Source organism: Canis lupus, chromosome 15 (genome assembly GCF_003254725.2).
Source record: "Canis lupus dingo isolate Sandy chromosome 15, ASM325472v2, whole genome shotgun sequence".
Classification (NCBI taxonomy): domain Eukaryota; kingdom Metazoa; phylum Chordata; class Mammalia; order Carnivora; family Canidae; genus Canis; species Canis lupus.
Window position 1 is genome coordinate 62,232,031 of NC_064257.1, and position 144,179 is coordinate 62,376,209.

At 34.8% G+C, this 144,179-nt stretch overlaps 1 long non-coding RNA gene across 1 annotated transcript; it reads right to left on the reverse strand.

Annotated features, from left to right (window-relative positions):
• Positions 1-2,291: 2,291 nt before the first annotated feature.
• Positions 2,292-74,371, reverse strand: LOC118350775 (uncharacterized). The gene is made up of 6 exons (XR_007402498.1): positions 74,340-74,371; positions 69,122-69,251; positions 13,760-13,896; positions 10,138-10,412; positions 5,886-6,008; positions 2,292-2,593 (listed from the first exon to the last, which is right to left on the reverse strand). It is a non-coding gene; the product is annotated as an uncharacterized LOC118350775 (long non-coding RNA).
• Positions 74,372-144,179: the final 69,808 nt, after the last annotated feature.

Sequence of the window (144,179 nt, forward strand, 5' to 3'; positions counted from 1 at the left end):
AAGATTTTATCCGATTCAGACCATTAAGATTAGATACGAGCAATAAGAACTATGTCTCAGATAGAATATTTTTATGCATGTTTTTTTCTATTTTCTGATTAATGAAGTTCTGATCTCCTTCATACAGAGTCCAACACTGCAGCCTGGGTTAGAATCCAATTCAAAACCTGTGCATAATCATCTGCATTTTTCTTTTTCTACTTAGGAACTTGGCTCAGAGAATGAGACTTTCGTACTTTTTTGGCAGAGGACAGTGAAATTAAGTTGAGGTGTATAAATCATTTCTTTAATTCTGTATTTTATATTTTGACATCTTAAAATGCTTCCTGGCTGGGAAGAGACTGCTGCTTCCAGAGCTAGCCATTCCTCAGAGCACGTCTTTCATATGCAAAGCAACCAATCCACAGCCTATAGCCCCAAACACCTCCTTATCCAACTTTCAGGCACCAAGCCAATATTTCCCTTGCGCCCAAATCATCTCTGGACCAGAGGCACCAGGCAACCAGAGGCCACCCATGGAGCCCAAAACCCTCAGGAATTACTCAAACTAGGCCATTCTAAAGTGTTTACTCTACCCTGCTTTGCTTTTCCATTGGACATCCCAATAAACTCCAGCTCCGCCTCTCCCCATCTCCTGTCTTCTCCCCCCTCATCAAAATCTGATGCCGCAGCATGGTAGGTGGGGATCCCCCTTCTGACATCTGTGAGAATAATAAACTCTTTAAGTGTCGTTCTCATTTCCTGGGGCGCGCTGACTTTACCGCACCATATTCAACATTTACATTCTTAGAACAAGAGGAGAGTTCTGAAGAACAAGAAGAAAATGGATTTTGGCAGATGTAAATAATTAGTAATTGAGAAGGGAAATGAATCTGTATCAGAAGAATAGCCCAGTGGGATATAAGTCTGTCCTGGGGAAATGAGTAATTAAACTAATAAGATAACTTGTCTTCTCCATCATCTCTCTAAATAGATTACTATGATGCTATTTTACTAAGGCTTAAGGGATAAGTTTTTGTGAATAAAACAGTTGAATATAAGAAACCACCTTCATGACTATTGGCTTTCGAAACATTAATATCAAAGAAAGGATTGTCTGAAGGCAAATTGCCCATCTACTCATTTACCCACAGAAAAGTTGATGTATAGCAAGTAAGATAACAATGGAAAGATTCTTCATATGATTTCACTCACACGTGGAATTTAAGAAGCAAAACAAACAAGCGTAAGAAGAAGAAGAAAAAAAGAGGCAAACCAGGAAACAGACTCTTAATTAGAGAGAACACACTGATGATTACCAGAGTGGAGGTGGGTAGGGAATGGGTGAAATAGGTGACGGGGGTTAAGGAGTGCACTGAGATGAGCATTGGGTGCCATACAGAAATGTTGAGTCACTAAACTGTACACCTGAAATTAATATTACATGTAGATTAACTAACTGGAATTTAAATTTAAAAAAAGGAAAATTCTCTCTTTCAAAGTTTGTATTTAATGGACAGATGTAAGAGTTGGGGCTAAACTATAGACTACTATTTTACAATGATTTCAGAATATGGATATTATTAGGTTAACAAGAAGTTTCTGAACTCATTTATTCATATACATTTATTTAAAAATCAGTATTAAATGTCGATTGTGTCACCTTGAGGGTACAGTAATGAACAAGAGACAAAACACGTTAGCCCTAAAAAGTTTACATTATAGTGGGATGAGGGAGACAAAAATCTAGTAACAGATAAATACTGTAAGAAGTATATGATAAAATCTTCAAGCAATGATAGGTAATTAATATTACAGATTCAAAGTTAAATTATAGGGATGCCTGGGTAGCTCAGTGTTTGAGAGTCTGCCTTCAGCTCAGGGCATGATCCCGGGTCTTGGGATTGAGTCCCATATCGGGCTCCCCTCAGGGAGCCTGCTTCTCCCTCTGCCTGTGTCTCTGCCTCTCTCTCTCTCTGTGTCTCTCATGAATAAATAAATTAAATCTTAAAAAATATATTAATTATACTATGACAAGTGTATTAACTTGTTATTTGCTGTATATTTTAATATGTTACCATATCTTAAACAATTTCATATTATATATTATACATCAATCTACAACCAATATGTGGCTTTCAAGTTTCCCATTATGTGGAATTATTTACTCAATCTCTATTTAACATTTTCAAATATAAACAATATTATAATGAGTTTTCTACATAAATAAAAGTGTGCAAAACTGTGATCTTTTTCAATAACATTTTCTTTTTATTGGAAAACAAATTTTTAGATCAAAAGACATATATTAAGTGATGTGGATGTGAATTTCCCTGTTTAAATGATTCCCTAATTTATCCTGCCACCATAGTATGAGTCCATTCTTAAGTCCAACAGAGAAAGACAATACCATATGACATCACACATATGGGGAATTGAGAAACAAACAAAACAAACAAACAAAAAAAGACAAACAACACCCACAAACTCTTAAATACCGAAGACAAACTGGAAGTAGGTGGGGGTGGGGATGTGAAATAGATAAAGGTGCTTGAGTCCATTTGTCTTGAGCACTGAGTGATGTAAAGAAAGGTCGAATGATTTCATTGTACACCTGAAAGTAATATAACACTGCATATTAATTATACTTAAATTAAAAAATAAATAAAGCCACATCAAACAATTAGAAAAGACGGGCACACTTTTCCAGCACTTTCGATAGTAGTATTCAAATGGCAACAACCAAAGATATTTTTCTTCCTCCTCACATAAAGAACGGCTGATTCTCTTTGTGGGTTATAGAGACAGACCAAAGCAAACAAACACTGAAAAAACTAACAATATTTAGAATGCCCCAGTGTTATCATATGCTAAGGACATATGGGCATTGGAAAAGGTCAACAACATCATGATACTCAATATTCTAAATATAACTTTTTCTGTACAGGTTTGGTTACAGGAAGATGATTGATAGGAACATATAGCTTACTGCAAAAAACAAAAAAAAAAAACAAGTCCTGTTTTGTTTTGTGTGTTTTTGTTTTTATTTTCATTTACACATTTAAGATGCAGGACACTAAGGTCACTGGACTTCTAACATGTTTTACAGAAGTTTATTGCATGCTTTATTTATTCCAAGCAGTCCCTCAGAGAATTAGAATATTCAACTCTGGCCACTTCAGATTCTGATCCTTTCACAATTTGAAGGCAAAAAACATTTACATACATATTACAGTCAAGACTCAGTTAAGCTGATTTACTTGTGTTTCATCAAGTCAATTGGAATTATTAAATTTAAAAGTCATAGAAGGAAAGCTAATACTCAGCCCTCTATTTTTATTAATATACTTTAATATTTTCAGAAAATTACATCAATATTTCAAGAACTCATATTTATTGCATGCTACAAGAAAGAATAATAGAGGAAAAAGTAATGACTAGTAAAAACAATTTTTTCAAAACAAACGTGTTTCTGAAATGGTATGTTAAAATAGATGAATTAGTAGGGAATTGAATTTGATTAATTCTCTCTATTGTAAGCTTTCTATCTTTATTTTATCCTCTTTTTTCTTTTTTCTACTTTTCTTTTTAGCATCTGACATTTGCTATAGGATGATGATTTAGTTAAATATTCCTTTGAATAAAGAGTAGCTCCTCTCCATTACACTGTGAGTTCTTAACAAATATGTTTAGTCAAGTCATGAAAAATGAAATAGCTATTTCCTTTATTTTATTTAATTTCATGCCATTTGTGATATTCAGTTGACAGACAGCGCTTGCATCAAATGAGAGTACACAGAATATCAGTTTAATATAAAACAGTAAAGAATTTGTAACCCCAAGTGATAGGGACATGGCTCCCAAATTTTTGCCTTATAAACAGTCTCTCATTCCATAGAGTTACTAGGAATTTGTGTCTAGACACTATGACAGAAATTTTCTCGGAAGTTAATCAAAGTAAAAGGAAGTGTCAGGAAAGCAATTATCACAGCTTAAAAAAAAAAGAAGAAAAAGAATGAAAAATGATTGGAAAGCAGTAAAACTTAGAAACTGCTTATGTAAAATTTGCAAATAAGTAATCTTTAAAGAATATAAGACAACTTCATTTCTCATGTTCAGATAAAAAGGACAGAAATTTTACTAAAGTGTCACTAATGTCTAGATGGAATTTCAGATGAATTTTAAAATTAAACATCTATCATTTAAAAACGTATTAACTAGAGCACATCGTGTCTGGTTTACAGAATAAAGATCTTTTATAGATGCAAGCGTATGTTTGTAAAATAGTTTGAGCGCACAACTACTTACCTTCTATATCCTCTTACTTAGTATTTAATGACATCTCTATATTTTATGATGTTAGATTGAATAGTCTTTTTTATTATATGAAAAAAATCATGGATGAAAAATAGTGGCAGAAGCCACTTTTCCCTATCAGTGTAGCCAAAGTCAAAGGATATAGTAGTAGAGTGTTAGAATGCTTTAGAAATCTCGCCATGTGACATCTGAGTCTGGGTCATAAGAGGCAAAACAGCACCTGCCGGGTTCCTCCGGGCCATGGGCCGCTTGCCTTAGAGCCCAGTAACCATGTTCCATGTTGTGGGGGAGACAAGCAGCCACACGAAAAAGGTGTTTTGGCCACACTCACAAGTGTGTTGGCCACAGTCCCAGTTGTGGTCTCAGCCGGGGCCTATTAGTCACTGCCAGACATCTGAGTGAAAGAGCCTTCATTAAACTGTAGCCTTCACTTGAGGCCAGTGGAGTAGAGAGGAGTTGGGGTAGAGAGAAGCTGACCCTTCGAGCCCCGTCCAGACGGTAACCTTGTAAGCGTAATGTAAGTCACTAAGTTTTGTGACAGATTTTTATAGAACAATAGAGGGCTGAAAACATGAGAAAGAATGAAGTCTACGCATTGCACATTGTTAGTTTTATGCAAAAGTGATACAGAGAGGATGAAAGAGCATCATGATAGGGGGAAGAGCTATCAGGGAAAAAAGGGGCCGTGCAAAACAAGGAAGAATCATTCCAAACCAGGGGAAAGCTAAGAAAGAATGTGGCAGCATCCAGGATGGTGGCTGTTTTATGACTGTGCAGATGACAAGTAATATTCAAAGCAGCGCAGTCAGACTTTTACTAAGTCCAAGAACTAAAACAACAGAGATTTTTTAAAAAAATGTTTCTTTTTGGTATTTTTGAATACTAACGCTTTAGCAGAGATGTCATCCGCAAGTATCTTCTCCCATTTAGTAGATCGTCTTTTAGTTTTGCTGGTTGTTTCCTTTGCTTATAGAAGCTCTTCATTTTGAAGTAGTCCCGACAGTCTGTTTTTCCTTTTGTTTCCCTTGCTTCAGGAGACATATTTAGAAAAATATTGGCACAGCCAATGTCAGAGAATTACTGTCTGTTCTCTTCTAGAATTTTTAGCTTTAGGTCTCACATTTAGGTCTTGAATCCATTTTGAATATGCCTTTCTGTGTTTTTGTCTCCATTTATGGGGTAGCTCATTGAGATGGAAAAATAAAAAAATAAATTTGGCTTAAATAAAAACAAAACTAAATTCCTTGATTGACTAGTAAGTGACAAACCCTCAGACACTGAAGCAAACTAGAAGCAACCAAAGAATTTACATGCAAAATGAAACCATTTTTCAAATTTTGGAAGATAGTTACTGCAATGGGTAAGGGTACTTCTGGGTTATCATACTTTTAAAACAAATTTTAGAATGGTATGTAAACCATCTAATTTTAACCCCAAATCTGAATATATAGGTATAAGTTCACATCTTTTCTAGGTTAGAAGTTTGTACTAAGTATTATTATCAGAACTATTAATAATGAGAAGAAAAAATAGTCTTACTGAGCCTGTCACTCGGACATCTTTAAAAAAAATATTATGCAAGCTCTCACCTGATGTATTTTCTCTTAGTTTCCATCGTCCATATTGCACTTCCTCACTTTTTTTTGACACTCAATCAGCCATATATTGGAATACTTAATAACGAGGATGTGCCTTAGACAAACCAATTATTTCTGTAACAAATTTACGAGATTTGCAGCATAAGCAATGGTAATTGGGTTATTGTTAAGCTCCAAATATGTCAATTGCTTCATTTTTCACTGAATGATTATTCACTGATTGATTTTTTTTCATGCAGAAAAAGACACCAGACTACTGTAGCTTTCCTGAAATCGTTTCCCTACTATAGCTCTTCTTTATAAGAAAGGCACCTAAGCACCATAGGTAAATATTATTTAACAATGCAGGACACATTGGCCTTTATTATTATTTTTTTAATTTTTAAATTTTTTAAAAAACATTGGCCTTTAAATAATTTTTTTTTCATGAGAGACACACAGAGACAGAGAGAGAGGCAGAGACACAGGCAGAGGGAGAAGCAGGCTCCATGCAGGAAGCCTGATGTAAGACTCGATCCCAGGACTCCAGGATCAGGCCCTGGACTGAAGGCGGCCCTAAACCGCTGAGCCACCCAGGCTGCCCCTTTTAAATAAATTTAAAATACATTATCATATAATGAATCATCAACCCTCCATAAAATTAAATCGCAACAAAATTTTGACTAGATGCCTTTAACTTTTTGTGAGGTATATGCATTGAATTAACATTGGAGTTTTTCTGTAACATAGTTTTGTTGTCATAAGTGCTGGCAATTTGCCTTAATTATAAGCATAAGAGTTATTTTTCATTCACATATTTCTAACAGTCATATGACTTTCAGTAATAAAGTAACCCAAACCTTGGTTGAAAATATGAAGGTTCTTGAGGGAAAGTGATATAGTTCTGGGTGTTATGCTGTATGTTGGCAAATCGAACTTCAATAGAAACAAAAAAATAAATAGAAAATAGATAATACTGGGATGCCTGGGTGGCTCAGTGGTTGAGCATCTGCCTTTGGCTCAGGTAGTAATCCCAGGGTCTTGGGATCGAATCCCGCATCAGGTCCTTGAGACGAACCTGCTTCTCCCTCTGCCTGTCTCTGCCCCTCTCTGTGTCTCTCATGAACAAATAAATAAAATCTTTAAAAAAAACCCCAAAATATATAATACTGCTGTTCTTACAGGATTGTACTCTTGCATGTAAGAAATAGTAAATAAACAAGTAAACAAATGAGTTGCTCTAAACACAATATGTACCATGAAGAACATAAAACAGTAATTGCGCAAAGATTGATGGAACAGAATCTTCAGATACATTACATAGAAACTGATGAATGTGAAGGAGGCAGCTTTGCAAAGGTTGGGGAGGAATCATTCCAAGCAAAGAGGAAACACAATCCTGTCATTTAAGAATCAAAAAGAAGGCCGATGTCCTAAAGAGAGTCAATAAACTGTGTGTGTGGTGGGAGGAACGTCTCTACTTATTTCTTCAAATTGATTTTAAGTATAGGTTTTGCTAATGGCTGTTAAAGATAGGAGTTTTATTTTTTCATTATTCTGTAGACTACCAGCTGAGGAGGAAACATTAGTGAATATTATTGAGACAAGACTGAACTCTAGTAAACAATGTTGAGCTAAATAATAGAAAAGGAAAATCTTACTGAAATAATAGGAAATAAACTTTATTGTCAAATTATACTTCAGTTTTATAAGCTCCCAATATCATGAGTGTGTACATTTACAACAGTTTTAACTGTTTTCTCACTGGCAACTATTCCAGCCCAATATTTACTCATTCACACGTGCTTCCTTTTCCTACATCCTCATTCTCTTTCTCTGCTGCATTATCTTTGTTTCTTCCCAAATATCAATACCCTGAAGACAAAGGGAGGTCCTAAAGAGCTCTGATTTTCTTATTGAACAATTATTCCTTATTAATTTTTAGCAGATTACGCCCAATAAACCAAGCTGCTTTTTTCATCTTAATGTTACCAACTTAGTAAAATATTTAACATCTTTCCCAACTGAATAATGAAACCTGATGCTAATATTGAAAAAAAAAAAGAATGGCTCCCTTTTATCTCATTCTACTTAATAAACACAAACTATTACAAAAAAAATAATGGAAAGCAAATGATAGGAATAGCAATAATTGGCCACATTAATACTGTAATTGTTTTTCATAGTGTAGCTCCATGTTTTAATTTGTCATGTATTTTTGTTTCATTATTTTCTATGTAGCCTGCACTATTTAAATACTAAAGGAAATAAAATCAAATATAAAAAAATTATTCTAGGGGCACCCAGGTGGCTCAATTGGTTAAGTGACTGGCTTCAGCTCAGGTCATTATCCCAGGGTCCTGGGTTCCAGAGGGAGCCTGCTTCTCTCTCTCTCTCTCTCTCTCTGCCCTCCACTGCTTATGTTCTCTTGTGCTCTCTCTCTCAAATAAATAAGCAAAACCTTAAAAAAGAAATGTGGAACAACAGATATTAGCTTTTGACTCTGTGCTAATATTAGTGTTATTTTACGTGCCTGAAGACAGTTGTTTAAATTAATGAATATAAGCAAAGTCTAAGATATGTTTCCCAGGGAAATGTAGTTGGTGTAAGTTCCTTTGGCTGCAAAGTGCTATGGGGATGGGACCAAGACAGAGCCGTCAGGGATAGTTAGGGTATGTTATAATGATCATAGTTGCATGGAGGGACTCTCAGTCAGTCAAGGGAAAAGCTGTGGGTAGTTGAAACTCATCCAGAAGACAGCTGCTTGGACATGTCAGGAAGCTAATTAAAAAGTTCCAGGATGAGTGCAAAGCTGAGAGGCCAAGCTGAACATGTGAGAACCACGCTGCGTTGGGGGTGGCACGATGGCTGGCAGCTGGTCCTCTAGTAGGCAGCGTTGGCCTTCGCACCGGGGCAGTGACAGCACGTGGAAGAGCCCCGGCCACAGGGCATCTCAAGGCTTCCTTAGATGAAAGTGCCCTGGAGAAATATGCTGCGGCGAGATGTTGAGCTAAACATACCATAGATCATCATCACGCCAGATGAACCTTCTGGAACTGTCTGGTGGCAGATTGCTTGTTAATAAATAGCCTGTTAATAAGTAGGACAGCTGAGACGTAGCTGTAGACGCCGAGTCAAAGGTCAAATCTGTCAATCTGCTTACCCTGAACGCTTGTCCTTTGTAGTTACTACAGGTTTTTTAAAATAAAAGGTGAAAGAAATGTATAGTTTACAGTTGAGACAGATATTAACATAGGATTTGTCTTTTCAGTAAATCCTAAGATTAGGAAGTCCCACAGAAGCTCTAAAGTGCCCAAACGCATGTGTTATCGGCCAGTGCATGTGGTACATACATAGGAAAAAAATGTCCTTTAAAATGCTTTATCTAAAAAAAATTAAAAATGAAATAAATATAAAATAAAATAAAATAAAATAAAATGCTTTATCTTCTTTAGCCTATCGACACTATAATCACCACGGACACTTCCACTAAGTGGGCTGAGACTGACAGTGTTCCCAGCCAGGAGGGGGGTAACGGAAGGAGGATTTTGGATGAGCTTCGATTGGTTGTTGAGCTTGAGGAGTTGTATGAACTGAAGTTAAATAAGTGATTTCACATATTTTTTAAGCTCAAAATGACCATCAGCCTCCACAAGGTCATCGAGTGAATTCAAACTCTACACTCTGGGGAAATGTGTGTGGCTGTAAATACATCAGGCTGTCGAAGAGACTGTTCATGACCCTCACAAAGTTGAATGTGTTCAGCTACAGAAACGCACTGACACTTGCTGGTCCCTGTCAGAAAACCAGGCTTTGTTCGACTGTGCATTTGGCTAGATTGAAGAAGATATGTGCAGGAGCAAGCTGCATAAAGGAGTGCAGAAGAAAAAGAAAGAAATCACGTTTAGAGAAGTCTAGAAAGGAGCTACCAACTGATAACATGAGGACCTTGGTGTAAAAGCAGCATTAGACATGACAACACACTGTGGAGCTCCTTTAGCCCAAACTTGCTCCTTCTAGTATATTTACATACACTAATTTTCAGCAACATCACATATATATATACATCTGCTCTAAAAACCTGTACATCTGTCACTATACAAATGTGACCTCTTATGTAATCAACAGATCATGATAATTTACTTTAAATTAATGTGAAACAATAAGGTGATGTACGTTTTATTTTCAAGTATAAAATAAGAGTAAATCTCAAACCCCCAAATTTTATTATATCTACTCATAAAAGTGGACTCTTTGTACCTACCGTGGCTATTGATTAAAGTGTTTTCAGAGATAATGATCTCTTCTTCCTTCTGTAGTATATTTCAGAAATCACTTGTTGGCAACTGTCTTTTGTTGGTCTTCACTGCTGCATGAAGTAGACACAATAGCTGGTAAGCAGAGCTGGATATATGATTATTCTGTGACATAAAGCTAATGCCAATCAGGATGGTTTTGTGCTCATATTCGGAAAATTGTGGGTAGTCTTGAAAATAGCTTGAAAGTACACATCTCAAATTACTGCCACTGACTTCCGACCTGCAAGCAATGAGGATAGAGATGCCGAAAACAACACAAGCAAGGGAAGAGGCGAAATTTTGATTACCTGGAAGGAGGATGCACAATGCATATTTTTGTGGTTGGATATGACTGAAATATCTATTGATTATCTGTGATCAGTGTCTATTGAACCCAAACCTGTGAGAGCATCCAAGACCAGAAATTTGAAGATATGTAAGAAGCACCTTTCTGAAGAATGATGAAAATTGCCAACAGCTCATAGTCATCAGTCAGATGATAATATATTCAGTTAAACAGCAATGTGTAAAGAATCTTAACTTGGGGTTTCCCATTTTTTTCTCCAACAAAATATTAATAAAGACCTATAAACGGATCTCTTCTAACAAATCATGCATACACACTTGCACACGCACCCACACACTACTGAGAACAGCTAAATTACTGATATGTCAGAACTAAGATCGATTCCAATTGTGACAAGGCTCTAAAATCCTTGTCCCTAGCCACCTGGGTGGCTCAGTCAGTTAAGCATCCAACTCTTGATTTTGGCTCAGGACGTGATTTCAGGGACGTGAGACCTAGCCTTGCAATGGGCTCCACACTGCGAGTGGAGCCTGCTTAAGGTTCTTCTGTCTCTCTCTCTCCCTTTGTCCCTCTGCTCCCGCTTGTGCACACACACTCTCTCTCTCAACCTTAAGTCAATCAATCAAATCAAATCAAACCAAATCCTTGTCCCTTATTTCTACTCCACTATTATATTTTTTAAATCATTGTAATCATATCTGCCAGTTATTTAGCGTCTACAGTGGCCACTACCCGTCTATTTATGATCTGTAATCTACCCAGCAGTTCTATAAGATTGTGGTGGTTGATTTTATGTCTTAACTTGACTGGGCTGAGAGATGCCTAGAGAGCTATTAAAACATTTCTAGGTGTATCTGTGAAGGTGTTTCTGGAAGAGATTAACATTTGAAATGGTCGACTAAGTAAAAAAGAGCAACCTCACCAATATAAGTGGGCATCATTCAATCCTTCAGGGCCTGAATAATGATACAAAAAGGTGAGGAAAGGGCAAATTTTATCACTGCTTGAATTGGGACCTTCATCTTTTTCTGTCCTCAGACATCGGATTGAATTGCTTGAATTGCCTGAATTCATTGCTTGAATTGGAACTTCTACTTCTTAGGCATTTGGATTGTGACTGGGATTTTACACCATTAGCTTCTCTGGTTCATAGGCCAGGAACCAGAACTGCACCACTGGCTTTCCCGGGGATCCAGCTTGCATATGGCAGATCATGCAGCTTCTCAGCCTCCATAATTATGCAAATCAATCCCTCATAATAGATCTCTTTCAATATATCTTTCTTTGCATTTCATTGATTTTGTTTTCTAGAGAATCTAACTAATAAAAGGTGGCTAGTATTATTATTATTTTATAAGGAGAGAGTTGATGTTAAAGAGTTTAAGTAACTTGAATGATGTTTTATAACTAGAAACAGCAGCACTAAACCCCAGCTCAGGTGTCCCATTGACTATGTGTTGCTTCTCAGGGAAATTAAAACAGAGAATCTAGTGAGGAGTTCTCTTGAATTTTTCTAAGAAATTAAAAATGATAACATCTGTAAAAAGCAGAGTATAATTTATATTTTTTCTTTAAATTAATTTGCAATAAAACTGTAAATTGAAATCTGTGTCAGTGAAATTATTTGTGAAATCTGTTGTTCTTTTGAAAGGAAATTTCAGTTAACATTTTCAAAATGAATTTAAAACAAAGAATAACTAGAATAACTGAGGAAGTGGAAGCTCATTAATACTTGGCTTAGTAAGTGTTGAGTAGTTGCATAAAGACCAGAGTCTGCAACAATGCAAGGATTATTCATGCTCTACGACATCCTGCCAAGGATGAAATAGTTCAAGGGTCATCAGGAGGATATACACATCATTACAGGATCATTTGAATGAGAAAGTTTCACCTTCAAAGTGGTGACACAATCCATAATCAATAGAGACAGGGAGTTAGAGCATAATCTACAATGAGAGCCACTTAACCTGAGTGATTACCTCTTAATTTCTGAGATAATAATAGAATGGAAGAAAGGAAGCTAGATCTGCATCAGCAATTTCACTTAGAGAAGTGTTAACAATTGGGGAAAGGTTTCAGGGTGTAAATTTAGTTGATTTCTTTTTCAAAATAAGATCTGATCTTTTGCATTAGTGTATTTTTGTCGACATAGTTATTTAAACTTAATTAGTATGCAATACTCTGGATGTCAAAACCTCAACATTATCGGGCTGGCCAGGAACATCTGAAATAGTGTTTGTGTGCAACAGGAATTTGTTCAGTCAGTGGTGACTCTGGAACAAGACCTACAAGAGCACCAGAGGCCAGGTATAAAGGAAGCTAGGTAGGTCTTTCCAGTGCTCCTTCTTCCCCTTTTCTGAATCATTCAACGAAGTTATAACAGGAAATGAGTATCAACCCACGATACAGGTAATCCTATAGTTCTCACCATAAGGGTGACAAGACCCTTATTCAAATAAACGCCATTTATGATGCCTCCTTATTTTCATTGCCATTTAATTGTAACCTTTAAGAGAAGAGTAGATTGAACAAATGAAAATCTGTATTATTGTTTTTGGGTAAGAAAGCTGCATCATAGTGTTAATGCTACTAGTGGAAATTCATAAATTTGCTGCAATACCAATAAATAACCACAGATTTTTTTTCCTGGAATAAGCCAAGATTATTATCTTCTATTTAACTGTATATTTTGTTTGTTTTGTTTATTGAAGAATGGGAAGTTCTAAAATGTATGTATTTTTTATGCAAATATGATTTACTTGGATATTGCATTCTTCACTTTACTTATGAAACTAAGCACTATGTTTCTATGATCCAATGATCCATCCAAGTTGTGATTTAATACATTTAATCTGCTGTTTAATAACTAATATTCCATGTGTGCATACACCACACTTTTCTGCTCCTCTCTGCCACTCATAGACAACAACAGTGACTAAGATGCCAGCCTGCCAGATAAAACACTGTGACAATATCCTGGTACATCTGCACTTACGCAACTGAGCATTTCTATGTGATATATACCCAGGACCATTAATTATCATTCACTTATAAGTGTGCCAGAATGTTTTCCAGAATGACTCCATCAGTCTATATTCCTACTACTTAAATATTTCTGGAATCCTACCCTTATTTCCATCTCATTATTTTTTTATTCTGTTTGGGTCTTGAGTTATAGATGCAATGACCTCCAATAGGTTTTCCAGCATTCTAGCTTATTTTTTCTAATTAATGTCCTACCACCCATACCAGTGCCAGAGTGATCATTCCAAAAGACATACCTGATTATGATACCTTCTCTTGCCTTCCCTCTTTCTGTGGGTCATCTTTGTCTTCAGAATGAAGTCAAAATCTTTATGTGTATAACTTGTTTCAAACTTCCTGTGTCCCCACTGCCTATGCCTCACCCTTATGGCCTCTGCCAAACACAAAGAGACACAGTAAAGGACTTTTAACAGAGTCACTGGAAATGTATTGTATTCATAGTTCAGTAAATATTTATTTATATTATATTTACTGACAGTGATATCATGTGCAAGGCAATATGTTAATCAGAGTTTATAATAGAGAGCTAGTTCGAGATAGTCTGTTTTCTCATAGAATTTACATTTTAGTTTGGGATATTGACAATAAACAAGCAAACCAGCAAATAAAAGAAGATGATAAGGAGTAGCAGAGTGCAAGGCTATATGTATTTTCTGTATTCCTTTCTTGATATTTTGTACATGCAAGACCATCTTCCTGGAAATTCCATTTCTCTTTCTTTTTTTATATTCCCACTGTAAATTGTGTGTATTTTCCTCCTACTCTATTGAAATTGTATTTGTTTTCCCTATTGCAAAGTGCTTAAGTAGGAGACTATGAAAGGGTCTCCTATTTTTGTTGTATATTCAATGTTAGCAGATATGTCAATGAGAAGTTAATCAATATTTGCTGAAGTAATTAGTATATAAAATTATCTATCAATGAACAATCGCATAATTTATTGATTATGTATTATAAGCTTAGCACTCTGGTAGATGTTATAGTGAATGCATCAAACAATGAGAATGTGTCCTCTTTAGGGAGGTTGTAATACACTTGTATAAACAGCTAAAGCTCACAGTGAAATATTCCAAATGGAAAAATATTGTGAATAAAGAAGATATAGTGGTGTATAGCCATATAGGAATGTGTCTAGATCAGCTGGAAATTAGTGGGCTTTAAAGACTGAGTGGAATGTACAGATGTAGGATATAGAAGGAATGTATCCCAAGGGTGAGAATGTGCATGTCTAAGCATGGCATGTGAGAAACACACCAAGCTCCATTAAATAAACTTGTAGTGAATACACATTATGTTCTAAACTGGTATGTACGGTCTCTGTGAATATAGTGATACACCCAAAATGGTGTGACCACTTTGATTTAAGTGAACAATTCAACTTGTAGTGTGAGAAGATATAAACTTAATCTGATTAAGGATAATACTGATGGTGGATGTTTTAAAGGCCAATAAATAAGCACAGAACTAAATATGTGGGCAATAGACTTGAAGTTGAGACATTTTATATGATAAAAACATGCAAGAAAAAGTTAACTTGATCACAGTGTGCATTATTATTATTAAAAATGGACAGTTAAAATGGGAGCTAGCACCTCACATCTGTTAGACTGGCTATGATCAAGAAAACAAGACATAACCAAGTTTGGTAAGGATGCAGAGAAAAGGAAACCCTTGTGCCTTGTTAGTGAGAATCTAAATGGATAGAGCTACTATAGAAAACAGTATGGGGATTCCTCAAAAAACATAAAAATATAACTACCTTATGATACAGCAATTTCACTTCTGGAATATTTGAAAGAAAGGAATTATTATCTTGAATAGATATATGTACTCCCGTGTTCATTGTATCATCATACACAATAGCCAAGATAGGGAAACCACCTGAATATTCATCAACAGATGAATGGATGTATATAAAAATATAAATAAAAAAATATAATCTGACTTTAAAAAGAAGTATATCCTGCTATTTGTGACAACTAAAATGAAATTCAACTTCTTTATACTAAGTGAAACAAGTCGGATAGAGAATGACAAATACTGTATCATCTGGCTTGTATGTGGAATCTATAAAAACAGAACTCATAGAAGCAGAAAAGACACTGGCTGCAGGGGAAACTGGAGAGGGGTCTGGGGAGATGTTAGTCAAAGGGTATAAACCTCCAGTTAGAAGTATATCTTGGGTTTGTAATGTACAACGTGGTGAGTATAGTTAACAATTATGTGTTGTATATTTGAAGTACTTAAGAGAGTAGATTTTGAAAGCTCTTCCCACAGGCACAAAAATTATAACTATGTGAGGTGATGGGTGTGTTAACTAACATTGTGGCAATCAATTTGCAAAATATACATATGCCAAGCCATCACGTTGTACACCTTAAACTGGCAAAATGTTATTTGTCAATTATATGCCAATAAACTGGAAGAATAAAAAGAAGTGCCAGTTAGAAAACTCTGTTCAGTGATAGGAACTTTTAATATAATAGTGGCAGTGGAAAAATAAAGGAAGATACAGATGTTACTGATATATATATATATATATATATATATATATATATATTTTTTTTTTTTTAATAACAATTTAGGGCCACCTGTGTGGCTCAGTCAGTTAAGCATCCAACTCTCGATTTCGGCTCAGGTCATGACCTCCGGGTACTAAGATTTAGTCTAGCTTTGGGCTTTGTGTTCGATTCAGAGTCTGCTTGAGATTATCTGTTTCTCTCTCCTTCTACCCCTCCCCACACTGTCTTTTTTTTTCCCTCTCTCTCTCTCAATAAATAAATAAAATCTTTAAAAAAAGAAGTAACAATTCATGCTTGATTATTAGGACTCAAGTAAAGAGATGAGCCAAAAAGGTCTCAAGATTTGTAGTTTTAGTCTAGGAATAGGTACCCAAAATGTATATACAGAGAGAACTTTTTCCCCAGGACAAAATGGTGTGTTTATTTTTATACTTACTGAATTGAAATAGAAAAAAAAACATTATAGTTAATTGAAGATATATGTAAAGTAAGAGAAGCATACAATAAAAGCAAAATGACAATAAAATTAAAAAGATAGAAGGATACCAGTATTTTTTTGCATCACTGGATTAATTATATTTGCTATTGCACCAGGGCCTTCTTCATCTAATTTTGTACTATCTATAATGTTTCATCTCAACTTATTTAATTTATGTATACTACATACAAAACTTGTTCAAATAAAAACTATGTGACAACACTGATCACAAATTAACTCATTAAATTCTCTTAAAATTTCAATATATAATAACACATTTATTTTGTCTGATTTTTAAAATTTCCCCAATATTTTAAATAATAATAAAACCTATAAAAATACTTAAATGTAAGTCTATTCTGAACTACAACACCAGTGGTTTAATCCATGTCATCATTTTTCTGTTTTGAATTTTATACCTTCTAGGAACTATAACGATATTTACACAACATTTCCCAGGGTTATAGTAATCTTAAGGCACCACTCCTCCCCATTCCATCTCAGCCACCAAAAAAAAAAATACTCTCAGGCCAGATCAGGTTATGAGTCAGTTTATTCTCACTGACCCTAAATATTTCACATTTAATGTTAAACTTCATGTTATCAAGTTTAGCTTCCTTTTTTTTTTTTTAGTAAAGTTCACTCGTTAGATGAGTAAGACTCTTAAATCTTATCCCTTCATTTAAGCTTTAAGTTATCACATCATTTTGTTCACTCCCCCACTCATTAAATGTTGTATTTTTTAAAGTCTCCTTTGACCATTGTTGTATAACCGATTTATTTATCATAATGATGTAGCTACCTGATTTATTACCATTACTTCAAAAATTACAAGTCTCTTATTAATCTTATGCACAGAAATCATGTCCTGGGGGATGGGGATGTACCTGTGCCTTAAGTTCCACTTGTTAGGGCACTTAGCTAATGCATCACTTTGCAATATACTATTGAATACTTTTATTACATGCATGAGTGCTAATTTCTGACTCAAGATATGGAAAGAGCTGCCTTGCAAAAGATCTAATTGGCTTAGGTTAAGTAATAGTTTAAGCCATTAACCTTGGTACTGGTTGAGCACTGGTGATGGGTAAAAGTGCTGCTACTTCTGGGCCACTTCTAGAAGTCATAGAGGGGAGAACCTATCCAATTTAAGATGATCAATTCATATTTTTTCCAATTTTATATATATAATGCTGATTCCATCTTTAAGGGTTTCATTTACCAGTAAGGCCTCATTCCTATAATGGCAACCTCAAAATAAATGGGACAAATAAGTAAAATCTGACAACAGAGTCAAAGAATTAAAAAGAAAGACACTGAACAGAAAGAACTGATTACTGCATTTATTAATTAGTCAATGTTAAACAGAAGGACACCAACAATACTATAGGATTATTGTTATGGACAAAATAAAGCGAGGAAGGAAGGATTAGATTGTAAACTAATGGAAAAGGTTGAAACACACCTTATGTTGTCAAAGGCAAAGAAGAGAAATGCTTAGGATATTCTATGCATATGTAAAGGAAGAAAGGAAATAGCCAGTAGAGAGAGAGACCATGTTGTAAGATCTTGGAGGGGGAGTGATCAAGCTTAAGAAATGTGGATATAATGAATTCAGAGAAAAATAAACAATAATTGGCTTTATAGAATAGGGTAGACAAGTGTTATTGTATAGAGTCGTATGTATAGAGATAGAGAAATATGAAACAAAGATGGAGATAATGTACCTTTCCCTTTGAAGAATCTGATGCAATTATGAAAAAAAGGAAGTTGAGGAAAACTGGAAAAAAAATCTTTTGCTTGCTAATTTGTTTAATAGCAAATAAACAAAAATGTTGTTAAGGAACAGGGTCTGGTTTAAGACAAAAAGAAGGCGTTGTTTAAAAGGTGAAGTTTAAATGAATTTGCCTCTTTAATCAACAGTTTTTGTGGTCCAAAATAATTACAGAAAAAAGGTTCAAGATGGAGCAGATCTGTAACCTGGAGTTAGGCACAGAATGTATCACTGAAGCCCAGAGGATTACAGATCCTAGATGTCTCTCCAGCTGCCTGGTCATGTGAAGTTGAAATCCAGGAAATGTGGCTTTGATTGTCTTAATGTATTAGGCATATTAATTATTAGATGTATTAATGTATTAATAATAATTTCACTGTGTCAATTCACTTTTAATCAATTCTTCCTCAGCTTAGTATTAAGAGATAAGCCAGGTACATCGTGGCTGGAGTCATTCAGATCCCCGAAGGACCTGTTTAGGAAATACTTGTTAATGTGTTAATTACGTTGGAATTGCATTGGATTTAGATGTAAATTTTAGTGGACAAATCCCAAAGAACATTTGAACTCTCTTTCAACAGTCTGATTCTAAGAAAAGTTGAATAGATCAAAACTGGGAACTTGCTTTCCAAGTTTGTTCCATGGGGTTGGTTAATTACTGGAGGGATTGGATCATCGAATGATTTATAGCTGCCAGTGATACGGCTAAAACAAAAAAATAAAATAAAATAATTCTGTCCACATAGTTTAGTCAGGAGAACTCCTTTGTATCCTTTAATTGAAATTTTTTTGAAATGTTGCTTGGCACATTGTAAGTACTCATCAATATTTGTTAAAGAAATAAATGCCTCCATGCCAAATTCTTTCTGCGGGCCTTCTGTAACACACAATAGCCTTATAGTTTCCAGTTTCTCATTTCCCTGTCTCTTTTGCAGTGCAGTTTATAAATAATAGAGGAGCAATTAAGGTGTACAGGAGTTTCTGGCAATGACATTTTAAATTAATTTGTACATTCTGTGATAGCTAAATTAATAATAGCATTTTCCTGGACAAGGAAAGAGTAACCTCTTACCAGAACTTTTCTTGGGTGTTGTCATATATTATTGGAAGCTAAGACAATGAAAATAATTAATTTCCCTATCTTTATGTTTCACAAAAACAGTTCTGCTTCAGCCGAATTTGCAAGTTGTAAGTAACTTTCAAGGCCTAAAATTGAAGCTATAGTAATCTTGTCTATATACTTGCTTTTCAAACTGACTTGTCCTAAGAAAAAGGTCTAGAAATGCATATCACCTTCAAGGGCATGATGGTTATCTTGTTTATCTCTATTTTACAGAATTTCTTACATATAAGACTGAACTTGAATATTTGTAGAAGAAAAATATCTAAGTACTTTGGCAGCTTTATGCAATCTAACTTTTTTATCTTCAGGTATAGTGACTACTTTCTTTTCATGGTATTAACAAGACAGATGGTTATTTAGATGAAAGAAATATCATGGTTAAATATTCACTTATTTACCCGATGTTTATGAGTACCTAACAGGTAATTCTAATAGCTGCTATATCTTTTTTCCTATTGGCCCTTTATATAACTAAAAATAATAAATTTGATTAAGATTTTTAAATATATGAACTCCTGATCTCTCTAACCAGCTCCTTCCTCAGTGCTTCCATCTCATTTAGAGGCAACCCTATCCCTCCCAGTGTCGGGCTAAAAACATTGGAGTCATCTTTGATTCCTTCCCTACTTCTCAGGCTGGTCATCCAAAATGTCAACCAATTCTGTTGGCTCTAATGTGAAAATAATCTAATATTATACCATATCTCACCACCTGGAGAAAATACTTTTGAAAGTCACAAATGCGCTAAGAGCTGACTGAAATACTGGCATTCTATCAGAAGCTTATAGGACACTTCACCATCATGCCAACAGCGTTCTAGTACAATAACAGTGGATTTTAGCTCAAAGTGCTACAGGGGCAAACCACAAATCAAAAACCATGGGACAGATGGAAAATGCTTCCGACTGGCTCATCAGTAGACTGGTTACAGATGAGGAAAGAATCAATAAATCTGAGAATATGCCAATAGAAAATTCCTTAACTGAAATGCAGAAAGGAAAAAAAAAACAGAATATCCGGGACTCATAGGTCAGTTTTAACAAATATAACATATGTGTGACAGAAGACAAAAAAAAGAAAGAGAATCAAACGTAAAAGATATTTGGAACAATATGGTTATAAATTTCATAAAAGTAATGACAGAAACCATTTACAGATGCAGGAACCTCAGCAATTACCAAGTAGGGAAACATCAAAGAATCTACTTGTACGAATCTAATATTCAACCTCCAGAAAACTAAAAACAGAGGGATAATATTGAAAGAATTCAGAGGGGGAAAAAACTAAAAAAACAAAACAAAGCAAAACACCAAAAAAACCAACAACAGAAACAAAACATCTTGTCTGTAATTATGAACAAGGATAAAAATTGCATCAGACTTATCAAAAACCATGCCAGTAAGAAAGTCAAGTGAAATATTTAAAGTGTTGAAAGGGAAAAGCCTAGAATTCTACATCCGTCAAAATTTTCCTTCGAGGTGGCAGAGAAATAAAGATGTTGTAGGACGAATATACTGAAGGAAATTATCACTAGGAAACCTGAGTTGAAATAAATGTTAAAAGAAGTACATTATTAGGGAGAAAAGAATGATGAAGTATAACGAGCTGAATATCTGTGTTCTCTCCACATTTATATGTGAAGCCTTATCCCCAACGTTATAGTATGTGGAATTGGGGCCTTTGGTAGGTAATTAGGTTTATTTATTTTTTTAAAAAAGATTTTATTTATTTATTCATGAGAGACACACAGAGAGAGGCAGAGACACAGGCAGAGGGAGAAGCAGGCTCCATGCAGGGAGCCTGACAGGGGACTCGATCCCAGGACCCGAGGATCACACCTTGAGACAAAGGTAGATGCTCAACCACTGAGCCACCCAGGTGTCCTGGTAATTAGGTTTAACTATTGTCACAAGGGGAGTCCCTTTAGGATGGCATCAGTGCCTTTGTAAGAAGAGGACAGACATCGAGATCTTTCTCTCTCTCCATTAGAACAGATCAGAGAAAGGCCATGTGAGCACAACAGGAAGCAGGTGGTCATGCACCAGCCCGAGGAGTGGACCTTCACCAGAACCTGAACTACTAGCACCTTCATCTTGGACTTCCTAGCTTCCAGAGCTGTGAAAAATACATTTCTGTTGCTTAAATTACTCAGCCTCTGGTACCTTGTTACTGGCAGCCCAAGCAGATTAGGAAGGTCAGAGACTCTGATCTGAAAGACAAGGAAGGAAGGAATGCTGGAGAAGAAATAAATGAAAGTATATAAAATCTGTTTTTCTTATTGTTAACTGATCCAAAAGCTCACTTATTACTTAATATTGGGGACGATGTACCGGGTGATGGCAGCTATGTGTAGGTGAAAGGAGTTAACAGCGATGTTACAAGGGATGGGAGGGAAGAATGGGGAGCAGTCTGTTTTAAGACAACTGTGCTACCGGTGGAGCAGAACAGGGCTATTTGAGAGTGGGTGAGTTAAAAATATATATTGCAAACTTTTAAAAAGAAGCATAACTGGTATTTTAAGAGAAAAGGGAAATGGAATCATGTAAAACCAAAAAAAAAAAAAAAAAAAAAAAACCAGCAACAACAAGACTTGAGTTTAAACCAAAGAAGGTAGAAAAAAAAGAGATGGAAATAATAACAGTGCGATAGATTCAAAATAGTTTTTTTTTTAATTTTTATTTTTTCAAAATAGTTATAAGAAAAACAGATATCATGATAATAGGGACCATAACCATATCAGTAACCCGTTTAAATGTGTGGCCTTAGCCGCACCAGTAAAAACCACAGAATGTAGGTGAGGGCTGCAAGGCCATGAAACTTTTGGGGACAGTCTTTTGGGCTTCTTGGGTCCATCTTTCCAACAAACTCTTCGTTTATAGTCCTTTTCAGATTCTTGTCCTCTGGTCTTTTGTTGATTTTGTGATTCCCTCAGCAAAATGATCCCAATGCATCCCCCATTTGTTCATTCAACCTGAGGTCTGTTTTTAGATCTTCCATGACCATTCCCACCTGAAATAATATTTTTAACCATCCTGGTCTTTGAGAAACGTTAAGTCCACACCTTAGAAAAAGAAAAACAAAATGGAATTTTCCCCAGGAGTAAAATTCTGACTTTAACAATGCGTGTTAAGCACCTGCTTTACTTTGGTTGTGTTGAAATGTAGCCTCGTATTTGGGGATCAAATTAACGTCAGCACCAGCAATCGCTTGTTGATCCAACCTGACCTTTCAGTTACACTGGCATTTTTTTTTCTTTAAGTTTACAGTAAAACTCACTTTCTTGGTAGTAGAAGATGCCGCTTCCGAGAATAAAAATTAGATAGGAAAAAGAAAATAAGCTGCTTCAAGGGGTGAGGTAGCAATTAACCTGTGACAATGGTAGCAACAAACTCACAAAGACCTTTATTGTTGGGATCTAGTCATTAACTACTCCCGGAAGGATGTTGGCCAAGCAACCCAAGAACTCTTTCACAGAAAGCAACAAAACCACACAATAAGTTAAAATACAAATCAAGGCAATCTAAAAAATATATAAAACATTTCACAACAGGGCTTCTGGGAAGACAGATTTAATAAAATGACGTTCATAAGACTTGCTCGTTTTAATCACAGATACGTTGCTGTCTATGGTTTAGACTAAGCCAAGCTTAAATACTGGTAATTGGATATGTTATGGTGAAACCTACTGAAACTTTAAAATAATTATAATCTGATGGGTTTTCAGTTTGTTGAAACTATTAGCCATTTGAAGCAAGTTAACACATTCTTTTTCTCATTAAGATCTTGTTGACCCGTGTTCACAGCTCAGTACAAAACAGGCAGTTTGAATCAGTTTGACTGATTGTTGTTGTTACAAAAGTAAGGACATAATTTTATAGCTGCTCTTATTCGTGACTTACAATCAAAGCAAGAGTTCCCTTTAAGACTATGGGGCAACAGTTTTGTTCTCTAATTAAAATTCCAGACTTACAAGGTCGTAGATTTTAAATGAAGCTATTTACATTCGTAAAGAAGGATATTTTTCCAAACCAAATTAACATTAGTGCAAGCAGGGGAGGGTTAATTCAGCACAGGGATTTGACGGTGTTAAGAGAATTGTTAATATTGCTTTTCTTTAAAGTTACCTTAAAGGGATCAGATTGCAAGAAGCAATATATATTGTTAGGTAGAAGCTAGACGGAGCCGTGGAAGGAGAACCCGGAGGCAGAGTCCCAAGGGCTTGAGGGGGAATGAGGGACACAGGAGCGGAGGCAAGGATGGTGATAGATGAGTCACACACTAAAAGCCCAGGCGCTCGCCATCCGGACCTTCTGGCTTCCAAGACCTTGCGGCTGAGTCATCGAGCACTTGATGGGATGAGCACTGGGTGTTATTCTATATGTTGGCAAATTGAACACCAATAAAAAATAAATTTATAAAAAAAAAAAAGCCACAGGGAGGGACATAACACTCTCCTCTTCCTCGACTCATTCATTACAATTCATTTGCATTGCAGGTGCACTCCCCGCACCTAAGAGAAAGCCTGAGGGATGGTTCAGGTACAAACTTCGTAGGGTTCCAAACAGCCCCCCAAACTGTGGAGGAGTTTCCCAGAGGATTAGAAGCAGCGTCCGCTAGAGACCACCTCAGGATACCTTACAGCTCCTCCCAGCCTACATAGAGGCCACAGGGACCCAATCCCCAAACAGCCTAGACTCCCTGTTCAGCCCCCAGAATCTGCCCACTTTCTCACCTTGAGGGTGTACTTTCTTTCACTTTTTAACCATGATTAGTGATGAGTCTTTGTTTTTCATAATTTGGCTGCACTCAAAAGATAAAGAGTCCTTTGTCATATAATCATACATACTAGAAAAGCACTGTAGTGAAGGCTTATATGCTTTCCTAAAATTATTATTATCTGTAAATGATGTCTTTCCACAGTGTTCCCTCTATCAGCATTTTTCCCATCACAAAAGAAAATCAGTTCTTCCAGGAATGTCAGACCTTAATGCAATTTATTTGAAAGGACAGTATTTTAGTATTAAATTGAATATCGTGCAACATGTCTTATTATATTCTTGTTCTTGTTTTATTTTATTTGGACTTAATTAAGATAGAAGATGGACTTTTCTGATGACCAGAAGGAGGCATTTGTTATTTAAATAAAATGATTTTCAAGTAAAGGCAAAGTAAGGAGATGTGAAAACCAAAGTGGCTTGTTTCATACACACTCAACTAAATTTAATCTCTGCCGACATCAGCCAAATTTAGTCATTAGTCACTTGATTTGTTTCGATGTACGTGAAAGACAGTTTTAAGTTCTTCATGTGTGTTGTTTCAGCAATATTTTGGCTAGAATTACTACATTCTACAAATAATTATACTTAAAAAAGATGATTTGTGTTGGCTTGGATTTATCTTGGTTTGTAAGTGCTTTCTTGGATTCTTCGAAAAAAGGTACTTACTCTTTTGAGGTCCTTTTGGTTATCTTTCTAGTATTTTCTCGATCACATGTCTTCTGGCCTTGGTATCACACAGTTTACTTAATTGACAATAATATCTAGGTATACAGGCTAACTCTATCAAGATATTTATTAGAATGAATAGTGTGTTTTATGATGGAAGCAATGCCTTTTTATAAGCATTTCATTTCTATGAAACCAAAGGTGTAAAGAAAGAAATACATAAAAATAACTACTGTTGGAAATTATTTTTATAATTATTCTCTGTGAATTTATGAAAATCATACAATTTTACAATCTTTTGATACCTGACTTTTCTTATGTAGAAGCTAACTTTTTTGTTTTTAGGAGAATATGTACCCCCATCACACTCGATCATTTTTAAAAAGTGGCCCAGTTAGTGGCAGACACTACCGATTAAAAATACGAACTGCAGACAGGTAGAAAACATAGTTATTTTCCTGTCTGAGCAGAATTGTTTTTTATTTTATTTTTTTAGTCATCAGCTAAAGTTATTTACATAAAATGAATATTTAACATTTGCAACCAGCCGTTTGTTATTTTTTCTAAGATTTGGAAAAGTACATTTTTGAAAATATCCATTTTAGATGGTGCTTTGTTGTTCTTTTTTTAGAGATGTTGTGTAGGTTTTCTTTCCGGAAGGTATCCTGGTGATATATTTCATCTTGTGAACATATTCAAGAGGCTGGGATATAGTCTGTGGTCTGTGTTGCTGCTAAAAATACTGTAGCTTCTCCATGAAAGAGGTCACAATTTGTATGCATGCGTAAAGAGGCAAACTGTAACTCTGGGAACCTTTTTGCTGTGCTCCAAATACCAACTTTCTAGAAGACCCTGACACCTGTGTGTCCCTGACATACCTCAAGCTCAGCGGGCCGAAGCTGAGCCTTCCCTTCTTTCATCATCACTCCTCTCCAACCTTGAGGCCACCCTTCCTCCTCTTCTACGTCCAATCAGACTTCACTGTACTACGCTGCAGGCCTGAAACCTGGGGATTAATTTTGATGTTGATCAAGCTCAAATTTTGGATCATTCTGACTCTTCAATCTCTCTCTGATGGATTCTCTTGCTGATTTCTTTCTTTCTGACTCCAGTTTTACCAACTCCTTTATATTTCTATCTTTCTTTGCCTGTATGTTTAATCTCTAAAACAAAAAAACAAAAACAAGATAGAATAAGCCACTCATCTTGCCACATCAGTCCTGGGCTTAAAGTAGTACATTGTCTTCCCAAAGCCCGCAGGATGTGAGCCATACTTTGTAGTATTGACAAAAGGCTGCTCGTGTTTGTTTATCATCAGCCTGGCTAATATCCTGCTGCTGCTTTTATGCACACTGGCTGAGTTCGGTTTCTTTCAAGTATCAGGAAACAGAAACACAATCGGATTACGTTTGATAATAGAAGTTTATTCTCGGTGAAAGTCAGGACGACAGAAAATGGTCTGAGCTACCAAATAACCAGGGCTCAGAGCTAATGCAGCCTGTTTCAGGATTGTGTGCACCTCTGGCCTCCCGCTGCTGGCAGCCAGGCCAAGCAGCCCACCCCCGCTGGGCTACCTGGGTCCTCCGCCCTTACACTGATGCTGCTAACGGTTTCTGCTGTTTCCATCTCGGGAACTGACTTCTTTTTAAATGCCTTCTCTTTAATATATCATCTTTCTCCCTCTTTCTCTTTTTTTAAAGATGCATTTATTTTAGACAGAGTGCAAGTGTGGGGGAGTGACAGAGGGAGAGGCTCCTAGAGGAGCCCCGGGCCCTTTGCAGAGGCTCCACCTACAGCCCTGAGGTCAGGACCTGAGCCCAAGAGCCAGTCGCTTACCCCAATGAGCCACCCAGGTGCCCCTCTTTTTCTCATAGCTTCTACTTTTTAATTTCTCTCCATGCTTCTTGTCAAAGGAACATTCTAGATAAAAGAATTTAAAAAGAAAAAAATTTACTTGCAAAACGTTACAATAAACACTGACTTGAAAAAATGTACCATGCATTTAAAAAAAGAAAACAACAAAATCACAGATTACAACAGAATTTAGCAACACCCCCAATAGCTGTAAAAACTGTTCTGCCTTTGGTGCTCGTAATATCAAATGCAAGGATTTGTTACTTGGATGTAATAACAGATAAGAAAAAATCCATATACTGATAATAACACTATTAACTACAAAATAACATTTGTTGAGCGTTTACTATGTACCAAACACTGCGATAACATCACCCTATGTGTTCTCATTTGAACAGCACAAAAACTGTATAATACTGTAATTTTCCATATTTTGCAAATGTCAGAACTGAGACGAAAAAAATATAATTAGCAAATCATCATTTTGTGTGTGTAAACGGTGATAACTATTTCAAAGAAGTAAACTTAAAAATCTGCATACTTCACACTAAATAAGAAATAGAGCAACAGTATGTATTGTACTTACAATTTTGAAAAAATCTCAGTGTCTAAAAAAAAGTAATAATTGAATAAAACATAAATAATTAAATATTTACATAGGTAAATATGCAGAAAGCCAGCTTGCTTGATAAATATACCTCATTCCATTATATATGTTCTCTCTGAACATGTACAGTATTACCGATGTCTGTGCAGTATGATTTCCCGAAAGCATAATACCAAAATATGTCTATGCCACTATGTCTACGTGACAGACTGAGTTACAGACCGAATTGTTAACTGCGGTTATTTTTGAGTCATAGCATCATACATACTTTTGGTTTTCTACGTGCAGAAAATTCTTTATACATGAAAACACCTGTACATGTATTATGTCTACAACACGGTGTTTCACTAAGATTTAAATATCCTGTTGTGGATGTGCGGATGTGTGTATGGTGTGTGTTTATGTGCGTCTTCAAGGGACACATTCTATAGAAATCACATTTAGCATCCGCATCGAAACAGACGTGATGAACTGCAAAAGCTCTTACTAGATTAGTTTGTAAGTTGTCAGGAGAAAGTCTTAATATAAACATCCTTTTGGGTTGTTTTTTGGGTAGAATATTTAAAAATAGCGAGCCTAGTGGAGCTGTTGCATAGAATATAAACACTTCCATTCATATAGTAAACAGCAGCAGGTGCTATATGTACTGGTGACAACATTTCCTACGCAACGTATGTCCCATCATCACAGGTGAGGACAAGGTGCCGACTAATGATGCTGGTTTCATGTTCCCAAACAGTGGAACATCGACATGTGAGGGCATCCAGAAGATATTTGGCAACTCTAAGGTGATTTTCTGAGGCCTCCATAAGGGAATATCTTCAAGAATTTTGCTTTATGGCTTTGAACAGTGTCTACAGTATTGCTATGAAGTCCTATTCTTTTCAGGTTGCCATCGTAATGCAGACTACAAGGCCAGGCTGGCGAGCACCCTATATCACGAAGGAAGGGAAGCCATGAAGGACTACTGAACATTTAGGAGCCGGAACACGCCCTTCATAAGTTCCAACCCTGAGACTTCTTAATTTAAACCTCAGGAGAGATAAGTGTAAATGAACAATTATTATTACAGCTACACCTGAAAAAAAAAAAAAAAAGAGGATGTCAAATCAGCTTCCCTGGGATGGAAATTCTCAGTGTGATTAGGTACAAATCCCTAGCTCCTGAACTATTGAAGAAAATAGTTCTAAAAAAAAAAAATAAAGAAAATAGTTCTACTGTCAAGTATAAACCTTTCCAAGACAGAGATTATTTATAGCTTCAATCTTTTTAGTTGTTTCTTTTCATTGAACTTTTTCAAATTTTTCATGTAGGCCGTATTTGTGTATAGAACTTAGGTGGTCTATTTCACCAAAACTCTGATGGGGCTAAGATAATAATCGGCGTGTTGATTCTTTCACCTCCTACAACAGCCTGTAATTTACTAAAGCTGTAAGTTTTCAATACTGAACTCCCATAGGGGCCCCTGGGTGACCCAGTCGGGTGGGTGGTTGATGTCTGATTTTGGCTTGTGTCGTGATCTCAGGGCTGTGAGATGGAGCCCCGGGTAGCCAGAGTCTCAGTTCAGCAGGTGCTCTGCTTGAGGATTCTCTCCCCCTCCCTTCCTGCCCTCCCTGCTCATGCTCTCTCTCTTTCTCAAGTACATAAATACATCTTTAATGTTGAAATCACACAGCTCCTGCGTTTCTCAGCATCTCCCATGTGTAAGGACAGCAGGTCTCTTGTGTCTTTCCCTGCATCAGCTTCTGCCCCAGAGATTCATATGAAGACATGGGAGTTCAGGAATGATGTGCATTTTCTTATTGTTGTCACTGCAGCTGCTTTGGATGTTCTATTTGTGGCTCAAAGGTGATTTTGATATATCACCTTGGTTCAGAAGTATTTGGAGATATAAACAAGTTTGCTTTTTTTTTTTTTTTTTTTTTTTTGAATACTAGATACATACTAGGAGTGACATTATTTCTCACTTACCTTTTTGTTCTTTCTCCAGCCGCACCGGCCTGTTTGCTTGTTACAGCAGGTTCCTCCTCATGTCAGTGCCTTTGCACACATTGCTTTTTCTAGAGATGCTATTCCCTACACCGGCGTTGCAGCCAGCTCTCCCTTATCCCTAAGGCTTTCAACTTAAAAGCTGAAACCTCAAATGGATCTTTCTTAACTTTCCTACCTAATGCAGTATTCTATTTCATTCTGGAGCTCATCTCCTTTATGGCATTCATAGGACTTTTATAATTTCTAATTAGATATCTGTTACTTTTTATAAAAATGTCTTTTCAACTGCACTTGAAGACTTAGGTAAGCAGGGATTGTGTTTGTCTGGTTTTTGCATGTGCCGTAGCCAGAATAGTGACTGACAAAGGAAGTACAGGATCTTTGATTTATTGAAACAGCATATGAAAAACACATAATTGATTTAAAAGAATTTTAAAATATAGAGTGGTGTGGTGAGATCAATAAATATACTAATATACAATTACATACTATGCATTTTATTTTTATTTTCTTTGTCCTATTTTCTCTTTCTTCTTCTTCTTCTTCTTCTTCTTCTTCTTCTTCTTCTTCTTCTTCTTCTTCTTCTTCTTCTTCTTCTTCTTCTTCTTCTTCTTCTTCTTCTTCTTCTTCTTCTTCTTCTTCTTCTTCTTCTTCTTCTTCTTCTTTTCTTCTTTTTTTTTGCCAAAGCCTTTGTCATAGTTATATCTGAATTTATCAACTTATTCACAACTGTAAGGTATTAAATTGAAGTGTTTAAGGACACTTGGGTGGCTCAGCTGTTGAGTGTGTGCTCAGGTCGTCAACCCGGGGTCCTGGGATCAGGTCCCACATCAGGTTCCCTGAAGGGAGCCTGCTTCTCCCTCTGCTTGTGTCTCTGCTCTTTGTGTCTCTTCTCATGAATAAATAGAAATTTAAAAATCTTTAAAAAATTTAAGTATTTAATGTTGCTCTAATACATTTTATCCAACTTAATAGTAACACTATTGTGCATGCCTGTCAAAACTCTAAGCTTCTGAAAGTCTTAAGTCCACTAGTACAGAGCTTTTACAGATTCTAAAAAGAATGTTAAAAGGGAGCACAGTAAGGAAAAGTTTAGAAGTTATATACTCCAAAATTGGTGGGGGTCATGCATACTTGAGTATTTTCTACTGGAACAATGGAGAAAGAATGGAGGTTAGCCAATTCTTGCTAGAAACTCTGCCCAATGACTTGATTTATCCAGATTCTGACTTTTTAAAGTGAATGACAAAACAAACTCAGATAAAGTAACTATCTTATATGGAAATAATTGATTATGGTCAAGATTTTAACTCAAAGTTCTATTTAATTATGTAACAACCTATCTATAAGTGAAATAATATCACATTCTATTTATTATCCAATTTCTTTTATTATGGAGTTGTCTGAGAATATCACAACGATTTCCTTTAATACTTTCCAACTTTATTTTCCACCATGTCATTCTATATGCTATAGTTGTATCAATTATTAACTTTATCAAATGTCGTAAACATGATGCATTTTCTCAGGTTCTCATGTCTTTTATTTGCACATCCTTTTCTAACGATCTGGAATATTCAATTTGTCTTTTTTTGACATCATTCTTTTTCTTTTAAAGCACTTGATGAACTATAAAAACAAGTAAGAGAATCTGTCTTGATTTGAATTAAGCAGGATGATAAGCTTCAGAGATTTGCTGTATGACATTGTAATACAGTAAAAAATAATGTATTGTATACTTAAAAATTTGTCAAGTAGGTAGATCTCAGGTTAAGTGATCTTACCACAATAAAATACAATTTTTAAATTCTTAAAAATATTAAAACAGTATTAAACATAAGGTACATATCTGATAGGGCAGGGCTACCCAGGCTAATACTCTTTTTGATTAGTTTAAACTTTTGATTAGTGGCCTTCATTATATCTGTAAATCTCTTCATTTTTTTCCATATAACCTAAACTATCATGGGAAAGAAACTCCATCAATTCTGTCAACACTCAAGGAGACAGTATTATATAGGATGTGAATACCAGGGACATGACCCTTGGTGCCATCTTAAGAATTCTGTGTGGCACAAATGAGTTGTTAAGAAATGTATTTATTGCATGTAAATAGTATTTTATATTCTTATAGGATGTGGTTTCTATTCTTAAGAAAAAGCAATCACTTTGATGTAGACTTGTCTTTAGACCATTATGGTCTATCATCCAAAAAACTGTTCTGTGCTATCCTAATATTTCAACCTGGAAAGAAAATCCAACATCTTTGGCTGTAAACTAATAGAATGAAAGTACTCCAAAGTTTTCTTATTTTGTCAGATGAGAGTCCACGATTTAGGATTGATAGAGGCAAGTAATAAAAAGGATTTGTATGTATATTACCTTAACATGCATTGTTACACATACCAAAAAGACCACAACATTTTAAAGAGAAGAAAATTGTGCCTAAATCATTCTTATTAAAAAGAAAAAATTATATATAAACTATTTTTTCATTTTCCATCCATTCTTACAAATGTTTAGTCTCTTCAGAAAAAAGAATAGTTTTCCTCTCTCTTATCTTCATTGAATAATTAAATGCTTATAATATAAAATAAGATAAAAGATTTCTAGGTGAATATATGAATGCAAGATTATATTGGTTGATATCAAATTTTATTGATGTATCAGTGAGCTAAACTCTGCCATGTGGGTGTTATTGAGCCATTGACAGGGTAGTTCTTCATTTGTGTAGATTTATACTTCATTTTGCTTGTTATTGAGTATATTTAGTACACGTTCAATGAGGGCCAAGGTGTAGTCTTCCCTCCTGCCACACATACACTTATTATTGTGACAACCAGAAATATACTCACACATTTCCAAATATATCTGAGGCTTCTTTAACCAAGAACTGTGAATGTAGTGATTCATATTAGGTGACTCTGTCTAACTGATGTAGACACATTTACAAAATGTGACTATGTATGAATGAATATCCAGAGTATAGGAAGATTAAAGTTATGTGATTTTTCCAAGTATACAAGTGGGATTATGTCCCAAACATATGTGAATATAAATTTGTGTTAAGAAATTCTGAGGAAATAGTTATATCTTTTACTCTACAAAAAGCTAAAAAAGAAAAAGGCAACTATCCTCAATTATTTCCCCCTACAGAATAAGCTATTTTCCCCTCTCTTTAGTTTAATTATTAAAAGATTCCCCTTCAGATACTAGAGCTTAATGCAGAAATATTTAGTATAATTTCACCCAACTCCCTTTGTTGGCATATGGTCTATTAAAATTCAAGCTGTAGGCCATGAGATATCAGTAATACCACAGGGCAAATACTATCTACAAGTGTTTTTTTTTTTTTTTTTTCCCTATGAATGAGCATTTTCTTAACAGTTCTGGCCTCTGTAGGCCAGAAAATTGTATTTTTTAGTTATCTAGGTATATCAGAAAGTTTTGTCCAAGAATTTAATTTGATGCCTTGGCAGAAATTAAATCTGATAACATTTATATTTTAAGACTTTTGATTGTGTAATGCATTCCTTTGTTTTAGAAGGATATTTATTAAATCTATGATGCTATACATGAGAATTTAATTCAAAATATATTGCAATGATAAAAACTAGCATTACATTAGAGATTATTTATTATGAAATACTTAATAATCCTGATTTTGTCTCTAAACAACATATTGTTAATAGGAATGAATCATAAAACCAGGTTTTAAATTTTATTTTTGTTTAAATTATTTGCTTTCTATATTTTGCCTGCTTTCCACAGCTACACACATAAACACACACATAATATTATTAAAGTAAAATAAAAAGCAACAACAAAAAACTTCTACCACCGGAATATTTAAAACTTTTCTTTAAGCAAGGTAGGTGACACATTTAAAATAAACTGAAATTGCAGGATTTCTAAAATATGTTGATAGTAAAAAAATCATACATCTGAAATCCCATGGGATGCACTTACTCAAGAAAAACTTACAGCATTTAGCAACTTTACCAATAAGATGAGAAAAATTACAATGAGTGAATTCAATGCCTAATTTAAAAACTAGAAAAAGAAGAACCAAATAAAAATTTAAAAAGTATGGTAAAAGACAAACACAAAAACTAATTAGGCAGAAAATAGAAAAAGAGTAGAGCTGCATAACAGCTTGCCATATGGCTTTCTTAAAAAGAATTAACGAAAGAGATGATCACAAATTTAGATTAAGAAAAACATAGAAGGAAAAGAAGAAAAACATAAGACAAAGCACAAAAAAAGAAAATAACAAATGACAAGGGGAATGACATTGGAAATGCAAAATATTTTTAAAATGATATTATCTAAGGTCAATTTGCATAGTTCTGTGCAAAAAAATAAACCCCCCAAAATAGATATTTTCATAAAGAAATACAAATTGCTAATGCCTACTCTACCAGAGGTATAAAGCTTAAATTATCTTATTTCCATACAATAAATTTAGAAAATTGTCAAGGCTATACCTCCACTTAAACCAGAAACAGGTTTCATAAGGGAACTCTACCAAACTTTCAAAGATGAGGTTTTTCAAATATTCTATAAGTTACTCCACATAATTGTGTATGAAAGCACTTGCTTAATTACTATTATGAAACAAGTACGTCATTAATACATAAACCTCAAAGAAGGTTGAACCAAAAAAAAATCAGTTCCAACAGGAGCTATAAGGTATATTTACCATGATTTTTCAACATTGGCTCTGAATTTTTAATAAATATAGAAAGTTTATGATGAGATAATAAATATATAAACTATCAAAAGCCCAAAAGAATTTATTAAAAATAAATTAGAATGAGAGTATTTTGAAGGTACTGAATATAAAATCAGTTACATGTTCTAGCATGATACAAAAAAGCAGAAGAAATGAAAGAGGAAATTGCCTTCCACCTAGTAAGTCAGTTAAAATGATTAAGCATTAAGTTATACACTTAGTGATAAAGGCTCAAGACTTTCATAACAAGGTGTAAAATGCTATTGAATATTTAAAACATGACATAGACAAATGAAAAGACATTCCACATTTTTGTATAGAAAGATCCTACATCACAGAAATGTCTATTATTCTAAAATTAGTATTTAAGCTTCATTCACTTCAATTAAAATTCTAATAGAGTTTATCTTCCAATTATAATATTATTCAGAAGTTTATCTGGAAGAATAAATGTTTAGAAATAGACAAAAATGAAAGCAAACTTCATAGTGAAATAAAAATATATTTTTTTTAATGAAAAGTACTAATCAATCAATAGTGCAGGAAAAAAAAATCTTCAGAAACTGATCCCTATGGAAAAGAGAGTTCATTTATGAGGAAAAAAGGACTTCAAATCAGAGAGAATGGATGGATTATCTAATGAATTGTGATAGCTTTTGTGGTTCTCTATCTGGTCCAAGGTGAAAGTAGAGCACTTACACCAAATTCTATATAAAGTCCTTATCAATGACATAACTAAGCATGAAAGTGAAATTTTAAAATTTAAGTAAAAGCTAGGAGACTGTTATATAAGGTGATAAAAATACAAGTCTAGTCATTAAAAATTTATTTATCTTACTATATATATTTTTATAGATATGTGTCTGAAAAATATATATTATTTATGTAAATGAATATATGTTTATACCTGACTATATTATATGTACAATTTAAATCTTTCAGAAAAAGATAAAGTAAATAGGAAATGATATACTATGAAAAACATATTTGTAATGGAGAAGACAAAGCACAACTTTTACCAAAGCTTTTCCAACCATCCATAAAAACAAAGACAAAAGCAAAAAAAAAAAAAAAATTATGAAAATTGTGCCAAGTACGTGAATAGATAGTAAAGGATCAAATTGGATTGCCTATATGTTATTTTATATGAAATACTATCAAACTCACTATTAGTAAAATAAATTTAAACTAAGGTAAAAAAAAGGAATACTGTTTGCCTTTGATATTGAAAAAGTTTAAGAAATTCCAAATGATAGTGGATTTTGGAGAAAAAATGTATTTATATAGCACAGGATGGTAATATGAATGTGTTTTGTAGTTTTGGCAAATAATCTGGCAAGTTTAATTAAAAAGAAGTAGAAAAGGCATATGTCCTTCAACCCAGCAATTTAATTCCTGGATTCCATCTCATAGAAATAAAAACTCAAACACATAAGCACATAGGTTAAAGCATATTTATTGTTCATCGTAGCAGCCTAAAAGCTGGCAACGTGTGAATGTACAGCAGTAGGAACTGGATGTATAAATCTTGGCACTTCCACACCATGAAATATAATGAAACGCTAAGAAAATGAATTACACTAAATTAGTTGAGCGGAATGAATTTCCTCAATGTATTGCTCAAAGAGAGAAATAAGATGCTTAAAGTTATACAGAATATATTTTAAAGACAAAACATTTAAATGACTGCATTAAAACCTGGGGTTCGTTTGCCGGTCAGATCCGGGAAGAGTGTCCACAGGCTTCTAAGTAGGAGTTTATGTAATAAAATGGACCACACTGAGGGATTTACTCAGGCTAATGCACCAGACTTGTCTCACACAGAGGCTACCAGGCCCTTCAGTCATCAAAGTTAAATCTGTTTATTTTAAACTAGTTTTTAAAAAAATATTCTGTATTCTCCAGTAATATATTTAGCAATAGGGATGTATAAACATTACAATAATCTTAAAATAAACATATACCATTTTAAAGTTAATAATGGTCTTTATCTTATCCTATTGTCTCCTTCATTTCACCTTAAATTTCCCCAAGGTCTTCATTAATGTGTATTTAGTTCTCGCTCAATGTACAAAAAGGCTCCTATATGCCTACTGGTTTATTTTCTGTGTTTAACTGATGGATATTTACTGTTTGAATTAATGCCTGTGAGTAGGACAGTAGCAGCCAAAAGAGAGAATAAGCAAACCAGTATCACAAGTTTGTTTGAACTTACTATAACACTATTTCTTTTTAAAGATTAGAATAAAAGTACAAGTTAAATACAATATTTGGTCTATAGATAGAGTGACGGTGTAACTTGAAAAATATGGAGATTTCTAAAAGTATGAGAGGTCATAAAATAAGTATGTATAATTAAAACATATTTTATATGGTCCAAAATTAATTTTATTATGATGTGGGGCTATAAAGTAAGTCTATTCAAATCCCATTTCAGAATTAAAATTATTTCCAAAAATAAGTAATTAACTATATTTGTCTATATTCCACCTGGAAAAAAAATCCACCTTCATTCAGTTGATTACTTCTTTCTTAAAAGCAATAACAAAAGAATAATTGACTTGGCATTTACATACTTTAATCATTTTCTTAGACTTATTTGTCTTTAGTAGTATGTTATTTGCTTTTTTTCTGAAGATAGAATATTAAATATAGCTCTATTATTTTCAAATTTTTTAATAAAATATATTCTTAAACTTGCGTTTTATATTTCACGAATTTTAAATTCATTGAACCTTCTTTTCAGAGTACCTTTCTTCAAAAAGTATTTTTAAAAGAGAAAAAACAATCACACACGGTTTCTATATGACTATACTATATATGTTGCATCAGATTGAAGTCTGTGCTGTGTACCATCCATATATAAATAAAAATTTTAAAAATCAATGAGAAATCAAATGTTTGGTAAATGAATACTCATTAAAAAGTCTATTGAGGGGATCCCTGGGTGGCGCAGCGGTTTAGTGCCTGCCTTTGGCCCAGGGCGCGATCCTGGAGACCCGGGATCGAATCCCATGTCAGGCTCCCGGTGCATGGAGCCTGCTTCTCCCTCTGCCTGTGTCTCTGCCTCTCTCTCTCTCTCTCTCTCTCTCTCTCTGTGACTATCATAAATAAATAAAAATTAAAAAAAAAAGTCTATTGAGTGATAGGTTTCATAGAAATTACATTTTCACTAAAAATGGAAATTTAGTGATTTGACACATTTTTATATCATGAATTAGAATATACAGTGTTTGACTCATTCTTTTTTAAATATTTTTTAATATTTATTTATTTATTTGAGAGAGAGCAAGAGCATGAATGGGGGAGGGACAGAAGGAGCGGGAGAGAATCCTCAAGTAGATGCCCCACTGAGCATGGAACCAGGTGCAGGGCTGGATCCCAGGACCCTGAGATCATGGCCTGAGCTAGAATCAGGAGTCAGATGCTCAACCAACTGAGCCACCCAGGCAGCCCATTTTTGACTCATTATTAAGAACTGTATCTTACAAAACATGAAAATCTTTTCAGAATATGCTTTTATATAAAGGGGCGCCCGAGTGGCTCTGTTGGTTTAGCCTCCGACTCTTGGTTCTGACTCAGGTCACCATCTCATGGGTCATGAGATCCAGCCCCAAGTCTGGCTCTGCACTCAGCGAAGAGTCTGCCTGAGAATTCTCTTCCTCTACCCCTCTCACGCTCTCTTTCCCTCTCAAATAAATAAATAAGATCTTTTTTTTTTTTTTTTAAGAATAAGTTCTTATATGTCCTCACATAAAATAATTCAATTTTTTCTAGGTGTGAGATTAATAAAAATAAAGTTATGCCTAGAAAAATATTGTGCAAAGCAATAGGTCTTCTCAATGCCATTCTATTCTACAAAACATTATTTACAGTTTAAAATAGGAGTCCATCAAAAGATCATTCCTAGAAATAAAACTATTCCAAAGCACTATTAGGAAATATTAAAAGAAATCTCTTAATATAATTTCAGGTTTCACTCATTACTTTCACTCATCAGCACACCAGATTTCACCTCTCTACATAATGGTTCTTCAGTGGACTTCCACCTCACTCTGTATTTTACATTTGGGATTATTATGAGTTAGTCTTTCCGCAGTAAGAGTAAATGAAATTATCACAGTCGTTTCTTTTTTCTTAACTGAGGTGTAATTGGCATATGACATTATATTGGCTTCAAGTCAATAGCATAGTGATTTGATATCTGTATCCATTATGAAGCAATCACCACAATAAGTCTAGTTAACATTTGTCACCATATATAATTACACATTTTTTTCTTGTGACGAGAACATTTAAGATCTTTCTTAGCAACTTTGAAATATACAGCACAGAGTTCTTAACTGTAGTCACCATGCTGCACATTACGTTCCTAGAACTTATTTACTTTATTACTGGAAGTTTATAACTTTTCACCCCTTCACCCATTTTACCCACCTCACCAATCTCCACCTCTGACAGTCACTAATATATTCTCTGTATCTATGAGCTTATCTTTCCTTTTTAATTTTAGATTCCTCAGGTAAGTGAGATAATATGACATTTTTTTCTGTCTGACCTACTTCATGACCTACATCATGAAGCATAACATGCCCAACGTCCATCTATGTTGTTACAAATGACAATATTTCATTCTTTTTTAATGGTTGCTTAATATTCTAGTATGTGTGTGAGTGTGTGTATCACATTTTCTTTATTCATTCATCCATTGATGGACATTTAGGTTGTTTCATTATTGAAACAACCTACATTATTGACATTATTGTAAATAATGCTGAAATGAACAAGAGGGTGCATATATTTTTTGAAGTTAGTGTTTTAGTCTTTTTTTGATAAATACACAGAAGTGGAATTGTTGGATGATATAGTACTTCTGGTTTTAATTCTTTGAGAACTTCCATACTGTTTTCCATAGTAGTTGCAGCAATTTACATTCCAACCAGCAGTACACTAGGGTTCCCTTTTCTCATCATCCTTGCCAACATTTATCATTTCTTGTCATTTTAATAATAGCTGAACTTACAGGTATGAGGTGATATCTCATTATGGTTTTGATTTACATTTCTCTGATGATTGGTGATGTTATCCATTAGTCATGTTATCTTTGGAAAAACGTCTATTTAGAGCTTTTGACCATTTTTTTATTAGATTGTTTGAAATTATTTAATTTGATTGTTTTTGTTTGCATTTTTTGAGTCCCCTATATATTTTGGATATTAACCTTTTATCAGATATATGATTTACACATATTTTTCCCCATTCAGTAGGTTGTCTTTTCAATTTGTTGCTAGTTTTTTTTACTGTGCAATTTCTTAGATTGATATAATTTGTATTTTGTTGCCACAGAGTAAATGGAATTATCACCATCAATCTTTTAGTAGAAAATGAAGTATGAAGAAAAAAGGAAATCTTACTCTGGTCTATTGTGTGGCTATTCCTAAAATATTCAATTCTTTTTAAGATTTTATTTATTTATTCATGAGACAGAGAGGCAGAGACACAGGCAGAGGGAGAAGCAGGCTCCACGCAGGGAGCCGGACATGGGACTTGATCCCAGGACCCCTGGATCACGCCCTGGGCCGAAGGCAGGCCCTCAACCACTGAGCCACCTAAGTACCCCTATTCAATTTGTTGTTGGAAACTTCATTCTAAGACTTCATTAATAAATTGCAGCTTATCTGGAAGTGAGTAATCATGGCATTCGAAAGGGCACTGAAAATAGATTAAGAATAACAAAAATATTGAAGAAGAGATGAAGTAGGGCATATATAACAATAACTACTTTCAAATCGTTAAAACATTGTCACAAGGGTTATAATTCTGTGTAACTTCAGAGAGTAGCACCGAGTAGTTAGAAATTACATGAACATATATTTGTGCTCAAAATAATGAAAGAATTCTGTCAAAAATGCTCATAAAACTTAAACGACTCTGTAAGGGAATTCAATAAGTTTTCTCTGAGAAAATCTCTAAGGCCCTTGCAGATGCTGAGAGGCTGTGAATCTGCTACTTTGGAAAAACAGAATATTTTCATTCTGAAGTTCAAGTAAGACTTTTAGCTCAAAGCTCAACATGGGCTCATCCTATATACAAGTCAAAGTTTCTCAGAGTAATTATTATAAATCATAATCTCTTTGAAATATTGATCTACTTTTAAAGACAAGAAATACCTCAGGTGGCTTATTCATGATTTTACCCATCACTTACACTTTTGAAAGGGTATTTTAGAACTACGTATGTTCAAAAGGGCTTTTATATACATTCTCTACAAAAGTATAAAAGGAAAACCTTAAGTAACCTAACATGACTTCTATAACACTGGATTCATTAAATTGTACTGGATAAACTTTTTGGAAGAAATCTCTCAAAGAAAATAAAATGCCTAACATATATTGTAAGGTTAAATTTGCTCCTTGAAAATGAAAATTGCCGAACTCCCCATATGTCATAGAATAGTGACAAATGTAGAAACCAGGTATTAGGATCACTCGACTTTAGTTAATTGTTTTAATTAGATACAGAATGATAAAAAGATACAATATTACATATATGTTCAATAATGTTATAAACTAAGATAATATTTGCTACAGAAGCAATATTTCTGAATAAAACAAAAACTGATATATCATAAGCATATGAGCTGTTTTTACTCTTAAATGAGTAATTTTATCTGAAATTTGAAAAAATAAGTCTGAAATCTTCTTTGGTAAAAATAAAGATATTATGACTTTTATATATTTTAACCCTAATCTGTTGTGGTTCTCTGTTAATCTGTGCTTATACTTCAGCATCAAATCATAAATATTACTTTTTCCTCACCTTAATAAATGGTCTTTTTGATCTATTTTTTTTTGCTTCAGTTTTTTTTTTTTTACACTGGATAACTTCATTCAAAAGTTAAGAAAATAATTTTAAGACATTTTGTTGTGTACATTAATTCTGAAACATCTTTTATTTGCATGCAGTAAAACTTGCTACCCTCTCCTTAAAATCTAAGAAATAAGGTCAAGAATGAACATCAAGAGCTCCTGGGGGCGGAAAAAAAAGGGTTCAGCAAAATTTTAGAACAAGAATGGTGGGGGGTGGTCCTCAGGGCCTCAACCTAATTTCATGTGACCAGAGGCAATTAGTCTACAAGATGATATTGCTCTGACCTCAAGACTGCAACCAGCAAAAACGTAGCTAGAGATCTTTTGTGCTCACCTCATATTCAGAGTGCGAACTGACTTGGGAATAACTAATCTGAAGAGGCAGGAGGAATTCATGTCATTTTTATCCTAAAGATGCTTAAATTGATGACTTCATTTTGTTAAGCTTTATTCTATAGTATTCTCATTTGGCGCAATTAGGTGAACAGTTTTCTGATTCTAAAAATAATGCAAAATAAAGCATTTTTATTATAAAAATTGTGAATAGAGATTTAATATATATGATAAACAATTATTCTAAGTTACTGTCAGGCTTGTGCATGCATGTGAGGGAGACTAAGGGAAAAGGAGAGACAGAGAAAGGGAAAGAAGTAATTTAATGTTGATATCAGAATTACTCACAAGGCTTAAAAATCCTCTTTGTTTAGTAACATATAATGGTTAACATGTCATGGCAGCAAGACATACCACCACCAAATGCTAGTATGTATTCAGCACTAGTGTGTATCATGCTTTTCTTAGCATATTAAAGTCTTAAGAGACATAAAGATGAAAGGAGTTCATTGAGATAGAATGTCCCCATTAACATGGTTGAAGGCATGATCCCCAAAAGAAGATTCCCTGGAGGAAGTAATGGCTAATGGATTTTAAAAAATGGATGGCTTAACTTTCACCATTTAGCTTTTGGATGTGATGCATAGAGGTATAACCCACTGCCCCCCCCCAAAAAAAAAATCCCCAAAATTAAGTGAAACTATGTCACCTTTAATAGCCCACTTTAGCTTGAAGAATAAGGACTTTAGAATAGTGTCCAAAGGGAGAAATGTATAAAATCAAAAATAACAAGAGAATTAAGCCTGCCTTCCCCAGGAGAGCTGTAGGTATTGGGTAAAATGCTAAATTTCTCACCATACATGTAATCCTTAAATTATCTGAATATAGGCCATGTAGAGAATTGAAAGACATAATTTGAGACAATCTAGGGACAGATATTCATGTTATAATTTATTATCTTTAATTGTATAGATTCTTTCCATGGGAACAAAAAAAAAATATCAAATACACTCTCTAAAATGGAACATAATCTTCAGAAACACACTCTATAACAACAGGAACAACATATTGTATAGGTTTATGTGGAGCTGTTTAGCTCTTCAGAGCAGTTTTGCTTTGCTTTTGCAAATCCCCAATTTTCCCATCTCCCAATCAAACTGATGAGTTAGTCATCACAGGTGAACAGATTATGCTAAATTAAAGAATGCAGACACATAAATCTACATATTGTGTGATTCTAATTATATGAAATTATATATGAAGTTATATATATATGAAGTTTCATATATTGTATGAAATTATATATTATATGAAGTTATCCCATTAGACAAATTTAATTTTTGTTGTGCTTTTTCTCTGCAGTTTTTAAATTCCAAATTTAGTGGAATAATATAGTCAGGTAGAAGAATCTCTTTAGGATGTTGATTATAATTGCTCTTCTAGGTCAGTCAGACATGTGAAGAATGAAAAAACATTGTGTTATTTTTTTCCACCAGGAACATGCTCTTTAAACCTTCATTCTAGTCAGCTTTTCTCTTTCATCTAAAAATGAAGTTTGTGGTTTTATTCCTATAGATTTTCTTAGGGTTTCTCTTTTGGTTTAAAGATAGATATTTTTTGGTCATGTTTTAAGTTGTGGTTTAATTAATGTTTTTAGGAAACATTAAAAATTAACTATATTTTAAATTAATTGATACATGTCTTTAATATGGAACTATCTCACTAAAGTTTGTTTATTTATCAGTTAAATCAAAATGTTTTTTGAGTGCCTGTTTTCCTGAGCAAGTAACATTATCTAAAATTAACAACAAAAAATGTTTTTTAAATAAAATTCCTGATAATTGTGTGGGCATGAAGTTGTTTGTAATAGTCTCACAATTTTTAAGCTTCTCTCCATGTGTTTTCATAGGCAACTTATTTCCTATTCAGAGCTACTATGTATAGTTAATAAACATTCTATAATCCAGGAGTCAACCTTATTCAAATCTCTTTATCTGGTTCTGATTTTGCCTCTTAGACTTTTCTAAGGAGATAAGAAGATAGCTAAGAAGATAGCTTCTCTCTTCACTCTTACAAATTATGCTCCTCCTCCTTTTATCAAGTTCAAGCCTCCTATTAAGGAAGTATAATTGGTTTCTTTTTCTCTTCCACTTACTGCTACCATTGCCTACTTCATCCATTTAACCTTAGTTTAGTTACGTATTGGCTGGTAAATATTCAACCGTTAGACAATTGTGTTGTTTATAGTTTTCAGCTATTATGAATATAGTTGCTAAAAATATTCTTATATAAAACTTTTTTATGGACATGCAGACATATCTTGTTTTTTAGTAAGTTTTTAATTTTAATTCCAGTATAGGTAACATGGTGTTGTGACTTTTAGGTCTATAAATAGGACATGTCTTGTTTTATCACACCTCATTTTATTCACTTCCTGGAAATTTTTTTTAAGACTTTATTTATTCATTCATGAGAGACATAGAGAAAGAGAGGCAAACACAGGCGGAGAGAGAAGCAGGCTCCATGAGGGGAGCCCGATGCGGGACTGGATCCTGGGTCTCCAGGATCCCACCCTGGGCTGAAGGTGACACTAAACCGCTGATCCACCCAGGCAGCTGGAAATTTCTTTTGTCAACAGATTATGTGGTAACTCTACGTTGAGCTAATTCATCAGTTTTTTTGTTTTTCCAACAGCATTGGCTTCCTTTATGTCTCTGTGTCACATTTCAGTAATTCATGCAATATTTATTTATTTTCATTATCATTATATTTGTTATGGTTTTTTGTGATCAATGACCTTGGATGTTATTATTATAATTATTGTGGGGAACATTAAATAGTGCCCAGATATGACAGCAAGATTAATCAATAAATGTTGTGTGTGTTGACTACTCCACTGACTGGCTAGTCTCCTGTCCTTTTCCCTCTCTGGGTTTTCCTGTTCCCTTAGACATAATATTGAAATTAGGCCAATTAAAAACCCTATAGTGGCCTCAGTATGTTCACATGAAAGAAAGAGCTACATGTCTCTCTCACTTTCAATCAAAAGCTAAAAATAATTCAGCTTAGGTAGGAAGGCATGTCAAAAGGTAAACCTCTTGTGCCAGTTAACCAAATGGTAACTGCAAACAGACAGTTCTTGAAGGAAATTTAAAAATGCTACTCCACTGAGCACATGAATGATGAGAAAGTGAAACAGCCTTATTGCTGAACTGAATGAAGGTGGCTACACTAAACAAGAGATTTCCAGTGTACACAAAGCAAACTTCTATTGAAAGATGTCATCTGAGACTTCTCCAGCTGGAGAGGAGTCAATGCCTGGATTGAAAGCTTCAAAGGATGGGCTGACTCTCATTAGAAGCTAATGCAGCTGGTGACTGTAGGTTGAAGCCAATGCTCATTTACCAGTACAGAAATCCTAAGGCCCGTAGGAATTACACCAAATCTAAATTTTTATACAATATGAGTCAGGGATTGGGTTTTTGTGTTTATTTTTGTTCCTGTTGTTTTGTTTTTTCCTATAGAGATATCTAGTTGTTCTTCTTTTCCTCCCAAAACTTCTTACCCTTATTGGTTGATGTCATCAGCTTTATAAAACAAATTGATCAAACTTTGGCTAGTCAATTTCTTGATTTTCAGTTTTGTTCTTTTGATCTTTATGCTTTGGCTAGAACAAAGCCATACTATATTGTCATGGTCAACTTTGGCTATTCTGGGCCTTTTATATTTCCACATCCATTTTAGATTTAGTGTCACCGTTTATTAAGCTTTTGGTGCTAGGATTTTGTTAATGATTTTAATGAATCTACAGATCAATTCTGGGAACTTTTACCTCTTAGTAATATTCAGTCTGTCAGTCCATTATCAAACTAGGGATTACACAAAACATCCTCTGATTAATAAAGAACATGCACACAAAAAATCTAGAGCTAACAGCTTGCTTAATAGTCAATAAAGCTATAAAACAAAACAAAACATATGTCTTGAAATAGACTTTGGGTTCTTGCCAATATAGAGTACTAAATTTACCTTCCTGGCAAAAGCAATTATAAAGATGGACAAAGAATATGAGATAACCATTTAGGGCCTAAAAATAGGCAGTGCATTATTGTAATCTTTATGACAATAAAAAATTAGGAATTGGATGTTATGATTGCCTTGGTTTCCTACTTGGGGTCCCTTTCTTGTCATAACACAGGGAGACACAGCCTGAGTGGAGTGGATGACTCACTAAGGAAGTGCAGATAATCCATTCTGGGCATGAGGACAACTGAAATTTATGGAGCAATTTATCAGAGAAAAGGATTCTGGGAGGAAGTTGGGAAGAGGTCACAGAAGTCTTCGTGAGATTTACCCAGGGACTTTGGAAAATGTAAAAGGCTGAGATGCCACAAGACACTTACTGCTGGAAATGTTGAACTCTTGGCCACCCAGAAGGGAGACATCTCACTCAGCAGCTTAAGTACTGAGTGGAGACCCATGGAAATAAAATCTATACCCAAAAACAAGGCTAAAGCCCTGGAAAGAGAGCCATGCTCATACAAGTAAAAATGATAAAAACCAAAGTTAAAAAGGAAATTCTTCAAAAATCCAGATAGAAAGAAAATTTTCATCTAAAAATTAATATAAATGGTGATTAATTTCCTATCAGAAATAATGGATGTTCAAAACTTATGGATATTATTTCAGTGCTAGAGGAAAAAGGATCTGTTGAGACATAATTCTATATTCAGTGAAAAAAAAAAAGCCATGAAGAATGAAAGTAAAACCAAGAAAGTTTCAGATAAATGAAAGCTGAATGAATCATCAGCAAGACATGTACAAGACAAGAACCTAATATAGAAGGTTCTTTAGTCTGCTGGGAAATGGCATTACATGTTAACCTGAGTACAGAGGAAAAAATGAAGACTATTGGAAATGATAAATACACATAAACCTACTAGGATAAATATAACGACATTGCAACATATGGTCAATATTAAAAAAAATTCTATGCACTAATACATAAGTGCATTGGTTTTTATACTGGAAACTTGTAAACATTGAAAAACCAAATGCAACCTACAGAATTGTATACAAATCCTGTGTTCATAATTTGGAAGATTCAATATTGTTAAGGCATCACTTCTTCCCAGGTTGATCTATAGGATCAATATGATCCCAGTTAAATCTCAACAAAAAGTTTTGGGGGCAATAATAGACAAAATTATTCTAAAATTTATTTCAAATAGCAAATTAGCCAGAATGCCCAGAACTATTCTGAGAGTAGAAAAAATTGGAGAAGTCATACCATCTGATCTCAAAACTTACTATCAAGTCACAGGAATCAAGATAGCTGAGTATTGGCAAAATGAATACATAAACATTACTAAAATGAATAGAGTTTGGAAACAAGTTATAAAGGGTCATAAGGAAATACGAGTTGAAGGAAACGTTCCAGATCTCAACTGTGGGAGTGGTTCTCGTACTGAAAGCATTTGCCAAATTCATAAAACTACATATCTAAAAAGAGTGAATTTTGCCCTCTGTAAGTTTTATCTCAATCAATATCATTTTAAAAAATATAGAGGTTAGATTTGAGAACTTTTTGTTCCCCCTGACATTTGCCTCTTAATCTACAAAATCTAAAGTTGGTATAAACACTGACTCCAAGTCCTCAAAAAATGGTAAAAATATAAACTACAGAACAAATTACTTTTCAATATTGTGGTTGATGTTGCATCAGTATTAATGTTGAATTTATTGACTTAAATACAGAATTTGAAACTCAAAATACCAATTTTTTATAAATAATCAAAATAAAAGACTTAATTAGAAACAGCAGGTAAATTGTTATAAGAATAATGTAATTTCAATAAGCAGCATTTATCTATTACAATACTAATTTTTTTCAGACACTACATTTTTTATCACATATTGAGTTTGAAAGTATTGCTTGTTTTTATGGAAAATATGGTGGGCTGTATCAATCAAAAGCCTCAGAAGTCTATGTGGTCTCTGCCATTGTTATCAGCATATTGCACAGACTGTTTGAAGAGGTAAATGAAGTTAGTTTTTCAAAAGACTTTATCCTAAAGGAAAAGAATCATAGGTGAACATTGTAGATTCGTGTTCTTTTCATAAGGATAAAGTTTTATTCATCTTTCTGTACTTGGGATTGAAAAGTACCTTAGATTTACTCTAAAGTGAAGCTCTGTTCAAAATGAATCACTTCCAAAATTCTCATATCTCATTTTCTTAGTGTTTTTCAACTAGACTTGGATTATTTAATGTCTAATCATATGAATAAAAATTTATGACAAAGTTTAGGGATAATTATTCTTTGGAGGTAAAAGTCAGTTTGTTTTTCTTATTCTAAACTATTACCTTTTGGTTAACGAAGCATGCGTCATTTTCCCCATATATTTTGTGTATTCCTTCTTATCTATATAATTTTGAGTTGAACAACTCAGTGAATGTCACGTAATTAAATACGAACTGTGTAGCTAATACTGTATCTCTCAATTAGAACTGAAAAGGGGTATTGGAAGATATTTTTTTTTTTCATAACACAAAAGCTCGTCCTAATTTAGCAAGGAGTCTATTAAGTTGTTAAAAGGATTTTCTCCAAAGAAATCCATTTCATGTGCTTCAGTTATTACGGGGGAGGCAGCAGAAGTCACCGAGATGTTTATCATGATGAATAATGTTTATTACTAATTAGCATATTCACCTTATATGTTGCTTTCTGGCAGTGTGCCCGTCCGAAGTGTAAGGGGCACAAACTAGGAAACTGCATCGTGAATGTTGCTAGTTCTTCTTTGATGTGCTCCGCTTCAGTACTATTTGATTAAGAGCTGGAGAAGGGGTAGTGGAGAGGAGACAAGTGTGCGTGTGTGTGTGTGTGTGTGTGTGTGCAGGGGGGGTGTACTGTGGCACGTTCTTTTCTTCTGGGTGACTATTTGAGATGGGTAGTGCTCTAGGACAAATGTTTTCATGCCTCCACACTGATAAACGGAGGAGCAGGACAAAAATCTAACCCTTTCTGCACGAGGCAGTGTAACTTTGAGTAGAACTGATGTGTAGGAGTATTTATCTGCTAAATGGCCCCAAGTGTGCCACCTCGGTCATTTGATATACTGAGTAGGGAGGTATATAAGGGACAAAGCGGGCAGGACTTCGGCGCTTAAGTCGCTTCTAGCTGGTCAGAGAGACATAGTGTTCAATAGACAAACTCACTTCTACTTAGCAAGTGCTACTTGTTTTCTAATGTGTCCATTTATTTAATTAATAATTAATAATTAAATTGATTAATAATTACATTTTAATTAATAATTAGAAATTATTATTTCTAACGTGTTCATTTATTTAATTGATATGTATTAGCAATACCCGGGATTTAACAGCTTTGATCATTTACTCGTCTGACTTGCTGTGGTTCAGTGGCCAGAGGGGATAGGAAGGATCAAGAACTTTGGTCTGGTGTGTTTGAGTGAGCAAATAAATACACACACACACACACACACACAGGTATGTGTGTATAAATACATGAATGAACATAAAATTAATGGCTCTAAAGACCAGTGTGCAGGATCTGCACACTGTGGCAGCTGTGCCAGGAGCTGCATCGGAGGGCAGGTACTCCAGGTGACAGGCTCAGCTGTGCCAGTGCAGTCAGGAGGATGGGCCAGCGGCAGTTCTGGTTTTGCTTGCCATGGAAGGGGGTAGCGGGCGGCATAAAATCTGAGTATACGGCCTCTGGGGTCAGACTGACCCGGGCCCGAGTTTTAGCACCGTCTACGAGCTGCATCCACCGAGGCCCTATGCATCCTACATCTGAATTTTCTTATTTGTAAAGCAGGGACAAAAATAGTAGCTTTTTAGCCACAAATCTGCAAATTGTGTTCCTTTTTATTTCATGATACTATTTAGTTCTCATTTTTTTATTGAATCAATCTGGTCATAGCTTTGTTTTATCAGTATTTGGAAAAACTCTCCTGTTTTTTTGATCTTTGTCACCTCTTTCCCATTTTTCCATTGATATCCATGCCTATCATTATTACTCCCTCCGACAAATTGCCTGAATTGATTCTGCTCATCTTTGCCCAACATCTTAAGTTGAATATTATATTCAATTTTCCATATTTTTAAAATAAACATGAAAGTTTGCATAGTTTTTTCTGAATATTTTTATTATTTATTTATTTATTTATTCTTTTTTTTTCTTTTTAAAAATTTTTTTCCTTTTTTTTTCTAAATATTTTTAGCTGATCCCTAAATTACCGCATGTAATATTTTGCTTATTCACTCCTAAGGATTTTAATTCATTTTATATCTTTTAAGCATTTTAAATTTCTATTTCAATTTCATTTATGCCTTATCAGTTAATTTGAGCTGATTTAAAATTCACAAACATATAGATCGTTTTAAGTCATATTTGACATTTCCGACTTACCTTTAAGCTGCTCATAGAACACTATTTATTTATTGTCGATTATTTGTTGCGATTTAATTATGGCCTAGAGAAGTGGGTCTTCGGGGTTACCCTTGTTAAGATAAAGATTCTGATGTATGTATAGGTCTGGAGGTGAGCCAGAGAATGTCCCTATAGGCACAGATATGTTAGCCCACAAAATTATCACGAAAATATATATTCAATATTGAGAAGAAGTGCTTTCAATCCTAAGCAGTATAGAATTAAAAACCTGTGTATCAAATTGGCCTAGAAGACCAAGAGGACTCTCCCATGTTGATGAATATATGTTCTCGAAAGAACCGACCCCATGTTTTCAGATAATTTTGTTTGTGAATACAAGACAGTGAGCAGATGCTCTTGAATCAGACGACCTGGCGAAGTATGTCTCTTTTAACATGTCTACGTTGTGGGGTTGGATCTGGGAGGTCAAGACAGCATGAAAAAGAACGTTCTCGGAAACAGAGAGTAATATACTTAAAAGCTGTGAAGAAAGCATCCTTACAGTAATTTTATACAGGAAATAGTTGTATCCCCATAATCACATTCATTAGGGCTAAACCCCACCCCAGCAGCCCCAGAAATGTTACCTGTCTACTGGTCCCTGACGAGGAGGGCTATGACCATCTTAAAATTTCTTCTTCTGATAGACGCCTCCCTACAGTCCCTATTTTCCTAGAGATACTAAGGGCCTGCCTTTGCTTTCAGCAGTAAGAGTTCTGAGAAAAGGGTCAACATAGATTTTCGGTATGTACTTCACTCTAAGCGATCTGGCTTTTCCCCCAAAGTGGAATCATAACCCAAAAGCCATCAAATTACTAAACCAAACATAAAGTGTATACGGCACTTAATTCATTTGACTTTCAGAGTCAATACCTGACTATGGTTAAAGCTTTCTCACTTTGGGGGCGGGGAGGGGGGACACTGTTACTGGACGCTTTTTTCGAACTACTGTTTTTTAGTGTCTGTGAGACATCCTTTAATGATGCTGGGGTTTCTGTTGTTTGTTTGTTGTTTTGTGAGTCTTCATCTTTGGACTGAACAATATACACCACAAACTACCTTTGGGCATCCCTCCCAAGTCTTTGGACTCAGGTCTTACCTGAATCCGATGACATGGAAATGCTTGTCTCCAACTCAAATCTCTTTCCTGAGCTTCAGATTGATATTTTTAACTTTTCTCCTGGGCATCTTTCCCAAAGTATTCGATACACATCTCAAATTCAACAAATCCACATCCAAATGCATTGTTTGTTTAATCTCCCGTTCTCTGAAAAATGATGTTTTGCCCTTTTCTCTTTAGAATCCCTCTCCAAAAATGCCATCCCCTTTCATGTAGTCACTCTAACCATTTAGGGGTTTCTTCATCTTTTCCACCCTTCCATTTCAAACTGGTGCCAGAACTTTTCATTTATATTTACTTAATATCTTGTAAATACTATTGCTACTCTCTATGTTCATTTTCTTTAGCTAAAAACCCCATATTGCCTATTCAATCCTGTCCTTATATTCTTATTTAAATTTCTAGTCAGTTAATCAGTCTAAAATTAAAAAAAAATGATCATGCCAGTTGCATTCTTAATTTTTTTTTTTAAGAGGCAAAGAGAGCTCAAGAGCACACACAAGGTCCTGAGAGAAGCAGAGGAAGAGAGTGAGAATCCCAAGCAGACCCTATGTTGGGTGTGGAGACTGACACAGGGCTCAAGCTCATGACCCTGAGATCATAATGTGAGCTGAAATCTAGAGACGGATGCTTAACTGATTAGGCCACCCAGGTATCCCGACTTTCTTAATGTTTTTTAATGGGTTAAAAGAGACTTTTGTAATCAGACAAACTTATGCTGTTCATGCTCAGCCCTCTCCTTCTTCTGCCATTTAGGAAACAGAGTAGTGGAATACTCAGTAGTTTCCCATTTCTCAATTTGGGGACTCATCTCTAATATTTCAGTTTTACGATGGACTATGAAGCAACTTTTAGGGTTCGGTCTACTGGCTGGAGAATTCTGTTGTTTATATTATTTCTTCCTACTTTATTGGAAGCACATCTTCCACTTGGTTGCTCAGACAGTAGGGAGCAATGGAACATATTTGTCATAGTCTCACTTTTCATTTCAAATCTGTGAGTATCTCTTCAGACCAATGGTCTAAGCTGTAATGACTCAATTTTAGAAAGCTTTTATACTAATTCAAAGTAATTGGAATTGAAATGCTTTACATTCTTTTAAATGAAAATAAGTGATTAGACCAGTTCATATAAAATAGTCTCAACTATTGCTTTTAGAGTAAAGCTAGCACATTCTGTTTCATATTCATGACTTTTCTAGTTATGTATTTTTTTTCATTTGCCTTTTTTTTTAAATTTATTTTTTATTGGTGTTCAATTTACTAACATACAGAATAACCCCCAGTGCCCGTCACCCATTCACTCCCACCCCCCGCCCTCCTCCCCTTCTACCACCCCTAGTTCGTTTGCCTTTATTAGCTTGAATAAAGGTTGTTTTGATTATACTTATTTTAAAATATAGCAATAATACATTCAATATCAATAATTGTATTATGATTTAAAATAAAAGTCTGGATTTCCTGGTGTATATTTGAAATCTTCATGTTGTGTCTCTCAAACTATAGACCAGGTTTTCCTGCGAGGGCTTTTTACACATGGCATATTGTATAAACATTCTTCTAAAACATCAATTCTACTCAAAAGGTTTTGAGAAACCTATATAACATGTTTAACAATGTTCTTCTATTAGAATAAAACATCCAAATGCATTTTAAAGGCCCACAATGAATCTTCAAAGAAATTTGAATTGGGAATTTCAAGACTTAGGGTACATACTGACTTGTCTCTGATAATTGAGTGTTTTTCAAGTGAAAGTATTTGAGAAAGCCTGTTTACTATAAAGAAGTTCTTTTAGTCTTTGCTCAGGCATATTGTTAAGTTGAATTTCATATTTTTGATGGAAGTATATGTAGCTATAAGAAGAAGAAGGGAATAGTTTTTTAATATTTGATTCCAATTTCAGGTTTGGTTTTGAATTTAGGGAAAAGGATCACATATATTAATTTGTAACTTCCTATAAAAAGATAAGACTAGATATAAAACTACTAAAGCAGGAGAAAGGAAATTGAATTTCTGGCTTCTGAATCTCCATTTATGTTTCTTATACCAGACAAGTTATAACTTTGTAACGTATCTAATATAACATTCTGCTTTGATGCATATATCCTCCTTATTATTTCTGTAAAATTTAACCTGCTAGGCTTTACAAGTGTAAATTTGGTGATGGAGACTTCTAATTTTAACCACATTTGTCTAAATTTAATTAATAAAAAAATGTTTTCAAATTAATTATAAATGCATCCACCCTATGGTCATATTCAGTTTTTGATTCCAGGTTTATCCAGTTTTTCCTCAGAAATTGACAAGCATCCCAATTGCACATTGTAGTTATTTAAGAACTTTTAAAACAGTTGCAATTTCCTGGTCTTCTCTTTTCTTAACTAAATAGCGCCAATCATATCAGTTTCTTTAACATAGAAAGCATTTTGAATCTCTTTAATGATCGATCTTATTCTTCTCTTTATGTGCTTTTGATTGACACTCTCTTAAATTATAACACCTATAAATGAACATGATTTTCAGAGTATGGCTTTACTAAGGATGGATTAGAGTTTACATAAGATTTTTCTCCTTCTGTATCATATGATAAAAAAAACGTGACTCTGTCCATGCTCCCAGTCCAGAATAGTTATACTCTAATAGTCTTCTATATCCATTTTTATTTATTTTAATGGCCTTTTCCTCATCTATGATTCTTAAAATGTTCCATTTGTAAATTGGCTTAATGTAATTTAGATTGCCATAGTGGAGAATTACTTGACACAGTTCCAAGTTAAAGTGCTGGAAACAAAATGGAAGCTCTAGTAATTTTAAATTGCTTTGCCCTGAACCTGGCAATTAAAAATAATTGCCACATTTTCATTTTTTTAAAGATTCTCAGTCTGGATCTGGCTGAGCTTCTGGTCTGTTAAAATAAAATAGCAAAAAAAAAAAAAAAAAAAAGAATACTTCTAATGATTACAGTGATCTAGTAATAAAAGTTGCCTAGCTTGTATAAAACCAGGTTTCTAGTGATTTTAGTTTAGTTTAACATATTCTTTTAAATGCTTCAAAGGGCCTTCATTTAACTAATTTAGTTTTGACTATAAATCAGTGGTGATTTATTCATTGCTCAAAATGTCCAAAAAGAAAGAGAATGCCTGTCAGCCATGCTGTGGAGGGATTGCAGCATTGAGTTATAGGAAATACAAGAGCTCTCAGAGTCTTGGATAATCAGCTTCTTAAATAATTATTATTTACCTTGGTAGGTCCATATCCTAATACAAAATAGCCACCAAAAAAACCCAGTTAATTTCCTTTAATGAACAAACTGGAGAAGGCTCTCATTTTGAAGTCATCAAGAAAAGTAAACAAAAAATAAATTATTTGGGCATAACGTGGTCCCGCTATTTTCTTCAGTCCTGGAATTTCCCTTAAGGTATAAAATTTACTGGATACTCCTTGTATAGGAGAATTATATTTTCCTTTAAAACACAAGCAGCTTTAGTAGAAAAGGACCACGATAGCTAGTGTATGATCTTTTATATAATCTTTAGTAATAAGTACAAATTATAACTATTCACCTGGCTGGTGAATGCATAATTCCATTTCTTTTAAAATCTTCATTTCATAGGAAAAACCGGTTGTGAATGTTCTGCATACTTTAGTTTCACCCATATGGCTTGCGAGCCTTTTTCATGTGTTGCAATTCTCTCTTTGTATCTGGATTTTCTTAAAAGAGTTTTGATAATACCATTCATGAAGTACCTACTGCCAATTCCTGCATTTTTGAGACTTAATATGTATGCAGAGGGTAGAAATAAGTGCCTGTAGCTGAAACGAAAGAACACAAAGTTCTAGAAATAAATGTTTGAAATGCAAAATAGTCTGGCCTTTTAATCAAACATTTATTAAGTGCCAACATGGGTCTGGTACTCAGTGGGACATTAGATCAGAGTGCTTACAATAAGCTTCCGTGCCAGGAAATGTGTGTGACTCGAGTGTCGTCGGTCCATTCACCTTGGTTTGAAATCCTTTCTTATTGATTGATTGATTGATTGATTGATTGAAGTTCTTTTTTAAAAAAGGTGATCCTGACTTGGCTTTTCATTCCAGTCAAACTCATGATTATTATTCTATTCATACCCATTTTTGGAGCTGAAGACAAGATTGAAGAAGTATTATCTTAACTAATTTTTAAAGGGACAGAAGTCTCTTAGGGAAATGAATAGGAGTATTTTAACAGGTTTATTATAATAATAATGGCAAATAGCTACAACAACACATGTATGACTTCCTTTAATCTCCTCAACAAATCCATAAATTTGCTACTCTTGTTATCCTAGTTTTGTACACGAGGAAGAGGGGCACAGAAAATGTAGAAGCATACTCAGTATCTTACAGCTAGTAAATGGTAGAAAAGGCTTTGAATCAGTCCCTCTCCCTATAGAATCTGAACATTTAATCACTATGCTCACACCTATATTTTAATAAATGCGTTGAGGTATTTATTATTGTTAGTGACAGTTATCTTTATTTTTATATATGCTTCTTCACTTGTCTTTTATTAAACAGACGCTCAAGAATACCTTGAAAGTGAATGACAAATTTAACAGCTGTGGGAAAATAATAATTTTAAGTTCAGAATATATAATTATTATGTATATTATTTTCGTTTCAGCAAACTATTTCCTGTCTTTGATAGTTTTTGAATTATAGTTACAAAGCAACTCCAATTTGATAGTCCCTCAGGTAGGTCTTTCAGATTTTAGGTGGAGCTTCTCATTTTCTAGTTTTATTCCACAATCATGTCTTGCTCTGAATTTCTTTTATGTTGCATTTTTAAGAATTAACTTAATATACAGAGCATGGAGAATGCCTGCAGGTACTGCAAGTAGCATTCAAGTTGAAGCCTTAAATTTGAATTTTGTTTTTTTACAGGTTGAGGTAACTTGGAGGATATGAACTCAATCCTTTTGCTATAAAACAAGAACTTAGATTAAATATAGACATTTCTAAAATAACCTCTCTGCTGGAAATGTCATTATTATTCTTAATCTAAGTTGTTATTTGTCATTAATTAAAAAGATATTGAATCTTTTTATATATTTTTATATGTTGTTATAAAGTTATAAAAATAAATGAAAAAATTGTTAGGGAACATGATGGAGGGAGTGTAGATAAATTATGATAGTAAAAGAGAAAGAGTGTATCATGTGTGAGACAGAACCTGGAAATGACAACTGGAGGAGGGTCACATTAAATACAAGTTTTTTTCCAATTGCTGGGTGATAGTGGAGAGAAGTAAGGTGACACAGAATGTAAAATGTTTAGGAACTTCTTTTCTCTTATATTATTGGTATTTACTATATTCAATTGATATCTATTATTGCCTTTTGCATAAAAACAGGGTAGTTTATATGTATTATTATTGTAATTGTCATTATGTGTTTAAAATTTTATTTTTTTATTACAAATCTAGGTCTGTAACACCTAAGATTTTAATCTAATTAATTTTGGGGATTTGAATTTAAACTATTTCTAGGGCCACAGTAAGTTATAAATGTGGAAAAATTTATGCAGCATCAAAATATTCTTCTATAAAGACAACAGTATTGTCAAAGAATAGTAACCCATTAATGTCCATTTCACCTTGATGGACAGCTTTCCACCATATTGTGGAAAGGATATGAAAAAGATGATAAAAATACAATTTTAGGTAGTAGATTGTTTTACAAATAGGTCTTGAGGTAAGGGAAAAGTAGACTGAATAATATAATGTGTTATGTTATATGTGTTAGGTTAGGTCTGCATATGTATCCTTCAAAATGGTTAAGTGGTGGCTCAAAATTACATACGTTTGCTATCTTTATATGTTCATTCATAGTAGTTTTTTCAATTCTTATTTTATATATATTTTTAAATATTTATTTATTTGGGCAAGAGGAAGAGAGAGCATGAGCAGGGGAGCGGGCAGAGGGACAAGCAGACTCTCTGCTGGGTGAGGAAGCTAATGTGAGGCTTGATTCCAGCACCCTGATATCATGACCTGAGCTGAAGTCAGATGCTTAACCGACTGAGTAACCCAAACACATCTCCATTCTTATTTTATGTTTTATAATATCTTTAACATATTAAGTTTATTTTATAAGCATTTCATGGAAAAAAGTCTTTTCTAACAAAATTTGAATCACTTTTGTCTCATAAAGAAGAATCTAATAACCATGAATTTTAATATAATTAAATATCATATAATTTTAATAAAAATATAGTTTTTAATAAACATATAGTTTTTTAACAATTATAATTATGCATTAGAAAAAATATTCTTAAATAGAAAAACTTCTGAAGCAGAATTAGTTTAGAATATAAGGATGCCAGAGCCAAATTAAAATACAATATATTGAACCACGTTTTTTTTTTTTCCAATTACAAATAGAGGTTTACAGAAATGCAGTGTATTTGCCTGTTTTCATTCACAAAGAATATAAAGGTAATGATCAGAAGAGGAAAAAAGAGAGAAGAAAAATAGAATAGTAGAGAAGTTAGGATTTGAAATTATAGACTCCATGAAATTTTGGAAATACAAATCCAAGATGGCCTGATAACTATGAATCTCCCCCAAACACATAATGTTCCAGGAATTTTCCCTTAAGGCAGATATTATTAATAATATGAGTGTGCAGTTCATGAAAGAATAAATAAAACTATGAAGAACACACATACAATTATTCAAACTTATTTGCAATAAGTATAATTCTCAAAACATGGTGGAGGCGGGGCCCCTGGGTGACTCAGTAGTTGAACATCTGCCTTTGGTTCAGGTCTGATCCTGGGATCGAGTCCCGCATCGGGCTCCCTGCAGAGAGCCTGCTTCTCCCTCCTCCTGTGTCTCTGCCTCTATCTCTGTGTCTCTCATGAATAAATAAATGAATAAAATCTTTAAAAAAGAACCCAAAACTTAGTGGGGACATGTCAAAACCATGTAGGAAACAGATTGAAGATGCTCCCAATGGCCAAATCTGGGGAGGGAAAAGGACAGAGAGTAATAATAATGGTAATGGTAATGGATTATAACCCTAAGGGAATATATCCTTGAATTTATACTGATATAAAGAAGAATAATTAAATGAATAAATAAAAGGGAGTGAAAGGACAATTCCTCATTGCAGTAGAATTCCAATTAATAAATGGAGAGGAACAATGGAACTAAAAAAACAACTTTGGTGAACACCACTTGCTGAAGGCCAGAATTATTATTGGATGCTAAAATTAATGAATGAAGCATGATAAGAAATAGGTTAATTATGGTCTCAAACTCTCTTTCAAGAAAATATTTATTAATTACAAAGGAAAAAGTCATCTAGAGAAACCCATCCCGACTCCCCCCTTAAGCAAGTGATCAAGGTTAATCTCACCGATAGTGAGAAATGACAGTATAATCCACAGGTTGATACTGTGTCCTGAGGAGGATAAAATGTCACACCTGTGGTACCTCATAGAAACTTGATTCATAAAAATACACTAGTCAAATCCAAATTCAGGAATATCTACAAAATAAGTGACCAGTACTCTTCAAACATGTCAAGATCAAGAGAGACAAATCTCTTCCTGATTGGAAGGAGACACGAAACTAAACGCAGTGTGAGATCCTGAACCTGAAAAAGAACATTAGAGGAACAATTGGTGTTGGTTCAACGAAGTCTGCAGATTAGTTTATAGCATTGTATCAATGTTAATTTCCTAATTTTGATGATTTCATTATGGTCATATAAGATACGAACATTGGAGGAAACTGTGAAATATATGAGGAGCTCTTTTCTGAGTTTTGAGACTTTTCATTATTCTGTAATTATTTTAAAATGGAAAGTTAAAAAAATAAAAATAATTTAAATACAGTAATTTCTTGGTAACTTTGGCTTTGGGATTCTCATATGTTTAATCTTGTGTTTTGAAAGGTTACCTATACTAGTTTTTCTTTCTATGCTTCCTCAAAAAATTGCTAATTCATCTTTCCAACTATCCAATACTGGATCAATAATTTAAAAACCCAACATTTCGAACAGCTGTTATTAAACATTTAAGCAGGTGCTATGAAAATAAAGTAATAGAGGCCAGTTCCCTGTCTAGAAGAGGCCACAGTTAAGTGAGGAATATGTCGGGTCTATATACTTGGAAAGCTAAGTTACTATAATGATGCCAAAATTCAGTATATTGACGAGCACTTTCGATGTACGGGAGAGGGCGGTACACTGAGAGGTGAGGAGGATCGAAGTCAACTTGCATGTGGAGGCAGGATCAGCCAGTTCACAGTACAGCATTAGGTACTCAGGCATGTTCAGAACATTTTGAGTAGCTAATTGGAGTAGGAGTGAATATTCTTTTGGTTGGGAAAATTAAGCTCACATATAATTTATTACAAAATTTCTCTGTGCTTATCCATAAAAGGTTAGAAAATAATTTATTCATCACATTAACTTTATGAGGTTTTTAAAAAAAATTAAAGATTTTATTTATCTATTCATGAGAGACATAGAGAGAGAGAGAGGCAGAGACACAGGCAGAGGGAGAAGCAGGCCCCATGCAAGGAGCCCGATGTGGGACTCGATCCTGGGTCTCCAGGATCCCACCCTGGGCTGAAGGCAGGTGCTAAAACCACTGAGCCACAGGGGCTGCCCTTTATGAGATATTTTATATGATTTAATTCAGTTTCACAAAGGAGAAGCAGACCTGTAAAGATGATGTAAATTGCCCAAGATCACAATGGTAGATCAAACCGTGTGACTCTAGAGCCACATTTCCCTAACTTACAGAGGCTCTACGCTAGAGAATAAACTTGTTTCTTTATCTGATCCAAGGAGATGTGGCCCGGAGAGGTTGCGTCCCCTCAGAGGCATGGAAGGACTTGAAGTTGCGAACACTTTATAAGTTGTTTTGCCCGACACGGATGGGAATCACTGCTCTCCTGTTTGCGGGTCAAGTGGAAAGAGGTACCAGACCACTCCGTGCAAAAGAATGTCCTTTGCTGCTGTGACCTGGGTGGACTTGGAAGGAATCAGTGACTTGGAAGCAATCAGTCTAGACAGACAAGTGATTAAGCTGCCCTGTGATTTTTGGGGACCCAGAATGAGGTGGTGCCAAGACCTGGAGAGTGGATGGAGGGTTACAGGTGGTTGGGTCTCTGGGTGTCATTCTCAAAGATCCCTGGGCCTTCTAGACACTCCTTGTAGGCGACATTCCAGATAGTTACAGCCGTGTATAATCAAGGGGGAGTTTTGGGAATCGAGTTTTAGACACACTGAATGTGAGATTCACAAAGGACATCCGAGTGAAGGTGTTCAGTAAACCATCCTATCAAAAGGAAAGGATTTGTGTTCTGCATGTAGATTTGGCAGTAAGCAGAACACTAGCAAGACTTGCAGTCGCGAGCGTAGTGCGACTATTGGCAGATGCAGCCCAACCTGTGCAACCTGCTCCGTAGACTCCGTGAAACCCCAGCATCTGCTCAGTCATGTCCTACATGGACGTTTATGTAGCAATACTACGAGGTCAGAGAACCGAAGGACTCACAAGTCTCTGAAAGACAACTCACAGGACTCCATAGACAATTATTATTATTATTTTTGAAGAGATTATTTATTTACTCATGAGAGACACAGAGAGAGGCAGAGACCCAGGGCGAGGGAGAAGCAGGCTCCCTGTGGGGACCCTGATGCAGGACTCGATCCCAGGCCCCAGTGGTCATGACCTGAGCCCAAGGCAGCCGCCCAACAACCGAGCCCCCGGGCGGCCCTCTGCAGAGGCCACCCTAAAGCTGTAGGAAAGGTGAAGATCCAGCAAGCCGTAGGAAGAGATGTCTCTTCCAGGCAGAGACAGCCACAAACGTTCAGGTGCACATCACGGGGTCTTCACTTGGTCGCATGGGATGACTTCGTCTTCAGCTTGTCACACATTGAGATGTACAGGATATTTGGTCTTGGGGAAACCAAAGCTTAAGTCAACTGAGGACTTATCTCCCAAAGGTCAGCTCTCACCTTCAGTGCTCTATTTTGCAGGCACTTTCTCAGCTCTACTTCCTCCGAAACCATCTCTTCCGACGATCTGATCCTTCTTTCTCCATGTTGTCCCCCTTCCACCCCTGAGCAGCCTCCATTCACCTGCAAGGTGAGCCGTGACAATTGCTGGAGGGATCTGAAGTCCTCCAGAGTGTGTGCCACCCCAGACACCTCCACGTCTTCGAGGCCCCTGGTCACGCCCCATGCCATTCACCTGTGCGTGTGTTGGCATTCCCACTCCATTTTGAGCCCGTGAGGAATGCTCTCACTTCTCCAGCACCCACTTTGACTGCTTGATAATTGTCAATCTCTTTAGCATTTTTAGGATAGGACTCTAATATTTTATAATGACATTTTATGATCTTTATTTCTATTTCTGATATCTGTGCCTGATAGGACCCATCATTCCCTTAGCGCTATATTTGCCCCACTGATTTTAAATCCCTCTGCTCGTGTTGTCTTCTAGGTGATTCGCTGCTCCTGACACATGTTTTCAGAAGGGATTTCCCATCACAATTTTCCGGTTTGGATGTCATCCAAGTCTGCTTATTTGTTTTATTTTATTATCCTAGTTGTTCTTTCTGGTATCTGGTAGAAAAGGGAAAGTTTGAAAACCCAGTTTCTGCCATTCTCCTGCCAGAACTTGAAGCATCAATTGGGTCAAATTTGGTAATACACATTGTCCTAGGAAGTTACAGTTTTCCCTGAAGTGTTCAAATTAATTTGATGAACTTTTACATCATTAGAAGGGATTTTAAGTATACAATTATTTTGTTTATTAAGATTTGTATTTATTTATTCATAAGATACACATAGAGAGAGGCAGAGACACAGGCAGAGGGAAAAGCAGGCTCCAGTCAGGAAGCCTGATGTGGGACTCGAACCCGGGACTCCAGGATCACACCCTGGGCTGAAGGCAGGTGCCAAACCATTGAGCCACCCACATGTCCCTAAAGGACTTTATTTTAACTTATATAAATCAGACAAACATTATTTAATGAATAATTTTTGAAAAAAAATAGCCCTTCTCTATAAATACGTAGATGATGGACATTCATTTATTTATGCATGCTTCCATGTGTACTTGTTTCTAGGCATGTGAACATATAAATAATAGCAAACAGGGGCCCCTGGGTGGCCCTGTGGTTGAGTGCCTGCCTTCGGCTCAGGGCATGACCCTGGGGTCCTGGGATCGAGTTCCACGTTGGGCTCCCTGCATGGAGCCTGCTTCTCCCCCTGCTTGTGTCTCTGCCTCTTTCTCTGTGTCTCGTGAATAAGTAAGTAAAATCTTTAAAAAAAAAAAAAAAAAAAGCAGACAAACAGGTAATCACATACCAATTCAGTCTTCTACAAATAAGGTTTTGTTTACCACATTTAAAAATATACCTTATTAAATAGAGCTCTAAGGTCAAAAGAGAAAAAAAAATTGCTTTCATGGAGTGATGAAGATGTATTGCTCTAGCTTTGCTAACAGGCTGACATTACCTAACTAGATATTAAAAGCATACACATGCTTAGAAAAATCTGTATTTTTATCATAGTAAGTATTCCATTTTTTAAAGGAATATCATAGTTAAGCTTCACAAGTTCTCTAAAAATAAATGCAAGTGGGCAAAAATTACACTTCAGCATGAAAAACACTGCAAAAAAAAAAAAACAATATCTTTTATCTCCTGTCAGAAAGCATTTCTGAAAACAAATCTTCCGACCCTACGCAACTTCAAAGAAGTAATCATTTCAGTAAGAAAAATCTGAAAGCATATAGTATAACTATTTATCATTACAGAAATGGCTGCATATAAAATGAGCATTTCAAACCCACTTACATATTACATTTTTTTAACCGGGCAATTAAGCTTTGTCAAAAAACACTCTTTTGTACTTGGTTTTGAGAAATGTTACCATATGTTAAAATGTATCGGGGGTCCCATACCGTCATTTGGAAACACTTTGCCTCCATTATGAAAATAAATCTGAAGTATTCACACTTTGTGTGTGTTTCTAAATCTCCCAAGATGCGGAACACATATAATTCTACAAAGTGAAGAACTGTACTACATTATCAGGAGTTGTACGGTGGCCGGTTTCGAGTGAATTGGTATTTATGTTTGCTCTTGCTTTCCTTAAATCACATGTTTGCTAGAGGGTCATAGTGAGATGTATTAGGTTGGAAGAATAAATGCAATTTGAAACTGTACGAGAGCACATTAGTCAGGGAACACATTTTCTTCTGCCTATTGCAAGGAACAGATATTGTGGCAAAGTCGGAGGCAATCAATCAAGAAATGGGTAATTGCCATGCTTCAAGGATTAGGGCTGTGTCATTGCGGATAGATGTCAGTATTGATGCCTGTGGATGCAACACCTGAAAATAACAAGCGCCACCATGAATTGGCCCAGCGAGCATATTCTTCTTCTAGACCTCCTTCAGGTCACAAGGAAAGTTCTGGATTATCGGGGAGGTATTACAGAAATGAGATTAAACTCGAGGAAAGCTGAAGAAATCCGATTTAAATATTAGACCAAGACATTTCTCCAGGTCCTAACCAACATTTTATTTGTATAGCACAGCTGTAATATCTACATTTATAAATAATGTTATTCGACACAGTGTCTAAGTTATTCCTTTTCCAGGGTCCACGGAGATAGAACAGAAGCAATATGCTTCCGTCACATAAATACCCTTCTCTGAATGCCAGCCTCACCCTCCTCTGGTTGAGCAGGGTCCCGAGAGGAGCGAATGCACAATGGCTGGCACACAGCAGACCCTTAAAGTAAGTTTTTTTTTTTTTTTTTAATATCTGTTGTAAAGGGATAGTTTTTCATTATGATGTTTTGTGGGTTTTTTTTTTTTTTGATAGATTGCCAATAATCCTGTAAAATGCAATAATTGCACATTGCTATCACATCCATTGGTGGTTCTTTCCTGGGGGTGGGGGTGGGGGTAATGTCCTTTTGTTCGCACACGTAGTAAGGCTCAAAGACTCCAAGATCTCTGCAGGTTCTCAGAGCATTCTCCCACTCCTCTCTGCTTCTCTTCAGTGCAAATTCTAGCCACTTTGGTCTCCCTAAACCCTGATCTCTTCCTTTCCAAACCAGCACAATAATTAGGCTTTGTTTTTTTTGTTTTTTGTTTTCCCTCCTGTACCATGTCCTAGAAAGTGCCTTCCTGCAGCAAGCTGGGATGAGCAAGGGCTTTCCTGGTTTCTTTCCCTTCTCCGAGATCATAGCTCGGCTCCACCTGTTTTGCAATGTCTGGAAATACTGTTTCATACATAATATCTGGTTTTCTAATTCTTTAATGAGAGACGTAAATTTGGTTTCTGATAATCCATATCAGGGAACAGTAGCAGATGTTATGAATAACTTATGCCAACGGATCTGACAGTTTGGATGAAACAAATTCTTTGAAAATGCAAATGACTGAGAAAGAAATAGAAAATTTGAATAGTTTTATATCCATTAAAGAAAAAAGAACACATTAGTAAAATTTGCCTAAAAAGGAAAACCCGGGACAATTAGTGATTTTTCTTATTTAAGGAAGAGATACCTCCATTCTTCTTCTTTTTTTTTTTTTTTTTTAGGAAATTTTTATTTATTTATTTGAGAGAGGGAGAGAGAGTGGTGGGGGGAGCAATCGGGGAGGGGCAGAGGGAGAGGGGGCAGCAGAGAGAGGGGCAGAGGGGGATGTGGGTCTCATCCCGGGATCCTCAGATCATGGCCTGAGCCAAAGAGAGAGCCTTTTTTTTTTTTTTTTTTTTTTTCCAAAGAGAGATCCTTAACCAACCAAGCCACCCAGGTGCCCTGAGATTCTTCGCCCTCCATTCTTAAATAAAATCTGCTAAAGAATAAAAACAGAGAAGACACTTCCCGAGTCTTTGTTTTAGGAGTCCAGTATAATATTGCTACCAATACTGAAAAAGACAGGATTAACATATTAAATTACAGAAAAACTGCTTTTATAATAATGCATAGAACCCCCCAAAAAATATTAGCACCTCTACTACAGTGATATATAAAAAGAATAATACCTGGCAACCAAATGAGATTTACTTCAGGAATGCACAGGTGATTTAACTTCAAAAATCTGTTAATGCACTTCACTTTTTAACAGAAAAAAAAAAAGGTGCAGGAAAGGAATTGGACAAAAGGAAAGCTATTAGCATACAAAATGTGCTTTCTTTTTCTGGTACTATTTTGAATTTTTTAATCAGGAGTTGGTCTTGAAGTATGATAAAAAGTTTCATTGTTATTTATTTCTTGACCAATCAAAATGGATTTCATCATTGTCTGTAGCTGCAGAAAAATGCATGAATGATATGCATGATATCCCTGATAAATCAAATATTGAAGATTTTTTAAAATTTTGCATGCAGAGAAATATTTTTATTTACTTTACACTTTAAAAAATTCATTGTCTTTAGTAAATTGTTGCACTTCCTTCAGGTGAGACCTCACTGAATTATTTGATAATATCAAATCCTCATCTATAACTCTACAAAATCATGGATCTTTTTCTTCATGTATAGTAGATATAACTTACATTTATTTATGTGATAACTCGATCAATGTCTTTATTCTCTACTAAAAGTAGAGTCTATGAAAAAGTTATTTCTTATTTTTGATCAGCAACGTATCTCCTCTTAGCAGAATGTCTGGTAAACAATAGGTGTTTGGAATGAGCATATAAGGGAGTGGAACAAAATTATTTTCCCTGTCTGTGATAAAATTAACATTATGATATTTATGAAATAATATTAAGATATAGTTCATGTATAAAGCAGTGATTTACTCAGAAAGAGGTTGATATGTGCACTATGCTCATGGAAGTACGAAGATAAAGCATTCAATAAGCACCTATTTTTTTGTTCTGTTTTATTTATTTATTTAATTTTTAATTTTTATTTATTTTTTGTTCTGTTTTTAATGTTATGTTTTGAACTAAGTTTACACTTTCAGAAAAATATAAAAATAGCATTGAGAGTTCCTGTTTACCTTTTACTCAGCTTCCCCTAGTGTTGAAAATGCCATATATCCATAGTACAATTACCAAGACGGGGGGAATTACAGTGATAAGTATTAATATTATTGATAAGTAAATATTAACAATAGTAAAATCATATTAACTAAGCCATAAATCTTACTCAAAATTTGCCAATATTTTCACCATTTTCCTTTTTCTAGTCCAGAATCCTATCTGGGATCCCATGTTGCTTTTTCTGGTTACTTCCCTGAGCATCCCCTGATCTGTGAGAATTCCTCAATTTTTCCTTTTTGTTTTTGTAACACTGACACTTTTAGAGTGTTGACTAGTTATTTTTCAGAATGCATTCCATTTAGGTTTGTCTGATGTATTCTCAGTGTTGTGAAATTACACATTTTTGTCAAAGATACCATAAAAATTATATGGGTGCCCCTCTCAGTACATTGTATGAAAGGTACATTTCAAGATGATGGTATTTCAGTACATTTCAGGATGTGGGATATCTATGACCCTCCATCATTTGTCAAAGATTGATGTCTGTTGGGCTTCTCTGCTGTTCAATTCTATATTTTCCTTTATACTTATTGCATATCTTGGGGCAAAATGCTTCAAGCCAGGTGAATACTATTTTTCCTCATATATTTACCAACTAATTTTTTTTTTTTAAGTAGGCTCCATGCTGGACTTGAACTCAAAACTTTGAGATCAACACCCGAGCTGAGATCCAGTCCGGTGCATAACTGACTGAGCCACCCAAATGCCCCTTCATCAACACACTTTAACATCCATCTTGCCTGCAACACTGATAGTCATGGTGTTTGCCTAATGGAGATTTTATATTATTCTCTTGTCTCTACACTTATTAATTGGGATTCACAATTAATTGGGATTCTCAATTATAATTCTATAATTCTATTCTATTCTATAATAAAGGAGAGATGCTCTAGTTAATTCATTAATTCATTATATTTATTTCAACATGAATCCACAGGTATACATTCTATTGTAGGAATTTTTATAAATTTTACTGTTATTATTATTATTTTTTTAATGTGTGTGCAATTCATCCCGGAATTGGCCACTGGAAACATCAAGTTTGGCTTCTGTATCATGTGCGTAATGACTTGGGCATTTTCTGGCAAATAGAAAATTTCATGGTCATCTTGCATTTTCCCTGCCTCAGCTCTCTTCAAAGAATCCGGTTCTTTTTATTAGAGAATTATATTTAAAAATGGAGATCAGAGAGCTAATGTGCTCCTTGCTACTGAAGCGTCATTGCTTCTGGCCATCTCCGTCCACAAAAGTAGGACACATAAGACGTACACGAGCTCTGCCTTTATACACGTGTATGTGCATCTCTCCGTGTGCACGTGTGCATTTGCACGTACGTGTGTATCCCATCATGAATTTATGCGGATATCTCCGATTCCAATTTAATACCACAGCATTCATTTTACCTTTTCCTCTTTCCTTACTTGTATTTTTTTGCCTCCAACAGTGAAAAGCTCAACTCTTATTATCAACAATATTTATTTGTTCAATTGTATGGTATACATAATGTAGATTTACCGCTGCTAGCAATTCACACTTAACAATTACCTATTCCCTTTTCAATGATACATTTATTAATTTGATTGCAGCATTTATGTGCAATTATTTTGTTTCTAGCCTTATGGTATTATGGAGGTCAATTTTTTTTTTACTTTCCTATCACCTTCAGTATGATTAGGTTATTCTTTCTTTTTTTTTTTAAGATTTTATTTATTTATTCATGAGAGACATAGAGAGGGACAGGGAGAGACACAGGCAGAGGGAGAGACAGGCTCCATGCAAGGAGCCTGACCTAGGACTCGATCCTAGAAACCCAGGGTCATGCCCTGGGCCAAAGGCAGATATATTTTCTTTACATTCTGATTGGTTTTAATGTTAGCATATGGGGCAGGGGGGAGTATGTGAAATGCTGCTATGGTTTTGAAAATTAAAACAATACAAATTATGTTCTCAAAGAAGTGATGTTTTCACTGCTACCCTGATACCATTTCACCCTTTCCTCCACCCTCTGCCCACATCATCCCCATAGGCAACCAGTTTCTTTAGTTTCTAATTTCTTCTGTAACTTTAATGTACTAATGAGCAGAAATGTGTGGTTTTATTTTTTTACATCCCATTTTTTTTAGATGGAGACAAGTATATACTGTAGATATTGTGTTGTTCTTTGTTCTCTTCACTGAATAGTATGGCCTAGAAATCATTCCATATCAAATTGTAGAGATCTTCTCCTTTGGTTTTATAGTTGCATAGTATTCTAGTATATAGACCCCCACTAGGTATATATTTCTTTAAGATTTTGTTTATTTATTCATGAGAGACACACAGAGAGAGGCAGAGACACAGATCGAGGGAGAAGCAAGCTCTATGCAGGGAGACTGATGCAGGACTCGACCCCAGGACCCCGGGATCAGGGCCTGAGCCAAAGGCAGATGCTCAACCACTGAGCCCCCCAGACATCCCTCCAGTAGGTATTTAACCATTCTTCTATGTATGGGCATTAAACATATTTCCAATGGTTTACAATGGCAAACAGTGCTGCAGTAGAGTAACTTGTCCATGTACGTTTTCGTATTGTGTAGGTCTATCTCTAAGATACGTTCCTAGAAGTGAAATACAAGTACTAAGCTGTGTACTTCTGTTATTGTCAAATTTCCCTCCAGAGGAATGCATCACCTTGAATTCCCACCAGTAACATATGAGAGGGCTACTTCCCCATGATCTTGATGAAAGAACATATTATCTAATTTTTAAATTTTTGCCAGTCTGATTAGAAAAGGTATCTCAAGTGTCCATTTGCATTTCTCTGATTATGAGTGAGTACGAACATATTTTTTATATTTGGCAGCCATTTTTAGACTTCTCTTGTGGTTTGCCTTTTAATGTATTTTGCCATTTTTCTCCTGGGGTTTTAGTGCTCTGACCCTCAATTCTACTGATATCCTTAGGTATAGTCCCGTCTTATCCACAGGGGACACTTTAGATAACCCCCATTGATTCCCGAAACTGCAGATAGTAATGAGCTCTACATACACCATATTTTTCCTATATGTACGTATATGATAAAGTTGAATTTATAAATTAGGGAGAGTAAGAGATTAATCGTAACTCATAATAAAATAGAAAAAGTACAATAGCATACCATAACCAAAGTTATGTGAATGTAGTCTCTCTCCGAGTTTCCTACAGTACTTACAGTGAAGTTCTTACAGTACTTTCCACTCACCCTTTCTGTGATGCTGTGAGATGACAGGAGGCCTAGGTGGTGAGATGAAGTGAGGTGGACGGTGCTGGCAGGTGGCTGTTGGTGGCTGCAGGAGCCCTTGTGCTCCAGGACTGGGGTTGACCGCAGGTAACTGCAACGGCAGAAAATTTAAGCACGACTGAGAGGGGCTACTGTGGATTATATTATTAGCGCCTGTGTTCGATGTTGCAAATACTTGCTACCAGTTTTGTCGGTTGTCTTTTGACTTTTTGACGATGGTCTTCATCAAATTTAGAAAAAATATTATGCAGTCAAATTTATAAACTTTTTTTTCCTGCCTTCCGATTTGAGTCAGAGTTTGAAAGCCTTTCCCTAACTCTTGCTTAAAGAGACATTGATTCTTAACCTCTGCTAGCGTGAATAAGTTTTCATTTTTGACGTTTAGATCCTGAATTTCTTTGAAATGTTTTCTCATGCAAGATACAAGATGGTTTTGATTTGATATTTTTCCAACCAATCATCCAGTTGTCCCATAACATTTTCTTAAAATGTCCGTCTTTACCTTAATGATTTAAGATGACTTCTTGGTCATATGTTAAATTTTGGTGTGTATTTAGGTCTAATTTTGGATTTCCTCTTTTGTTCCACGGTGTATCGATGCATGCATCACCAGCTGCATACGGGTTCAACAACAGTTTCTACACTATGTTTTAGTAACTCGTAGGGCTTGTCTTACCTTGTAGGTCTTTCTTTGTCCAGTTTTCTTTATTCTAGCCTTTTTTTTTTTTTTTTTTTTTGCCTATTTTTCCCCACATGAACTTCTGTATCAAACATATTTTAAAAATAGCTTTTTGGAAATTATCAGAATTGGATTGCATTTATGAACTGAGCAAGAAAGAATTCACTTCTTTATAATGTTGAGTTTTTCTATCCAGGAGTAAAGGATATATCTCTACCTGTTTAAGTTGACTTTGCTGTCTTTCAGGGATGTTTTAAAATGTTCCCTTGTATTGGAAAACAAAATACAAAAATATATTTGCATATTTCTTGTTAAATCTCTCCCCAAGTAGTAAATCTTTTCAGGTGCTATTATATAGATGGTTTTCTTGATCACTATGTCCTCTAGGTGTTTATTTTTTCTGTGTATGAATGCAATTGACCTATGTACAACAAACTTTCATTCTACTACTTCACTGAATTATTGTTTGATTTTATTTTACCACCAATTGTCTGCAATTTTCCAGATATGTGATCATACTATCTGCAAGTAGAGATTGTTTTATGCTCTTTTTACACATTGATTTCTAATTAATTTTACCTTCTAATTGTATTGGTTAATACTTCTAGTAAAATATTTAATAATAATAACAATATTAATGTTGAATAATAATAGTGGGCATCCTTGCCTTGTTTCTGATCTTGGTGGAAATGCCTATAGGGGTTTCCTCTCTGGTTTAACCTTCATTTAATTACTTTCAGTTAAATTCTGATAAATTTGTTTTTGTGTTATTCATTTGATATTGCTTTATTTCTCCTCCTTGTTCTAAAAATGTGTTCAGGGTAGTGATGAGTCTTCTGTCCCTACTAGGATTGAGGCTTGGAAGGAAGATAGATGAGGTAAGTGGAAATTTGCTTTTTTGGCCAGCAAGCTTACAGTTTTAACCTTGGGATTCCCTGAAACTGATAGGCTTATAGCCAGACTCTTTTCTCCTGAGCATCTTCAGAGTGTTTTGAGGAAATCTCTCCCCAGCTGTTGGGATCTCTCAACTGTAGCCTCCTTGACATGAATAAATTTATTTTTTTCTTCTAGTAACTCATTTTCTTCTCAGACCACAGGGATGTTCATGAATTCCATCTTCTCTATGATCATGTATATTTGTCCCCAAAAGGCAGCCTTTTCCAACAGGTTGTAAGATATCGGCTCTTTTTGATGCATGGCTCCATATCTGGTCCATAGGCTCCACCCATTCTTTCTCCTGGCAAACTCAGGAAATATATGCTCCTCTCAATCTGGCAGTCTCATTGACTCTGCCAGCAGAGCAGCCAGCCAGTCTCTCACTCTTTCCTTTGGAACTTCCAGGCAGCAGTCAGCCAAACCTCGGCTCAAGCTGCCAGAGTAAAGCAAACAGTGGTCTTTGTCTCCATGAAACACTTCTCTCTTGATGAAGAGGCAACATGCAACAAGAGAATGCACATAAGTCTCTAAAAATGCTTTCTAGGTCATTTTACTCAAGTTAGGTTTAAAGTTAGGAAACGTCCCAATACACTATACCCAGGTGTAAGGGGTTAAGGGCTGTTGGCTACTAATTATGAACAAATTTTACTTCTATTCTTTTTTTTCTTAACTTCTACTTCTAATATAGGTTTTGTATTATGTCCCAGCAGAAATGTCCTTTATATATTCAGTGGTCAATTATTTCATAGTTTCATTCATAAATTGGAGTATTCATTCTCAATATTTTTAATTAGATTTGTCACACCTTGCAGATTTATCTACACTTAAAAACTTCTGGCGGTTAATTTCAGATTAAATTTTCATTGATTATTTTACTTTAGTGATGTGTTCATCCTTCTGGAGTTGAACCAGTCTGGTGTTTCCTCTTAATGTAATAATTCACTTAATATTTAATTCTATAAATTTATCTTTAAAGCTTTGGTTGTACTCTACTAAAAATATTTGTAGATCATATTTGTAAAACATTTATTTACCTATGCCAGACACCATACTAAGTGCTTTATCTTTATTATCTCAATGAATCCAGATAGAACTCTTATCAGTAAAGGGTTATTATTATTACTATAGTTTATAATTATACAAAGTAAGACTTAGGGAACTAAATTAACTAACCAACTTTTACAGATCAAATAAGTTTCAAAACCAGAATTTAATCCTAGGAAATCCTACTTTACTGTCATATGTCATTTTACCACTTCCCATTATTTATATTCCTTTCTTATTTCTTTGTAAAATGCCTATATTTGTGGTTGTGATATCTCCCGAAATTCTTTTAGAATGAAATCTTAGTATTTATTACCTAGAATAGTTTTGTTTAAACTTCTGTTGTTAATTTTGAGTGAACTTCCAGCAAGACAATGTGAGCAATTCTAATGAGCCATTCTCCAGTGAAACTGATAAAAATGAAAACAAAGCAAAATAAAAACAAAAAGCACTTAAAGCCTAAGGTCAAATGGCAAAAAAAAAAAAAAAAAAAAAAAAAAAAAAACTATCGAAAATATCTACAAAAATTCAGTAAGAAAAGCAAGAATCTATGATATTTGAATGAGGTCTGATGCCTCCCTCAATGAGGTGGTGACTGCACTCCAGAGTACTACAACCATGAGGGAGAGATTCACCCTTTACCAGCTCCCAGCCAGAGGGCTTTCTTCACAGGAGGAGCTGGATTCCAACATTTCTCATCCTGCCCCCAGGTACCTATTGCTGAGGCTAATTATTAGATGAGTGTGGCCAATAGGTGAAGGCTCTATTTTCTGTCCCTCTTCCATTCAAATAGACTGGAGGCCCTACACTTGGTATGACATGCTGAGAATAGTGAGGACCCAAGAGCACTTCTATAAGCTTAGAAGTAGGTACACTTGTGTCAAGAAGAACATAGGCCCCTTCTCCCCCGCCCCCCCCCCCCACCAAGTACTCAGTTTTTTAAGTGAAGATATTCAGATAGAAGCTTGCTCCTGTCCCCAGCTCTAGATTCGGAGCCCTGGATCAGAGATTTGTTTGGGGGAAAATTCAGGTCATAAAACAGATAACTCCTAATCTCTTCTCAAAGGAATTGACCTCATTAGCAACAAAGTATGGAATTGGAGTGTTTCCCTAAAGCCAAAGGGAAATAAACTACAAATAAATAGCTTTTATTAATATGACCACAAAAATATACTGATAAATATACATAGATAGGCAAATAGAGCTATACAGTATGACCACATGGGGCTTATCCCAGGGATGTGATGTTGGTTCAAAATCTTGAAATCACCACCAATGTAATACATCATATCAGTACAGTAAAAAAAATAAAAATAAATATCACAGGATAATCTGAATAGATATAGATGATCTGACAAAATCAATAGCTTTTTGTGATAAATATACTGAACAAACTCAACCAAACAAAAAACACTGAATAGAAAGGAACTAGGAATAGAAAGGAAATTCTTCAACGTGATGAAGGGCACTTATGCAAACCCACAGACTGCATCATACTTAGTGGAGAAAGACTGGATGCTTTTCCCTAAGATCAGGAACAAAAAGTGGATGTTCATTTTCATCACTTCAAGATTGTACCGGAGCAAAGTTCTAGCTAAGGCCATCAGGTAATCATTAGCTAGGTAATGTGGTTCCACTTCTAACAGAGGTAGAAATCTCATTAAAAATGAGTCTAAAAGGGGAGTGTTCACTCACAGGTCAAGGGGTGAGGGGGTTGGTGGGTCAGGGAAGGACTCCTGGATGAGGTGATGGATGATCTCATAAAGCAGAACAGAAAATCCCCCAAGTATATGAGTCCAAGGACACCATCCTAGGGAGAAGGATCAGCATTTGAAAACCACAGGGAGCTCATACTGAGAAAATGTATAGGCATCAGGGCAGAGGTATGAGATCAGACGGAAATAAAGGCACCACGGAGGGCCCTGTGCACTGGTGACATCAGTACATGAGACCATACAAAGCATGTCTGAGGATCAGACTGGGTTAGACCTCAAGTGCATTGGAGTGTGGGTCACTGCTGCTGTTACGGTTGAAAAAAAGTGATTTTGTACAGGTGACACTCCTTCATGGACACCTCCAGAAATAGTGAGACTCTGAGGGGCCTGGAAGTCCTATGTTATGCAGGTGAGGACAAAAAAAAACAAAACAAAAAACTGATGGAGTCGGATCCTTGACTCTATCCATATGAATTTCAGGGAAAGAGATCTATGCCCACACACAAACACACACTCACAAAAGCTAAACATAAAATACTGAGGTGTTTGCTCAGTCTACATTGCTTGCTGTTTTCCACTCTTCTATTTTAGCAAACGATGATATTGTAGTGATGAGTCATCTGCATACTGAAAAGCACCGAGTATGGAGGGTATATAAAAAGTCGAGGGAAAATAGAATGACGTTTTCTTATGCTATTATATGGGTATTGCAGATGTCAGCATCCTGTTGATTTTAAATTCTGAATCGGCTATGAATATAGCAATAGATAAAAGAGAACCATTTATTAAAGTGCGGGGAACTTACTGGTGTGCTGCTGTTCTGTTGTCCACCGTTGCCATGGTAACAGTATCTACTGTGCAGAAAGGAGTTGTAACTACCCACTGTTTGTATGTCATTGGAAGGGACACAATGCTGCTAAATTGGAAGCATCAGAGATGGGCTTAAATTTAAAAATTTTAGAAGAGGATCATAATACAAGTGTAGAGTTGAGGTTTTTCTTTCTTTTTTTTTTTTTTTATATGACCATAATAGGAAGAAAAAGGAATTTAGCAATAACTGAATAATTAGTAAGACAAAGTACGGAGACAAAAGAAGAAGAAAGTTACAGGTTTATGTTAGCTATTTCTGTAACTTTTTGATGCAATTTCTCACCACTTGAATAAACAATAATGAATTATACGATTGTAGGAAGAAAATTGATAAAGCGGTGCAGTGTGTTTTGACTTTGTAGAGCATATTCTATAGCTGTTTTTTACTGCTGACCATCTGCCTAATAAAACGACACTGCAGCACAATGAACTCTTGAGGGGAAATTTCTATTTGTTTTAAACACTTTGTCAGAAAAATATATATATAACTAAGAGCTGTATACTGCTCTTGGAATACTATATTATTTTCTCAATTTTCAATAGTAATCCAATTTCTTTTACTTTCAGCTCAGTGGATTTAGAATAAATGACAGAAAGTATGAGGCTTAGCTCACGATGAAATACTTTTCTATGGCTTCCAAGATATTTCTATCTTCCCATACCGAAGGCACTTGCTAGTCCCAAATATATTTTCATTTACTCTAGGCTCGAATAAGTGAGCTAGAAAATTGAGTCAGAAAGAGAAATGACACTGAGTAGTCTTTGTTCTATAGATTATGGATGTGACCATGAAGTACCTGCAATCCTGATTAAATTTAACTGTTCATCCACTGTCACTCCGCATCTGCCCAGCTCAATGTGGTTTGATACAAACACAAGATGACACTGATTAGCCCGCTTTAAATTATGACTGTGGATGTAAACTGAGCGTTAAGGTTGTCTGGCAGTCATGCCATATTTCCTCCTTTAAACAATTATTTCACATCATCTGTCCTGTCCTTAAATTTCCAACATTTCTCCCCATCTTCACTGTCAGCTAATGCATTTGTTTTCCACTTTACTGGAAGATATAAGCGGCAGGAAGAGAAACACCACAGATTCCTACCGCCACGTTTATGCACGTGCCAACATCTGTACTCTAATTTCAGCCATTTTTCCTTTTTTTTTTTTTTTTTTTTTGAGAACAGTGTGGAGGGGCCTCTAAAAGTTAGAGCTGCCCTATCGTCCAGCAATGGTACTACCATGTGTTTACCCAAAGGATGCAAAAATACTGATTCCAAAGGGCACATGCACCTGATGTTTACAGCAGCATTATCAACAATAACCAAATTATGGAAAGACCCCAAGTGTCCATCAACTGATGGATGGATAAAGAAGTGGCGCGCGCGTGCGCGCACACACACACACACTCACATACACATGCACACAATGGTATATCACTCATCCATCAAAAAGAATGAAATCTTGCCATTTGCAATGATGTGGATGGAGCTAGAATGTATTATGCTAAGCAAAACCTGTCAGTCAAAGAAAGATAAATACCATACGATTTCACTCATGTGGAATTTAAGAAACAAAACAAATGAACATAGGAGAAAGAGAGAAAAGCAAACCGTAAGAGACTCTTAACTATGAAGAACAAACTGAAGGTTGCTGGAGGGGAGGTGGGTGAGGGGGTGGGCTAAATCGGTGATGGGGGTTATGGGGTGGGGGGGGCACGTGTGATGAGCACCGGGTGTTCTATGTACATGATGAATCATTAAATTCTACTCCTGAAAACAATATTGCATTGTATGTTAACTAACTGTAATTTAAACAAAAACTTGAAACAAGCAAACAAAAAAGATGAAATGTATGGATTGGCCAAAGAAAATCATTTTATTTGTTATCTCCTCTCCCCTACATGATTCTGTCCCAGCAACCACCCCCATTTAATTCCTTCATTAATTTTCCTCTCAACTGCATTCTTCCCATTATGTATAATCATACTATAAATACTACCTTGAATAAATTATTTTCATCTTCAAACTTCTTGAAAGAGATGCTTACAATTTCTGTCCCTAAATTCTCTCCTTCTGTTCTTTTATACCCATTTCAGTCCGACTCTCCTACCATTCCACCATGACTCCGTCAATGTCACAAATAAAATGTGATTGTTAAATTCAACAGTTAGTTCTCAGACCTCACCGTACTTGTCCTGTCACCAGCATAGGGTAGTTGATCATTATCTTCTAGAAAAAACTCTCTTCAATTGGTTTTCAAGGTGTCACATTCTGCTTTTTCTATTTATTTGGCCTCTCAATCCAAATCTCATTTATTATGCTCACCTCTTTTATCTGATTTCTTCTCATGTAAGTGCCCCAAATCATGTCTTTGGTTTTTTCACTCTCTATCTCTCTCTTTTTAATAATTATTTGTGAGAGAGAGAGAGAGAGAGAGAGAGAGAGAGGTGGGGGGGCAAGGAAGGGCAGAAAGAGAGAGGGAGAGAGTCTTAAACAGACTTCACATTGAGTGCAGGGCTCTGTGCAGGGCTCCAGCCTATGACCCCCGAAATCACAACCTGAGCTGAAACCAAGAGTCTAAGGCTCAAACAGCTGCACCACTGAGGCACCTCAGCCTGTCACTGTTTTGTTGATCTCATCTGGTCTCAAGCCACTGCCTACCATCTGGGTGACTCCTGCTGATAAGTACATGTCTCCTACAATGTTTTCTTAAACATCAGACTCATAAATCCAACTGCCTACATAATACCTCCACTTGCATGTCTAAATATATCTCAGTTAACATAGTCATAAATTTACTTCCTATCAAAGTCTCTAAACCCGTACATCCTGTAGTTTTTCCCAATACAAAGATGACAATGCCATCCTTCCACTTGCTCAGGAAAAAGCTAAGTTTTATTACAAAAGTTTGTCGTTGTTTATTTTTATTTTTTAAAAAAAATATTTAATCATCATATACCCACTCTCCTTAATCATGTTAGTGCCTTGAAGTCTACTTTGTCAAATATGGTTTCCTGGCACTGAAATTTTGCCAATAAAAAAGTCATTTTTTATTGTTCTGAATTAGGCTGAATTTTTTTCTGAGTATATAATTCTAAGTTGGCTTTTTTTTTTTTTTTTTTTGGTTCTTTTCCACTTACAATTGTTCTGTTATTTTCTGGCTTTCATATTTTCTGATAAGAATTTTACTGTTATTTATTTGTCTTTTCTATACACTTTTTATGGCTATATTTAAGATTTCTTTTTTTTTTTTAAATCAATGATTTTTAGCGACTTGATTATATAGTGCCTTTGTGTAATTTTACGTTTCTTCACTTAGGGTTCATGCACTTCATGTGTCTGTGAATTTATAATGCTAAATTCAGAAAATTTTCAGCCATTGGCTGTTCAAATATTTGTCAACACACACTCTCTCTCTCCCCTTTCTTCTCTCCTTTTGGGACTCCAGTTACACCTAAATAGATTGCTTGATTTTGTCTCACACATCACTTTTTAATTTTTTCTTCAGATTTTATTTTCTCCTTGTATATTATTTTGGATGGTTTATTTTATATCTTCAAATTTACCAGCCCTTATAAAACCTTGATATTCTCCCATGAAATCCATGTCAGAAGTCTAATTATGGATCTTTAAGATAATAAATTTATGTTGGTTTAAGTCACTGAGTTTGTAGTAATTTTGTTACAGCAACACAGGAAATTCATACAGAGAAGAAGGAGTTAAAGCATATAACCTGGGACACTTTAATTTTTTTTTTTTTTTGCTGTTGATGCTGAGTAGGTAAGCAGGGACATGATGTTCAAAGTAAAAGAAGTTTAGCAACTCAGCATAATTTATTTGTTAGCAAATTAACTAGAACTCCACATAGGTAGACCAATGATAGCTTATAGGAAGATTGTCCTTACCTTTTAAAAGCCCAAAGCAAGATGTCTATGGAGGGATCCCTGGGTGGCTCAGTGGTTGAGCATTGACCTTTGGCTTAGGTCATGATCCTGGGGTCCTGGGATCAAGTCCCGCATTGTGCTCCCTGCAAGAAGCCTGTTTCTCCCTCTGCCTGTGTCTCTGCCTCTCTCTCTCTCTCTCTGTGTCTCTCATGAATATATAAATAAAATCTTAAACAAGATGTCTCTGGATAAAGATTGATCATAGTAAATAGTGTCTATGTATTTATGAAGCGCCTTTCCTAGGATAAACTCACGTAAGTCATGGAATCATCTTAAGATATTTCATAGCTTAAATACCACCCCACCTGCCACTTTATTAGGTAATAACACGTACACTTCATTTATATATTTATATATCTCTCTACTCTGAGACAGAAAGCATAGGGAGGAATGTCCTGTAGTGTTGGTTATATTACTTGTAGCTGAATGAAAAAGATGCTATGTTTTTTTTATTCTTTTTTTTCTTTAGATTTTATTTATTTATTCATGAGACACACACACACACACAGAGAGAGAGAGAGAGAGAGAGAGAGAGAGAGAGAAGCAGGCTCCATGCAGGAAGCCTGACATGGGACTCAATCCCGGATCTCAGGATCACACCTGGGCTGAAGGCCACACTAAACCCCTGAGCCACCCAGGCTTCCCTGTTTTGTTTTGTTTTGTTTTTAATATAAAATTTACTCCATGATTTTTTAAAAGAAAAATTTAGTTTTATAGATAAAGGTAACATAAAATTAGAACATTTTGATTTTCTTCCCCTACTCTCACATACCTAGCATAACATTCAATCTTCGATATGTGTACATGATGACTTTCAGGTAGGTAAGAGACGATCCAGCTGCCTTTAGGACTTTTTATTGCATGGTAACCAAAAGAGAGACATTAAATTCAGTGGTATCAGTTGTAATGTGATGTAGCTCTAGTTGTTTTTATTTATTTATTTATTTTTATTTTTTTTATTTTCAGAAATTTGAGATCCCTGAATCCTTGCCAGGGGCAGAGAGGTAAGATTTCAAAATAAGTCATTTAAGCATGAACCTGAAAAGTGGTTAAAGAGAGCATGAAACTGAATGAAGGGTCACCTGAGGAGTAATATCATTGCATTAAAGGAGTTTTTAAAAAAATTATATAGAAGAACAAGTGATTATTAGTGTTAGATGATGAATTATTGAATGTGAGGCACAATGATCTTCATGAGCTCATTGGAGACTGATGGATAAAGATACATATGCATATTGGGCAAGATGAATTTTACCAGGAACTTACATGTAGAAAGAACTGTGTTAAAATTTAGACCTAGAAGTTAATAAATTTGCTTTGGATACTCTGAAATCTCTCCAAGATTGTGATGCTCAGCATTCAGGACTGATTTGTAGACATAAGAACTGTTCAGATTTTTGACACATTAAGATTTATTTCATTATTTAATTGAGAGAGAGAGAGAGAAAAAAAAAAAACAGAAGCGGGGGAGGGGCAGAAAAAGAGGGAGAGAGAATCCTCAGGCCGACTTCCTGCTGACTGATGCAACCAAATTGGAGAACTGCAAATTTAAAGCAATAAGAATTCCTGGAAGCTTCAGGGAGTAGAGAAGAGAGTGGCTTAATTATGGGCATACCAAGATTACTTGGGAGGTCTTAAAATTTCATCTAATACCTTACCCACACCTAATAAGCTTGAGATGTAGTGATGACATTTCAGATTTGGGAAATATTTAAGATTTTTGTAATTAAGTCAATATCCATAAATGAATTTTATTGTTCCCCCCTTCATTTTTCTACCATTGAACTAAAGGTTTGGTAGAGGTAAAGAGGGAATCACTCAGAAAATTAAATATATACAAGGTTAAAAACAACAACAAAAAAATCACTCCAAGCAACCAAAGCAACACACACACACACACACACACACACACACACCCCACAAAAAGTCAAGTAGGACTATACCAGACTTAAAATGCTTCTGCACACGAAAAAAAAAAAAAAAAAAAAAAGGTCAGCAAATTGAAAAGGAAACTTACTGAATTGGAGAAAATAACTGAAAATCAGATATTTAATAAGGGGTTAATATCCAAAATATATACAGAATTCATACAATTCAATAGTAAAGAATAATAAATAAATAATCCAGTTATAACGGGCAAATGACTTAAATAGATTTTTTCCCAAGGAAGATATGCAAACAGACAACAGGTACATGAAAAAATGCTTAGCATCACTAATCATCAGGGAAAAGCAAACCAAAATCACAATGAAGTATCAACTCACTATTAGAATGTCTATCACCAAAAAGACAAGAGATAACAAGTCTTCACAAGAATGTGCAGAAAAGATAACCCCTGTGCACTGCTTGTGGGAATGTAAACTGTCACAGCCACTGTGAAAACAGTATGGGAATTCCTCAGAAAACTAAAAATACGACTATTATAAAATCCAGCAATTCTACTTCTGAGTATATATTCAAAGAAAAATAAATCACTGACTTGAAAGGAACCTTACAGCATTCTTCATTATAGCCTAAACATGGGAACCCCCTACGTGTCCATTAATGGATGGATGAATAAAGAAAATATGGCATTTTTGAGCATTGGGATATTATTCAGCCCTAGAGAGGAAAATTCAGCCATTTGCAATATTCTGGATGCTCGATGAGATAAGTCAGAGAAAGACAAATACTGTAAGATCTCACTCATATATGGAACCTAAAGCACCAGACTCATAGAAACAGGGAATAGATTGGTGGTTTCAGGGCAGAGGGAAGATGTGTACAAGTGGTCAAGGGGTATCAATTTCTAGTTGTAAGATGAATTAAGTCCCGGGAATATAATGTGCAACATGATGACTATAATGAATATACCGCGTTGTCTATTTGACGGTAGCCGGACAGGAAATCATCTTATATTATAGGCATATGTCAGATCATCATGTTGTGTACCTTACCCTTCCACAATGCCCCCATGCTAGTGACATCTCAATAAAGTTGGAGGAAAGGAGAAGCAAATTGAAAGAAAGTTTAAAAAATAACTAAAAATTGTTACCCTGAAGAGGAAAAATTACTTAATAGGAATCAGCCAAACTAAAATGTATAGACACATGGGCGACTTGGAGACTTTGGAGACAGAGTTTAAATAAAGGAAGCTGGAAGAAGAGTCTAGTTCAATGAGCCTGGACGTACACTGTCGTATTTCTGGTAGAGTTTTGAGGGGTTTCGCGATTCCTTCTTAAATGTAGCAAGCCGTACAATACCCTCCCGACCTGCCATCCTTATGGAGCCACGAAGGCCTAGGTTCATGGTAGGAATGGCAGCCAGGGGAAGACCAATCCTAGGTTTTCATAAGAGAAAGTAGCCAGGGAGTGCTGACAGCAGAGTAATTCTTTTAAGCTTGTCTTGATGAGAGATCAGCAGTGCATTTAAGTCTATTTTATGCATTAGGCCTCTTGTTGTAAGAGGGATTATGGCAACTTAAGTAAAGATCTTCTTTCATACCTCGTTCAGAGATGCTTTAAAGAGGAAATCAAGTTATCTGATTTGTTAATAAAATTTTACTTGAGCTGGGATTGTGTTGTAAAGCCCTTTATGAGAATAACTTCTTATCTACCTAAAAAGATACTGTAAGCTGTCACCGTTATTTCTAATTCTCAGATATTTAACAAGGAGAAAGGTACAGTTCAAAATATGAGGGGCCACACTGCAAGACACTTTACAAACCAATTTTAGAAAGATTATTTTTCTTCCAGTAGGAAATTTTGAACCTAATCTCTGTCATTGTCAGCCTGCTGTTCTCACCCAGGACAGTTTATCAGGTCACAGTGACCATCTGGCGTGGTCTGAACTGCTTCGAGGGCCGTCATTTAGGGCAAAGGCTAAGCTCAAGCTCTTCTTCGGACTTCTGACTTTGAAGGCAGGTGAGGAAACTACACTGTGTGTGTAATTTTCTATATTATATATATATTCCTCCTTGTGTTTTTTTTCTATAATTGATCTATAATTATCCTGAACAAATGCTTCAACAGAAGTCTGATAATAAATTCGTATCATTCCTGGAGGTTAGTTATGGTGTCACAAAATACAGCTCCCGAGTACTAGTTTGCAACAACAAAGGCTTATCTTTGCTCATAACACAGTCCACGGTGGCTCGGCTGCAATCCTACTCCATGCCCCCTTCACTTAGGGACTAAGGTGTTTTCAGCAGCCTCTTTATGGGAAAGAATGAGAAAAAATATATATTATACATACATAAACACGTATATATACAGACATGCGTGGGCACACGGTACATATTCATACAAACATACACGGACACAGGAATGTCCACTGTGTACAATGAAGTGTCATGTAAGGATCTAACGAAACAGTAGTCTCAGAGTCTATTAAGAGGCAGAGACCAAATGCATCTTAAATTTGTGATATGCCGGAGCCAGCTTGAAATGCTTATATAAGCCGATGTTTCACATCTATTTCCAACTCTGTGTTCATTCAGTGACTTCACACTAGTAGCCATTGTGGGAAATGTCACAGAAATCAGCTAACATCACAAAGCAGGGCTCCTTGAGACCCTCACCCCCCTCCCCAGCACACGAGGCTTAAAATATAGCAGAATCACAGCTAACTAGTGTTCCTCAAGAAAGAGGAAGGGGCAAAAACTTTTCTTAAGGCCCTGAGGAAGAAAGAACGTGGATTGTCAGGAATGATCCCCAAGCAGAAACCATGAGGCTGTCATCTAGCTTTCCCATGTCACAGATGAGGTGGGAGCAGAACCCGTAGTCTTCAGGGCAGAAGGTTTAGCTGCACCACCTGGCTTGCTGCAAACTCAAAGCAAATAACTATATTTACTTTTCTAGCTTCTCGATCACAGTGTTTACATGAGAATCCTCAATGGACTCATATTTTAGAATGTTTATCCTTGATGCATACCACCTGCTTAAAATTTGCAATGAAGTTAATGATCCTTTTAAATCCAGGGTAGAGCAGAAACCTGATGTAAACTTATTCATGGTACAATTGCTTTCGTAATCTTTTACTTTAAAAAAATGCCACACTAGCTGCCTCAGAATATATTTCTTAGGTAAAGGTTATTCGTAGATTGCACCAGTATTGAAGAGTAAATATTTTTAACAGTTGTCTTGAAATCCATTTTGAGTACATTTATATTCATACCTGTAGATGGGTATAAGATTTAGGTACTGTCTTCATATATGGCATTAGCAGCAGCAGAAGGAAAATATATTAAAAAGCTACATTTAAGTTATTAAAATTTTACATAATTTCAATTACAAAATTGCTCTGAATATTTCCACACCAAAACTTTTCCTGACACGTAATCACATTAAAACATATTATGTATCTAAGATTTTTGTTTCTTAATATAATGTGTTGGATATTAACATAAATGTAGGTAATATATTTTTTAAAGATTTTATTTATTTATTCATGACAGACACACAGAGAGAGAGGTAGAGACATAGGCAGAAGCAGGTTCCATGCAGGGAATCCGATGTGGGACTTGATCCTGGATCCCGGGTTCACGCTCTGGGCCAAAAGCAGACACTCAGGTGTCCCTGTGGGTAATATTTAGATGAACAAAACACATACATTTTTTAGAAAATGCATATTTTCTCAACCATTTTAAAATTGACAAGATTGCACACATTTTTGGAATACATACATAATATTTTATTTTAAAGATATATGCTAATTGATTGGTTGATTACCATTTAATATTTGTTTATATAGCAGTTTCAAAATATCAATATCATAAACAATATCTGCAGAGAAATCCTTTATCCATAAATATATATATATACCTTTGCATGCTTTATGCTATTGCAGCTGTAGGAAAAATTATTGAAAGTCAAATTAATGGAAAAAAAATTAAATACACTCAGACTGAATTAATTTATGTAGTTAATTGGATCTATTCTACATATCATCTTCCACACACATTAAAAAGGCTTCATGGGAAAAAGTTTTGCATGTCCAAATTTATCATCAGCTTAGCATCTACTTCTCATGCCTCAAAGGCTTAAATGTCATATACAAGTGTGTATGATTTAGTAAAATAGGCACAAAAGTATATAATGAAAATTATATATAATTTTAAGGATAACAGAAATCCACTATTTTATCCCCTGATAAAGCATGTGTAGATGATGTAGGTTCATTTTTGTGTTTCCACTTGGCAAATACCCTACCTAAGGTTCTAAATGTTTATCAATTTTAGGTAGGGAAGATCTGGCCCTGAAGTGGAATGGAACAAGAATATCCAATTCCAAAGCACTGTACTCAATCCTTTTGGATTTCTTTATAAATGTGAAGTAATGCAGTGTAGGTCAGCTGTCCCTTCTAGAATATAACCTGAATCATGATAATTGAGGGCTACTTCAATTTAGATGTTTGTGTATGGAGCAGAAGGGCAGCTGTGATCATTTTATGTAAACTGATAACATGTAGAGATTTTTTGTTTAAATGACCAGTTAAAAACTCATTTCAGGAAGTAGGTTCATGAGATGAATCTGATTGCAAAAATAATTTGACATTATAACTCATTTTCTCAAAGTGTATGTTAAATCTGGATAAAAATATTATCTTTTTCTAGGTGCCCTGTGATAGTCACAGACTGCATATAACTTTTAATGATCAATTAAATGACAAATTATGCTAAATAATGATATTTTAAAATAAAATAATAACACTGAAAGTCATTTAGGTAGGAAAGAAAGAAGGAAGATGATCTTTCACAGATGACATAGTTTTATAAATAACCTATAAAATAATTACCAAAAATAAACCTGATAGAACTGATAAGTGGGTTCTGCGAAGTTACAGGATACAGATTCAACACATACAAATCAGTTGCATTTCTGAATACTAACAGTGAAAAATCTGAAAAGGAAATAAGAAAAAAAATGCATTTACAATCACAACAAAAACAATAGAATACTTAGGAACAGACCTAACCAAGAAGGCAAAAAGACTTTTACACTGAAATTTAAAAAAGAAATAAAGAAAAACAAACAAATAAAAAACTAATGAAGGGAATTACAGAAGATTCCAATAACTGAAAAGACATCTTATGTTCTTAGACTGGGAAATTTAATATTCTTAAAGCATCAATACTACCTAAAGTGGTCCGCAGATTCAATGAAATCCCTATTAATATCCAAATGTTTTTGGCAGAATCAGAAAAAAAGTTTCCTAAAATTCATATGAAATCTCAAGGGTTTGTCTGATGAGACAAAATAGTTTTGAAAAAGAAGAACTAAGTTGGGGATGTCACACTTACTGACTTAAAGGGCACTACAAAGCTACATAATCAAAACAGAATTGTACTGTTATAAGACAGTCATATGGACCAAGAGAATGGGATAGAGACCCCGAAAATATACCTTCACATGTATGATCAAATGATTTTTAAGAAGAGTGACATGAGCATTCAATACAGAAAAGGTAATCTTTTCAATGAGTGGTACTGGGCAAACTGGATATCCGTATGCAAAACAATGAAGGTGGGCCCTTACTAATTCCATACACAAAAAGTAACTCAAAATGGATGAAAGATCGGGAGGTCTGGGGGGCTCAGCGGCTGAGCGTCTGCCTTGGGCTCAGAGCTTGATCCCAGGGTCCTGGGATTGAGTCCTGCATCGGGGTCCCTGCAGGGAGCCTGCTTCTCCCTCTGCCTGTGTCTCTGCCTCCCTCTCTCTGTCTCTCATGAATAAATAGATGAAATTTAAAAGATAATAAAGTAAAATTATCTAAGAACTGCTCATTGCCTCTTCTTTATCCTCCCAATGAAAGTGTTACTACATACAGATGCTTTCACAGGAAAGTCTACCAAACATTAAGACCCCAGATAATTTTAACATTACTTTAATTGTTCCAGATTATAGATAAAGAAAATTTCCAAATCACTTTTTAGTATAAGATTGATTCCCACATAGGAAACTTCGATGGAAGTAAAACCACATTATAAATCACTAGCTAGCATATCTCATCCTTATGTAGACCACAGGTTGTTACCAGTCTTCCAGGTTTCCCCTGAGAAAGTGATAGTTTTCCCATTCTACCTGTAAAGTGGACTCTATATTTATAAGGATATTTTAAAACAACAAGAAAAAAGTAGGGTATGAAAATCATGTGAGCCATAGTATGTGTGCGTGTGTGTGTGTGTATGTATGTGTGTGTGTGTGTTCAGGATGAGAGAAGAGAAAATTGGAACAGTAGAAATACTCAAAAAGATATTGGCCAAAAAAAAAAAAAAAAAAAAAGATATTGGCCAAAATAACGAAATAATGAAAAGCATCACATTAAAGGGCTACAGATATAAAAAATTTAGAAAACTTCAATAGAACAAATACATACATACATATACATAAATAAACAATAAAGAAAAGGCCATAACAAAAAATAAAACACACCACAAAATGTTATAGTAAAACTGTGGAAAATGAGAAACTTCAAAGAAGGTGATACTGTAGAGAAGGAAATGGAATGAAAGACTGTCAGCATCCAGAAAAGATAACTGTCATCAAGTAAAAATATTCTTCAAAAGTGAAGGTGAAAATAAAAAGTTTTCAGACAAGCTAACACTGTCCATTTTATTTTTCAGCAGATCTGTGCTAGAAGAAATACTAAATGGAGTAATTTGGGAAGATGATAAATGCTACTGTAGAAAATATATAAATGTCACTAGAATAAAGCACACCAGAAAAGAGAAAATGTGAATACTTAAAATAATTGTTGACTGATAATGTAAAAATCATATGCTTTATGGATTTAAAGTATAGAGAGAATTAAAAACCACAGCAAGAATGCCAAAATGGAACAGAATAAGTAAAGATTTTAATATCAAGCAATGTCTGGAAACTAGCAAGAGCAATAGTTTTCATTAGATTCAAACAAGGGAAGAGAGTAATCCCAAGGTAATCAGCAAAAGAATGTGTAACTAACACAATAATGAATGTAAATTCATTTTAAAAATATTTTTTCACTCCAAAAAAAATTAAAAATGAGGAAAGAAAGACATAAAACATTAAGTAGGATGAAAAGTATAGGTCCAATATATTGTAATTATTTAGGCAAGAGTGCTTTATTATTAAGAATAAGGTTTATTCCAAAAAAAAAAAAAGAAAAGAAAAGAATAACCATTATGGTGGGAAAGTGATTCAAAGATACAAGGATAGAAAAAACAACTAATGGAACAGAATGGAGAATTTGGAAAGAAACACACAAGCAGAGATCTGATTTATGAGAAAATGGACAGTGCAATGAAAAAAAAATACTTTTCAATGAGAGGTTCTGGATTATTTGGACCAGTATATGGAAAAAACATGTTTTGAAACCTAACAAAAATTGTGTAATATATTCCAGATGTAAGGCTGAAAGGTAAAATTATGCCGTTGCTTGAGAGTCTTAAACATGCCATATACACTGTCATACCTCTGCTTCTCATTTCTTCATGGCCTGCACCAATTTCTGTAGATGGTATGTACTTTTTTTTAAAGATTGTATCTATCATCTATCTATCATCTATCTATCTATCTATCTATCTATCTATCTATCTATCTATCTATTTATGAGAGACCCAGAGAGAGAGGCAGAGACACAGGCAGAGGGGGAAGCAGGCTCCATGCAGGGAGCCTGACGTGGGACTCGATCCCAGGACCCTGGGGTCACAACCTGGGCTGAGGGCAGATGCTCAGCCACTGGGCCACCCTGGTGTCCTGATCCCATGTCCTTAGTAAGTATTTGTTACATGAGTGAATGCAATTGTTTAACCCCGAGTATGAATTATCATATTCTGACTTTGTAGAAAATATCTATCTCCAAAAACATTAGCACTTTTTTTTTCTGTAGATATCTGAACCGTGTGTTACTTGATGAGAAAAACCATCCATTTTAGCTATTTCATTAATGATATTAATACATGTAAAAGATAGCAATTTTTAAAAAATAACATACTAATTGCACTAAAATGGTTCAGGAGAAAAATATCAATGCTGTTACAAATGCTGTCATTTTTATGTATCTCTATTCATCTAAAAGGCATTGAGGAAAGTTGTATTTTCTCCATCTAGAAAAGTCTGTGTTCTCTCATCTATCTGGAGCATCCAAACAGTATCATAATTATCTTTCTTGAATACATCCAAGGATGATTTTTCCTTCCTTTTTTTTTTTAATTTGGTTAGTATGGAAATACTTCTTCATCACTTATCAACATTGTCTTCTATTGTTAATTGTAGTATATAAATGCGTGAGTACAAATAGATTTTAAACCTCTTTGGTGGAGGTAGAAATCATGCCTGTCTCCACCAAATAGTCTAGCATTATATTTTGAACACAGCAGGTGTTCAATTAAAATAATCTGATTGGTTGGCTACAAAGATTGATTGATTTCTCTAAGAGCTAACACATGGAAAACTTAAAATTTTAGAAATAATATCCTTGACAACTGAGTAAAAAGTTATACTTAACTTCCAAGTAATGAAAGTTTAAAAAAGATTGAAGAACAAAAATAAAATGTACTGGAAAATAAAATAAAACTAGTTACTAATCCTTCAGAGACTGTAAAATGCTAAAATATTTTGAAAAATCTAATCTACTCCATCTAGTTTCTGACATTTTCTGAACAGACACAGACATCAGATCTGATAGGTTTTATCATCCACATAGTTGCTAAGCAACTGATCACTAAGTTGGAAGTAAAGAGCCTTGTTCATAGGCACTATAGAATATGGCTATCCTTAAATTATTCCAGTAATACAATTATACAGAAATCAAAAATACAGAAAGATAAAATACAGATAATCCTCTAACGCTAAGCTAAAATTACTGACCTTTGAAAAGCTCATTTCTTCAGCATAGTTACAAGTGCCTACCCACTTTCCCCATATCACAGGAGACATTTTCACTTCAGAAGCAGTTCACAAGTAACAAGAGCATTAAAAAAATAATCTGAGTGATAAATTGTTTAAGGGAAAATGAAAAATCATATTCCTGCTCTGTCTCTGTACTTTCAATTTATGTACTGAAGTTAAAATGGTTAAAATTAAAAGTCTTCAAGCTGTTATCACTGTCATTTCCTACTGAAGGGATGTAAAATTTCATTTATGATAAAACAAGTTCCTCAAAGTACTGAGAACTAAAAAGCATATTAGTCACATCAAATGGTTTGTTAAAACCTACCGAGTACTTTTTACAAACTAGTTGGAATTACATCTTTCCTATAAGCATATGGTCTTAGGGAAAAATAAGAGCGCATGCATACTAAAGAGAATAATGAAATAGCAGGGAGGTAAGATGATTTCTAAACTGTCAAATAGAGACTAAGTACACATGGACTCTGTACTGTAAAACATCTGTATTGGGTTTTAGTAGAAGTTGACAGGCAAGTAGGGAAAATCACAAGCATACAGTCTCTGGGTTTGGGGCAAAAGACAGATGATTCAAACCCATGTAGAGAAGTAAAGTTTGTAAGATATTTTTTTAAGTTTATTTGTCACTTTTTAGTAATCTTTACACCCATCCTGGGTCTCAAACTCATGACCTCGAGATCAAGGGTTGCCTGTTCTTCCAACCGAGACCGCCGGGCATCCTGAGAAGTAAGCCCTGAAGTCTTGAGGCATTAGTCTCCTTTCTCCACTGTTATAAATTTTAAGGAGGCACAGATGGTGACTCTCTACAAATTCACAACAGCCTGAAATAATCTAGCTAAGTGTTAGTAAATGGTTATAAATGTCATGATTTGTTTCTGCTTTGATTTTCCCCAGAGCATTCTACATACAAATGTTTGATATATAACACATAGCAAACCTCGAAGGAAAATGAGCATGAATTGTATCCTTCCTTTTTCTTCCCCTTTATAAAGAGAATGATTTTTAATGTTTACTCTCATTATGATTTACTGATGGCTTTAAAAGTTAAGTTAGACTATCTTACTACTGATAGAGTCACCTATTACTACCCAGAATACAAGGAAAGGTAAGAATAAGTAAAAGTATAATATTTTTTGTATCAAATATATCAATTATCTTTAGGGGAGGGAAGATTTTCTACACTTAAATTTTTAATTTAATTTCTAAAGTTATTTTTTAATTTAGCAAAAAAAGCTATATTAAATGCAAAATGTCTTTCTATTTGGGCATTTTAATTATCTAAAAATTACAAATTAGCATCCCAATTTGTGGATTTAATTCACATATTCACTGTCATATAAAACTGTGTGTCTCTGAATATATTTTTAATGTTTAATTGTTTTTTTCTTTTTTTTAATGTTTCCCTTAGAAAAAGTTCCCCTTCGTGTTTCCCTAAAGATCCCATGCATGCAATCTTAAGTCATTTCTCCAATAATACATTTATTATTTGTATGAGAGTGTCATGAAAATTTTTCTACTTATTCATTTTTTTTTTAATATTTGGAGTTTATCCAAGCATATCCTCATTGCACTTCCAAGAAATGTTTTCCACTTTGGATTTTGTATAAGTATTTAAATTCTTTTAGATTTTATAGTGAAAATCAGTCAAAAATTAATATGCTAGTAAACTTGAAATGATTTAATAAGAATACATTTTTCTCCTTTTTTATCCCTAAAATTAAAGTACCAAAGTGAGCCAATTCTGCAGTTATTATACGACTTTGAACTTCTCTTTTTATTCACAAATCTAAGAATAAACTTTTAATAGGAGTATTTATCCATTAGGTAAAGCATATTTCACCCAGTCAAAAGGATTACCTTCAACTGTTTTTAATTCCAGGTTTGGATTCAAATACTTTGGATTACATTTTCATAAATCTAAATCTTATTTCAAAGTGATGATTTTACAAAAGGAAGGAAAAACACACTATTCTTAGTTTTTTTTTAATTATTTCTGGGGGGAAATGTATGTTTTTAAGGAGTGAGAAGTTAGTACATTAAATAGAAGACTTAATTTATGGTTTTGAAGAAATTCTTGTTCTTGAAAAATGTCTAATGAGTCTTTCCTCTATTGTCATTGAGGATTTAAATTTAGAATTTTAGTTCCTTTTTGTTCTTTACCCAAAATAAGACAATATTATTCAAGAGAGATAGTATTCCCTAAATTCAGAACAAATTGACAAGTTGAAGGAAAAGAGAATAAACACTCTAAAACCTGAATTGTGGTATCAGGAATCTATATATTATTTATTTTGAGTGAGATAAAGTGAATAACACCAACTATTTGTAAAGAGCTGCATATTACAGTACCCCTGAGTATTGTTCATCTGACTTTATTTATATCATCTTAGCACAGACATTATCACTACTATTTTTTAGACAATAATATGGCCTAAATCAAATGATTTGTACAAGATTCCTCAGTAAGTCATAGAATTGAATTAACCATAGTATTACTTTTCCAACTGAAGAGCTTTGAGATCTTCCATGAAAGCCAAATGCAATTGTGATTTGAGCAATGTGAAAACTGCTTTCATCCTGCCAATCACATAGCATTTATTTTCCAGTGACCAAGAGGACTACTTGAAAGTTATTTGTCTTCTTATTTCAATTATTCTATTGGTGAGCAGTTTTACCCCAGAAAAATGCTCACAGATTTGAAACTCCCACAGATAAGTTTAATTTCAGTTATCATTCACAGTTTTTGAGCATATTTCATAACACGAGTATTTCCATTCATTTTTACAAAGACTTAAGACTCTTAAAGAATGAAATATTCCTAAATTTTATTCTAGAAATATGGTAGAGTGTTACCTTTGTCATTTGGCTTATAAGAGCTTGGAATGCAGTAAGGTCTTCTAGCATAATTTGGAGGTAATAAAATGTTTAAGGGAATAAATTCTTCAAGACACTTTTTCCAGTAGGCGATTTAATATTACGCCAGGACAGTAGCATGGTATTTTACAGTTGGACCCCTGCTTTCATCATACACTTCAGGCAACACTTATCCTTGTCTGTGAATATTTCAGATGCCCTTTCTATTTCTATAAACCCATCAAATCTTTGATCTTTGACACAAAAGCATCTGTCAGAGGACAAATAGCAAATCCTCAATAGAGATTATGATAAAACAGCAAAAGAAACTCCATTAGCAAGTAGGGCAGATGACTCCAATTCTGCAGAACAAATGGAATGAAACAAGCTTTCATATAGGACTATTATAGAATGAATGGTTGTGTTCCCTCAGAATTCCTATACTGAAGTCTTCATTCCCGAAGTGACTGTATTTGGAAAAGGGGCCTCTCTGGAAATAATTAAGGGTAAATGAGAACCTAAGGGTGGGTCCCTCATCCAATAGATTTGGTGTCCTTCTAAGGGGAGACACCAGAGTACTCATTCTCTTTCTTGCACTAAGGAAAGGCCATGTTAAGGACACAGAGGGAGAAGGTAACCACTTATATACAAGCCAGGAAGAGAGTTGTCACCTGTCATTGAAACAGCTGGAACTTTGATCTTGGGCTTCCAGTCTCCAGAACTGTGAGAAAATGAATTTTTGTTGTTTAAGTCACCCAATCTATGGTATTTTATTATGACAGCCTGAACTGACTAATATAGGGACTGTATTAATTTAAAAAATATGATAAATAGATACTACTTTGAAAGAGTGCATAATACAAAAATTTTGAACTCTGCTATTAGTGTTAAGGTCATGTGATTAAGGAAATGGTATATTAATTAATATATCCTGGCACACACCAAAAAGCTTGCAAGGTAGACTCAGTTTAGGGTAATTTTCTTGATCATACAAGTTAAGGATTATTACTAACTCTTAAGGAAGAAGGCATCATAATACACCATGTAATGAATACTGATCTCATATCAAAATGTCAGTGTAGTCATTCTTACCTAAACTTTTCTTATTAAAAATTAACTATGAATTAAATTATCCATAAGTTATTCTTAAACAGAGGGAACTGAATTGGATGGAAATCAACTGAATATTACAATAAAAATTCTGTATTTCAAAGTTGACAAAATCATGTGCATAGCTTCCTTTTGCATATGTGCACACACACATGCTTACCGAATCAATCTAAATTATACTTATTTTAACTTTGGATTCTAAAAATATCCCTGGTATGACTAAACCCGTATCACATGAGTATTTGTGTTCTCTGTGAACCCATGAAGCTGAAAGAGAAATTTCTTGGCAAAATGGTTAGTCAGTAACTAACTATAAGAAACAAAACAGTTGGTCAGACTTTTCTAAAACATGACTTTATTTACTTTTTAAAATTTTTAAATTATTTTTTAATGTTTTAAATTTTTTTTTTTATTTATGATAGTCACACAGAGAGAGAGAGAGGCAGAGACACAGGCAGAGGGAGAAGCAGGCTCCATCCACCGGGAGCCTGATGTGGGATTTGATCCCGGGTCTCCAGGATCATCTGGGCTGAAGGCAGGCACTAAACTGCTGAGCCACCCAGGGATCCCCTTTTTTAATGTTTTAAACATGACTTTAATGAGTCATTTTATGTGGGCTTGTCTGACAACTGTTAACAGTCCATGTGCAACCAAATAAAATTATAGACTATCAATTGCTTAAAGAAATGAGAAGGCATTTCTTTGTAGAAAGCTATTAGTGGGGGCAGCCCGGGTGGCTCAGCGGTTTAGCATTGCCTTCAGTCCAGGGTGTGATCCTGAAGACCCGGGATCGAGTCTCATGTCAAGCTCCCTGCATGAAGCCTACTTCTCCCTCTGCCTCTCTCTTTCTCTCTCTCTCTCTACGTATCTCATGAATAAATAAATAAAATCTTTTTTAAAAAAAAGAAAGCTATTAGTGATATAGTCTGGGTTGTTCTTACAAGTTTGCATTACTGTTACAATACAGTCTGGTGTCACATAATGAAAATATTATAAATGGAAAATCCTCAATAATCCCATACTAATCATGGGTGCATTAGTCGTGCATGGGTGCATTAGTATCAAATGCATGTGTTCAGTTCTTATCTTAATTTTATTCTCTCTGAAGTGACCAGATGAAAGAACATCAAGGAAAAATAAAGAAGCTACATTCAAGAGAGATGTTTTATAATTCAACTTGATATAAAGGATTTAGCTTGAGACTTTTCTGTAAAGAATGATAGTAAATATGTTAGGAATTTTGCATCGGGATCCCTGGGTGGCTCAGCGGTTTGGTGCCTGCCTTTGGCCCAGGGCCTGATTCTGGAGACCTGGGATCGAGTCCCACATTGGGCTTCCTGCATGGAGCCTGCTTCTCCCTCTGTCTCTGTCTCTCTCTCTGTGTGTCTCTCATGAATAAATAAGTAAAATATATATATAAAAAAAAAGAATTTTGCATCATATAGTCTCTATTTCAACTACTCAACTCTGTCTTTGGTAAAAGGTCACAAAGAATGCGTAAAGGAATAAGTCTTATCATATTGCAATGAAACTATTTATGAGACATGTAGAGATTGAGATCTGGACCATGACCTTGGTTTCATGATTCTTCCTCTGAAGGAACAGAAGGATTGCATTTATCAAAATCTATTTTCTTTAGTGCCAAGGGAGTAGAGAATGTGGATGATACAAATTTGGTAAAAGATAACTGGTCATTATTGAAAAGGAAGACTAATGTTTAATCCAGCATGATATCAGTCATTCAAAAGCATCCAAAGGCAAGAGGAGGAAGGTGTGGAATCTTCACATCTCTTCTATAAACGGGTTTTCTTCTTGGAAAACTTACATATATGGAATTCCTAAGGAATTCAACACTGTGTGAAATTCCAGGTACAGGAGACATTTATAAGTGAAACAAGAAACAAGGGGATCACTTGCCAAAGCTACCATTTTAGACCTCTTCCTTGGCTTTATTTCTTTGGGACTCTAGCATTAGATTGTCTACCATACTCAAGCTTGATCCTCTCACAGTTTTGTTCTTTTGTTCATAAGCCTGGTGCCTATTCTGTATACATATACGCCAACTGGATTTAGCTTTGCAAAAACACATCCTCTTCAGCACCTAAAACCTAGGTTATAGTTTATACCTATAGAAATAAGTGGTCATCCCCAAACTGGCCCCAAACAGCCAGAAACAGAAAAAGCAAAATAACACAGAAGTCTTCTTTTTTAAGAGAGAGAGAGAGAGAGAGAGAGAGAGTACACATTTGTGAGCAGGTGTGTGTGCAGGAGGTTAGAGGGAGAGAGTTCTCTCTCCTGAGAATCTTGAGCACCCAATGCAGAGCTGACTTGGGGCTCAATCTCATGACCCTGAGATCATGACCTGAGCCAAAATCAAAAGTCAGTTGCTCAACAGACTGAGCCATCCAGGAGTCCCAGAACACAGAAGTTTCTTAAAAGTACCATACTACCTGATTCACTGAAAGTTCAGAAATACTCAAGGGAATCTGAGAAATTACACCAGAGTTTGTATGTATCCGTAGGTTATTTTTTCAAAGCAAATATGTGATCTGTGCTCATTTAATATTGCAAGTTAAATAATTTTCAAAAAAAATATTTTAGTTGTCTTCATAAAGTATTAAAAAAAGTGCTGAGATTAAAAAAAAAAAAAAAGTCCTGGATCTAATTGCATCCTTTCCAAACACTGGCTGTTTTCTCCCCCAAAAGAACAGTGTCTCTTTCTGAATGCTTCCTTAGCCAGAAATATTGTCTTGTGAGTTTCTATACCTTATATGTGCTTGCACATAAGCAATATGGAGTAAAGAAAATAAGTATGATTCTCTAAATTTTTATTTATTTATTTATAGCTACCCAGCAAAAGTCACTCATTTGTTTATTCCTTGGTGTATACATTCTCTAACTGTTAGAGTAGATTAAAAGCATCAGTCACGTGCTTGGTCTGGGAACATCACCTTCTGTGAGTAAGGCAGACGATGAAATAAGCTAGTGTAATAGAGGACAGATGGCATAAAACAGTCCAGATAATTCAATTATTCCATCTCTCGAATGAGCACAAATCATTATAAATCCCCTCAAGTGAATATTATTTCAGTGGGTGTTGATTCCTATGACACCAGGCAGAGTGCTTGACGTTGAATATCTAGCAGTAAACTTGGCTTTATAGTTTGGTGGAAGAAAGCTCTAGACAGACACAGACACGCGTAAGCAAGTATGGTAATTACAAGGTACTGTGGAAGCATAAGTGGGACATGGAACCCAGCTTCAGAGTCCCTGGAAAACTGCAGGAGAAAGAAGAACTATCTAAACTGAGACTTGAAGCCCACGTATATGTGCCCAGGTGGCAGGGGGAGGGCTGGGGAGAAAGAGCACGTACTAGTCAAGAAACTGAATAAACAGGACTATGTATTCCAATAAGCGCAGAAGTAGGCCTGTTTCCCTGGTTCCTAACTCATTCCGTGCCAATGTGCTTAAGGAACCAGTAGGAAATCATCAGGTCTCAGGGGCTGTAATGCTTAGAACAGATTGGATTGGATTTCTTGGGGCCTGGGAGTTACTTGGGTCATTGAAGGTCTGTTGTTACTTGATTCTGTTCTAAGACAAAACAAATCTTGCACGAGCGCTCTTATGGACAGAACCCTCTTATTGGCAGGAATAATCATAAGTGAAAGGAATCCGTGCACTTGTTAGAGAGGTGTCCATGATTGCATTGTGCCATTTTATTTTTGAGAAGAAACAGCAGAGCAGCACCGTTGTGTCCTCTCCTTTCACCCCCGGCCCCAGTGGGAAGCGTCAAGAAAAATAATATCCTCTAAAATTGAAATCTCTGTGCATACAATGAGTGTCCTTAAGGTAAAGTCGTCAATAGAATATATTTTTCATAGTTTACTCTAAAACATTCTTTGGCATTTACGCATCAGCGCTGTTTCAGGTAACTGCAAAGAGCCATTCCCATGACACATCCTTAAACTTCCTGGAGTTAATATGCTGCAAATACCTTCATGGAGATCAAACTAACTGTGGTCCAAAGACCTTTCCAGAGTATATTGAGCATTATTTAAATCAGAGTTTAATTCTCTTTAGTCCAAATTTCAGTTCTCCTTATTATTTAACAGGGCATAGTTAATACTCGTTTACCATCAAAACACTAGAATGAACTGTATCTGAAACTCTTCCTTGTAAGGGAGTTGGCCTCTTAGAGCTTTTGAATCAAAGTACTTTGTCCTTTATAATTATTTAGAAATATCTTTCTTATTTTCTAAAATGTTTTATTTATTTATTTATTTATTTATTTATTTATTTATTTATTTAAGTGTGTGTGTGTGTGTGTGTGTGTGTGTGTGTGTGTGTGTGAGCCAGGGGAGGGGCAGAGAGGGAGGGAGAGAGAATCGCAAGCCAACTCTGCACTGAGCACAGAGCCCGATGCAGGTCTCAGTCCCAAGACCCTGAGATCATGACCTGAGCTGGAATCAAGAGTCGGATGCTTAACACACTGAGCCACGCAGGTCCCCAGAAATACCTTTCTCGTTTTGAATTTTTGCATTAATGTTATCTGACTTCAACTCTTTATTGTATTTGTAAACGCTATTGCAATTTAAATAGAAAAGTTATGTTCTTAAAATTATTTTTTTTCAAGTTTTATATGTTAGGATATAAAATCCATAAACTGATTTATATTTACAAAGAGTATATCAAATAGATCGGCTATTACTCTAAACAATTGATTTGCCAGTAGACAAATCCATTTATATTTTAACAGTTTAATATCTAATGTTAACTTCTTCTATCTTAGACATTTAGAGAATTAATAGAAATTTTATAGTCTACTTGAAAATTATCACCAGAGTGGCCATATCCTATTTATAATGTTATTTTTAGTGTGTGACATGAAACTGATTCAGAAGAAAAAAATGATTTTATGTATAAGAGTTCTTTTAGAACCCATTTAGGGAACTATTTATTCAACATAAGTGCTTTTGTTAATTTTAAACATACATTAAAATAAATATGAATTCATAACATTTTTATAAAATATGTTTTGTGGAAAGAGTGTCTAAAGATAAGCTCTACATAAAGGGTAATATAATGACCTAATTGAAAAATTAGGAGTACAGCAGGAGAGTCAATAAATTAATAGTATTTTTAAGGATGTTTTGAGAATTGCATGTCTTCTAATATAATAGTCAAATTCTTCAAGAGAAGGAAATATTTTTCTCGAATTATCTCTTAACATATATGAACCATTTTTGTTACGTGGGCTGTATGTTTTATGTTTAAACTAGTATGTTTAACTAATTTGTTGCATTTCAATCTAGCTTTGCAAATAAGCTTCAGTTTTCTTTAAAAAAAATCTACAATCATTAAGCTACCTTACACGAACAGAACTTAAGGAAGCCCACTAAGTTTTAGGTTAAGACGTAACTTCATCAAATAAACCCGTGTTTTCCTTTTTTTCTTTAAACACAGCAGTACAATAGGGTGTTTTAATTCCAAGAACACTTTTTATACTTTACATTATCTATTTGTGTAGAGCCTTCTGAGGACAGTGCTTGATCTGGCCTGTGCTAGCCCTACAGCAGAATTTAGTTCTTTATTCTTATTCCCAGAAGCAAATTAATACCGAAACAGATTGAAAGGCAAGGGTGCTGAAGTTTCTTTAGGATTGACTGGAGAATGGTTATGTGCAAAATTTATGAAATTAAAATATTTATTGTACTTATTTATATGTATACACACCATATATACTTATAATGTGTGTGTGTATATATATATAATTTTTCCCACGCCCAGCATGAAGCCCAATGCAGGGCTTGAACTCATGACCCTGAGATGGAGTTGGATGCTTACCTTACTGAGCCACCCAGGCACCCTTAAATTTAAAATTTTAAATATGTAACTGTAAACTTCTCTTTTCAATCATCTCTTAACTGAGAGATTTGTCTTTCTTTCCTATTCAAACTTCTCCCTCAGAAGATATTCTCTCCAAAAAAATCTCTTTACAGCTCAGATTGATTCATTTCTTTCTGCACAAGTATATATACTTAAGAGACCAAACTCTTGAATTTTACTGGCTCTATTGTTAGCCCTAGAAAGTAGTTTAGCAATTACATACTTTTTACTTGAAAGCATTTCTTACAGAATCTTACCTCCCATTCCATGAAAATTTTCAAAATACTTGCCCAAAAAGTGGGAAAAGAGTTTGTATTACTACTATTTAGCATATAAATTGAGAGGACAAGGGAGAAAAAATTGTTATAATTTCCCTATATTTAAAAAAGATATTTACATAATATTCTTTATGTATTCTGTTTGCAAATGCCACACCCTTAACATTGCATGTGGTAATGTTTCAGTGTCTACATGAGACTTGACTTATTGTGGCTACTTGATTCCTCCATTTGACTATAAGCAAGGAATTAATTCTTCTGTTATATTCCAAGATCATTATTAGAACAGTGTTGAGAGAATGAAACATTCAATTAGTCAAAGATGTAATGCTGTTGAGGATCTGCTAGCCTGCACAGCTAAAAATGATAATGAGAAGATAACCTGACTATTCAGTCCAATCTACTGAGAAGGACATGTTCCGTCTTCCTTGTCAAGTATTCCAGATAATAAAGACCATAATTGAAGCAGGGAAGCAGAGTTATGTTATGCTAAAAAATTAAACATAAACAAAATATAAAATAAAAAGCAACAGAGAAAACATTGACCTTGTAGATATTTTCTGCCTTAATTATACAAAAATAGTTTTCTGAAATACATACAAACTTTTACCAGTTACTTTCCATAGAATAGTGTAAGACTTAGTTGAATCCCACCTCTGTCCAGCAAAATTTCCAGTGAGGTCTATCATGATTGTCCCTTGTCTATGCCATATATTAATTTTACCTCCCCTCTACCATTAAACAGTTATTAGAATACCAGATTTATTTCTTTTTTATGCAATTTATCAAACTAATGGATGAATTTCTTGCAGGTTGGAGCCGTATTTTTGTGTCTTATTCCAATCATAATTCAGTTGGTTCAAATGTATGGGGTACAAATTGACAAAATCATTTCAAAAATCAATCACTGCCCCCCGAAAATTAAAAAAAAAATAAGAAAAAATAAATCACTCCCATTATAACTTAGTATCACCTGGCAATTTTGGATAAGGATAGAAAGTTACTATCAACAACAAAAACAGCAAAATTTAACCCACTATTCAGAACCTATAATATTTCACTAATGTGTTACACAGAAAGCAAAGAGTTAGTGTCACTCTATAAACTGGGTACAAGGTACACAGTGCCCAAGGCAATATGGTAGAACTGTTCCAATTCACACATTATGGGCTCCTGACATCCCAATGGAATTATAAGCGTCACGAGGGTTACAGAACAGTTGAATTACAGTGACAGGCCTTTGAAGAGGAAGAGAGAAGACTACAAGAAAAGATGGTAAGGGAATCTATCCCTATCAATTGAGACGGGATGACTGCTATTTTTCATGGTATGTAGTTTATACCTGGAGCAATTTATCTTCCCAGCTACATCTAACATAGTTTTTCTGATCATAAAAGTGTTAAAGAAGTAAAATGGTTCTCCACTAAATTGTGCACAGATACACTGAGATAGACTCTCGGTGCATACATGATTCCCTCTGAAATATTTTAGTGTCTCTTTCTTTACTCTGACGAGCTGCTTAAATTGTCAAATAATTTTAGATGGAGCAAAACAGATACATTAACAAATGTCCAAATGAACAGGAAATTTTGTGTAAGTAGTGGACCTCTGCACATGGTTGCCGGGTACTTTCCAGCTTGTAAGGTAGGCCACTAACTTTTCTGGGATTGAAAAGGGGTGAGGGGATCCCTGGGTGGCTCAGTGGTTTAGCACCCGCCTTCCGCCCAGGGCCTGATCCTGGAGACCCAGGATTGAGTCCCACGTCGGGCTCCCTGCATGGAGCCTGCTTCTCCCCCTGCCTGTGTCTCTGCCTCTCTCTCTGTGTCTATCATGAATAAATATATAAAATATTTAAAGAAAAAGGGTAAGAAGTAGCATATGGCTCTACCCTCTTATTCAAGTGCAGACATGATGTCAGCTAGGTTGGGTCTCAAATCCCAGCTTTGGCAATTACTACCTGCAAATCCCTAGAAATATTTGCAAAAGGTAGGTCATCACTATAACTCTCTCATTAGATTATTGTGAAAATCAAATTTTAAAATGTACATAAAACTCCTTGCACAGAACTAAACACTCAGTAAATGTTAATATTGGTTACAGTGGCATGGCACAGAAAGCCTTATCTCCTACTCTATAACTAATGTGTTCCTCTTAACAGGTTGGCCCCTGTGAATTTTGTAAGTCTATTCTTTTAAATGTGTTTGCTAAGAATGAAAAAAAAAAAACATGGAAATACTTGATATTTTATCCAGATTATCAGGTCAACAATACTATGAGCAGGTAAATTGGGCTATATGATAAAGCCTGGTTAAAATTTAAACTCTTCAACCGCTCAAATGTCATAAGTTCCATAATTACTAAATGTACGTTTTCCTTCTTTCTACCATAAACTTTCTGTCTTTGCTATACAAAGACTATTAAAGAGAAGATAACCAATCATTTATTCTTAAAGTTTAGGCACAAAATCTAGTCCATCACATGGAAAGCAGACAAGACTGTCAAACTGAATGCACTAAAACATGCCACATACAAATTTTTGACAACATGTATAGTTTTTCAAAATAGTTTGTGTAGATGGCTGAAAGTTTTTATGGCTTTTCACTTTTATAAAGTGCAAAAAACGTTAAAGGGCTTTTCTAATATACCTTTATCAATACTCAGAACTGTAAATGGATAAGTCCAATATCCTCCCATAGCAGTTAATTGAGGCAAGGTACATTGTTTAGACAAAATGGAAGAGAAAGCACATAATCTAATAGGATTATTTTGAAAAGTGCTTTACAAATGCCAGAGAAAAATGGTAATTACAATAGTTTGCAACTCACCTGGTGTTCAGATTGTTCAAAGATTCTTTAGTAAAATTATTCTCTCTCTTAATCCTCATATAAACTCTATAATTCGTTTGCTATTATGGTATTGTCTTGAAGCAACTGAGACTCTAAGAGTTAAGTAGTTTTCCAAAACCATACAGCAAGTGAAAGGCAAAATTTGTATTTAAATACATGTTTGTGTAATTTCAAATTCCGTGTTTCTTTTACTCTGTAGGGAATTAATTACTCAGGTTGAAAAGAAAGGTTTTTTTTTTTTTTCTTCATCATTAATAGAGGATAATGCTACTGCCTCTGACTCATCAGATTCCACAGCACTATAGATGGGAATGTGAATATTTTTGGCGAGTATATCATTAACTAAAATGGATCTTTGGTTATCTGGATTCATCTGATCTCTTCCAACATACAGTGGGAGGCTTAGCGGTGAATGTGAATTATAGGGCTCCCCCCTCACCAAAGGGACAGGAGTCCTTCGGTAGCTTTAATTTAAACATAAATTAAATATGGAAGGAGAATTAAAGAAGCTAACGTGATAAGTATCAAAGAACAGAAGGAGTCAGGAATTCTTGAGGCCAAGTACAGATACCTGCCATGTTTTGTCTTGGTCAATATGCTTCACACAATGGTTACATTTAAATGGTCGAAAGAAAGGAGATATAGAGTCTACATTAGCAAAATTCCCAGGAATCTGTGTCTCCCATCTGAAAGCCAGAGTCACTTCCAGGCAAAATCCTAGGGTGCTCACTCATTACCTTTTGTAGGTAATAAGAAGGCAAAAACTCTACTCCACCATTTCGTGTCTTAACTCTAGTACCTTTATCTTCCCTGCACGGTGGACTGCAGATTAAACTTATCTGGATTTTTCACTTGTTTATGTTTTATTTATATTACTTCTCGTTGTCGAATATCCCTTCACTTACACTTATTATTGCTGTCAATGTTGCTAAAACTGATGGGGAAAATAGTATCGTAAAAAGTGAAGAAGTCTCCATGAAAAATGGTGACAATAAACTTAATGGCTTTCCTCTACTCATTTTTAAAATTTATTTTTATTTTTAATGATGCATCATTGAAATAAAATATTCTATTAGTTTCATGTGTACAACACAGTGAATGCAATTTTCCTTTTTATTCCTAGTGATTCCCTTTGCTCTGAAATCTGCTTTGTCTGACATCATTATAGCTACTCCAGCTTACTTTTGATTACAATTTGCATAATGTGATGGTTAGTTTTATTTATCAGCTTAATTATTAGGCCAAAATATCCGGAACCAGATACTTGGTTAAGCATTATTTGGCTGTGTCTGTGAGGGTGTTTCTGGATGAGACTGACCTCTGGATTCATAGACAGTACAGCATTGCCATCCTTAATGTGAATGGGCCTCATCTAAACTTGAAAGTCTGATTAAAAAAAAAAATGTCTGAATTAGGAAGCAGTCTCTCTCTTGCTTTTGATCTAGGACACGGGCCTTCTCCTGCCTTCAGACTCGGGCTAGGAAGGTACATGCACTGGTTGGTTGACCAGTTACCAAGTCTTTGAACTCAGACAGGAATATACCGTAGGCTTTTCTGGGTCTCCAGCTTGTGGACTGGAGATCATGGGACTTCTTAGCCTCCATAAATGCATGAGCCAATTCCCTATATCTATTTATCTACATCTATATGATATCTATCAATCATCTATCTATCATCTATCTATCTATCTATCATCTATCTATCTATCTATCATCTATCTATCTATCTATCTATCTATCTATCTATCTATCTATCTATATCTATCATCATCTATCATCTATCTATCTATGACTGTATCTATCTATCATCATCTTCTATCTAGAGAGATTTTCTGTTAGTTCTATATCTATATCACTAGAAAACCCAGACTAATTCACATGATATACCTCTTCCCCATTCTTTTACTTTTAACTTGCTTAGGTATATATTAGCATTGCATTTCTTGTAGACAAAATAGAGTGGGTTCATAGTTTAAATCCCTTATAACAATCTCTGTCTTTAAATTGGCACATTTCAACCAGTTACATTTTAGGGAATTACTGATACATTTGAATTTAGGGCTAACATTTTATTACTGTTTTCTCTTTGTTTCCTTTGTTTCTTGACTGACAATTTCCACTTCCCTGCCTTATTCTGAGTCAGTTCAATGGTTTTTAGTACTCCATTTTAATGTATCCATTGTATGATTTACTTCACCGTTTTGCATAGTGATTTTTTTTGTCTCATTGGTTGTTGCTTCAGTTCATTATTTAGTAACTACAATATGGACTCTATGGAGGACTACAAAATATGTACATAATTTTCACCTTCTATTTAGAAGAAATGTACCACTTTAAATAGTATATAAAAAAACTTTCCACACTACAGATTCTTTTACTCTCTCCCTCTTGTTTCAGTGGTCCTATTTATATACTCCGACTCATATTAAAAACTCCCTCAGATCATGTTAACTTTTTGGTTTCAACTATCAATCATAGATTACAAAATTCTCAAGGAGAGGAAAAATCTATTATATTTAATGCATTCTTTCTCACTCTCGAAGTAAAAGAAAATATAGAAAGTTTCAGCAAAGAAACAAAAGAGATAAACCAAATAAATTTTAATCAGAATTTCTGTATGATAAAAAAAAATCGGTGTATTTTGGTTACACTGAATGTACTTACTTTAGATACACTAAAAAGGTAAGATTTACAGCAAAAATTAGTCAGCTGGATATACTATTTTAGGAAAAAGAACTCAATGATTAACTAAGAGTATCTCAAAATATTGGGAGGATATGGTACATGAGATAAAAAATGAAAATTTATTTTGTGTAGGAGAATGTGAGTACACTTTAGATGTTGAATTTGAGCTCTTTTGAGGAAATGACAACTTAAATATACGAAAGACATCTGATTCTCAAGGGGTCTTCTCCAAGATGTGCTCTTTTATTTATATATTAAATTTGACCAAGTATTTTCTGTCTTATTTTTAAATATTTTAGGTACCAAACAGAAGTTTACAATTACTTAATCCATATGCACAACCCTTTCAAAATAAAAATTATTTCTAAGAAAATAAGCAATTCTACTGTAGTTTTAATGCCTATCTTAACCATTTTTATTTTAATTTTTTTTATATCTTAACTACTCAGTGCATTCAACTTTGACAAGGGAAATGTTATTTCTGTGATACAGACAGGGAATCCATGTAGGTCTTTGGTCCACCTAGAGCCTCACATTGTCTAGTAATGAAAGGCCTGATGGATCCATGGGCAGTGTTTCTACATGCAATATCTCTGATTATGAATTCTGAAGGTGTGAGGAGCATGTCTTCTCAGGAAAACTGATGGGTGGCCTCTCCAGAGAAGACTTATTGGCTTAATTTTACCATGATATTTCAGTTCGTCATTTGTATACATGGGAAGGACAGACGATTTTCAGTTAAATCAGGCATCCAGATACCTTAAGGTAATGAGTAAATAAGATGCCCTGAAGCTATTCAGACACTTAAAGAAATCCTGTATTAAAATTTTCAGTCTCAGAATGTCACCACTGCTTATTCACCTGAGGATAATTGCTTTGGTGGATGTTTACGAATTGGTAGAAGAACAATTTAATAATTGAGCAGAGTGGTAATGATGTGTTTTTAGTGCACTTTTACCTAAGAAGAAATTGTGATATCGATAAAATGAGGGGGAGAGATGATGAGAGATGTGCAAAGAGAAAATTTGACAAAGAATAAAGGAAACAGATTATGCGGCAAGGCCTCTCTTTGGCTGAAATGCAAGGCAGAGAATAAATAATCATTGCTTTCTCATCTGTTTTTATAGTCACTCTTTCCTATGGTTCAGATGTCTTTTCATCAGCTTGACTCCCAGTCTGGCCTTTTCCAGGCACTGCATCGCATGTTCCAGACCTACTCTCTATCATCAGAATCCCACTTTGCCCGTCCTTTATTTTAGGACTTGATATATCAGTTTACACCAGATGTGAATGAGGGATCATTTGATTTACTCTCCCTCTTAGGACTATTTATGTGTCAAATGAGAACACAATCATGCACACATTTTCATCCATAAGATCTACAAAGTTTATTTTATCTTATTTATTTATTCATGAGAGACACAGAGAGAGGCAGGACACAGGGAGAGGGAGAAGCAGGCTCCCCGCGGGGGCCTGATGTAGGACGGAATCCTGGAACTCCAGGACCATGACCTGAGCCTCAGGCAGATGCTTGACCACTGAGCCACCCAGGCGTCCCAAGATCTACAAAGTTAAATAACTGAGAATAATTATAACTGTCTCTATACAGTGAAACTTGCATTCATATATTTGTGACAGATATTACATAAACCTTTCACTTCGATGGCTGCCCCCATGAACGTTTATCATCAGCTCAAAGTTTCAAATAAACCTTCCTTAGAGAGGCCCATGCCCCCATTTCCTAAAGAGTCTCCCAGTCTGTATTGTAGTATCTTGGTATACTGTTTTGGGGGCACTTTTGCTAGTGTGAAATGATCTTGACAATCTATTTTCTTATTATTAGTTTTACTCCACTGGAATGTAAATTTCTTAACATCAGAGATCATTCTATTGTTTGTTTGCATATGTATGTATGTATGTGTGTGTGTGTGTGTGTAGCCAACTGGGAAAGTGGCACATGGCATTGTCTTCCATAAATATTTTTGAATAAATAAGTAATTTAACAGCTAAGTAATTTGACAAAGAGCTTTGAACATACTAATATTTGTCTCGGTAATTTCATTTCTATTTATTTATCTTATGTGAAGAACCTAAAATTTCAGAAAAAAACACTTTGCACTTACATATCCGTTTTAATGTCTATGACCTTGAAAATATGAAACATAAAAGCATCAAAATAGGAGAGAGCTAATAAATTGTGATGCATATATTAAATGAGATAGTATACAGTTATTAGGTCTTTTATTAACAAACAAAGAAAGGAGATATGCAGGTTATATTTATTTTTTTATTACACTTATTTATACTTTAGTCAATATTTTTTTTCTTTTCTACCAAAAGCTTTGTTTTCATAAAGTCCTAAAGTTCTTTGTCATATATTAATCAAACAGGCATAATTTACTTCAGATAAATTTAAGGAAACATCTCATGGTCCTTCCAGGTAATGATTATCTGGATCGTATTTGACCAGTTATCTGCTACACAGTGTCCATGAAAAAAGGACTAACATAAGTAAGGCATATCGGAAAACTCAGTCTAGTATATTCATGAAGCAAATATAAAGGCAAAATATAAAGGCAAAACAACTTGTGCATATATGCTGTGAGACAGTGCTAATCACCAAAGAATTGCACTTCATGACCCACTTGTGGGTGGGTAGAGAGTCACATGGACATTTCTAGTAGAAGAGTTGTAAATGGATATTATGAGGATGTGAGCAGAGCATTTGATTACTAGTGTGAGACTCTCCAGAAGTCTCTTATTTCTGACAGGGCAACAGGCAATATTTAATAACTTTGCTCTTACACTAGCCAACTGCTTCAAATGACCATGATATCGATGACAGTTCAGCAACTGCACAGGGCAAGTCATGTGAAAAAAAAAATAGAGAGAGAAGAAATAAAAGAAAAGAATATTTTGTAGTAGAAGGCACTGCGATTTAGGGATTGCCTGTTACCACAGCATAACCTGGTTTGCTCTGGTGAATATATTCACATTTTCTTCTCTCTCTGCCTCAAGAGCTTGTAGCATTCCTTCCATAGTTCTGGAATGGCAACACAGTTTTATAATGTATTTTTTTAAAGATTTTATTTATTTATTCATGAGAGACACACTGAGAGAGGCAGAGACACAGGCAGAGGGAGAAGCAGGCTCCATGCAGGGAGCCCGAGGGGGACACAGTCCCAGAACTCTGGGATCATGACCTGAGCTAAATGCAGATGCCCAACCACTGAGCCACCCAGGTGTCCCTATAATGTATTTTTTTTTTAACGTGAGCTTTCAAAGAACCTGGATTAATGCAGTATGACTAGCACAATTGCCACACACCATTGCACAGCTTTGCCTGTCACATGTGACCCATGTGACCCATGTTGGTCTATTTAATGCATCTACAGGCACAAGCTATAAATTATTGGACTTCCTGTACCACCTTACTCTTGAGAAAAATCAAAGACCTTGGAATGATAAGATAATTAATATGTATAATGTGCTAGAAGCCATCAAAGCCTCCAAAAAATCATTAGTAACTATTTATAACTGTGTTTTAGTGAAATGCAAAATTAGCTCATCCATCAGGAGAACCTTTATTTCTACTGCTATTCTAACCTAAAAATATATAGGGCAGATCCTTTGGAACCTTTGAAAGTGATGCATCTCGAAATGAGGACTTTAAAAATAGGTCAGCACATAATTTTGTTAATATTCTGTTATGTCAACTTTAGATTTAAGAGAATAGCATGTATTTTAACCAGTTATAGGCTCTAACACATTGTTTTACCTATAAGAATGGATTAAGGCAATGACAGCTAACACATAAGGGGTAGAACAGTTATTATAAATCTGCCGTGTAGGTGCCTCCCTGTATCGCAAATACAGATGGTAACCATTTTGTCAGGATGATACCTCAAGAGCCAAAATTAATCTTTCATCTTTTCCCATGATAGGGCGGGGGAGGTATCTGGAAAAGTATATCATGGTTGGGAAGGAATTGTCAACATTTATCTTTAAATGCTATAAATGACATCCATCTAAGAAGAAGCATGCCTAGGTTCTCTAATACATAAATTTCCCCCTAAATTTCCAGTTATAAAGTATTCTACACTGATTTTATCTTGTAAATAAGTATGATATGGAAAATTAAGTTTAAAAGGAGAGAAGTTCTCATAAACTAACTTAAGGAAAATATAGTACAGAAAACCTTGGTCGTATCAAAATGATTTTTAAAAATGAAGGAAGCAATATAAGCTGTAAAATGTAAAAACAAAATATACTTGTCATGTATTAAATGTGAATAGACTAGAAACTCACATTAAAGTGGAGAGCCTGATAAAATTGCTAAACACAAAAAAATTCTTAAAGTGAAAAGGAAAGTAGAAAATAAAGAATTTAGGATACTATAGATACATGTAAGCTAGTCAATAAACAGAATATAAGTAAACATTAATTTAACGAGATGTAAATCTAAAGAAGAGTTAACCATTGCAAATTATATGTATGAAACACATAACCCAAAAACTATTGGATCACAAAAATAACTTGATTAAAAAAATATTATATATAGGGGTACCTGGGTGGCTCATTCCACTGAGTGGCCAACTCTTGGTTTAGGCTCAGGTCATGATGTCATGGGTCATGAGATCCAAGCCTGTGTTAGGCTTCGTGCTCAGCGGGGAGTGTGAAGATCCTCTCCCTCTGCCCTCCCCATTACTCTCTCTGTTTCTCAAATAAATCTTTAAAAAAATCCCATGTATGGTGGAAGACATCAATATATCGCTTTAGAATTAGACAGACTCTAATACACAAAAGATAATAAAGACAGAAGAGTTAAGTATCATATTTAACCAAGCTGAATTATATATTTATAGAACCAGCCTCACATATCTAAGTAGAACCTATACACTTCCATAGGTACATAGATTATTAACTAACTAAATAACTAGTCAAAAAGTTTTATATAATTAATCAAAAGTAGACCCTTAGTTGGATAAATTATGTGATGAAAATATAATCAAATGAGAAATACATAATAATAATTTCACAGGAAAAAATTGCTTGGAAATTAAGAAGTTCATAACTTGAAAAAACTGAGATCAAAGAGGAATTTTGAAAGATACTAGATACTGCTACCATCTAGACCCTAGAGAGAAAGCAACGACATGGAGTTTAGTACATACCAAAATAGTTGTCACCACAAAACTTCAGAACAAAACAAAACAACTACAACAAAAACACATATAAATGAAAGTTTCTTTAATCCTAAGAAGGATCAAAAATTAAAGGAACAAAGTACTCAAATTGAGAAGGAAAGAGAACACTGTTATAAATAACAGAGATGTTGCTAATACAAAGTGATATCACTGAATAGAAAACAAATAAATAATAAAAAGCACAAATTTATCTAGAAGATATTTCTTTGTAAACATGAATAAATAACTGCCTTGAAAACTTGAGTACTTTTTTTTAATGCAGAAAAATTGGACAATATAGATTAGAGAAAATAATTTTAGCCACAGTTTTGGGAATTTTTAAAAACATTCTAAAATCACATAGCATAAAAATGGGAACCCTGATGGTACACATTTGAACTCAGAAGAAATGCATCATTCTTTAACAAAGTAGTAATTCTCAATATTGACTGTTTGCCCACTAAGACAAGATGAATCTCTGATCCACAGGGATGCCAATTCACCTCCTCTACCTCCATGCCTATATTTGCCTCTCCCCCCACATAACACAAGATAAACAATAAGAAAGGATTTTTACAGTAACCCCTCCATTTCCTCCCCTCATATTAATATTCCTCTTCCTTAGATGAATCTCTTGAACTGCTTTTGCCTTTCTTATTGTGAAAACTTAAATTTTTGCTTAGATAGTGCAGTCTTAAATTTTAGACTATTATTCCAATTATTATTATTACATTATTTCTTGTCTGTTTAGTTTTTTTTTAAATTTTTATTATTAGTTTTTATTTAAATTCCAGTTAGTTACCATACGGTGTGATATTAGTTTCAGGTGTACAATACAGTGATTCAACACGTCCTCACAACATCCAGGGCTCACCACAAGCTCACTCCTTAATCCCCATCACCTATTTCACCCATCCCCCAAACCCACTCCCTTCTGGTAACTATCAGTTTGTTTTCTAGTTAAGAGTCTGTTTCTTGGTTTCTCTTTCTCTCTCTTTCCCTTTCCCTTTGCTCATTGCTTTTTTCTTAAATTCTATATGTAAGTGAAATCATGTGGTATTTGTCTTTTTCTGACTTATTTTGCTTAGCTTAATAGTCTCTATTTTTTTTTTTTATTTTGCACTTTTATTATGGTCATGTATTTTCTGTTTCTCTCCTCTTTCATTTCACATTGTTAAAACTCTTCTGGATCATTAAACTTTTCAAGGACCATCCTCCCTCTCTAAGTATTTTCCTGTGTGCTAGGCTAATATACTTTCTACATTTTTGCGTATTTACCAAGATATATTTTTAGCATAACATCTAAATACCATATTGCAAGTATATAAGTTTTCTGAATAATCTTTTTGTCCCAATAGTTTGTGTTATTCTTTTGACTTTTAGTTTCCATTAGTATAGACATAAAGTCTACTGACAATCTGACTTAAATGACAACTTGTTTTCTGTTTAGAAGTTTATGATGATTTCTTTTTATTTTTAGAGTTTAAAAATTTTTTTTTTAGTTTAAAAATCTTACCTGAAGATGCATTAAGGTGTGTTTCTTATAAATCTAGCCTGTAATTTGTTGAATTTATTGTTTATAGGACTGTTATTTGAGTTTTAATTATGGCAGTCCTTTTATTCCAGTTTGAAACTCCTAGTATTCATGTGTTAGGTATTCTGAATTTAGTAATAAAGTCTCTTCTTAGGCTTAAAATTTCCTCCTCTGTGTATTTTTATTCTGATACTTAAGTCTCTTATTTTATCTTCATGATTTACTGAATGAATTTACTGAATTTATTAACATATAAATCCTATTTTTGCATTTATATGATTTTCTTGAATATCTTAACTTCCAGTGTTATCTTTTTCTGTCCAAGTTCTTCAGATATGTACATCTAATTCTGACATTTCTGAGCAGTTTCTATCAGTGTAATCTTCTACTAAAAACAAGTATAAAAGTTGGAGAAAACACATACAGCAATCATTTGAAGGCATTGGAAAGTAACCAATACTGACAGTACTTTAAGAACTACAGCCCTGAGAAATAAAAGTGCTCCAAAAGAACTCCACATTCATACCGGCATTTGCCTTTAGAGTATTTGCGACTGATGGTTGTAGAATAGATTGAGAGCAGAAAGCTAAAGTCTCACTGGACTGAGAAAACGTGCTGGATTTTGTATAGAGCAGCTGAGATTTGAAGGAAAAAAAATATGTGAAGTAAAAAATGTACTAGATGAGATTAAACAGAAACTAGATACAAGAGAAAAAACTCTAGTGAACTTGAAGATATAACAATAGAAATTAACCAAAATAAACACATAGAGAAAAAAAACACTGGAAAAAAGGAATCAAGCCATGAGTGAGACATGGAACTTCAGGTGGCCTTCTACACAAATAAAAGGAGTCTTTAAAGATGGGGAGAAGGAAACAAATATTTGAAAAAAATATGTCTTATGAAAATTATAAATCCACAAATCCAAGAAACTCAGTAACCACAACCACAAAAATCATGAAGAAAACTCCACACACACACACACACACACAAGATAATAAAATTGTTTACAACCATTAAAAGCAGTCAAAGAAAAAAGACATAGTGCATGTAGAGTAGCAGAGAAACAAACATGACAACAGACTTCTTATCAGAATCAAGACAAACTCTTTAGAATATTAAAAGAAAAATAAAATATACAAAAGAATTCTTATTTAGGGAAAATATTTTTCAAGCAAAATTAAATACTTTTTAACATGTACAAACACTTTATTAATAGAAGACCTATACTACAAGAAACATTCAAGGAAGATCTTAAAGCATAAGGAAAGCGGTAACTAATGGAAATCTGAATCTGCCAATGGAATGAGGGGGTACCAGAAAGAACAAAAACATGAAAAATATGTTATTTCCTTCACAGCTAAATCTCTTTTAAAAGTAATGAACTCATTAAAGCTAACACAATTACAAAGAATTCTGTGGTTTATTATGTATATACATATTATATAATTAATATTATATTAATATATAGCAATTATATATTTATATAAATTATAATATATAATTATAATTATACAATTATATATAATTGTTATATATTAATATAATATACCAATATATTAATTATATATAAACATATAATTGTTATATATTAATATATTATATCATATATATAATATAATGAGGATAACAGCATCAAACAACATTGGGAATAAACAGAAGTATTTCAAGTCCATATGCATAAAGTGGAAAATATCACTGAAGGTGGAGTGTAACAAATTAAAGATCTATACTTTAAATCTTAAAACATACACTAAAATAACAAAACAAAAAGTATCATTAAAAACTCCACAGATGAAAACATGAAATTATAAAAATATATTCATTTAATTTAAAAAGTCATCAAGAAAGAGGAAGAAAAGCATAGACAAAACAAGCCGAAAAAAGAAAAAAGATAGTAAATATTGAATTGAATCTCTCCTACATAAACAAACACATTGGATATAGATTGAGTAAGGAAGAGATTATCAGATTAGATAAACAAAGCAAGATTCTGGTACATACTGGCTACAAGCAAGACACTTACTTGGGGGGAGGCACCTCAGTAGCTCAGTCAGTTAAGCATCTGCCTTTGCTCAGGTCATGGTCTTGGGTCCTGAGATTGAGCCCCAGATCCTGTTCCCTGCTCAGCAGGGGAGTTTGTTTCTCCCTCTGCCCCTCCCCTTGCTCCGGCTTTCTTTCTCTCTCTCAAGTAAATAAATAAAATCTTTAAAAAGAGAGACGCTTTACTTGGAAAGACATAAATATGTTAAAAATAAAGTAATGAACAAAAATACACTATGCTAATACTAATCTAAAGATAATGGGGGTACTTATATTAATATCAGAAAAAAAGTAGATTGCACAGCAAAGAATATATATTAGCAGAGATAACATGGGCCAATTCGCAATGATAAATAAAATGGGTCAATCCTAAAAGCTTAATTAAACAATAACAACAGAGTTTCAAAATACATGAAGCGAAACCAGATCAAACTGCAAAAGGACATAGATAAATCAACAAGAGCGTTTAAAGATTTTAGTACCACTGCTCAATAGCTGACAAATAGACACAACGGATATAGAAGACTGTACATTTTATATACATAAATTGTATTATAACAATTATGTTTTATTGTTCTAATTTAGCCATTTACCTGTAAAGTTGATAGCTCCATTGTTTTCATGTTATATTTGATAACGATTATATCCTTAGAAAACTTATAAAATCTTGCTTGCTAAATTCCATTTCCCATAAGAAAAAATAAGAAACTTACTTGCCTACAGAATTTGTGTTATCAGTCAACTAAGAATTAATCTAAATTATATATATATATATATATATATATATATATATATATATTTTTTTTTTTTTTTAACTGTAGGAAACAGACTGAGGGTTGCTGGAGGGATGGGGGGGTAGGTGAATGGGGTAATTGGGTGATGGACTTTAAGGAGGGCACGTGATGTAGTGAGCACTGGGTGTTACATAAGACTGATGAATCATTATTGATCTCTACCTCTGAAACCAATAATACATTGTAGGTTAATTAACTGAATTAAATAGGAAAAAAGATAGTCTAAACAATCTTAAGCATAGACTCCTAGGAAGAGAAACGTTGCTGGACAAATAAGATATACGAATACTGTCAGCCATAATCTTACTCTTGTTCACTTTTTCATGATCATACTGACTTGTTCCTCATTCCCTTGCTCAAATTCATGCACAAAGAGAGATTATTACAAATTTTTTAATGAATCCATGTTGTGAGGATCTGGGTGCCTTTACACACTTGTACTGCTGCTTGACCTTATAAGACCTAATTCAGATATCTCCTTACTCAAAGGCCTACTCACTACTGAAATTGGTCATTTTGTCCTATTTTTCCATACTACAAGGCTCGTATTTTTCGTTATGCATTCCACAAAAAAATGTTTTACATTTAATGTTTTAAATGTTTATAATGTTTCTGAATCTGTTATAAGACTTAGTTCTCTGTTAGAGCCTAGTACCGGGGTTGGTGTACACTGGGTCACCCACAGAAATATGACGAATGAATGAAATGAGAGCAGAAAGCCCATACAGTGAATAATTAACTACTAGAACAGAACACATTGAAGTCATACGTATAACTTTAATAGGATATGAGAAAACATTATTCAAATGTGGCCAAACGGTTGGTTTTCATCAAATTAATTTTGCCAAACAAGGGAATGTGTTTCCAATACGGTATGAAGAAGGTATTCTTGTGTAGACAGAATCAGGTGACCGACAAAGGCTGCTTTTTAGCTTCCATATCTAACCCAAACGGAGTAAATATAATTTGCTAGGAAGACAAAACAGGTACAATTTGGGGACACCCTAATATGCTACAGGGAAGCTTTCATCACAAATGCTGTATTGACTCAGCAATGCACCACGTAGGAGAATGTTTTTAATTTAACTCATTTGAAAATGATGAAATAACCTCCAGTTGATTCTAAGTGTTACTTACACTCTGAGTAAACTTTCTAAAACCTTAAATAGTAACAAGAAAACCTCTGGAAAACGTATTTTTCATATCATGTGCAGCTTCAACACTTAAACTTGATTTCCATTCTGTGAATGAACAGAGAAACCCTTTACCTAAAATCAATGTGAATTAGAAGTTGCCTTTGTGGTGCTTTAAAAAAAAAAAAAAACAGTTGAGATGAAAATAAACCCTCTGGGTATCTCTGTAATGAAAAATAACCTGAGTGAAAAGATGAGTACAAACAAAAGAAGAATTCAGGCAACTATTCATTTTATTCACACAGGTGGCATAGGCTTGAAATGGAAAGACTCCTTTTCCCTAAATAATGCATTAATCCTCTCCTCTTTGTGGTCTCCATTGAACATCCTTGATTGATTTTGTTGGTTGCTGAAATAAAACTTATCAGGCGATCATTTCAGCACCAGATTTCCCTGCTGTCCTTAGGAAGGAAAGGGCATTTAGGGGCAACCCTCTGTTCACATCAGAACTGCAGAAGAATTAGATGATATAACAGAGAGTTTTCTAATAATACATATGTTGACCTGCAAAAATTGACCTCCTGTTCCAGGTCAAAGCGGCTATTACTACCATGCTTTATAATTTATTTCTCTCACAACTAAAACTGCATTAACGCATATAATTTGCCCTCTTTGTAGCCTTTAGATAGAGGATGAGAGAAGTAAATTATGAAATCTGTTGTTTTGGATAATTGGCTATCCGAAGGGATGTGTGGGAGAAGATACTCAATATATAATAATAGCCAGACTTTTGATGTTTTCATGACATGAACCAGAATTAGCATAACAATTTTATTCCAAGTACCTTGGTAGACCTTTCACGTTTACTAAAGTTTTGCTGCATTTGATGTATAGGGGGGCCCTGATTCTTGGCTATTTAAGGAAGCTTTCATATGTACCAGAAAATAAAGATTCCCACATGTAGTGAGTGAGATATACAGCAGAATTAAAACGGAACTTGTTGATGCAAAAGTAGCATGATTTAAAACTTACGCTGGTTACTGCTAATGACACAGTTTTTAGGAGATTGAATAAATGCAAATATGGATCACATTCACACTAACGTGTTCTCGTTCCAGAATGGCAAAAACTGAAATCTTAGGTAACAAATGTCCAACTTGAGTTTGGGTGCTTATGGAAAAGTGCAAGCAAGACATGATACTAATATTATTCTTATTCATGATGAATCTGCCTTTCCATCCCATTACGTACAGCTTAGTCACGCGTCAGTTCCGGGTCACAACTTAGATGCATGTAAGTCTTTCTCACCTCTAAAGTTCAGTGTACTTCCAAAATAGCTCCAGTTCACCCTGATTTAGTTAAAGGATGTTGGAATTAGTATATTGGAATTCAGAGGCCATGATCAGAAATGCCCAAAATAAATCCCCCATCATTTTTGTGCTGGTCAAGTCCACCTTTGAAAAGCCAGTACATGTGGGGCCTCCACTCACACACAACCCCAGGGGCTTCCTATTTTTTTCTCTCTTTTGCTCAATCCATTTATCAGTCACCTGTCTTGGATCATCAATTATTTGCCTCCAACATTATGGCTTCGGTCACAGCTTTAAGATGAGGAGCAAAGTTTGCTCTGTACCTGATTGTCATTACATTCTGAGAAAGAGTTTTTAGAACCAGAATATGTAGCAGTATGCTTAAAATGTGCTCTCTCCACCTCTGCATTTGCTTTCATTTTTTTTTCCTCAGGATATGAAATTATAAGGACAACAGAGAAAATGAAATTGTCAGGTCCGTTTCCATATAATGTTGAGGTTAGCGAAGACAACGTTGGGATAATTGCGATGGGAAATTTTATTTATTTATTTATTTATTTATTTATTTATTTATTTATTTATTGAAAATTTTATTTTTTTAAGATTTATGCATTTGTTTGAGACAGAGAGAAACAGAGCGCCAGTGGGGAGAGGGGCAGAGGGAGAGAATCTTTAAGCAGACCCCTGGCTGAGTGTGGAGCCTGGCACGGGGCTCCATCCCACCGAAGAGACATGACCTGAGCCTAAACCAAGAATTGGACACTTAACCGACTGAGCCACCCAGATGCCCCTGGAAGAGTATCTCAGAAAATATAAACTGATGCTTCTCTCTCCCATTTTTAAAAATCAGCTTTTTTTGAGATATGGTAGACAAAATCGTAATTTATTTAGAGTGTGCAAAATCATGATTTGATATGCAAGCCCACTGTGAAAGGATTCTCACCATTGGGTTAATTAACACAACGGACTCCTCGCCTATTTCCTTTTATTTATTTATTTTCTTGCCAATGTGTTATGTGAATTCCTTGTGCATTTTGCATACTAATCCTCTATCTGCTCTGCAGTCTAGGAGGATCTTCTCCCGTTCCGTAGATTGCCTTTTCATTTTGTTGATGTCTTCCTTTGCTGTGCAAAAGCTTTTTAGGTTCACCTAGTCCTACTTATTTTTGCTTTTGTTGCCCTGGGTTTCGGTGTCAAATCAAAAAATTCATTCTAAAGACCAATGTTAAGGAGATTACCATTCATTACGATTTTGTGTCTTATGTTAAAGAATTTAATCCATTTGACTTGCTTTTTATGTATGGTATGGGTAAGGTTAGTTTTATTCTTTTGCAAGTGGATGTTCCGTTTTCCCAATATAATTTATCGAAGACATTATCCTCTCTCCAATGTATATTCTTGGTTACTTTATTGTAACTCAAATGACCATAAAAGTTGAGTGTATTACTGGGCTCTCTATTCTGTTTTATTGACCCATGTGTTTGTTTTTATGCCCACCTATAATGTTTCAATTACTATCATTTTGCAATATAGTTCAAAAGTAAGGAGTGTGATATCTCTGGATTTGTTTGTCTCCTTTTTCAGGATTACTTTGGTTATTCAGTCTTTTGTGGTTCCATATAAATATTAGGATGGTATTTCCTCTTCCTGTAAAAAATGCCATTGGAATTTTGATACGGATTGCATTGAATGTATAGATTTTCAGCAGTACAGACTTTTTAAATAATATTAATTCTTCCAATCCACGATCACCGGATATCTTTTCATTTGTGACTTCAGTATGTTTCCTCAATGTTTTCTAGTTTTTAACATACGTCTCTTTCATCTCCTTGGATAATTTATTGCTGAAGATTTTTTCTTTTGATGACGTTATATATTTTTAAAGGTTTTATTTATTTATTTGAGAAAAAGAAACATACAGGGAGAGGAGAGGAGACAGAGAGAGAGAGACGAAGAGAAAAAAAAAAGATGAGTGGGGGAGGGTTAGAGGAAGAAGCAAACTCCTCCATGAGCATTGAGCCTTAGACAGGGCCCCATCCCAGGACCCTGAGATCAAGATCTGAGCCAAAGGCAGACATTTAACCAGCTGAGACACCCAGGTGCCCTTTGATCATATTTTAAATGGGATTGTTTTCTTAATTTCTCTGATAATTTGTTCTTAGTATAGTAATGCTACTGATTTTTTTTAACTGAGATATAACTGACGTAGTGTGTACCACAGTGATTTGACACTTGTATACATTGAGAAATGGTCATCACGATGAGTCTAGTTATCATCCGTCAGCATAAAAGTTAATACTTTATTATTGACTGTATTCCTCAGGCTGTGCATTACACACCCATGACTTACTTATTTTATGGCTAGAACTTTGTACTTCTTAATCCCCTCCACCCATTTTCCCCCAACCCCCTATGTCCCTCCCTCTGACAACCACCATTCTGTTCTCTGTATCTATGAGTCTGGGATTTGATTTTCATATATTGGTTTTGTATTCTGCATATTTATTTTTTATTTATTTATTTATTTATTTATTTATTTATTTATTTATTAGTTTTAACAGTTTTTACATATTTTGATATGTCATTTCACCTGCAAATAGAGACTATTTTACTTCTTATTGTTTGCCTTTTATTTTTATTTATCTCTTTTATCTATTTATTTATTGCTAAATACTCTGGCTAGGATTTCTAGTACTGTGCTGAATAAAAGTGGTGAGATGAGCATTCTTGTTCTAGTCTCGATCTTAAAGGAAAAACTTTTGGTTTTCTACTAAGTGTGATATTAGCTATGGGTTTGTCAGATATGACCTTTGTTATATTGAGGTTCTTGATTTTTATACCCAACTTGTTGGGATTTTTTTATCATAAAAGTATTGAATTTGTCAGATTTTTGTCTGCATGTTTGAGATGATCATGTAGATTATATCCCTCATGTTATTAATGTGGTATATCATATTTATTAATTTGCATATGTGAATCATCCTTATATCCCAAGAATAAATCTTACTTGCTTGTGGTGTTTGATTCTTTTCTATGTACTATTGAATTTGGATTGTTTATATTTTTTTGAGGATTTTTGCATCTAGGTCCATTAGGGATATTGGCCTGTAATTTTCTCTTCTTGTAGAATCCTTGTCTGGCTTTGATATCAGGGTAATGTTGGCCTCATAAATAAAGGACTGGTGTTATTTAAGAAAAAAAAATTTTTTAATGTTTGATAAAATTCACCAGTGAAACCATCTGGTCTTAGATTTTTATTCGTTGGGATTTTTGTTTTGTTTTAAATGCATTTATCTGAGAGAGAGAGAGAGCGCATGAGCAGAAGGGTCAGAGGGAGAGTGAGACAGAAGCTCAATCAGACCCCACACTGAGTATGGGGCCTGATCTGGGGCTCAATCTCAGGACCCTGAAATCACAACCTGAGCCAAAAGCAAGAGTCAGAAACTTAACCAACTGCACCACCCAGGTGCCCTAGGAGGCTGTGACATTGAAGGAGTTCATTGGATTTAGATTTCCAGTCATTACATTACATTACACATTGATGATGGAAACAGGGCCTTGGAAGTCTCCTTGGTGTCCAATAAACACTCTCAGAATATAGTTCCCTCTACTTCCTTCTCCCTGTGCCATTCTTTCCCCTTCTTTTACCCCGAAACAGATCACAACCTGAGCCAAAACCAAGAGTTGGACATTCAGCCGACTGTGCCACCCAGGCGCCTCTGTTGGGAGGTGTTGATTACTGATTTAATCTCCTTACTCATTGTCTATTCAGATTTTCTGTTTCTTTATGATTTAGCCTTGGTAGGTGGTAAATTACTAGGAATCTATCCATTTCTCCTAATTTATACCATTTAATGTTCATAGTAGTTTTCTATGATCCTTTATATTTCTGTATTATCAGTTATACTGTCTTTTTTATTTCTGATTTTATTTTTGAGCCTTTTTTTTCACCGTTTAGCTAAAGGTTTGTCAATTTTATCTTTTTTTTAAAAGCTCCTAGTTTATCTTTTCTATAATCTTCCCAGTTTCTATTTGTTTTTATTTCCACTATGACTTTGTTATTTCCTTTGTCTACCTAGCTTTGAATTTAGTTTGTTCTTCCTTTTCTAATTCTTTGAAAGTTAAGTTGTTTGACATCTTTCCTTTGTCTTAATATAATCATATATTGCCTTAAATATCCCTGTTAGAACTGCTTTAGCTATATTTCTTAAGTTTGGTGTGCCACATTTCCATTTTTACTTATTTGAAGATTTAAAATAATTTCTCCCTTGATTTCTTCTTTGCCTTATTAGTTGTTCAGGAGCTTGTTGTCCATTTTGCACATATTTGTGAATTCCCCAGTTTTCCTGCTATACTTGATTTCTAGTTTTATAGCATTGTGGTCAGAAAGAGTACTCGATAGGACATCAATCATCTTAAATTTGTTACGACTTGTTTTATGGCCTAACATATGATCTGTCTTAGGGAAGGTTTCATGTGTACTTGAGAAGATAAGCATCCTGCTGCTGCCGAGTGGATGCTCTGTATATGTCTCTTAAGATTCATCTGGGCTATTATGGAGTGAAAGTCCAGTGTTCCTGTATTGATTTTATGTCTGGAAGTTCCACCATTGTTGAAAGTGAGGTATTAAAATCTCCTGTTATTATAATGTTGCTCATTTCTCTCTTCAGATGTGTTCATATTTGCCTTATATATTTTGATGCACCCTTGTTGGTTATACAAATATTTATAAGTGGTATAGCCTCCTGATGAACTGAACCCTTCATCATTATATATTGACCCTCTGTATTTCTTGTTAGTTTTTGGCTTACTTTCTATTTTGTCTAATAGAGGTATAGCTAAATGAATGAATAAATGAATGAATGAATGAATAAATAAATAAATAAATAAATAAATAAATAAATAAATAAATAATATAGGTATAGCTCTTTCTGATCTTGCTCGGTTTTCATTTGTACGGAACATCTTTATCTATCCCTTGACTTTCAGGCTAAGTGTGTCCTTAAAGCTAAGTAGATCTCCTATAGACAGTGAAGAGTTGGGTCTTGTTCTTCTTTTTTGTTTTTTGTTTTCTGTTTTTTTTTTTTTTTTTAATCCATTCAGCCACTCTATGTCTTTTGATTGGATAATTTGGTCCATTTACATAAAAAAATAATGATAGGTATGGACTTAGTACAGTCATTTTTTTAATTGTTTTAAGGCTGTTTTGTGATGCTTTTGTTCCTTTTTTCCTTTGTTACTCTCTTTCTTTGTGATTTTGTTATTTTTTCTACTCATATGCTTTGATTCCTTTTTCTTTCCCCTTTGTGCATCTACTATAGGTTTTTGCCTTATGGCTACCACAAGGCTTACATAAAATATCTTAGAGTTATAACAATATATTTTTAGTTAATAACAAGTTAACTTTGAATATACACTAATGCACTACATCTTTACACTCCTTGCCACATATTTTATGTTTTTGATGACACTATTTATATTTTTTCATATTGTGTATCCATTAACAAATTATTATTATAGCTTTAATGATTTTGTCTTTTAATGTTCTACTAGAGTTATAAGTTATTTACCCATTATTACAAGATTAGAAAATGTAGAGTTTATATATTTATCCGCACCACTGAGCTTCATACATTCATACATTTTCATGTTCCTAATTAACGTCTTTTCATTTCAGCTTAAAGAAACCCCTTTAACATTTTTGTAAGGCTGGTCTAATGGAGATTAACTCTTTAGCTTTTGTTTATTGGGGAAGCTCCTTACCTTCCCTGTAATTTTGAAGGGCAACTTTACTGATTAAGTGTTCTTGGTTAGCAGGTATTATTGTTTTTTGTTTTCTTCAGCACTTTGAATGCATCACCTTACTCCTTTCTGATCTGCAAGGTTTCTGCAGAAAATCCCAGTGCTAGTCTTATGGGGTTTTCTTGTTCATTTCAAGTTACTGTTCTCCTGTTGCTTTTAATCTTTGTCTTTAACTTCTGACAATTTAATTATACTTTGTCTTGTTGTGGGTCTCTGGTTTCACTTTTTTGGGAGACAGTTTCGGCTTCCTGTTTCTGGATGTCTGCTTCTTTCCTCAGATTAGGAAAATTTTTAGCAATTGTTACTTTGAATAAGATTGCCTTCTACTCTTTTTCTCTTTCTGGACCCTCCATAATGTGTATATGGATCCTATGATTGGATGAATTCCATCGTCCTGTCTTTGAATTCATTGATCCTGTCTTCCCATGACCTAGTCTGTTATTAAAACTATTAAATTTTTCAGTATAAATATTGTATTCTTCAGCTTTGATTCTTGTTTGGTACTCATTTATATGTTTTACTTATTTATATTTTCTATTTGTTTGTTTCTTCTATTTCTACTTGTTCTATTTGAAATTCTCACTTATCATTAATTGTTCTCTTGACCTTGGTGAAATACTTATCACCTCCTTTTTGAACTCTATCAGATAAATCACTATCTCCATTTCATTAAGACTCATTTCTGAAGACATATCTTGTTCTTCTGTTTGGAACATAATTATCTGTCTCTTCTTTTTTTCTTGCCTCTTGGTATTGGTTTTTGTGCATTAGATAAAACAGTCACCTTGTCCACTCTTGACTGGTTGGTCTCATGGAGATTAAAGTTGTGAATTAGCCCACCCTAAGCTCCTAGCTGTCTCTGAAACATTTGTGAATGCCCAAACCACTTTTTTTTTTTTTTCCCTTAGTGGCTCCTAGTAGTTGAAGGTGTACCAAGACTCAGCAGTGTCCCAAAAGGAGGCTCACTATTAATGCCTAGATGTAGACTAATTAGCTGCTGGACCCTCAGTCAGCAGCTGGGAAAGTATGAAGTCAAACTCTTCTCAGAGAGAAATTGGAGAATGGCCGTTTTTGTCTTCTTTTAGTCTGAATTGGGTTTATGGCTATAAACATGACCCTGCACTTGTTTAAAAATTGCTTCTTGTCTTATGGCACTTGTGAATGCAAGTCTGATTGGTTATCAGAGCAGCTAGATGATTTGGGGGCCATCCCTTTAGATGGCAGCCCTAAAAATTAAAAGATACTAGATGCATGATCCAAATTCTTTACTCCTCAGGGAAAAGATAAGAGTTAGAGTTTTCCTCTTGGTTGTATGGCACTGTACTGGGAGTGGAGTTCATGGTTAGAGCATGCGTCAGCCTTTCTTACCCATTTTGATATGATCATTTCTCAGTCATCTGATATGTAGGAGTCACTTATCTAGTTACTGCATTTCTCTCAGAAGGAATTGCTCGTGCAAAGGTATATATTCAGTGTTCCCATAGAAAGAGGGAAATCAGAGCCACTGTCTTGTACTCCATACAGTCTTCCAGTTTTTTGTTTGTTTGTGGTATTAATTTCTGATCCTTCCTTTCTGTACCTTTCCCTGCTGTTTAGGACCTTGGTGTAAATAGCAGATTATGTCCATTACTTCTGTATAACAAACAAAATCATTTGAGATTCAGAAGGCTAACTCTTCAGTGAAATTAAGGGCATGGAAAGCCTTGATATGTCAGAGTAAAGTTCTTCCAAGCCATGACTAGGTAGATAGGACTGGAGGTATGATAGGGGAAACATTGCAGAGGTTTGAGTTAAATGACTGAATTTGGCAGAATGAGGCAGAGTAAAGTAGAAGTCACCCACTCCCCATTAGATTGAATGTTCTCTCCTGGCAATTGTTCCAGGAATAGGTTGGTACCTAACCTCTTCAACCTCTTTTCCATTATATATCCCCTAACCATTAAGCCATGCCAGCTGTCCTTGATATAATTTGGTGACATTCTCCTTTCTAAAGTAGTCAGCACATTATTTATTAACCATCCAACAGAAATGGCACTCATCTAAGTTCCAAGAATTTACTTGCTTTCAAAGTGTTTTATACTGTGTGAATCCCTTTGTTGTAAACATCACAGGACACTTGAAAATCTCAGAGACAGAGTCACAGTTTCTTGTAATATGGAAATGATGTGAAAGAGACCGGACTCTTGTGTCTAAGTGTATCAGACCAGAACCAACTCAATATCTATCCGAAATCAGGACTGTCAAAACACAGTCTTATAATTTTGTTCATTTTATTTATTTATGTCTTTAATCTCCAGTTTAAAATTGAATAGATACCATTAATTCACCCTATTATATATTCTTCTATAGGGAAAGAGACTGAAAAAAGAAAACAGGAAAACAAATTGCTCTCAGGTAGTTTATTATCCTTCTCAAGTTCTAGGTATGAGAGTCACATTTACATAATGATCCATATGTTGAAAGTATATTCTGTCCTTGTCAATAATTAGCCATCTTTCAAGGGACAGTTTCAATATCATCTTCTTCTGAAAGTTTTCTTTATACTCAGAAACCTGACATTTCTCTTTTTTTCTGAAATTCCATATTATCTGTGTACCCTTGAGAGTACATAGCACCACTTCATTTAAATTAATATTAGGTGTATACATATTTGTCTCTTTGAGTCCACTCTAAGTTCTTAATGGCAAGAATCATGTGTAATCATCCATCCTAATGTGCCCTACAGTGCCTACGATGAAGTCTTGAATTAAATAGGAAGTCAATGAGAGTAGTAGTAGGCAGGGAATTTTGACCAATCCAAATTGACTACGTAATTCTATCATTCAATTTACTTCCAGATTGCAAGCAGTTCAATGTTTTATATATTCTCACCATTATTTTTACCTATAGTTTATATTATTGAAGGTACTAAGTCCTAAGAAAAATATGCATATAATTATGAGTTATATCTTTTGTATAGCACCTGTCTGAGGTTGGAATATTTAGCAGAAATTTCCTGTTCCATAGCCTTAAAAACAAAACAAAAATACTGAAGCCCTTATTTGGCATTCTTACTGTGTAATTGCCAGGATTTGAAGCCATGAAATTCATAATCCAAGTAATTCTTCAAAGTGAGTAAAAACAAAGACATTTACATTACAGCTCTGAAGCACACTGAATGCTCACTGATGTGATCTATATTAGTTAAATCTCACAAACAGCTTCATAAAAGAGTAGAAATCCAGCTCAGAGCTCAGACATACATACACATATATTTAAACACTCCAGCAGATTCTGATGTATTCTCATATCTCTTCCTCCTTTCTTCACATTCAAACTGCATGGCTGCACTCATATCAGCAATGTGAAATGGGAGTACAGAACATTGCATTCTTGGTAAGTGTGATCAATATGGGCAGTGAGTTTGGATCATTTAGACTAAAATACAGGTTGTTTTTGTTTCTTCTGACATCAAAATATCTTGTTTTTCTTCTTCAGCTTTCCATTTAATTATAATAATAGCATATTTGGGTGATGTTCTAGGCTTTTTATTTTTTTTATTTTTATTTTTTTGAATTTTTTTAAGGTATTTATATATTTATTTATGACAGTCACACACAGAGAGAGAGAGAGAGAGAGAGAGAGGCAGAGACACAGGCAGAGGGAGAAGCAGGCTCCATGCACCGGGAGCCCGACGTGGGATTCGATCCCGGGTCTCCAGGATCGCGCCCTGGGCCAAAGGCAGGCGCCAAACCGCTGCGCCATCCAGGGATCCCTGTTCTAGGCTTTTTAAAAGCAAATATAATTGGTATGAAGTCTATTCAACAGAAGTCAAGGAATGAAGAGTGTCTAGTGATTGCCCAGGAACATAGACAGTAAATAACCAAACAGACTACAGGGCAGACATCCTGAATTCTAGTTCACTGCGTTTTCTTTTCTTCAAGCATGGTGCCTCTCCTATAGTGCTAAAGGAAGAAAGAGAAGTGACAGTTATGGTGTATGTTTATTAAGGATTATGTTCTTGTTAGAAGGTTATTTAAATAACCTCTTCTTTTAAATAACCTATATGAGATATAATATAATCCTGATTTTAGAGGAGACACTTTATGCTGAGAGGGGTTAGATGAGTTGTCTGACACCAAGTTACTCATATGAATGACAGTTCAGACCTCCTCTATGTACACTTGCTTCTTTTGATAGAGAATTGTTAAAAACTTTGCTGTCTTCTATTTTTTTAAGTAATACTTTTTGAAATAATATTTGCTAGTTGATCCTCAGAAGATTACATCATTAGTCATGAACCATTTCTTCAATATCTTCTGTGTTGCCTAAGATTCCAAATGTCACATTTTTCCCACATATTATAAAGGCCTACTTGACTCTTAAATTTCTGAGTATAAGGCTATCTCTCAATAAACACAATTATCTAATCATTTTCATTTTTATTTACTTTACTTGAATTAAATCACAATACAATCTGTAGCCTTAACCATAAAATCAATTCAACTCTCAGTTCCTTGTTAGTTGGGAGATTGATTGATTAATCTCAGTGTTCTGCATTTGCTTTGTTCTCTTTGTGAATCATTCCTAGAAATATAATTTTATATCATTATTTTTTGCTTTATATGAGAATAGACTTGAAATCGTTAACTACATAATTTGGAGTTCAATGAAACCTATACGGTCTTATTCAACCTCATTGATTTCAGCATTTTAACAGGGATAAATAAAGTTAAATACCACTGGCTTCCTTCTTAACTTTGAAAAGTAACAAAAGGGCCATCCACCAGCTCACAAAGAAAGGAGAAACTGCCCACTTGATTTGTTGTTGAAAAGAATACAGATAAAGATTTGTTTATCTGTTTTTTGTTTGTTTGTTTTTTAGCAGAAGCCTGCAAAACATATGTCTTCCTAAATTACTTCTATGTATAGGCAACTCTAAGTGCACGCGTGCCCCAGTACAATCTCTTACTTCTTTCATCCTAGGGATGACCTTGGATCATTTGTCTCATATTTAAACAAATGGTATAAGAACTGTGAAAGCTGCATTAGGCTTTTTTTTTTTTTTCCTACCATAAAGGTAGATTCTATAATAGACCCAGCATAACTTGCTCAGCTATCTAATTGTTTTTGCCCATATTTAGATTATTACAATTTCAGAAATTTAGCATCCTCTTCTTGAATTGGACTCATCTAATTATAAAAATGCAACCAATTCTTCAAAGTCAGGACTGTATGCTTTATTTATTATAAGAACAAAACAAAAATGTCCTCTTTTTTCATAACAGCCTCTACTTTGAGATCCTTTATTCTAATTGTTTATAAAATTCGATGTTCATCAAAAAATCACTTGGCGAGATTTTTAAAAATGCAAATAAGCAGAACCTATTGTAGACCTACTAAGTCAGCTCATCTGGTCTCAACAGTCCATAATCTATATACTTTAGATTTCTCCAAGTCATTTTTTATTGTAGGTAATCCATGTATCCACATTTAAGAAACACTTTTATTTCATGTAAAGCAATTTATAATATTTGGGCTTTCAATTGGCAGAAAACATTTTATGTGAGTGAATTGACAAGACATCTTAAGTAAATGATAATTTGAAACACATGGCAAGCATCTTTATTTGCAAAAGACATTCCTTCATCATTCATAGACAATGTATAAAACTTGTCCTAGATCAAGATGCAAGAAGAGGGAAAAAAAATGCAAGAAGAGGGCTAAGTGAATCAGAACACTCTATGTTTTAGGTTCAGACTTGCTTCTGGAATAAAAGACATATACTTTGCTTGTGGCTTCTTATATATTTTTCCATTGGATGGCTTCCATACTGAATTGCTGCAGCAAAGTGTGCTGGAAAGATCATTGGTCTTAGAGCCAGATGGTTGTGAAGTCAGACATGTTATCATACTTCAGTGTACTCTAACTGAAATCCATATTATAAATACTTGCTCTATAGATTAGCTATTATCTTTAAATTATATAATGTTGTTAGGATTAAAGCAGATAATGTTTTATAACATTATTTTAGGAAAATGTTAATTTCCCTCACATTGTTGTGAGTTTCATACACTTGCATAATAACTCACTTAATGACAAGTGCTATTTGCAAAGTATGATTAGGGAGAACCATGGTGTTGGGATCATAAAAGTCAGTAATATAAGGAGAACTTTAAATTCATTCAAATTTCTGCTAATGATAGTTCAAGATTCTACTACACAGGTCTTTGACACTACCACCAGAAAGCAGCTATAAAACCTGGACGCAGTGTAAATTAAAGGAAGATACAGGAAGGCAGTGAAGAATGACTAGAAAAAGGTAAATGTCGATAGAGAATATAAGTTTGGAGAAGGAGATACTTAGAACTGAAGAGAATAGGAATTATAAATATCTAGGTGGAAACAAAATAATCATTTTGCTATTTTGCTCTTAATTTCTACATAATTCATGAATATGTTTAAAGCTAAATATATAGTATTATTTTATATGGTTACAGTGTGTAAATGTAATACATATGAACACTCATGTATAAAAGACAGGGAAGAAGGAGCGGTGGACTTGTGGTCACAAGATTTTCATATTTTGTATGTAGTAGTACAATGTTACCAGTAACCTAATTCTGGACAGTTAGGGATTTCTATTATAACTTCCTGGACAATTACAAAAAAAGTCAAATTATAAAACTAGTCAAATAATCCAAAGAAAGAAAGAAAAGTGAAAAGAAACAACAGCAGGCCAAATAACAAATAACAAAATGATAGAGTCAAATCCAACTGTATGAATAATTACATTAAATATACAATTAATAGAAAGAGTTTTTCAGAATGGATAAGGTAAAAAAAAAAAAAAAAAAAAAACAAGACTTGGGGATCCCTGGGTGGCTCAGCAGTTTAGCGCCTGCCTTCAGCCCAGGGCGTGATCCTGGAGACCCAAGATCGAGTCCCATGTCAGGCTCCCCTCATGGAGCCTGCTTCTCCCTCTGCCTCTCTCTCTCTCTCTCCCTCTCTCTCTCTGTGTCTCATGAATAAATAAATACAATCTTTAAAAAAAAAACAAGACTTGATTATGTGCTGTCTAGAAGAGATGCATTTTGAGCATGAAGGAAAGTAAGAGTTGAAATAAAATTCATAGAGCTAGTTCAATATCAGATAACATATATTATAAGTTAAAGAATGTATCATTAAGATAAAGGAAATTGTTTAATAATGATAAGAGGGTCAATTAATCAGAAAGGCAAAGTAATCATAAAAGTATTTTTGTCTAATAATTGAATTTCACAATACATTAAACAAAAACTGAGAGAATTAAAAAAAAAATAAAGAGAAAATGTGAATAGACCAATAACAAGTAGTGTGAATACGTTCGTAATTTAAAAACTTCCCAAAGAAGAGACCCCAGGCTCAGATTACCTTGCTGGTGAAGTCTATCAAATGTTTAAGAATCAACACAATCCTTCAAAAACCTCTTATCCAAAATAGAAGAGAGAAGAACACTTCCCAACTATTCTGTGGTTCCAGTATGAGCATAGGTGCAGGAGCTTTCTGCAAAACATTAGCAAACAAAATCTAGCAACAGACAAAGGGGATGATTCACCATGACCAAGCGAGATACATCCCAAGAATGTAAACTGGGTTTAACAAAATCTGCAAAATTCAATCCATGTCATATGTCATATGTCATATTAATAAGATCAAGGACAAAGACTGTCTGATCTTCCCAAAAAGATGCAGAAAAATCATTTGACAAAATTCGACATGCATTCATGTAGAAACGTTTAACATAGTAGCAATATAATTGAATCATCTTCAATATGATAAAGTTCATGTATGAAGGATCAATAGCTAATATAATATTGTCATCGTCTTCTCTTCAGCATTGTCTTGGAGGTAGTTCAACGAAGCAAGAAAAGGAAATAAAAAGAATTGGGGTGCCTGTCAGTTAAGCATCTGACTCTTGATTCTGGCCCAGGTCATGGTCTTGGGTTGTGGGATGGAGCCCCAGGTCAGGCTCCACTTCAGGCTCCATGTTGGGCTCCATGTGGAGTCTGCTCATGAGTCTACTTCTCTCCTTCTCTCCTCTGCCCCTCCCCACTTAAAGAAGAAATAAAGAAAAAAAAGAAACCCAGAATTAAAACTATCTCTATTTGGGAAAGACATGGGGTGGTACACACAATAACCTCCTAAGGGATTCACTGAACAGATATTAGAACCAACAAACAAGTTGAGCAGGTTTGTAGGATACAAACTCAATATTCAAAATGAATTGCATAATATAAAAGTATGTTTTGTTCTTTTTTTTTTTTTAATATTTTATTTATTTATTTAGGATAGTCACAGAGAGAGAGAGAGAGAGAGGCAGAGACACAGGCAGAGGGAGAAGCAGGCTCCATGCACCGGGAACCTGACATGGGATTCGATCCTGGGTCTCCAGGATCGCGCCCTGGGCCAAAGGCAGGCGCCAAACCGCTGCGCCACCCAGGGATCCCTGTTTTGTTCTTAAATAAGACAACGGAATATTATATACATCTCAATTCTCCCTAAATCTGTAAATTTAGTGTAAAGCAAATAAAAACATAAAACTTTTTTTTTTTTCCTGGAAGTGGACAAGCTGATGCATTCCCTCTTATAAAAAAGAGATTTTTTTTTTAAATCTCTGGAAATTGTAGCTTTACCTTGTTTTATAGATAGAAATCATTCAAAGAATTTAAAAGATCCATGAAGCCATGGCATTCTATGGAGTTATTTGGTGCTGAGCAGACAGCAGAATGTAAAAGCCAATTTCTTCATATTCAATACAACATTTCCCATTCCTTATTTCTGAGGCAGAATTATATAAAAATCTATATTTAATGCATAAAACATTTAAATTTTAAATATGCTTCTAGATTAACTTTTAATAAGATCATTTTACCCCGAGTGAAAAATTTGAAACTCAAATCAAAGACATTTAAACAAGCCAATCTTATTATGGGTAATATAGTATTTGAAGCTCAAATTTTCATAGATAACAGAATTTGAAAATATTACATTAACATTAAATATTTTAAAATAGAAATGTGACTAAATTGATCATAATTCCACTGAAATGAGAGAGTTTTACAAATAATCCAAAATGGATTAATTTATTTTTGCCTCTCATAAGCAAATCATTAAAAAAAGATCTGCATTTCTAGGATTTCATCTTTGTTCATGTTTTAATAATCTTTGATTCACAGATAGTTTGTACTTGGTTAATGGTAATGCCACATAATCACTTATATGTTTTAAGAATCTCTAGGCAGAGTGAAATCGCTAGTGGTTTCCACAAAAAACTCAAATATATTTGGTATATTGGATATGGATCAATCTGGAGTCATCTAAAGATAGTAGACGTATTCTTTGACCTTATTAAAAAGGTGAGAACAAAAATAATAGGTAATAATATAATAGATAGTATATAATGTAAAATGTAAGAACAGTGTAAACATTTGATGTAATTTTTTCCTTATGTGAATAAAACTTTTAAAATTCTAAAACTGTTGAATTCATGTAATTTAATACATTTTGGTATAATACAGACTTCCTGTTATCCTTTAGCAGCCTCATTCAAATTAACATATCCTACTTTTTTCTGCCATCACTCTCTTAGTTCTATAATTTTAAAATAAATCTTGTGACCAGAGCTCTTTTGTCAGTACTTACCATATTTTTCCTATATCTTCCCAGTTTTTTCCCAGCTTTTTTGATATACAGTGTAATTGATAGAGAGCATTGGATAAGCTTACTGTAGGCGATGATTTGATAAACATGTACTTCAAAGTGATTACCGCAACGAGGTTAGTAAATGTTACCATCATCTCATATAATTTTCTTTTTCCTTTTTGTGGTGAGAACATTTAAGATCTTAGGTTCAAGTACATAGTAAATTATCATTAACTGTAGTCACCTTGCTGCCCTTTGTGTCGCCAGAACTTATTTATCTTGTAACTGGAAATTTGTGGCCTTTACCTTACATCTCCCCATTTCCTCTACTCTTTAGCACTAGTAACTTCATGGGACTCATCTGATGCTTTTTATGTTAGTCCCAAGAATTCTAATACTAAACTTATATACTTTGGAAGGTAACTTGAAGACCTTGAGGATTTTTATATCTTAAATGTGTAATGCATTTTTTTTTTTAACTGGGATTCTGGTAAGAGTCTCAAATTATATTTTCTATGGACACCATCAGTTCTTTTATTTTATAGATCACAGTTGTGTGGGGGTTTTTTCTGAAATTTTTTTGGATTATTGCTTAGATATTTATTTGTTCCTATTTTTTTAACTTAGTAATTCAAAATACACATATATTGAATATCTTTTATATGTTTTTTCTAATTCTTTTTTTGTTACATTTTCATTCTCGATTCAGGCTTTTATTCAACCTCTCTCAGAAACTATAGTTACATGTATTACCCCTTGATTCTTTATCTATTTGTACTTCCTCAGATTAAAAACAACAACATCAACGAAACTTATCAATTTCTTTTCTGTATTGGTTAAATCTCATTGCATATTTTCCTATTTTGTTTACACATGTCTATTGTGAGAAGCCACACTAATATAAACACAGGAGTTCAACTTTTTTTTTTATACCTAAAAATTCTTATTTTTTCTGACTGCTTCATCGTGTTTTAGAGGAATTTTCACTAGCTGTTTCCTTCATATATTCGCTTTGTCTGAATGTAGAATGATAATTGTTTCCATGATATGGCTTCTCAATAATGGTTATATGAAATTGAGAGGATTTTGAATAACTTATGAAATTCCCAATTCAAGAGCATTTACTCATGTCTGTATAGTGCTTCTATACAGACATAAGTAAATTCTTAAAATAGAATAATAATAATTAGTTATTATTATTAATAATAACTGATAGTTCTTAGAATTGTTTTCAGGGTTTTGGGGAATCTTAGTATATCTTTTTTTTTTTTTTTTGGTTTTGGTTAATTTCTCAGGACATTTAATTTCCCTTTTACTTTTTTATTTCCCTGTACCACTGTGATGGGTAGTTTTATATATCAACTGGCTAGGCTCCAGTACCCAGTCATTCAAGCAAGTACTAACATAGGTGTTGCTATGAAATCATTTTGTAGATGTGGTTAATAGGCAGAATCAGACTTTAAGAAAAAATCATTTTGACAAGATGAGTTGGCCTCATCCAATCAGTTGTAAGGCCTTAAGAGCAAAGTTGTGGTTACCCTGAGGAAGAAGAAATTCCTCACCAAGATTGCAGTATCAGCTCCAGCCTGAGTTTTCAATCTGCAGGCCTACCTTACAGACTCCAGACTTGCAGCCTCCATAACCACATAGCTCAGTTTCTTGAAACAGATCTTCAGCCACCAAATCCCAAATATTCCTGGCCTTCCTAGTTAATATCCTTTCCACTAGAAGCAATACCTTCACAAGACTAAATCTTGTCAGTCACAGTGTTATTTTCAAAACATTAAAACCATAATTATAATATTAATGCACAGTGATTCCCATGTCTATTTTTTTTAGTACATTCATGAAGAAACTAGTAGGATAACAGGATAAGAACAATGTAACGACCTTTCAAAGAAGTATATGAGAAACTAAGATATCTATCTATCTATCTATCTATCTATCTATCTATCTATCATCTATCTATCTATTTATATCACTAGCTTATTCTTAGGAATAGTTGTAATATCAAAAGCTATCTTTTTGCCTTATTATGAAATTTTGAATAATTTTTTAATGCATCCCATACACCCATAATTCCCTTCCCTGTAGTAGTGCTTCTATCTATCAGATCTCAAGATAGAGATTTTGCAGTTGGTGCAGGACTTTTACTGGTGTTGACTTTTTTTCTGTGCTTCAATGCTGTTAAGCTCTCCTTTCCCCTCCACGAATACAAAGGAGATGGGAGCTGTTTAGTTCTCTATTTGCAAGAAATTTGGGGCTCCTGGTACTAAATGTGTCCTGATTATGCTGAAGGTACAAGTTACATGTATTTTTACTTGCTTTCTTTGTTAATCTTTATGTTTTAGTTGTTGCTATTTTAAAGATATGGCAAAAGACTCAATTCTGCAGCTGCCATTATTCTAGGCAACCCAGAAATCCAGACTGTGCTGCTATATACCTTTCTCAATGTATTTACCACTGTTTTTTTTTTTTTTTTAAATTTTATTTATTTATGATAGTCACAGAGAGAGAGGCAGAGACATAGGCAGAGGGAGAAGCAGGCTCCATGCAGGGAGCCCGACGTGGGATTCGATCCCGGGTCTCCAGGATCGCGCCCTGGGCCAAAGGCAGGCGCTAAACCGCTGCGCCACCCAGGGATCCCTGTATTTACCACTGTTAAATGAATGTACCTGATGTGAGATGCTTGGGTTTTTGCCTTCATCCCCCTGAGCATTATCTTTTCATTCTCTCACCTGAATTTCACTTATATAATCTTAAATTCTCTCTCTCTCTCTCTCTTTCTCTTTTTCCCTCCACTGGAAAGGACCAGTCAGTTTTCAAGAAAGATATGAAGTATTTAAGAGGGTTCAATGTGCTTTTTCCTCCTATGGCTAGGCCATTATCTTTTAATCCTTTACATTTTAATTATAGAAGTAAAGCCAATGACCTGTGTTAAAATAATTTCATGGGTCAACAAGTAAATGAAGAAAGTATAATTTAAGGCATGTGAGGTTTCCTGAATCACATTAAGCAGCAACCTACTCATAAGCCTGAACTAGAAAATAAGATTGAAACAATCCATTAGGATGTCTGAAGAGAAGATTATCATCTCCCCGTCTCTCTCTTCCCCACCTCCGACTTCCCCTTCAAAAAACTCACTCCCTCAGGGCTATAAAAGTCCTTGCAACCAATTTGTCTATGCTAGGCCACCTGAAGGGCATCTCAAGACTCTTGGGATGAGGGACAACATTTCCAGATACAAAAGAATCATGTAAATTTTTTAAAAAATTATGTATTTATTTGAGAGAGAGAGAGAGAGAGGGGGGAGAGAGAGAGAGAGAAGCATGAACAGGGAGAGGGGCAGAGCAACAGGGAGAAGCAGACTCCCAGCTGATCAGGGAGCCTGTGTGGGGGGAGGTTGATCCCAGAACCCTGAGGTCATGACCTGAGCTAAAGGCAGAAGCTTAACCGATTGAGCCACCCAGGTGCCCCAAGAATCTTGAAATTCTACCAGAAATAGATTTAGTAGCCTTCCCTATTTGCACCCCCCCCCTTTTTCTTTAGTTCTTTCTCTCATGCCTCCTTGAGTTTTGGTGTCCACCTATATGCCTTAAATGCAGATTTTTTGCCTCTCTCTGTGAGATCAGCTCAAGTCCACCTGAGATCTGTCTTGTTTCCACTGTGTCCTGTCATCTACAAAAGGAAGAATGAATGTCCTGAGCAAACAGCACCCTTTCCCCCAGTTGTGTGCAGATTTATGAGCCAGTATCGCCACTGCCTAATGGTTTGAAGCAAGTGTTCAGAAACTCCTGAGATGGGTTACCCATAACTGGGTAGCGGTGTAAGGTGGAGATGGGCAAGAGTGTCAGAGCACGTGTTGATCAGAAAATTCACATGAAAGGTAGGAAAGAAGATATAGGAGGCATACACCGGGTGCCTAGGAATTTTCACTGCTGGGACTCCATTTGTGTGTGAACAGGGTTTCCAGTGTGTTGTAACTGCACAAATAATAACTTACAAAATAAAGAGCTACTGCAGGATTCCTCTTTTATGAGGTATATAAAGTAGTCAAACCCATAGAAACAGTCAAACCCATAGAAACAGTTGAATGGTGATTGCCAAGGGGAAGGTATAACATTTCAGTTACACAAGATAAATAAGTTCTAGAGATCTTATGTGTATAACTCTGTGCCCGTAGTTGACACGATTGTATTACACACAAAATGGCTTTTTTTTTTAAAAAAGTTTTTATTTATTTATTCATGAAAGAAGGAGAGGCAGAGACCCAGGCAGAGGAGAAGCAGGCTCTCCACGGGGAGCCCAAGGTGGGACTGGATCCCTGGACCCCGGGGTCATGCCCTGAGTCGAAGGTAGACACTCAGCTGCTGAGTCCCCCAGGTGCCCCGTATACATAAAATATTTTTAAGAGAGTAGTTCTAATGTTGCGTCCTTACTACACACATACACAACTACTGAAAACATGCCATTTATACATGGCAAAATAAATCAGGAAGATTAAAAAATAAATATTTATTTAAATAAAATGTTAAACATAATTATAATAATTATGTCCATATATGTGAAATCAACATTTGAAAATTTTGTTCTCTGCCTAATTAACATTCTACACAATAATTATTTATGAGTCCTGGATACATATATCAGCTTGACTCTTTTGCAAATTTTAATTACTGTAATAAACATAATTGCTATATGCTTAACCTTTTCAATTTATAGCTCTTATATTATTCCTATTTAAGAAATAAATGAAGTGAATCTTTTTTAACTGATTATGCTGCACTTTACATGCTTTTACGATGTTTCTAGTGATAAATATTTCAAACCTATCTAATCATGGCATTATTACTTAATTTGTTGAGACACGAAACTACATGTTTTTCTCACCAAGAATTTTAGAAAATATACAGTAAGAGAAGTATTGAAATTGTTTCCTACACCAAAGAAGCACAATTTTGAAGAAAGTTATTATGTATTCAATTGCTCTTAAATGCCTATCTCCTTTTAATTCCTTAGTCTCTTCCTGCTTCTGGTTATTTTAGTGGGTTTCTTTTTTTTCTTCTTTGAAGGGAAAGGGCTTAATCATAAATACAGATGGAAGCCTGTTCACTATAAAGAGGTCATGCGGGGAGCCTGAACCATGGTTCATTAAGTTTTACAGTTGTATAGAATAAATAAAAAACTGCCATTTAAAACAACTTACCTAAAATAAGTGGTCACAAACAGGTCAAATGATTGTAGGAGTCCCAGAAAATCACTTTAAGGAAATCACGGTGATCAAGCTATTTTCCTAATAATATGAAGATGATATATGTCTTTTCCAAGTGTGTACAATGGAGTTTTCCAGAAACTATATGACAGATAAATACCACAATAGATTGAATGTAGAAGCAGATATGAGAATCCAGGTCTCTTCCATTAAGCTAGACATTACAGAGATTTGATCAATGAAACACAATGTTGATTTTCTCATATTTTTGCAAAATATAATTACATTAATTAAAATGTGCTATTTTTATAGTGAATAGATTTATTATTATTAATAAATAAACATATAAATGTTTTAAAGATGTCTTACCTTTAATTTCTAATGCAGTTAATTACTATAGGCCACCTACACATAAACAAAAGTCCTTTCAGTTCCTCAAAAATTTTAAGAGTTCAAGTATGTCCTGAGACCAAACATTTTGAGAACCGCCATATGGATCTACACCGCTAGTCATCCCTCACGGTTGTTTTGAAACAGTAGAATCAAACCCTCCATAAGAATTTTAATAATAGTACTTGTAAGACTCATCCTTTTATTAATTTTGATTTATTATATCTTATTTTAAAGGTTCTACTCTCCACTTTCACCTGTGGTCATTGTGATCCGTGAGAGTTTAGTGTTTTGTGTTAGTCGAGCTACAGGACTGGTGGTAAAACCAGTTGTTACCCCAAATGTATTTTCTTTGCCCTCATGTCATCTAATTCTTTATGTGAAGTCACATGGGCACTCGATATTCTAGATTCGCTCCACAATTGTGAACTTTACAGTATGAAGCTATAGTAGAGGACGCACCAATCAAATGGGTGAGGCATGAATTTAATTGAGAAGGGAATTCTCGGTAACTGTGGAAAAAGGGACATACAATATTCAGCTATCTTTTTTAACTTGGCACCCCCCCCTCCCCCCTTAACAGGCTCCTAACTAATGATCCCTGTTATCAGAAAACAAAGTCAGGTGGCAAACTGTGTGCAAAAGGCAAACCAGGAGTTTTTAAGTCGGTCTATGAGGAGACTATAAAACCAAAGAGAATAAGAGATGAGACAAGATAAAACTTTTGACGATTATTTGTATAAAGTCAGGGTAGATCCTTGGGAAAATCCATCAGATCAAGTTCACTGACTGTATAAGAGACTTTAATGGCTATCACTTAAACTGATTTAAGTCATGCCAGATGACAGTTCAATCTAGAAGTGAAGGATTTATGAAGTTCATTTGTGAGTAAGAATAAATGACAATGTTTTTCTCAAAGGACAATTTCAAAGTGTTAAAATCATTCCCCACAGGATTGATAAGAGAGATCTACTTATGTTTGACCTCCGCTGGATTACACCATATGTTTACTGAAGCCATTAATGAGGAAAAGATTAAACGTTGAACACAGTATTAGGTGAATACATAGCAGACTCAGCACTGACATTAGCCAAACTCATTTTCTTGTTTTAAGAAGATTACAAAAAGATGCAAACACTAAACTATTCTTCACTAAGACAGATAACGGTTCACTGAGCTGCAATGGTTTATAATAAAGATAAGAGGAAAATAAGTTTATTTTTCAATCATTTAATTGTGATAAACCATATCTAACAAAACTAAAACTGATTAACAGCAGGAATAGTGCATTATGGTTTGTACTGGAGAGGTAGAAAGAAACCTTACAAAAAAATAGGCAATACCTAGATGCAAAATCTTATTTACGAGAAGCAGGTGTTTATAACTTCATTTTAGCTGTTCACCAAAGGAAAAAAAGACAAAGATTTCAAAGAACACCTAAAACTTTTCATTTATTTCCTTTGAACTTGAATTTTCTTTAAATTTTATAAATAGAATAAATAATTTCTACATAGAAAGAAATGATCTGCTGTTGAAGGCATAAGTGTATTTAATTCAACCCTGTAAGTCCACCTCAGTGTAATGAGAGCTGAAGGACTGACCGCTCCCATCACCTCCAAGGTCCTTATCTGTAGTGAACTAGCCTGTCTGTAAGGCTCCCTCCCTCCCTCGCTCTTTCTTCTCTCTTTCTTTCCTTCCTGTCTTCCTTTTTTTATTTATCTTTTTCTTTACTAAATTCTTCAGCCTGAAGTATACTGGAGTTAGACCTTCAGGAGTAATGTTAAGTATAAATATGGAGAATATTTGGAATGTGAATTATAATATGTTCATATTTAATCTTCTTTCGGAAATAAGTAGTAGTACCTAAAAGGTGAATTAAGAGGAGTCCTTATCTTCCTTCATCAATCCATAGATGACAATATAAGCATATGTGATTAACTAGATACTATAGAAGAGAGAAAAATACCAAATTAATATAACATAGAAGAGGAGAGAAGAATGTGTCTTTGCATATTATTGTGATAGGTGGTATGATGTATGTTATTTCATACACTGAGGAACATCTTTCCTTACACAGCTACATGACTGGCTTCCATGCAGGAATGTGAAGGCAGCTCTGAAAAGGGTTTGGCTCAGGAAGAGCTAAACTCCAGTCCACTTTAGGGCATAACACATTTAATGCAGGGATTCTGGATGTAGAAGAATGCCTGAGATGTCCTGGAATAACATCCTTTCTCATAAGAAGACAATCAAAGAGTGCTACTTTCAGTCAATTGTCCAGTTGAAAATCAAATCTGAAAGAGAATCCACAACCCTAGAATTAATCTGACAATGTTTTGAATTGCAGAGATAAAAGTTTTCTGGAAACATGCTTGAGAAAATGTAAGATATTCTACAAAACAATAAAAGTAATGCTTTATTCAGCGACAGTAAGTACTAAAAATACAGCATAAGAGCAAAGGCCTTTAGCAAGAATGTTGAGACTGAAGAACAATATAATATTATATAATGAAATATATTATTTATTATATACATAAAATATACCCTGTTATACTGTATTTTATAAGTTCTTAAAACAGAAGGACATGCTTTGGTATATGAAAATTCAGCATATCATCTTACTGTTTTTCTTAAAACTGAATACACACACACATTTATAGACATATATACATAGAATTCAGGCAATGGAATTTGAATGAGAAAGCAAATAGCTCAGGATTAAGTAACGTTTCCCATGAAAGTAGTCACAGTGAACGTTGGAATTAGATAACGAAAACTTTGTTCTTAAATAAATAATATATAAATAAATATCAATACAAAAGTGCAAAGTGTAAAGATATATAAAATAAATTTCAAAAAAAATAAAATAAATTTCAGTAATCTCTGAGATACTGAAAATTGTCATCGCTAATAAGTATACTGTCCTATATGGGCTGATGTTTCCCTTCACACGGCATTCACATGTTTCCCTTCACAAGCACTACCTACCACAGGACACTATCTAAACACCTACTTACTTGGAATTTGGGGGACCACTCAGGTGGGTCCCAAATTTATGTGATGCTGAAATTTACATAAAGCTTTTATCAGTTCTTAGGTGAGATTTAATATTTCCCATCACTCAATGCTGAGCTGGTCCTTCTGCTGAGTTTTTAAGGTGGTGAGTCCAAGCAAACACTGGGCTTTTCCCCATCTTCACACACTTTATAGATTTTAAAACAGAAGCTTAGAGTCACCAAGGAGTAGAAAGAGTCCGAGAGCTACAGAGTTCCCTTACCTCTATGGATGGCTGCTTTCATTCAGCTTTTGCCATATAATGATTTCCTTTGCTTTCTTCTTACCTAAGAGATATATTTAAAAATAATTTTCAATATTATGTACAGAATTAAAATTACAACTAATTCTTTTGAGGAACTTAGTCTATTTGTCAATCTTTTTCATCTTGCATTATTTTCTCCTTTGTATTATATGTTTCCCCCATAATCAACAATGGAGACATCGATGGTGCCTCCAGACTGAAGGAAATTCAGAAACGTCTGGTTTTGTGGCCTGTGATGCAGAGAATTAGCCAAACTTATTCTTTCCCATGGCAACTTTAAAAAACAAAAACAAAAACAAAAAACAAAAACAAAAACAAACAACAACAACAAAACAAACTTAGGAAAAACTAGGCAATGATTGTTAGAAGCTACAGCTAAAAGATCATGGCTAGTGTGTCTCTGGACTGGCGAGTCCCCCTTGGGAGAATGAACTAAAAACCAGCCAAAGAAGCTAATTGGTAGCAAGAAAAATTAGCTATGCAAAGTATAACTGAGTCAGCGTTCATGACATTTTGAGTTGGCCAGATCTGTGTTACATAGCAGCCACTTTCTAAACTCATCTCAGTAGAGCATCGTCCTATCAAAATCAACAACGAACACAAGTGAATCCTGTGCCAGATAATATTCTAAGTGGTTTATAAAGATTAACTCATTTTATCCTCCCGGCGAGACTGAAAGATTGGTACTACAATTTTCCCCACCTAAATAGGGGAAAACCAAGACACAGAAAAGTTAAATAAACTTTCTCAAGGCCATACAGTTAACAAATGGTGCCACCATGAATCTAATCTGTGTAGTCTCTTGAAAATCCAGACTCTTAACCAATGCTATATTGCCATTGGAATTACCATTCCTCGTCTTTGCATTTCAGAGAGATTCCCTAATGATTTCTTGTGTGTCTTTACGGGAAACACTCCTTTCCCTGTGCTAGTTTGAGTGTGCTTTTTCTCACAAACAAGTCTGCCTCAAAATATTCTTATGTGTTTCCATAACAACGTAGCTTTCTCCAAGCAACATGTTGACTATATGGTATCATACTGCTACTTTGCTCGTCTGTAGCCACCAGAAGTTCGCCAGGGCACCAACCCCGTTAGGTCGGGGTTTACATCATGTCCAAGGGCCTGGCAAAATGTTTAGCACATAGTATGTCTTTCTAAAATAGCTAAATGAAATAAAATGAGCAAATGTTACTGACGTGTTGAAGGACACATAGAAGAGGAAGAGGAGAAATTAAATATTCCAGTTTACTAAAACTATGCCAGCCTATATCCTATATATATAGTGTATTAATAATTAATTCAATGATTGTTTATTGAGCTCCTACCATGAACCAGTCATTATATTTACTGCAGAATACATAACACTGAGCAAAACTGATGCCTTTCCTACCTCCACTGAACTCTGATTCTAGCAATGGAGAGACAAATAATTAAACCATTACAATAAATCTGATCAGCAAAGTTTAGAGTCCTGAGAAAGGCAGTCATGACAGCCAAGGAAAAAATTACCAGAGAAAGAGAATTTTAACCCACAGCCTAAAATACAAGTAGGTTTCAGCTGGTAAAAGAAGTGGGGGTGAAAACAGCCCAAGGTAAGAAAGAAAATGAGCAAAATCTCCAGGACTGGTATGTTCACGGAACCAAATACAAATTTAATCAATATGTCCATTTTGTGGATAATCAAGCTCCCTACAGGGTGTACACAATACCTGCCGACCCACTCACCATCCCTTTCTCTGGAACTCTGGCCTCTGTGGTCACAGAACCCAATTTTCTATTGGGATCCCAGGAGAAATGATTGTTCTCATAGCATTCTCCACCCCATGGGAGTTAGCAATGTCCCAGAACAGATTCCACCCACAGAACTACTTACACAAGGATTCTGCGAGCACTAAAATTACATTCCAAAGGCACCTCTTTCCCATCCCCCTTCATCACTTATTGCAGTTAACATTTGACACAGACGAAGATTGAATGATCACTATCAGGAAGGCTTACAACCTTCAATTGTTTTCCTATCAGATCTCCCAATTCCCTTTTATTTCAGAAAGGAAAAAGTAGCCCTGACAGCCTTCATGTGGGAGGTGGTATGATAACCAGAGCTAGGCCATGGCGTCCTTTTTTTAGACACAGTTTTATAGACCACATTATGAGAGGAGGCCGCTCTGTGACCAAGAAGCAGGAAGACCCCTCTCTAACTTTCACTGTCCTCCAATCAAGACAAGAACCCATACAAACCACAGAAACAAGCCACTGCATCTCCCCTTGCACCTTAGTGAAGTTGTTTCTTTATCAGTCAAGGCTTTACATTTCTGCTATTACTCTCCTCTCTCAATGGGAAAAAAAAAAAAAAAATTAACATACCCAATTACAGAGTTGCTCCTAATTTCTGTGAGTACTCAGTTCAAAGAAAACCTCTGCTTCCTTTAACCCTTGCAAAAAAAAAAACAAAAAAACAAAAAACATTCAAAATCAGTCATAATCCTTTAACAAGTCCCATCTCACAGTTTGTTACAGAGAAATCTTTGTTGCTGTTCTTTGGATATATTCCTGGTTTTCTTTGGCTAAAACATTTTATCTGTTTATTCTGCATTTTATGGACTTTAGCATTTGCTGGTAAACACAGAAAAATGTGAACTTTATGTTGCAGGTGGGTTCTCAAGCCAAATATCAAAAATCCTGAGTTTAATATTTTTCCTAGAATCTCACTTGCAAAACCGTATAAATGAATCTGCAGACATGTTTCCTTAAAGGAGTTTTAATCTTTAACTCAGTTATCAGGGGAGGAATAAGCCTAACTGTGGGCAGAAAACTTTACTACAAATACTAGACATCTTTATAAAGAAGAATACAATTAAGCAGGTTGGAGTGTGGTAGATATTGGAAGTAGTAGCTGCCGTTAAGCTTGAAAAAGTAAA